The 138296-nt window shown below is 48.1% G+C and overlaps 9 protein-coding genes and 2 non-coding genes across 11 annotated transcripts in view; 4 read left to right on the forward strand and 7 right to left on the reverse strand.

Moving 5' to 3' along the window:
• Nucleotides 1-10948: 10948 nt before the first annotated feature.
• On the reverse strand, nucleotides 10949-14318 carry Rnd2 (Rho family GTPase 2). Its single transcript, XM_052194680.1, has 5 exons — nucleotides 14184-14318; nucleotides 13590-13677; nucleotides 12705-12814; nucleotides 11960-12094; nucleotides 10949-11749 (listed from the first exon to the last, which is right to left on the reverse strand). The coding sequence occupies exons 1-5, from the start codon at nucleotides 14283-14285 to the stop codon at nucleotides 11501-11503; spliced, it is 684 nt and encodes a 227-aa protein (XP_052050640.1). The 5' UTR covers nucleotides 14286-14318; the 3' UTR covers nucleotides 10949-11500.
• A 1911-nt stretch (nucleotides 14319-16229) lies between these two features.
• Vat1 (vesicle amine transport 1) lies at nucleotides 16230-23644 on the forward strand. Its single transcript, XM_052194677.1, has 6 exons — nucleotides 16230-16753; nucleotides 19398-19605; nucleotides 19939-20109; nucleotides 20230-20319; nucleotides 21777-22018; nucleotides 22122-23644. The coding sequence occupies exons 1-6, from the start codon at nucleotides 16328-16330 to the stop codon at nucleotides 22203-22205; spliced, it is 1221 nt and encodes a 406-aa protein (XP_052050637.1). The 5' UTR covers nucleotides 16230-16327; the 3' UTR covers nucleotides 22206-23644.
• A 33-nt stretch (nucleotides 23645-23677) lies between these two features.
• Nucleotides 23678-32588, reverse strand: Ifi35 (interferon induced protein 35). The gene is made up of 7 exons (XM_052194679.1): nucleotides 32403-32588; nucleotides 25612-25710; nucleotides 24996-25143; nucleotides 24800-24906; nucleotides 24517-24703; nucleotides 24323-24429; nucleotides 23678-24116 (listed from the first exon to the last, which is right to left on the reverse strand). Exons 1-7 carry the CDS (start codon nucleotides 32415-32417, stop codon nucleotides 23925-23927), a joined length of 855 nt encoding a protein of 284 aa, XP_052050639.1. The 5' UTR covers nucleotides 32418-32588; the 3' UTR covers nucleotides 23678-23924.
• Nucleotides 32589-34621: 2033 nt separating this feature from the next.
• On the reverse strand, nucleotides 34622-37705 carry Rpl27 (ribosomal protein L27). The gene is made up of 5 exons (XM_052194682.1): nucleotides 37593-37705; nucleotides 37246-37328; nucleotides 36519-36688; nucleotides 34821-34931; nucleotides 34622-34712 (listed from the first exon to the last, which is right to left on the reverse strand). Exons 2-5 carry the CDS (start codon nucleotides 37324-37326, stop codon nucleotides 34664-34666), a joined length of 411 nt encoding a protein of 136 aa, XP_052050642.1. The 5' UTR covers nucleotides 37327-37328; nucleotides 37593-37705; the 3' UTR covers nucleotides 34622-34663.
• Nucleotides 37706-39126: 1421 nt separating this feature from the next.
• On the reverse strand, nucleotides 39127-39230 carry LOC127695632 (U6 spliceosomal RNA). The gene has a single exon (XR_007980015.1). It is a non-coding gene; the product is annotated as a U6 spliceosomal RNA (small nuclear RNA).
• A 902-nt stretch (nucleotides 39231-40132) lies between these two features.
• On the reverse strand, nucleotides 40133-51153 carry Rundc1 (RUN domain containing 1). The gene is made up of 5 exons (XM_052194675.1): nucleotides 50608-51153; nucleotides 45967-46125; nucleotides 44402-44600; nucleotides 43785-43895; nucleotides 40133-42611 (listed from the first exon to the last, which is right to left on the reverse strand). Exons 1-5 carry the CDS (start codon nucleotides 51118-51120, stop codon nucleotides 41746-41748), a joined length of 1848 nt encoding a protein of 615 aa, XP_052050635.1. The 5' UTR covers nucleotides 51121-51153; the 3' UTR covers nucleotides 40133-41745.
• On the forward strand, nucleotides 51139-58107 carry Ptges3l (prostaglandin E synthase 3 like). The gene is made up of 7 exons (XM_052194681.1): nucleotides 51139-51596; nucleotides 51942-52055; nucleotides 52156-52222; nucleotides 52327-52425; nucleotides 54767-54856; nucleotides 56988-57041; nucleotides 57539-58107. The coding sequence occupies exons 1-7, from the start codon at nucleotides 51589-51591 to the stop codon at nucleotides 57554-57556; spliced, it is 450 nt and encodes a 149-aa protein (XP_052050641.1). The 5' UTR covers nucleotides 51139-51588; the 3' UTR covers nucleotides 57557-58107.
• A 649-nt stretch (nucleotides 58108-58756) lies between these two features.
• Nucleotides 58757-68111, forward strand: Aarsd1 (alanyl-tRNA synthetase domain containing 1). The gene is made up of 12 exons (XM_052194676.1): nucleotides 58757-58863; nucleotides 58979-59110; nucleotides 61188-61347; nucleotides 63258-63315; nucleotides 63817-63973; nucleotides 64067-64183; nucleotides 64365-64495; nucleotides 64772-64838; nucleotides 64967-65058; nucleotides 65466-65520; nucleotides 66337-66431; nucleotides 67912-68111. The coding sequence occupies exons 1-12, from the start codon at nucleotides 58825-58827 to the stop codon at nucleotides 68045-68047; spliced, it is 1239 nt and encodes a 412-aa protein (XP_052050636.1). The 5' UTR covers nucleotides 58757-58824; the 3' UTR covers nucleotides 68048-68111.
• Nucleotides 68112-75182: 7071 nt separating this feature from the next.
• On the forward strand, nucleotides 75183-75373 carry LOC127695740 (U2 spliceosomal RNA). Its single transcript, XR_007980098.1, has one exon. It is a non-coding gene; the product is annotated as a U2 spliceosomal RNA (small nuclear RNA).
• Nucleotides 75374-97381: 22008 nt separating this feature from the next.
• Nucleotides 97382-107485, reverse strand: G6pc1 (glucose-6-phosphatase catalytic subunit 1). The gene is made up of 5 exons (XM_052197206.1): nucleotides 107256-107485; nucleotides 104457-104566; nucleotides 102649-102754; nucleotides 100052-100167; nucleotides 97382-97893 (listed from the first exon to the last, which is right to left on the reverse strand). Exons 1-5 carry the CDS (start codon nucleotides 107483-107485, stop codon nucleotides 97382-97384), a joined length of 1074 nt encoding a protein of 357 aa, XP_052053166.1.
• Nucleotides 107486-132865: 25380 nt separating this feature from the next.
• Aoc3 (amine oxidase copper containing 3) overlaps nucleotides 132866-138296 on the reverse strand; it is a 7815-nt gene continuing 2384 nt past the window's right edge. Inside the window, exons 2-4 of the mRNA XM_052194086.1 lie at nucleotides 136376-136661; nucleotides 135700-135829; nucleotides 132866-134754 (exon numbers count right to left, since the gene is read on the reverse strand). Coding sequence (XP_052050046.1) covers nucleotides 134479-134754; nucleotides 135700-135829; nucleotides 136376-136661 — 692 coding nt within the window. The 3' untranslated portion in view covers nucleotides 132866-134478. The remainder of the gene's footprint in view (nucleotides 134755-135699; nucleotides 135830-136375; nucleotides 136662-138296) is intronic.

Consider the following 138296-nt stretch of genomic DNA (forward strand, 5'->3'; position numbering starts at 1 on the left):
TGTTTTTGACCGTTTCTCATTTTCCTGAATTCTTTTTTTTTTAAAGATTTATTTATTTATTATATGTAAGTACACTGTAGCTGTCTTCAGACACTCCAGAAGAGGGCATCAGATCTCATTACAGATGGTTGTGACCCACCATGTGGTTGCTGGGACTTGAACTCAGGGCCTTCAGAAGAGCAGCCGGTGCTCTTAACCACTGAGCCATCTCACCAACCCATTTCTCTGAATTCTTACATCTTAAAAAAAAAAAAAGATTTATTTATTGTTATATGTAAGTACACTGTAGCTGTCTTCAGACACACCAAAAGAGGGTGTCAGATTTCATTACGGATGGTTGTGAGACACCATGTGGTTGCTGGCATTTGAACTCAGGACCTTTGGAAAAGTAATCAGTGCACTTAACTGCTAAGTCATTTCTCCAGCTCCTGAATTCTTACATCTTAAACCCAACTCTTTAATATGTCACCCAAGGATCCCTTTCAGATGCCCTGGCTTACCGTGTGTAGGAACACATAGACATTACTCAAGCCAAATTAAATACTGGCCTGCCCCCTCTGCAAGGCCCAAATCTTGTTCAACCCATCCATCTTAAGGCCTTTCCCCTGATTTCCCAGACTGGAATCACTCCACAGTCAAAATACCCATTCTGGGGCTGGAGAGATCACCCTGTAGTTAAAAGCACTGTCTGCTTTGCCAGACAGCCCAGGTTCAATTCCCAGCACTCACCTGGCAGCTCCCAACTGTCTGTAACTCCAGTTATAAGAGATCTGATGTTCTCTTTTGGCCTCTACTGAACACACATGGAACATATACATATACATATATATACAAGCAAAACACTCATACAATAATTTTGTTTTAAAAAAGTTTAGAATACCTATTCTCCTTCATTTGTATTTGACTTTGTTATATAGCCCTGCATGGCCTGGGACTCACTTATGTAGACCAGGTTGGCTTCAAATTGAATTCAGAGATCCACCTGCCTCTGCCTCCTGCATGCTGGAATTGAAAGCATGAGCCACCACATCCAGCTGTTTTGATTGATTTTTTTCTTTCTTTCTTTTTTTTTTTTTTTTTGGTTTTTTTGGTTTTTTGAATCAGGGTTTCTCTGTATAGCCCTGGCTGTCCTGGAACTCACTCTGTAGACCAGGCTGGCCTTGAACTCAGAAATCTGCCTGCCTCTGCCTCCCAGTTTGCTGGGATTGCAGGCATGCGCCATCACTACCCGGCTAATATTTATCATTCTTTTTTTGGTTTTTTTTGTTTGTTTGTTTTTTTGGATTTGGTTTTTTCGAGACAGGGTTTCTCTGTATAGCCCTGGCTGTCCTGGAGCTCACTCTGTAGACCAGGCTGGCCTCGAACTCAGAAATCTGCCTGCCTCTGCCTCCCAGAGTGCTGGGATTACAGGCGTGCGCCACCACCGCCCGGCTATCATTCTTAATACCCTGTGTGTGTGTGCATATGAGTGCAAGTCCCCTGCAGTGGGAATTACAAGCAGTCGTGAGCTGTTTGGACATTGGTTTGGGGTACTTGAGTCTTCTACAAGAGCAGGAGCATTAGTCACCACTGAGCCATCTCTCTAGCTCAGTTTGTGTCATTTGCTTTTCGTTTTGTTCTGTTTTGGTGACAAGATTTCATGTAATCCAGGCTATTGTCAAACTCACTGAAACCAAGAGTGGCCTTGAATTCCTGAGCCTCCTGCCTCCACTTCCAAAGTACTAGACAGAAGCGTTTTCTTCTGTCAGCTGTGTGTGTGTGTGTGTGTGTGTGTGTGTGTGTGTGTACCTCCTATCGTCCCTATAATGGGGGTTTTTATCGTTATTACTACACAATTTGCCCTGGCAGAATCCAATGAATATTTCCTAAATGAGTTACATGGGACCCATGAACTCAAGTGTGTATCCTACTGTTAGCCCCACCTTTAAGAACAAGAGAAAGCAAGCCACATACTGCCTGCCCCTCAACAGGCCAATCCCCTCTTACCCTTACTCGTTTACCCTACGATCTGAAGCACCTACACGGCTGACTCCCTTTCCGGTGCTGCTTTGATTCTCCCTTGCCCATGGTAAAGAAGCCTATCCCGTTGTCATTAGTCAGAACGGCACCAGAGAGCCTGCTGCTGCCGTGACCCTAGGAAATAATTACAGTGTTCCTAGGAACGCCTCGGACTAGCCCGGCCATTATCTCGCCTCTCCTCACTGGGGCAACAGTTGCTTCATAGATAAGACTGAAGTCCAGGCACTTGTCAAAGGTCACTATAGGAGTTGATGGCAGAACCGGACCCAACCAGCTCAGGAGCGTCCCTATTCATTAGGGCACAGATAGAATGCCTTCATTAAGTTGTCTGGCCCGTGTCTGGGGAAGGGAGCTTTGAATGGAATTTGGAGGCTGGTGAAGGTCAAGGAAAGGCTGCAACTAAAGGCTTCCCCCCACACACCCCAAGGGATTCCTCCTACTGCCATGTTAGTTTCAGAGCTGCTTTTGTCAGGGAAATCGTTCCTGTGTGTGCATGTGTGCTAGGTAGGCATGTGGAGGCCACAGGTCAACTTCAGGTGGCCTTTCCCAGAAGCCAAACATCTTGGCTTGTTTTTGGTTTGGATTAATTTGGTTTGGTTGAGACAGGGCCTCACTCCTTGGCTGACTGGCCTGGAACCCATCATGGAGACCAGGTGGGCCTCGAAATGACACAGGTCTGCTTGCCTCTGCCTCACAAGTGCTGGGATTAAAGGTGTATATCACCATACCTGACAGAAGCCTCTTTTTGTGACAGGGTCTCTCACTTGGGACCTTTAGCTAGACTTGCCAGTAAGCCCCACGATTCCACTTTGTCCCACCTCCCAACTCCCTCCACCACCTCCTTATTTTTTGTGACTGCTGGGGGTTAAACTCAGGGCCACAAGTTTGCAGGTAAATCCTTCACCAACTGAGCCATCTCCTCAGCCCCTCCCTTTCTTTAAAGCATTCTGAAGGTCCTGGAGGAGGAAAGGGACTGGGTAAAAACGGAGACTGCAGATAAGCAGGAGTCTCGCTATTTCCCTTGAAAACTGGTCTCAGCCATGTGGTGGTGGCGCACGCCTGTAATCCCAGCACTCTGGGAGGCAGAGGCAGGCAGATTTCTGAGTTTGAGACCAGCCTGGTCTGCAGAGTGAGTTCCCAGACAGCTAGGGCCACACAGAGAAACCCTGTCTCAAAAAACCAAAAAAGAAAAAAGAAAAGAAAGAAAAGAAAACTGCATAGAACAAAATGACTATATCAGGAAGGGACACCTTGGGGTGGGGGGGGGGGGAGAGATCCTCTCAGCTCCTAGTCTAGAGAACTCTAGAATAAAATAAGACTATGGACCAAGTTAGAAAATATAGCCTTAAGCCAGGCAGTAGTGGCACTTGCCTTTAATCCCGGCACTCAGGAGGCAGAGGCAGGCAGATTTCTGAGTTACAGGCCTGCCTGGTCTACAGAGTGAGTTCCAGGAAGAAAGAAAGAGAGAAAGAGAGAGAGAGAAAGGAAGGAAGGAAAGAAAGAAGGAAGGAAGGAAAGAGAAAGAAAGAAAGATAAAAAAAGAAAGAAAGAAAGAAAGAAAAAAGAAAGAAAGAGAAGGAAGGAAAGAAAGAAAGAAAGAAAGAAAGAAAGAAAGAAAGAAAGAAAGAAAGAAAGAAAGAAAGAAAGAAAGAAAGAAAGAAAGAAAGAAAGAAAGAAAGAAAATATAGCGTTGCCAAACCTTGCCCCTGGAACCTTGTGAGGGGAGGGTTTCCTGGAACTAAGGATTTTCTGGGACTGTCTTTGGAGTCTCCAGAGGCTTCTAAGCTTGCTGGTGGAATCGACCCAAACAAGTAGAGGATCGGAAAACCACAAAACCAAGATCTGTGCAGGATCCAACTCTGGTTCCTGACCAAAAGCTAAAAAAAAAAAAAAAAAAAAAGCAAGGGAATTGTATGAACCCATGCATCGCATCGAGCACTCCCCTGCCATAGGCCAAGCACAGGACAAGCCTCTGCCCCTGAAGAGCTTTAGGGTTTTCTCCAGCACCAGGCTCCACAGATCCTCCATCGCGCCAAGGTGTCATCCATATCCCATAAAGGCGAGGTCCCCGGCAGAAAGGTGGTCCTTCTACCACCTTGAGAATGCCGTGGAATTGTACACTTTACAAAAGAGAAGTTGTATGTGCTATGAATTTCTCGTACACCCCAAATCAAACAAAACAAAACAAAACAAAAAATTCCACGTTAAGGGCAGGACGAACTGAGCCCCCAGCTCTGAGGCTTTGAAAGGGTCAGGGCTCCTTGCAGGGAGTGGCAATGCCAGACAATGTGAGGCCTAGACTGGGCCTCCCCCTCCTCTCCGCCTCCTCCTCCTCCACCAGATGGGAACTGGGACTCGGGGAGAAAGGTCCAACTGGGCCACGCAGCAGAAAAGAGTCACCCAGTGAATGCGCGGGCGGGCGCAGCCGTCGGCTCATTTGCATCATAAGCGATTGGCTTTCCCTGCTCGTCCCTCATTAGGACACAATGGACAGTTGTTTGCTGGCGCAGCAGATCATTTACCAAGGGAGAGAGGGGACAAGTGACTGATAGGCTGTGGTGTTGGGGGGCGCAAGGGGACAAGTGACTGATAGGCTGTGGTGTTGGGGGGCACAGCAACCCCCCTGTGTTCCACTAGCCACTGGAACTTTTGTTTTTAGGCCGAGAATGGACCTTCCAACGCCAACCAATCCCCTCCTTTGGTAGAGGTGCTGAGAGGATGTGAGACTTAAAGCCACACGGCTAGCACTGGGGCTTCCAGGAGCAGATTCCAGGGTCTTGTTCCCGGCCTCAGCCCACTTCAGCCCTGGCCGTCTCTTTCCCTTTCCTTCTTTCTTTTTTCTTTTCTTTTTCTTTCTTTATTTTTTTATTTTTTTTTTTTAGTTTTTTACTTTTTCTTTCTTTTTTTAAGATTTATTTATTTATTTAATATATATATGGGTAGGCTGTTTTCATGCACACCCGAAGAGAGTATCAGATCCTATTAAAAATGGCTGTGAGCCACCAAGTGGTTGCTGGGAATTGAACTCAGGACCTCTGGAAGAGCAGCCAGTACTCTTAACCACTGAGCCATCTCTCCAGCCCCAGTTCTTTACTTTTTCAGATAGGGTTTCACTCTGTAGCCCTGGCTATGCTGGAACTCACTCTGTAGACCAGGCTGGCCTCGAACTCAGAAATCCTGCCTCTGCCTCCCAAGTGCTGGGATTACAGGTGTGTGCTACCACGCCCCACTCTCTTCTTCCTCATCTGGGGTTCTAGCTCTCCATCTCCTGTTCCTGTCTTTGGTTTCCAGTGTGCTCTCTCTCTCCCGTGTCTCCTATCCCATCTCCTAGCCCTGCTTTGGGGACAGGTGAGGACAGAACACACATCATGTTGAGGTGTCATTTTTTGTTTTGTTGTTTTCTCTTTTCCAATTTGAGTTTCCCTAACTTACCAGATCCTCTTACGGGTTACAGGCATGCACTACTAAACCTGCCTTGGAGCCTACCATAAACCAGGCACAAAGACAGCCGTGTTTTATTTCTTACCATCTTTCATGATAGAGCGGAGCTCAGAGAGGTTGAGTAGTTTAGGCAGTGATACCCAGCCAGCAAATGATAGTTGTTTGATTGAAAAGCCTAGCCAGGTGTGGTGAAGTACACTTTTCATTCTGGCACTCAGGAGGCAGAGGCCATCGAATCTCTGAGTTTGAGGCCGGCTTGGTCTTCACTGAGTTTCAGAACAACCAGAGCTACATAAAGAGGCCCTGTCTTAACAAACAAACAAACAACAACAGAAAAAAAAAAAAAAAAGCAAAAGAAAACCCTTCTGTTCTTCCCCCAGCTATCCCCTCACAGAGTCTAACAAGGAGCTGTAAGAGGCTCCGTCCACACCCAGCAACCGCTCTGTTCCCCAGGGCTAGCCTCCTTGAGGTCCTTTGGAGACTCCCACCTTTCTCTGGGCTCCTTTTGCAGGATGTCAGAACAGCACAGATGCAAGCTTTTACCACCCCCCTGGGGGTAACAGGGAGGCTGTGATCCAGACCGAGCAACCTGGCAAACCAGACCATGGGGGTCTCCCTCCTGCTAACACCCCTCCCTACACCCATCTGCCCCTCCCTTTTGTGGGTCAAAGCTGCCAGCTTCTGAATCTGCCTCATTATGCTCTGGGGGGAAGGGAGAATCAGGGTGACGGGTGACGGGGTGTCTATGTGCATGAACATAAGGCCTCCGGGTTCATTCTGACACTGAATGAAAAACTCGCCAATTATTCGTCCAATCTCATTAATATGCAGACAGACATCTGTTATTTAGGAGTCAACAGCAGAGGCATTTTCTTGGGGGGAGGGGTACTTATGCATATCTCTCATCTCTGGCTACTGTGGGATGGGACTCACCCAAGCCCCAGTCTCTGGAGCACTCATCTCTCTGACTTCAAGTCGCCTTGAGGAAGGGACGTAGGGTTGGCTAAAGATGGAGGGCAACCTGGAACTCAGCTGAAGGGAGGGAGTCAGTCGGAGGGGAGCCACAATTGTAGAGGAAACTACTAGAACAAAGAGCTGAGCTCTCCTTGGGGAGGGGGTGGAGCAGAGAGTGCGGCAGGGATGGCCTGCCAGGGTCCTGACATCCACTGGGAAATTAGAGACATGACAGCTTGCCCCCCTCTTCAGGCCACTGGACAAACCCGAGTGGATCTGAGCAGGTTGCTCTAGCAACGTGGGTCCTTAGAGACGTCAGAGAGCTGGGCACCACCACAGCATGTGCCTGTAATCCCAGTACTGTTATGGGTGAGGCAGGAGGATTACAAGTTCAAGGCTAGTCTCAGTTATATAGTAAGACCCTGACTGAACAACAAAAACAGCTGGTCATTGTGTCCCAAGCCTGTACCCCTCAAAAGAACCATTTTCTGATGTTCTTAGGAGTTGGGCCAGGTGATATAGGCTGAGATATGAGAGTTAGATATGTATCTGTCTGTCTTCTGTCTGTCTGTCTATCTATCTAAAGAGGGGTGTGTGTGTGTGTGTGTGTGTGTGTGTGTGTATGTTTCCCTCTGAAGCAGGGTCTCACTATGTGGCCCTGGCTAGCCCCTATCTCCCAAGTGCTGGGATAAAAGTGTGTGTCACCATGTCCATCTTGATTCCTATATTAAAGGCTAGCCTAGGCAACTTTGAGGGACCCCGTTTTAAAACAAAATATAAAAAGGGAGTCCCCAGGGAGAAGGTCAGTTCAGAAAACACGTGTGAGTAGCATTATACTGACTGAACAGGCTGTCTGTCTATACTTAGAACTGCAACAATGTTTGAAAAAGAAGCTGTGACTGAGTGCAGGGCTGAGTGTACAAGGGAAAGGCAGAGAAGAGAAAGGGAAGGGGGGGCATTATGGAATTATCATCTCAAAAAATTAAAATATAAAAAGGCATGGATATATGATCACAGCAAACGTGAAACCCTAGAAAGAAAGGAAGGAAAGAAGGAAGGAAGGAAGGAAGGAAGGAAGGAAGAATGAAAGAAAGAAAGAAAGAAAGAAAGAAAGAAAGAAAGAAAGAAAGAAAGAAAGAAAGAAAGAACCTAAAGAAAGAAAGAAACAACATAAAGAAACGACCTGATTCTTCAGACCCAATTCAAAAGGACTTAAGACTATAGCCATGTTAGTTATAAATATTGATATGGTAGCACATGCCTTTAATCCCAGCACTTGGGAGGCAGAGCCAGATGGATTTCTGAGTTCGAGACCAGCCTGGTCTACAGAGTGAGTTCCACAAAAGCCAGAGCTGTTACAGAAAGAAACCTTTTCTTTTTTTTTTTCTTTTTCTTTTTTGTTTTGTTTTGTTTTTTGTTTTGTTTTTGTTTTCTGAGACAGGGTTTCTCTGTGTAGCCCTGGCTGTCCTGGAACTCACTCTATAGACCAGGCTGGCCTCGAACTCAGAAATCCACCTGCCTCTGCCTCCCAAGTGCTGGGATTAAAGGTGTGCCCACCACGCCAGGCTCGAAACCTTTTCTAAAAACAAAACAACAAAAGATTGACAGCAACTCAGACCCTGTCAAAGAGTCAAACAGGGTTCTTCTAGTCTTCAGCTCTCAGGGACTTCCTCTCAAGGACTTAGCTATGATCAGCCCCCTTTCCTAGGTATGAAATGGAGGGGCCAAGCATGGGTTGGGGCTTTGCCCAGAGTAGCTCCAGGGGGAAACCTGCTGGGCTGGACACAAGCCCCAGCCAGGGCTCTTCCTGATCCTCCACTGGATCAGGAATCACTGTTGGGTTTGTGGCTTCATACACTGAAGTGTTTGAGAAATTAGCCCAGGAGTCTCTCACCCAGCCCTGGCTGATGGCGGTTACTTATACAGTCAGTAGTACCACAGCACAATCGGTTGTTTATTTAATTAAATGGTTATCAATGTTACATTGGTGTCTAAATTGGGGGGCAGGGAACAGCTGCAGAGGAAGAAGCTAACTCTAGCACACTGGGCCAGGGAGTGGATGTAAGGTCCCCTCCAGCCAGCGAGGACCTTTTTGGACCTGTGGACAACACTATTGCCTCTTCCCATCCCTTGAGACCCTAGGTCCCGAACCCATCCTCCTCCCCAGAAATAGTTCTGGCAACACAGCGCTGAAGAGGGAACCGAATTCCCTCCCCACTGGTTTATATTAAACTTTGGGGGTTCCTCCCGCTGATTTATCTTTGTAATTATGTTTGCTTTAGGCAGTTATTGAAATGCTTTTGCATTCTCTAAGCACAAATGGCACAGGAGGAAGATTGGGGAATGGAAGGGGTACAAACCTTGCCCTGTGGTGGCTACACGCTTGAACCTGCTTTGTATCAGGCAGTCAAAGGGAGATGCCCTGCCAAAATTCTCAAGTCAATTGTTTTGAAGGTGGGGAGAGTCTCATTCTGTAACCCAGGTTGGCCTTCAACTCTCTGCAGTCCTCCTGCCTCAGCCTCCCTAGTACTGTGATTACAGGCACTAACCATCAGGCCTACTTTCATTTTTATGGTAAATCCCTACTGGGAAAAAAAGCAGTCTTCTGAGAGACAGAACCCCACCTCCTCCAGCACTCTTGCCTCAGGACTTGGGGGTCCCTGAGGAAGGTCTCAGAGCAGCTCCTACACATTGGAGGGAATGTGGTGTCTGGTATCTAGATCCCCTTAGATTGGCAGCAATGGCTTTGGGATAGGAATCCCAGAGGCCTTTCCAGTAAGCCAGAAAATGGGGGAAAGTTCCTCCCTAGAGAATGGGGTCTGGCAGAGGAAAAGAAGGAGATATTTGCCATATTTCACAGAGCCCAAAACCTCAATCTCCACCACCTCATCCATCCAAAAAACCAAATTCAGTCGCTTCTGCCTGAAATCCTGGTGGCTCCTCACAAGGAGGTAACTGACTCCCTGTGAGCTCTTCAGAGGCCTCACAGGACCCACCTCTCCAGCCTTATCTTCCCTCCCTGCTGTGGAGCTGTCCAGGCCACACTTACTCTTTCCTCTGTATATTTTTCCTTTTTTAATTAATTAATTAATTAATTAATTAACTAATTAATTATATGTAAGTACACTGTAGCTGTCTTCAGACACCCCAGAAGAGGGGTGTCAGATCTCATTACGGATGGTTGTGAGCCACCATATGGTTGCTGGGATTTGAACTCAGGACCTTCGGAAGAGGAGTCAGTGCTCTTAACCACTGAGCCATCTCTCTAGCCCCCTCCTCTGTATATCTATCTGCACATGCTTTGGTACCTTTCTTGCCCAGCCCCCAGTCAACTCCCTCAGGACTTACTGCCTCAGGGAGTCCCACAGCAGCCTGTATGTTATACATATATACGGTTCCCTCAGCCAAGGTGCCATCCATACCAGTTCTCAACCCCTTTAGGAGTCAAATGACTTTTTCATAGGGGTCACCTCAGACATTACGACATTGACATTACAACTCATAAAAGTAGCAAGTTTACAGTTATGAAATAGCAATGAAAATTATTTTATGGTTGGGGGTCCCCACCCACAACCTGAGGAATTGTGTTAAAGGGTTGCAGTTAGTCTGAGAACGACTGGTCCACACTTAGGGTTCCTCACTTCCCTACTGGGCTAGCCTTCAGAAGCTCGGAGACCTTCCTCCCTCAATCCAGTATATGGCCCCATTAGCCCGGCACACACTTAGTGAGTGCAGGGAGGGATGAGGCATGCAAGGGAGGTAAGGCCTGCCTTCCTTCTCTCCTGTCTGGGAGAACTGGACAGGGTGGAGTTGGGGGAGGGGAGAGCGGTTCCTGGGGGAGAATGTCACCAAAAAGAGGCCAGTGGGACCAGAGCCAGGGAGGGAATACAGGACAATCTGAAACCAGACTCCCGAGAAAACAGACCAGTACTGTCCTTGCTGACAAGCAGTCCGGCCATTCCCTCCACCGGCTTTCATTCGCCAGGGGCTGGGGCGGGGGTGACTCTCAAATACAGATGATGCTCCCCCACCAATCATTAATGGAGGAGTTCAAGACAGAACTGAGGGAGAGCCCCTGTTTGGAGCCCTGAGGAGACCCCAGAGCTTACCATCCTCTTAGGAAGATTCCCCTTATACAGGGTTCAGATTCAGTGACGTGGAGGCTTTCAATGTCTTCCTGTCTTCACCATCTCTAGAGCATCGCAGGCTCCAAGCCAGGGCAGAGGTGGTGAACGGGGGCTTGTGCCACTTCAGCAGGCCCTCCGCCATGCTGGCAGGACACCCAGCCAGGCTTGGTCACGCTGAGCAGTTGTACATCGTCCCTTCACACCAAGTCCCCCTCCCGCAGGGCTGTCCACTCACATGAACTAAAGAATCAGTCCCAAGGTGTTTCACTCTCCCACTCCCTCGGCTCCTTAAACATGATCCTTTAGTATATGGCTTTTTTCCTGTTTTCTCTGTGGGAGGGGACACTGGTAGATTGCTTTTCTTTGGAGTTGGGGAGAGGGGAGGAAGGAAAAAACTAAGTCCATAGTGGTTTTCCATGGTCATGGGCTTTATTTGCAGACTGCTGGGGAAAGCGCAAGCTAGACCTGGCTGGTGGGCTGATGGAAGGAGAGCTTCTCGCTTTAAAATTTAGTGCATGTCGCCTGAAGGTTAGCATGTGCGAGGACAGATGTGGAAGTGAGAGGAGAGACAGAGAAGGCCGTCAAATGGTCACTTTCCTTAGGGAAGGCAGCCGGGATATGGGGACCAGGGTAGACAAGGAAGATACACTTTATACAGGAGACTCAACCAAAGTCATTGCTTGGTTTCCTGAACACCCGCCTGCCCTATCCACGTTCATGCCCCAGGTGCCTGTCCTGTTAGCTCTCTCAGCTAGCAGAAGAGAAGGGGATAAGGATGTGGAGCATGGCCTGAGGGGTGACACCCTTCTACCCTCTAGCTCCTCCAACCAGAATTGCTCCTCTGCCTGCCCTGCCCTTCCAGCCAGGGTCAGGAGGTCAGAAAGTCCAGGAGCACACAGGGGAACAACCAACCGTGTCTCTCACCCAGCCCTCTCCCTCCCTGCCCCACTGCAACCACCTCACATGAGGTTACAGCTCTTGGCACGATCCTTCTGCATCTCGCCCTCATTTCCCCGGTCGGGCCGTCCTGACAGCTGAGTGGATCGCTGAAGTCCCCGGCGAGAGTCAGTACGGCGCAGCTGCCGATGGCCGCGGCCAAGAGAAGCCACTGTGGCTACGTGGAAGACATCCCTGACGCTGCGCTCGGAAGATCGGGAGGAGCATTCAACGTAGGACACAGCTCCCACCTGCTTGGCCAGCACAGTACCCTGGAAAAGCAGCAGGGTGGAAATTATAGGCCTGCCTTTGGGAAGGAAAGTGAGGGCTGTGGGTTAGGGTTGAAGGTCAGACGGAGCTGGGGAAGAATTAAAGGTTAGGGTCAGAGGTTAGGGCAAAAATCAGGGACAAAAACAAAAAAAACAGTCATGGGTGTGAAGTCTAGGTTGGAATTCAGTTGGAGGTGAAGGGGTCGGTCTCACCTGCTCATGGGTCACAGGGATAAGTCTCTGCTTGGAGAGCTCCCTCAGTGTGGCCAGGTCCGTCCGCATGTCCAGCTTACAGCCAACCAACACCACCTTGGCATTGGGGCAAAACTCCTGAGTCTCTCCTTGCCACTGGTTGGGGGTGGAAAATAGAGTTAGGGAGAGGTGGAGAGAGATATAGGGAAACACTCTGCTCTGGGCACACAGAAATCACATATCCTTCTAAACCTTCCTAGATGTGGAAATGATGTGGAACGCTGGTCTTGGGTAGAGACCAGTGAGGAAGGCGAGGAGAAGAGGGTTTTGGTGAGGACTCCAGGGTTGTCTGTAGGTCCGTCAGTCTGCCCTTTCCCACTCCCCTTTCCCATACATCATCCTGAGAACAGACTGCCTGGGAATGGAAGACTCCCTGACTGACCCTAGTGCTTTCACTGGGGACTTTTCTTAGGGAAACAATAGTCCGGACTGCCAGCCACAGGGCTTTCCAAAAACCCCGGAATCAGCATTCACAGCCCTCCCAAGGCCAAGGAGATAGGGAAGGTAGATAAGCAGACTCCAGGGCCCCAGGACCATTTCCAGCTCAAAGACAAACTTGCAGGGGGGGGGGGGCACACACAGGGCTGGAGCAGAGGGGTGACAACTTCATCCATGACCCAGCTGAGGGACACGCTGTTTGTTACTCCCTCCTCCGGGTTCATGCCCTTCATGCCTAAAATCCTTTGTAGCTTCCGCAGACTCCCACCTTCTTGAGCACACTGTCCAGTGTTTCTGGCCTGCTGATGTCAAAGCAGATGAGCACAGCATCAGAGTCTGGGTAGGCCAGAGGCCGGACATTGTCATAGTAAGAGGAGCCTGGAAGAAGAAAGACAGTGGGTAAGAATGAGTGGGAGGCCGGCGGCCTGGAATGGAGTAGGGACTCAAGTGACCGTGGTCAAAGCATGCTGGTGGTAAAAAGTAATACACATCCCAAAGTGTGTCTGGAACAGAGCAGACAGAGAGGAGCAGAAAGAGTGGGAAACGGCTTATGGGTTTCTCTGATCTAACACGGATGATTTGTAATCTTCTGGAGTTGTTTGGAAGCCCTTTTAGAATCTCAGAAAATCTACCACCATTCTAACAAATTTTGTGTGTGCTTTCCGGGCTTTGATGACACATCTTCTAAAGTCCTCCAGGGAACCGAGTAAAAATAAAAAACCCTTCCCATGAGGTTGGAGCAAGGACAGAGAACGAGTGTTCCTGTTCTCCTGGGACTCTAGTTCAGTCTAGAGAGAGAAGGAAAAAAAAACTACTTTCCATCACGGTCCCCCACCCCAGAAATTCTAAATAGCTTTCCTAAACCCAGTCCCAGTCCCTCAGAAACATGTTCCAAAATAAGTCATTTCTTTTCCAGTTCCTTGGGTAAGCAGAACCCAGCTGCAGGACTGATATTAGGCTTTCTACTTCAGAACATGGTTTCTGTCAGGCATAAGAAACTCTGCCTCAGTTTCCCTGGCTCGAAACCGAAATTGATGTTCTGCTCTAAAACTGAATGGATGTCTGAGCTGACCTGGAATCTAAGGCTCTAGCCAAGGGAGGGGCTAGAGTAAGGGACCTTGGCAGTCAGGGTGACCCTGAGGGACTTGGCTACCTGAAGTATCCCACATGTTGAGCTCAATGCGGCGCTTGTCGATCTCGAAGCTGGCAGTGTAGTTCTCAAACACCGTGGGGACATAACTCTGCAGACACGGATGGGTCAAGATGAGAGCCTCTCTCCAGTACTCACCCTAACAACTGCCCTCCTCCCTCGACACCCGCTCCAGCTCAGTCCCTAGGCAGAAGTTGGTCTGAGGCTGGGCTAAGAGAAGATCCGGGGGAGCTACTGCCTCCACCTCCACAGAATCCTAGTTAGACTCTCAGATCGCCACCCACCCACCCCTCGGGGTACCTTCAGCCCCTAGTTCTCTCCCTCTCGGATGCCCCGGACCTCCGACATTTCTCCCAGAGCGCCCTCCCGGATCCTCTGATGCTTCTAAACCCCATCCATTTCACCGCGTTTCCTTGATTTCCTTCCACTCCAATCCTCTGCAGTCCTTTCAGAGCCCCTAACGCCTCCTTCCCCTCCTCTGAGCCTCTTTCTCTCCTCCCTGGTTACCCTGGTACCGGTTTCCAGCGGCCCCCGGGGCCCCCTAATACCCACTCCCCGCAGCCTCGGTGCCCCTCTCTCCAGACGCCAATTCCTCACCCCGGGGTAGGCGTCCTTGGCGAACACCTGCAGCAGCGCTGTCTTGCCGCACTCCGCGTCCCCCACCACTACGATCTTGCAGCGGCCACTCTGCCCCTCCATCGTCCCGGCTACGCGCCGGCCCCCCACGCAGCCCCCCTCCCGGGCACAGCCGCCGCCTCTGCCGCCTCCTCCCCCGCCGCTGCAGCTGCAGCCTCTCGGGCCGCCGACACCGGCATCTCGCGGGCCCGCGCCGAGCCCCCGCCCGGGGCTGCGGGCCCCCTCCGCCCCGCCCCTAGCCCGCGGGCCGCACCTCTGGCCCCGCCTCCCACCCGCACCGCCGAGGGGCGGGGCCCTGGATGGGGCGGGGCCTGGGAGGAGAGCGGTGGGAGTCGAGTCAGACTCTAGCGCGCAGCTGTGACCCCAGGAGCGCCGGAGGGTTTGCGGCCAGAGAGCCCCGTTTATTTGAGTTCCTCGGGCGTGGAGGCGGGGCGGACCGTGGGCGAAGTTCTGAAGGGTCCCTTGCGAAGCTACATGCACAAGCGCAAGGCCTGAGCCGTCTGTGTGCCCACGCGTGCACGCAGGTGTGCTAGTGCGGCGGACACGCGCGGCGGCAGCAATCTATGTCCCGAACACAGGGGGGCGTGAGATGTTAGGAAAGGGAGGATTTTTGATTTTTGTCTCCCTCCTCCACTCTCTCGGGTCCGGGCAGAGCTTGGGGAAATGGAAGAACAGACCCTAGCACTCCCACCCTGCATTAGTGACATCATAGCTTTCCATCTCCATAACGACGGGTGGCGGGATCAAGGCCTGTGAACAACCTAGAAGCGTGGACTAAGTTCCTCTAGCCAAGTACTGAGTGGAAAGTTTTAGGGGAGCTTTTGCGTCCTCTGGTGGATGTTTTGGTAGAAAGAGCAAAGGGAAGGCTAAGGAAGCTAGAACCGATTGACAGTCGGCTAAGGGGGGGGGGGGGCAGAGCCCCTAAGGCCAATTTCAACCTCATCTCAGACTAACAATAATCAAACCGCCATTTGCATGACATCCTTTGCCTTGAGGAGGATGGAGGTTTGAGGGCTGAGAGGAAGGGGGGGGGGGGTGGGATCAGGATGTAAAGAGAATGAATGAATGAATGAATGAATGAATAAATAAATAAATAAATAAATAAATAATCCTTCCTTAGCCCGGCATAGTCCTGCACGCCTTCAATCTCAGCACTCAGAAGGCAGAGGCAGGAAGATCTCTCTGTGTTTGAGGCCAACCTGGTCTACATAATGAGTTCCAGGACATCCAGGTCTAAATAGAGAAATTCTGTCTCAAAACAAGCAAAGCTTTTCCTTAAGTCTAGTATGTTCGTTTTAATTTTATTTGAACAATCGTGTAAAGGCAACTAAAGCACACAATATCATCACTATTTCATAGAAAGTAAACACACACACACAGCCTTAACACCCAAGACTGTTAAGTTAGAGATGTAACTCAGGAGTAGAACTACATTCATGAGGTTCTATCCTCAATACCAACAAAAGGAAAAGAGAATGAGAAAGGGAGGGTGGTGGCGCATGCCTTTAACCACAGCACTTGGGAGGCAGAGACAAGCAGATTCTGCGAGTTCAAGGCTAGCTTTGTATTCATGGCAGGTTCCAGGCTCCAAGCCAAACACGGCTACATGGTAAGATCCTGTCACATGCTTGTAGTTTGCCACTACAAGAACACAGTGAATGAAGTCTGCTTGTTACTAAACGGAAGAGTTAAACCTGAGGCACAATTTCACCGGATTCTGATCCGCAAATGACTAGCTCCCCAAATCTGATAGAAACTCAATTTTTTAAATTATCCTTCAGTGTGCCGTGACCACTTTTGATTCGTATAAGGATTTCTATGAATAAATCAAGACTCGACATACCCCAGAATCTCCTCATGTTTATCAGTCAGTCACAGGCACATACCCCACCATCCTCCACCTGCACCTCTAGTCTTTTCGCGCCCTCGCAGCTCGGTCAGCAGAGGGCCTAGCCCTTTAAGTCCGCCCGCAAAGCTCCACCCCCCGAGCAAGGCCCCGCCCACCCGCTGGAGCCCTCAGCCTGCGCTCTTCCTGACGCGTGTCCCGCCCTTCCCAGCTGTGCACCGGTTCTATACAGCTGGGAACGCACGTCGGGAGTCTAGCCATGTCCGCGGAGAGGGAGGCAGCCGAGGCGGCCACTGTGGAGGCAGCGGCCGAGGCCGGGGCGGGAACCGAGACCGGAGCCGGGGAGGGTGCGCCTTCGCAGCCCCCGACAGTCGAGGTGGCGAGCGACCCGCAGCCGCCGCCGGCCCCCGAAGCGTCGGCATCCGCCTCGGCGCCGCCGCTGCGCTGCCTGGTACTCACCGGCTTTGGTGGCTATGATAAAGTGAAGCTGCAGAGCCGGCCGGCGGTGCCCCCGGCCCCGGGTCCGGGTCAGCTGACGCTGCGTGTGCGAGCCTGCGGGCTCAACTTCGCCGACCTCATGGGCCGCCAAGGGCTGTACGACCGGCTGCCGCCTCTGCCCGTCACCCCCGGCATGGAGGGCGCGGGCGTAGTGGTGGCAGTGGGCGAGGGCGTCGGCGACCGTAAGGTGAGCGGCAGCAGGGCAGGAGTGGGCGCGTGCCGGGGGTGTGGCAGGGCCGGGAAACCAGCACGGACGCGGGTGGACTAAACGGAGAACACATGGAAAGCAATTTATGTCTTGAAGCTCCTGGAAAAAGAATTTACTGGGAACTGGCAACAATGTTATTGCCCCTTCCCAAAGCATTTTTTTAGTAGTGGCCGCCGCCCCAAGCGGAGTTGGGGGGAAAACAATAAGGCGCCCAGACGCATGCGCAGGACGACCTGCTCGCCCCCCCTCCCCTAGTAAAACCACACCTGTACCCCTGCCCACTAAACACTCCCGGGGCAGTTGTGGTCTGTGACTCTAAGTGGTGCCAAGCTCCCCCTTTCCATCCCCAGGGAGCTTTGAGAAGCTGTGTAGACAGGGTTAGGCGGGGGCGCAGAGGCCGTGCCAGAGCACTAGTCACATGCAGCCCCGTGGTGTATGGGGGTGTATGACGGCCCCTCCCCGAGCTGGGCCAGAGGGGACACACCCATCATGGAGCCGAGAGAGCCTGGCTTCTCCCACTGCCATGGGCCTTACGCTACTACTCCGGTATTTGCCGTAGGGGAGGCGGGATCAGTCTCCCATCTTTGTCTTGGGCTTGCATTCTCGTGACTGCAACTCCATCCCTTCTTCGGTGACTCAGCGGGCAGGCCACGACCCAGGGCTACCCTTGGGAACTTCCGGCCCAAATTGCTCCTCCTCCCTTTCGGAGGACCCCAGCCTCGGAAATCCAGGCGGAGCCCATTTGGAGTAGGGTAGGGAGGTGTGGCACCTTGAGCAGGTCGGCCCAGCTTTGCAGGTCTGCTTCTCGTTTATCATTAATCGCAGCCATAACCTTGGCCACAGGAGGCTTACAGATGACCAGCTTTCTGAGAGATCTCGACTGAGGCCTCTTTTTATCATGGGTTTAGGGGTTTCTTTTCAAATCCAGCACCTTCACGAGAAACTGCTCCAAAGCAGTCTGCATCTTGCTTTGGCTAACTTGCTGGTTTTGCTGCATTTGTTGAACATGAAAACAGCTCCTCCTTAAAGTCGTTCTTCAGGAATCCAGCAGTGGTCACACCCTTGCCCTGACTTAGAAATTATCCTACTCTTGGATGGCGCTAAAAGGACTTTTGGAGGGTAGGGGGTGGAAAGGGAAGTTAGCAGTTCATGTTACGGCTGAAGGCCACCCATCTACCCACTCCTCCCCACACTTTCCGCCTGGTAAATACAGGATTTCCTGCCTCGGGTAAGAATCTGATGTAAGGGCCTGGATTCTGTGGGGAGGGCTTTCCCACCCTCCTGGTGGTGGAGTTGGGGAGGGGTCCTGGCCCTGAGTTGGGAGAGCTAAAGGTTAGGTGTGAGCCACATGTTCTCCATTACATCTGGAACTGGCTGGCTGCCTGCTTCTTGTTCTGTGGTTAACACTCTTGGATTGCTACTGTGTCTTCTGGGTTTGAATTTTGGGGTTCCTCCCCCCAAAAACTCACAGAAAAGGTGTCCCCTTCAGTGGAACGTGGGGACTTGGTGACTTGTAAAAGGACCTGTGTAGGGGTCTTATTCTCCTACCCTGTGGATCCTACATGTCCTGTAAGGAGCTGAGCTGAGCCCTGATTATCTAGGACGGGACAGCACTCACACTTGTCTCTCCGTGGTCTTCAGAGAGCCAGGTGGACTCGCTGCTGACCGGACTCTCCCCTCCGGTCCTGCACAGTTAGTTGCTAAACTGGAGAGATTCTTCTTTGTCCCTTGCCTCCTGCAGAGAGACCCTCAAACAAGGCACTAGGAGAGAAAGACAACGCCTTTTCCATGTGGCTGGAATGGATTGCCCTTCTGAACATCACGTTTGTGTACCATGTCTGGGTTCATGTTTTTTCTAGGGTTGTCAGTGTGAACCTATATAGAACTGAAGAAGACCCCTGGGTTGGTCACACCCAGCCGTGTACTGTTTATAACTCTGACACATCTACCTGCTCCGAGGCGGGGGCCCTTGCTGTGTGCAGCCCCTCTCTACGGTTATTTGCCGACTTCCTCTCCTTGCCGATACTGATATTGTTGTCATTATTGTTAGCTAACATTGCTAAGTGTTAACTATATGATATATATCGCACTATCACTTCACTGAATGTTGTTTTTTCCTAATTAGAGATCCTACAGTTCCCCTCCTGCAGATGAGAAAACTGGCTAAATAAATTTTATTTGTTCATGGCTGCATTGTCATTAAAATGGCAAGGTCCACTTTTGTAATCAAAGCAGCGTGATCTCTTTAACAATAGTTACGCTTGCCCCAACTGTAAGTTTCTTGCGTTCAGGGATCTTACGCAATAATGAAGTATATGATCTGTTATGTGGAGATAAGGGCAGCCCAGAGCTGATGCGAGGATTGATTGGACACTTCCCTGTGAAGTACCAGATAGACACTCAGGATGGAGAAGTATCCCTTGATGAGAAAGAAGCAAATTATGATCAATCCTTCTCTTCCACCATTAGTCATGAGTCTTGTCACAGACATTGAATGGTTCATGCGACAACCAGCTATGTCTGCTATTCCATCTCCAAGGGTCTGGGACATGGCAGAGGTCAGTAAGCCACCTGTGGGTAAATGAAGAGTAATCGCATGACATTTTTCCTTTCTTTTTTTTAGGCAGGGGATCGGGTGATGGTGTTGAACCGGTCAGGGATGTGGCAGGAGGAGGTAACTGTGCCATCAGCCCAGACTTTCCTGATGCCTGAGGCCATGAGCTTCGAGGAAGCTGCTGCCTTGCTGGTCAATTATATCACCGCCTACATGGTTCTCTTTGACTTCGGCAACCTAAGACCCGGCCACAGCGTCTTGGTACACATGGCTGCAGGTGACAGGTCCCTTCCTTTTTTATTTTTTTTTTTATTTTTTCACCCGACCTGATTTCCCTTCCAGGCCCCTCTCTGTAGCCTGTCTGGTTTGTTGTCATGGCAACTCCAGACTGCCTGGCCTGTGGAGCCCAGAGGCCTCTGCAGTAGAGTTGCCGTGGTAACATTTAGACAACCAGGTCCAGCCTGCTCTTAGCGGCATGCCCTCACCCCCCCATACACACCACACACCATCATCTCCTGCCCAGTCTCTGTTCCTTTGGTTCTCAATTATGGAATTTGAACATGGGCCCTGACTAAGTACCTAAGTGCCTCTGTGCCCCCTTCCGCTGCAGGTGGTGTGGGCATGGCAGCCCTGCAGCTGTGCCGCACCGTGGAGAACGTGACAGTGTTTGGGACGGCCTCTGCCAGCAAGCACGAGGTGCTGAAGGAGAACGGGGTCACACACCCCATCGACTACCACACGACCGACTATGTGGACGAGATCAAAAAGATCTCCCCCAAAGGTGGGGGCAGGGCCTGGAAGTGGGGTGGGGTGGTTGGCATGGCACAGGGAGAGGGGGGCGAGAAGTCTCCAGATCTGTGGAGATTAATGGGTTGTCCCCCTGGGTCTCGTTCTTTCACAGGAGTAGACATCGTCATGGACCCTCTGGGTGGCTCGGACACTGCCAAGGGCTACCACCTCCTCAAACCCATGGGCAAAGTTGTCACTTACGGTGAGTTGTTAGCTGTATCAAATACAAAGCAGTTATGTGGGGCAGGAGGATGGGATAATTCATAATAATTGATAGGTAGAAAAATCCCACCGGTAGGGTGGGCTACAGGGGCTGGGCTTTTGAATAAGGAAGGGATAGACTGTGCAGAGCTCTGCGGTGAGGTCAGGGTGTGGAAGGGTTCTGGATTTGAATGACAGTGCTGCCCCTGGGTGACAGCCACACACTCTCTTTCATAAGTCTCATGTGAGTCATAGTAGTTCCATATTCCTATTTAGGGGTTATTTCTGATGCAAAACCAATCAGTCTGCCTGCTTCCCACAGCACCACCTGGACTTCTGGGGCAAGCTGGATATTTATTTTAAAACCTACATTACACACACACACACAAAATGTAAATATAAAATGAGAGCAATTTTGGGAGAGCACGTGCTCTCTCTCTCTCTCTCTCTCTCTCTCTCTCTCTCTCTCTCTCTTTCTCTCTCTGTCAAGGACTCCTGATTCTTTCCTCCCCAGCCTTCATGTCCTGAGTATGTGGGGGAGGGAACAATCTTCCATCCCATTTTCTTCTCTTTTTGGGGGTAGGGGGTAGGGGGAGACTGGATCTCACCACCTAGCTCTAGCTAGCGTGTAGCGCATAGAGACCCACCTGCCTCCCTCTCCCGAGTACTAGAAATCAAATTGTGTGTTTCGACTACATCTGGCGCTCTAGTTCTTTCGTTTGTTTGTTTTTTGAGGTAGGGTTTCAGTATCAAATGCTGGCTTCAAACCCACTGTACAGGGCGGGCTCAAATCTCTCATCTTGTCTCTGCTTCCCGAGCGCTGAGTTTCAGGCTCACACCACACAACCACCTGACCTACATAGTTCAGGGTAGGCAAGCATTCCAGCCGAGCTATGGCCCCAGCCCTTGTGTGTATAATTTTGTTGTTGTTTTTGCTTCATTTTCGTCTCTTGAGACAGGGTTTCTCTGTGTAGCCTTGGCTGTGCTGGGACATAATCTGTAGATCAGGCTGGCCTCAAACTCAGAGATGTGCCTGGGATTAAAGGTGTGCGCTACCAGCTGCTTGGCTGTGCATTTTTTTTAAATGTTTACTTATTGTGTGTGTATATAAAGGTGCCATGGTGCACGTGTGGAATTCAGAGGACAGCTGGCAGGAGACAGTTCGTTCTCTTCTTCCATCATGTGGGTCCCAAGGCAACTTTGGTTGCCAAGCTTGGCATAAAGCCAAAGCCATCTTAAAGGCGTACGTGTGTGTGTGTGTGTGTGTGTGTGTGTGTGTGTGTGTGTGTATCTACACATATGTTCGTACATACAAAGAATTAGTACCTGGAACCGGAAGTTCCCGGATTGTCCTTGTGTTGAGTGTTACAGAGATCAAGGAGCTAGGCACACCTGGATTCAGACACACAGAGATGTGCCTGGCAGCTGGATCATAGGACGTGTCACTCTGTTCCTTAGGAATGGCTAACGTGCTGACCGGCCCCAAGCGGAACCTGATGGCCATGGCCCGCACCTGGTGGAATCAGTTCAGTGTGACAGCTCTGCAGCTGCTGCAGGCTAACCGAGCTGTGTGTGGCTTCCACCTGGGCTACCTGGACGGTGAGGTGGAGCTCATCCGGAGCGTGGTCACCCGCCTCTTGGCTCTCTACAATCAGGGCCACATCAAACCCCGAATCGACTCAGTCTGGCCCTTCGAGAAGGTGAGCATGGCGACAACAGGAGGGTCTGAGTCGGGCAGCCCAGGTCCTCAGGAGAGGATGCAGGGGCAGAGGGCATCAGGAATGCTCGTCTCTTCCTCTCCAGGTGGCCGATGCCATGAGGCAGATGCAGGAGAAGAAAAACATAGGCAAAGTCGTCCTGGTTCCTGGGCCTGAGAAGGAGACCTAGGGCCAGCGGCTGAGGGCCCTGGAGAGCCGGGAAGGGAGAAGATGGGGCGCCCCGTTGTGTCGCCCACCAGCCTCTCACATTTCATCCTGTCATGATGCTCTACCCTCCCTCCCCCAGAAAAGGTCTCTGTGCTGATGAAGGCTTCCCTGCTCTGAGCTGGCTCCTGCTCTGGGCTCCCCCTCCCCCTTCCTGCCCTCAGGAGAGGTTGGGAAGTGACCACTTGGATGTCTGGGCCCTGCCAACGGGTCAGGGAGGGTCAGCAGGAGGCTGGCTGCTTCCTGCCCCCTCCCCACCCCCCGGGCCTGCCATGCTGCTTTTGTGCCAAGGTTAGCCAGTCCCCCCTCCCTGCCCTATCCCATGGGCTTCCACCTCAGCCTCAGCGTCCCTCCTGCCCCACCCCCACCCAAAGAATCTATGCGTCAGCTCAGGATGTGGGGCTAATGTGTGTGAGTGAGTGAGTCCAGCATGTACCTGTGTCTCCATAGTATCCATGCAACCCATGCCGGCGAGGCCCACCCCTGGACTTGGTCAGTATCCAACCTTGTCTCCTGTCCCCAGTGTCCTTCCTAAGCACAATTAGATTTCTTCCACCTCCAGTTTGCTGCATTCTACAGCAAGGGCAGGAATCAGACCGACTCCCTAGCTCACGCTCTGGGAGGGGTACTGGGTACCCCTCCCTCCACTGAGGTCTCTGGATTTGTCTCAGTGCCTTAGCATCGGAAAACCCGTGCTTGTGTATGTGTGTGTGTAGGGCAGCCCTATCTCTGGCTCCTTTTCCACCTTTCTCCCCAGTGCCTTCCTCATCCTGGTGGAGCCGAGGCCTGAGGCCTACTCCTCGCCAGTCCAACACTGCCAAAAAATCTGTGTATGTGCCAGGGGTTGGGGGGGTAGGAGGCAGCTTCAGCCTCTGGGGATCAATTGCTTTTACTGTGGTCTGTGGCCTGTCCCGTCTCTGTCAGTGGTGGAGGAGAAAGAGGCAGTAAGCTGGGTCAGCCAGAGTTCTGGGAGACACTGCCGGATCTTATTCTGGGTCCAAAAGGAGAATTCAAGCACCATGTCCTTTGTTGTCCAGGGAGGCTGCTGCCTCTGGAGGGCAGCTCTGCGGCTCAGCCCCAAACGCTGTTTACACTGGTGGGGAGGAGGAGCGTGGGCAAGGGAATTGCTGGGCTGGTTAAAAGGACCAGGGCTACTGGAGCCAAAGTGGGGACCTTTGAGGCTAGGTGGGGGTCACCTGCTGCTTCAGAGCTTGGGTTAGAGAGAGAGCTCTTACTCCAGCCACTGTCAGAGGGAGTGGAAGGAGGGACCCAGCCTCTCTGATGTCTAATGGAGGCCTCCATATAGGAAGTGTGATTTCTGCTTTTGTGTCCCCCCCCACCCCACTCCATTACCACAGCTGCCTTTGTGTCTGTGTCAATAAAAAGCCAAACCCTGAATCCTGACCAGATGTATCTTGAGAGTTGCCGGAGAGTGGGTGGTAATGGTGCGCATCTTTAATCTCAGCAGTTGGAGGCAGAGACAGGCAGCTCTGAGTTCCAGGCTAGCCTGGTCTACAGAGGGAACGCAGGGATATACAGAGAAATCTAGTCTCGAGAAAACAAACAAAGCGGTGGGAAGCCAGCGTCAAGGTCTGGGTTCTGCCCTCTCCCTCAGCTGTCCTGAAGTAAAGGCTGTCACACCAGGTTGGCATTCACTGTTCTTGGTAGCATTAGGCATGCAGACCTAGCTTGACTCAGAAGTGAAGACAGCCAGGCCCTGCTGCCCCGGGGGCACAAATGCCAGGGCCTCCACCTCCCCGCCCCCACGGGTGGGCTTCTGGAAGTGGATCTCCAGGATGTCATGCAGCTCCTGGGCATCCAGGACATCGGGAATATTTGTCACCAGCACTGAATGAGGTGCTTGCTGGAATTTGATCTAGAAAAAAAAAAGAGACAGGAAATGAGTGGCAAGAGCTCATGGGAACTCAGGGCAGTAGCGAGCAGAGGTTGGAACAAGGAACATCCTACAAAAACTGGGATGGGACTGGAAGCTCAGGCTCCTGTGTTGGTTGGAGAGGCTGGGGGACCCTGAGCTATCCCCAACAGACAAGTAGAGGCCTCCCTGGCCCTGCCTCCACTTACCTCAGCTTTCTGGATCTCTCCACTCACATAGGGAGAAACCCTCAGGAGGACCTGCTGCCGGCCCAGTGGGACTCTGAACTGGCCAATCTCACACAAGTTCTGGGCCACTGTGAGAAACAGAAGGGTGGCCTCTGGGGCTTCTCTTCCCCAGTCTCACACACCCTGACCCCCTACCTCCCCGTCAGGACCCTAACCTTCTTCCTCAGCAAAGCCCAGCATGACGGTCCCTTGCAGCATCTCCCTGGTCTCCACATCCCCGCCTCCATTCTTGGACTTGCCAAAGAAGATCTCCAGCTTGTCCAGCAACTCCTCTTCACTCAGCTTAAGTCCAGCAGGAAAGCCACTGACCAGCACCCTGTGGCTATCTGGCTGGCTGGACACCTAAGGAGACAGGGCAGGCTCAGTTGGCCCACTTATCTGTGGGACCCAAATGCTATAGGGGGACCTATTGCATGGAGGACCCCGCCATTCTGTCACCTGGATGTTGGTCACCACGGGCAGCTCCAAGGGCTGGATCCGCACCCGCAGCCGGCAGTCCTCTATGTCAACTTTGTGTTCTTTTTGCTGTAGCAGCCGATCTACCACTGGGGGTAGAGGGACAGGGACAGTCTTAGGAAACCTTATGACCTCTCCTCTGAGCCTCCCCCAGAAGTCCCCTCCCAGAAAGGCTAACCTTTGGGATCCTCAAAGGTGACCAGAGCAGAACCTCCAGGCAGAGGGCAGCAGATCTTCATGTTAGAAACTAGAGACTTGGGCACTTGCCTGCTCGGCTTAGTTTGGCCTTGGAATACCAGAGGGACTTCGGGCACCGGGAATGGGACCTAGAGGTTGAGGGAGGGAGGCTAGTAGCAAGCTCAAAAAGTAGAGGTCCCCACCACTCCCTTCTGTACAGAATGTGTCCCCCAATTCCATTTGATTGACGTGCAGTGAGAAGGCCTTCTTGGCTTGTACCTCACACAAGCCTGGCAGGTGGGTGACTTCACCTCACAGATGAGAAAACTGAGATCAAAGAGCTCAAACAGTGTACTTGAGGTCACATAGCAGGGAAATAAGTAATTACATATATGCGTGTGCGTGTGCGTGTGTGTGTGTGTGTGTGTCCAGGTACCCATCCAGGCCAGAAGAGGGCATTGTTTCTCTTGCAACTGGAGTTACAGGTAGTTATGAGCGGCCCCATGTAGAGGCCAGGAATTGAACCTATCTCCTCTGCCAGAGCTGCAAAGCACTCTTCACCACTGAGCTGTCTCTTCAGCCCCTTTCTCCCAGGAATACCTCAGCTCCCAGCTGACCTTGTCTCTGGGAGAGCCTGTGCGGTTTCTTTTCAACTGCTGCAGCTCCTGCAGCCTTGTCTTGAGCCTGGCTTGCTCCTCCTGAAGACTGTAGAGGACCTGGTAGAGCAGAAGGGAATAAGAAAACAGCCATCAGCCTTTCTAGAACCTGGAGGAAGTGGCGGGGCTGGGCTGGGCTCTCCAGAGCAGAGATGATGTTCAAATCTCTGACTGCTCCCAACCCCTTTTCCCTGGCTTGGTCCCAACCCAGTCTACCCAGGGGCCCTGCAGCAGCTACAGCTGATTCACGAGCCAGGTCCAGAGTCTAGCTCTGGCTACGGGGCCCTGGGCAGGACAATCCTGGTGCAAAGAGATGAAAGCAACTGAAGTCTCTAAAAGGAGCCAGAGCTTGAAGTAGCAAGGCTTCATACCACTTGGCTAACTTTTGGTTGTTCTGGGGATCGAGCCCTGGTCCTTCAGCCTGGTATTCAAGGTGCATGCTATCACGGAGCTACACACCCCAGATTCTGAGTCGATACTGACTGAGCCAGATCTGCTTGCTTTTCTCCTACGTGTGTGTGTTTGTGTGAGGACACCAGCTTTGTGGAGTCTGCTCTTTCCTCCCTCCCCGTGAGTTCTGAGGATTACACTCAGGTTGCCCGGCTTGCTCAACAAGCACCTTTTACCCCTTTTTTCTTCCCTCTTTTCCCCAGCCCCTCTTCTTCCTCATTCTTTTGATAATACAAGTCTCAAGTAGCAGGCAAGGCATGATAGCATATGCCCTTTGTCCTAACACCTAGGGCTACACAGAGAAACCAGTCTCAAAGAGGAAAAAAAAAATCTCAGGTAGCCCAGGCTAGCCTCTTTCAGTTTCCACCTCCTCAGAGCTGAAATTCCAGGCATGTGCCCCATGCCTGATCTATGCAATACAAGGACTGAACTCAGGACTTCCCCAAGTACATATTCTATCCAACCAAGCTGCATCCCCAGCCCTTCCTTCGGCTGTCTCGAGGCAGAGTAGTCATGTATAGTCCCAAGCGGACTTCTACTCACCACGTAGCTCAGGCTGGCCTCAGTTCAGGGATGACAGGCATGAGCTACCCGACCCATAAACTAAACCTTTCAAAAGGCCTATAACCACTCAATTCTTGTTACAGCTATGGATGTAGCTGTCTTGTCCCGACTTTATAGATGAGGGGACGAACTGAAAAAGAGGTTAAAGGATTTGTCGAAAGTCATTCGGCCAGGCCGACTGATGCCAGAGCGCTCTTCCAGTCAGTGTTTCCCAGTGAAGAAATGAAGTCCAGAGCAGAGAAGGAATTTGCATATCCCAGCCTTCCTCTCTCCACACACCAAGCAGCCTTTCAGGCTGGTGTGCGTTGGATTGAGTCCAAACAGAACAGCAACTGAACTGAGGGAGGAAGCCCCATGAATGCACCTTTGTTTGTGGGAGAGCACAGACATTGGTTGGCAGAGCTCAGGAGGGCATGAGGAAACCTGAGAAGTAAGACTGGCCGAGAGAATGCCATCTTTACTTGGAATGATCCAACCTGGCTTGTCAGGTTGGATCTCTGCTGTGTCCCCAATCTCTGCTGTGTCCCCAAGTCTCTGGAACAAAACAGACATCAGTAAACGTGCGATACATGAAGCACGTGACAGGGCAGGAGCCCGTCACAGGTGTCACTGAAGACACTGTCTGGGTTTGTTCTGTTTGGAGCAGAGGAAAACTAGAGCTTGAACCATATTATGGCTGCTCAGGAATGGGGAAAGGTCCCTGTTTATATCCGTGACTCAGAGGTTACAGTGTGTTTGAGGGCCGGTAAGATGACACCAGTGAGTCAGGGTCCCTGTGGGGTGATGAGGAGTGGTTTGGTTGTTGTATTTCCCCACGAAGATGTGGTTCCAATAATATCTATTTCTTTTTTCTTTTTTTTAATGTTTTGTTTGTTTGTTTGTTTGTTTTTTCAAGACAGGGTTTCTCTGTGTAGCCTTGGCTGTCCTGGAGCTCACTCTGTAGACCAGGTTGGCCTCAAACTCAGAAATCCGCCTGCCTCTGCCTCACAAGTGCTGGGATTAAAGGCGTGCGCCACCACCACCACCACCCGGCATCTTTTTTCTTTTTAGAAATATTTTTTTTGTTTTGTTTTGCTTTGGGGTTTTTGTTTGTTTGCTTGTTTTGGGTGGTTTGGTTTGGTTTGGTTGAGACAGGGTTTCTCTGTGTAGCCCTGGCTGTCCTGGAACTCACTCTGAAGACCACGCTGGGCTCAAGCTCAGAGATTTTCCCTGTCTCTTGAGTTCTGGGATTAAAGGTGTGTACCACAGTTGATCTCGTGTGTGTGTGTGTGTGTGTGTGTGTGTGTGTGTGTGTGTGTGTGTGTATGTGTGTGTGTGTGTGTGTGTGTGTGTGTGTGTTTGTGTGTATGTGTGTGTGTGTCCTCTCCTTCTACCTTGTTTGAGACAAGGTCTCTCAGGTATCACCACTGCACAGACCAGGCTAGCACTGGACTTCTGGGGACTTTCCTGTTTGTAGCTACCACCCTGACATTGGATGAAAGATACTATGCCTAGCTTTCTTGGGGTTTTAGGGATTCAAACCCAGGCGCTCATGTTTACACAGCAGGGCCCTTCCCCACTGAGCCATGTCCCCTACTGTGTAGCATTTTACTTTTTCATACCTATGATTGGTCATGCACATTTTCTTTTTCTTTTTTTTCTTTTTTGGTTTTTCGAGACAGGGTTTCTCTGTATAGCCCTGGCTGTCCTGGAACTCACTGTAGGCTTACACTAACATATCTGATTTATTCAATGCATTTTTTAAAATTATAATTTTATTTAATTTTATGATTCTCAGAAGATGTTTGGTTTGCTTTTTCTTTTTGGAGGGAGAGGGGGGTTCGTTCGAGACAGGGTTTCTCTGTATAGCTCTGGCTGTCCTGGAACTCACTCTGTAGATCAGGCTGGCCTCGAACTCAGAAATCCGCCTGCCTCTGCCTCCCAAGTGCTGGGATTAAAGGTGTGCGCCACCACTGGTTGGAAGCAAGTGGTGAAGCAAGTTTTTTTTCACATGGGATTTGGTAGCAAATCTGGGCATCAGGTGGAGGTGTTCAGTCCTTCCAGACTTCAGGAAATTGATTCTTGACCACCTTACTATGAATAGAACAGCTTATGCAGTCATGGAGCTGGGCAAACACTAGGGAGGCTGAGGTAGGAAATGTGAATTTGAGGCCAGATTGGGTTACATATCCAGACCCTGTCCAAATAAATAGGAAGGAAGAAGAGCAAGAGACACACAGAGGAAGTGCCCTGAATTCTCTTGCCATGGTTTGGCACGGCAGGGCATCGGTTGCCATCCGCATGACCCCTTGCCATCCGCAGAGATAACAACATATCACCAGTGGAGAAGATCAAACTTCAAAGAGCACTTCCTGGCCGGGTGTGGTGGCGCACAACTTTAACCCCAGCATTGGAGAAACAGGTAGAACTCAGAGGGTTTGAGCCCAGTGAGACTTCCAAGCTAAACAAGTCTACAAGTCTAAACAGTGAGACTCTGCCTCAAAAGCAAAACAAAGTAAACAGTGAAAGAAGACACTCCCTACTGAGAGTGCTTCACTCTCTGAGAGGACTTATCTGCACGCGAACTCCTGACCATTGCCTTTGTGATAAGTCTGACTGTTAAGAATTGCTTAATCCAAACGCTCACCCTGCTAACTTCTGGGATTTGTTTGCCCGCCTTCGCCCCGTGTGTGTTGGGGACAGAAGCAGGGACTTATGTTAAGCACATGCTCTATCCCAGAGCTCTACCCCAGCCTACGAGGAGATTTGGTGACACCTGAAGGAGAGTCCCATCTGTACCTGACACATGAGTAGGTCCTCAGGAGCCACTGATCCACCTCCCCTGCCTGCTGGGTAAAGGGCATTAGACTACAGTGGGGGCGGGAGAGCTGCTGGTGAGAGGGCACAGCGATAAAAGCACAAGACACACAAGAATGATGACTTGAGGCTGACCCCAGATCCCATGGTGGGAGGAACTTCTGGAAAGTTGTCCTGTGACTGGCACATGCTCACCCTGGCGCACAGGCATGTGCGTGTGCGCGCACACACACACACACACACACACACACACACACGCTAACAACAGCAATAAAGATTATGAAGTGATTAAAAGACCTTATTGGCAGGGCTGGAGGGATGACTCAGCAGTTAAGAGCATTCATTGCTCTTGCAGAGAACTCAGGTTTGGTTCCCACCACCCACACGTTGGCTCATGACCATCCTTAACTTCCCTGGAGGGAATCCAATATCCTCTTCTGACCTCTGAGGGTTCCAGTCATGCACACGGTGCGCATACATACATGAAGGCAAAACACTCATACATATAAAATGAGATAAATAATTCTGGGGCAGGAGACACGGCTCAGCAGTGACAAACACTGGCTGATCTTGTAGAGAGTTTGAATGTAGCAAATTATACATGGGTTTAATTCCCAGTACCCATGTGGTGATCACAACCATCTAACATAACTCCAGATCCAGTTACTCCAATGCCCTCTTCTGTCCTTCATAGCTACAAGGCATGCAAGTGGCCCACAGACATACACAGGCAAGACACCCATATAATGATAAAAGATAAAAAAATAAATCTTTCAGAAAAGGTAAGTTAATCTAAAACAAATTTATTGTTATTGTTTATTTTTGGCTGAGACAGGGTTTCCTGTGCTGTGCTGGAACTCACTCTGTAGACCAGGGTGGCCTAGAGCTCAGAGATCTGCCTGCCTCTGCCTTTTAAGTGCTGAGAAGAAAGGTGTATGTCACCACTACCCAGCTCTAAAGCAATTTTTTCAAAAGAGACAAGGGGATGCAGAGATGGCTCGGCTGTTACTAACACTTGATGTTCTTGCAAATGACCTATGTCAGTTACAAGAACCTTTTTTTAAAAAAATATTTATTTATTATAGGTAAGTACACTAGCTGTCTTTAGACACTCCAGAAGAGTGTCAGATCTCATTACAGATGGTTGTGAGCCACCATGTGGTTGCTGGGATTTGAACTCAGGACCTTTAGGAAGAACAGTCAGCGCTCTTAACTGCTGAGCCATCTCTCCAGCCCAAGATTTTATTTTTTTTAATGCATATGGGTGTTTTGCCTGTGTATGTCTGAGTGTGCATGTAGTACCAGAGGGGGCCAGAAGAGGGAGAGTTACAGAAGGTTGTTGGGCTCCAGGTGAATGAGAGGGATGGAACACTGTTCTTCTGAAAGAACAGTCACTCCTGTTAACCGCTGAGCTATCTCTCTAGTGGAGTTGCCAGGATTTTATATATATATATATACTATATATATATAAATAAAAACTATATATATATATATATATAGTTTACATTTATGGGTGTTTTGCCGGTATGTATGTCAGTGCCTGGTGCCTGGAGAGGCCAGAAGAGGACATTGCATCCCCAGGAACTAGAACTAGAGTTATGGCTGGTCATTAGCCAATAGGCTGGTGGTGGGCACTGAAGCCAGGTTCTCTGCCAGACAGGCACATACTCTTAACCACTGAGGCATCTCTCCAGCAGCTACTTTACAAGGCAGGGTCTCTCACTCACTAACCTGGAGCTGTCCAGTAGGGCTGGCTGGCTCACCAACAAACCCCAGGGGAGTGCTTGTCTATTGGTCCCCACTGCTGGGATTACAAGCATATGCCATTATGCTGTTTTTTGTTGTTTTGTTATCTCAGTTCTTAAGGACTGAATTTCTTCTCATATTTTTTTGTTTTTTAAGATTTATTATATATAAGTACACTGTAGCTGTCTTCACATACTCCAGAAGAGGACGTCAGATCTTGTTATGGATGGTTGTGAGCCACCATGTGGTTGCTGGGATTTGAACTCAGGACCTTCGGAAGAGCAGTCGGTGCTTTTAATCGCTGAGCCATCTCTCCATGGCCCCTCATTTTTTAAAAAAGATTTGTCTATGTATGTGAGTGCCCTTTCCAGACACATCAGAAGGCACCGGATCCCATTACATGTGGTTGCTGGGAACTGAACTCAGTCAGTGCTGTTAGTTGCTGAGCCGTCTCTCCAGCCTCCCTTCTCATACTCTTTAGGTAAGCAGTTTACAGACTGAGCTCGCTCCCTAGCCGCTCCTCTAGGTATCTTTACTGCTCCTTTTGCTTCTTTGGCACCAAGTAGCTTTTTTTTTTTTTTAATTATATCTGGGAGGCAAATGGACGTTTTCTGCCAGAGAACTAACAAGAGGAGACAGAGCTGTTGAGGACAAGCTGCATCGGGTCCCTCACAGGTGGCTGCCCACTAGGTCACTGTGCTTGCTCCCAAGACATCACTGGCTGTTGGGAGGCAGATCTCACAGCTCAACCCAGCCTATCCAGGTGGCCTCAGTCAGAGGCACTTGGAGAGGAGCTCACCCCAGAGAGGACCAATGGTCAGGTTGATGGGGCAGTCTGGGGAGGAGCTTTTGGCTGGGAAGTACTTCAGAGTATTCCCTCTGCTGTTAGAACAGCCAGAAGCCTTTGATGTTTACAGCTCTCTACAAACCCAAAACATACATCCACAGAAAGAATTAGCAAGGTCCTGACTTGGGGTGTCAGAGTCCTGGTTTTGAGGCAATAGGTAAATGACCAGCTCCACAGGCCAAGGTACCCTAAGCTCTCTATTTCTCTCCCTCCCTTAGCAGGCCTGAGCTGAGCAGTTCTCAGCCTAGAACTGTGTCTGTCCGTCCGTCCTGTCTTCACACACACACCCTCATCCCTACCTCACCTCCACTCCACACACGGCAAACCCCTCTCCTGCTTCCTTACTTACAGTTTGCAGGGCCATAGCCACGGCTCTCAAGCCTGGCTGACAGAAGCTGAGGCTTCAGAGAAGAGTTGGAAGTGAAGAGTTCTGAAATACTACTCTTTATTTCAACCCTCAGAGGTCTCCTCAGCCTCCAGCAGAGTTGAAACAAGTCCACCGCTGTAGCTAGCAGGCTTGACTTCCACTTTCGTTTCTGTGAATTCACTGAGCACAAAGCCCCACCCTGGGGAGGAGCCTCCCAAGTCTTCAACTCTAACCACCTAGTCAGGCATGTGCTCCTGAGACTGCAAAGGGAAGATAGTACTTTCTCAGGCAGCCAATTCTAGCATAAACCAATTGGTAGGATTTGTAAGACTTCAAGACAGGCTCTCAGTAATGAAGCTCTAGTTGGCTTCGAACTCTGAGATCTGTGTGCTTTTGCCTCCAAAAGGTTGTGATTAAAGAAATTAGGTTAAGTAGTGGTGTTTGATGCCAGCATTGAGAGGCAGGTGGATCCCTGTGACCAGTCAAACCTAGTCTACAGAGTGATTTTATTTTTCTTTTTTGGTTTTTCAAGACAGGGTTCCTCTGTGTATCCCTGGCTGTCCTGGAACTCACTCTGTAGACCAGGCTGGCCTCGAACTCAGAAATCGGCCTGCCTCTGCCTCCCAAGTGCTGGGATTAAAGGAGTGTGCCACCACAGCCCAGCCACGCAACTTTTTTTTTTAAAGGATCTATTTATTTATACGAGCACACTGTATGTAGCTGTCTTCAGACACACGGGTGCATCAGATCCCATTACAGATGGTCGTGAGCCATCATGTGGTTGCTGAGAATTGAACTCCGGACCTCTGGAAGAAGTGCTCTTAACCACTGAGCCATCTCTCCAGCCCCCATTCACAACTTTTTAAAAGAAGACCTTTCTTTATGTAAGTATACTATAGCTGTCTTCAGACACTTTAGAAGAGGGCATCAGATCCTGTTACAGATGGTTCTGAGTCACCATGTGGTTGCTAGGATTTGAACTCAGATCCTTTGGAAGAGCAGTGCTCTTAACCACTGAGCCATCTCACCAGCCCCTTTCATAACATTTTTGATTTGGTGCACCACCCAGCTTCACAACTCTTTTAACTCCAAGATTTGACACTTCAGACATACATGCAGGCCAAAACAAAACCACATCACTATCCAGCACATGCAGCAGACATTTAAAAATTGTTTGTGTGGGGACCCACAAACCACTGTGCAGGCATGGGAGCAATAGGACTTTGGAGTTGCTGTCAGGCTCATCATCTGCCCTCTTATAAAACCAGTTAGTGAGCACCAACAAGCCCCTGCAATGCAGAAAGTACCCTGGACAAAGCTTCTCAACCTCGCACTAGCCAGAACCTTAAGTTGTTCTCTGCTTCTGAGATAGTGCCACAGCACAACACTGGAGGCCTCAATTTCAGAGAAGCCTGCCTGAGCACTGTCCACATACCTCTATTTTCTGAGTGTGTCCATGTGGTCAACGGTGGGAATCGCTTTATTGGTTTGTTTTTTTTTTTTTTTACTCCCCCCCCCCAAGACAGGGTTTCTCTGTATAGCCTTGGCTGTCCTGAACTCACTCTGTAGACCAGGCTCGCCTCCAACTCAGAAATCCACCTGCCTCTGCCTCCCAGAGTGATGGGATTACAGGCGTGTGCCACCACCACCCGGCTGGGAATAGCTTTAAAACAGGCTTCCAAAGTGTAGAGCATGCCTTTAATCCCAGTACCTGGGAGGCAGAGGCAGGCCTGTCTGGGGGGTTGGGGGGGGACCAAAACAGGGTCCCACTGTTACCCAGGCTGTCTGGAACTTACCATGTAGACCAGACTGGCTGCAAACTCACAAAGCTGTCAGCCTCTGCCTCCAGAGTGCGCCACAACCACCCAGAGTATGATTGTAATCAGAAATCCGCCTGCCTCTGCCTCCCAAGTGCTGGGATTAAAGGCGTGCGCCACCACCGCCTGGCATGATTGTAATCTACAGCCCTGCTTCTTTCTCTGTGCTACCACAGTGAGGTTCCTAATGGGGGGGAGGGGGGCTGAGCCTCACCCCGCCCTGCTTCTGAGGACCCTTGTGTTTTTCATTAAAATTGCCAGGGGCAGCTCATGGGCGAACATTCACTGTCCCCAAGGAGGCTGTCAAGATGGTTACCAAGCTGAGGCTCAAAACTCACAACAGACACCTGGTCTCTTTCCCACACAAATGTAACAGGCAGACACTTGTATTTTTTAAACTTTTTAATGACGAAAATGAAAATATACCTAAAAGCGAAGCTTCTGGAAAAACCATTTGTTCTTCCCTGTCTTGTATCTAGAAAGGAAAAAAATAAACAAATGATGCACAGGAAAAAAAATAACCAGGAAAGCAAATTCTTTGACAGGAAGTAGTAACTGCACTCCAAGCACAGGACGCACTTACCGCTCCTCAAACTTGACCTTGGCCTCCCGCCTGGCCTTGCGTTTCAAAGCTGGGTCCCTGAACACATCCTTGTTGACCACAGTCTTGTCCAAGGGGATATCCACAGAGTACCTGGGTTAACAGTGCAGAGGCAAGATTAGCTGGGGACACCAGGAAGCCAATTTCCAGAGACCTGGTGTGGTCAGGACACAAGCCCCCGGCAGCCGCCAGGAATGTCCACTGAAGCTATGCTACACCCTCACGCACTTCCTTGGAAATTCCTTTTAAGAGGTGAGATTCATCACACCAGACCTTACTTTGAATGTAATAGCTGGCGATCTCTCCGGCTGGACCCTCCTCAGCCAGGCATGGCACACAACCAGTGACAGCAGCACCCCAGAGGCCGAGCTCTCAGGCCAGCCTGAGCTGTGCACACTAGTGTGACCCTAAGAGTAAGGCAGCCCCAGCGACAACTCTTGAGGACACATGCTGCTGGGTCCCAAGAAATCTAGTTCAGGACCCCTCAGTTCCGCAGCTTCGTTCTCACCCCTGGACCAGAAAGCCGTTCGAAAGACCTGTCACTATACAGCTCTGGCTGGAAGACACCCCTGCCTCAGCCTGTTAAATGCTAGGATCTTAACTGTGCATTACCACCTGGCCTGAAAAGAAAGGGGTGGGGGTGGGGTGGGACAAATGCCTAGATTGACAGTACAGTAGTCAACTGTCAGCACCTAGGATTTCTCAGCATGGCCACACATAAAACATCTACATACATAAACCACCACCACCACCAAACCAAAGAAACAAAACCAAAACTGGGTGGTGGTGAATCCCATTAATTCTACCACTTCACAAGAGGCAGGAGGATTAGCTAGTTCAAGCTAGCCTTGGCTAGCCTAAAACTTACGTGGGGGGAAAACATCTTAATTATGTGTTTCTGTATACACTGTACAGGTTCCCTCTGGAGATTAGGGAGCTTGGAGCCATTTAACATTGTCAGGTTCTAGAAATTAAATTCAGCTGCTCCACAAAAGTAAAGTATCCGAATGACTAAGCCGTTTCTCTATCCTGGTTCAAAAACAAAACTGCACAGAGCCCCCTCCTTCCACCCTTATACAGGTCACCACCAGCAGCAGGTCCTAAGCTGTCTCATATGAAAGTCATCTTGTTCAAAGGCGAGAGAAGGCAGTCTGGGTACCTGTCCTGGGTACCCTAAAAGACAAATCCAGCAATCTACATTTAATAAGGTTGAGCTGGAGAACAGAAAAGGAAAAAAGGGACCGAGACAGGATGCTCACACCTGAAACCCAGAATGCGGGTTTCAAATGTGTGGATAGCCTTGTGCTAAAAGACAAACAAACAGCCGGGCGTGGTGGCACGCGCCTATAATCCCAGCACTTGGGAGGCAGAGGCAGGCGAATTTCTGAGTTCGAGGCCAGCCTGGTCCTCACAGAGAAACCCTGTCTAGAAAAACCAAGACAAACAAACAGATGCAGAAGATAAAGCGAACCAGAGACTATATCAAGTCTGCTCCCTCCCCCAACAGCTGAGGTCTTGCATCTACCGGGTAGAGTGCATAGTCACACAAGCTTAAACGAGAGGAGGGAACAGGGTCCAGAGGCAGGGGAAAGGAAAGCCCCTGATGGCCGGCCCTTTCTTGTACCACAGCAGCCACAAGGCTGCCTCTTCCTCAGCCGAGGCCATTTCTGGAAGGCTCACCGTGTGGGCATGAGGTGGTTGTAGTTATAAACTTTGACGAAGGACTTAATCTTGGATCGCTTGGCGATCTTCTTCTTGCCCATGGCAGCTGTCACTTTTCGGGGATAGCGGTCAATTCCAGCCACCAGGGCATGGCTGTAAGGGCGGTCCGAGGTGCCATCGTCAATGTTCTAGATGGGGAAAGGAAAAAGGAAAGAAAAACCACGTTACTGCTCGGGCTCGATCTTAGCAAAACTGTCTATCACATACACCCTCCACATCTCTAGACCACTGTGGAAGACAGTCAGCCATTTATTTAATGCTAAGAGTCAATGGGAGATTTAGAAGTCCGTCAAAAGCTAACACTCGGAGTGATGCTAGGTGCCGCCTAACCCCTTCCTCCGGGAAGCTAGGCAAGGCTAGAGCTGAGACTGCGATGCTGGCAGCCTAACCCGTTCTAGATAAACGGTAGGAACAGGAAGCTGGGGAGGCCAGGATCCTCAACAGCAAAGCCAGTGGTCTTGTGGCCAGGACAAGGGGTATAAAACTGGAGAAGAACCAAGTAGCAAAAAGCTCAAATATACTCAGGGGATGCTATATGTTCAATACACAGTGGCCACCATTAATACCCATTATGCATCCGCCAGTGCCTATCGCTAGGACAGATCTTCAATTCCAACCCGGCTCATCTTATACAGCAGGCAGAAATCCCCACATGCAGTCCCAAGAGCCCCGGGGGGTCTGGTACCTTCACGATGACGGCTTTGCGTCCAGAGTAGCGTCCGGCCAGGACCAGCACCACTTTCCCGGGTTTCATAAACTTGCCCATTTCTGCAGAGAACAAAGACAAGGAGTCGCTCAGAAGTTTGTAAAGCGGAAGGCCCCGGTGCACACTTCTACATGCGAGCCCAGGTCGAAGGCCTGCGACTTTAGATCACTCGCTGCCGACTAGGGCACGCAGCCCGGAGGTTCTGCGGCCAGGGATGCGACTCGCCGTGAAGCCGCCAGACGCTTAGAGTACAAACAAGGCCGGCAATCCGACAGCGGGGTCGCGATGGCGGCGGATTGCCAGACCCTGTCCAGGCCTCTACTTACCGACGGCAAGGATCGAGCTACCAGCAGAAAGGAAAAGAGGACACTTCCGCTAACCTTTCACCTTACGGAGACGTGGCTTCACTTCCTGTCCCGCCTCTCAGGCCCAGCCATGCCGCGCGGTTGGTGGTCAAAGTTGCTGGCGGAAGAAGCTCGTCAGGGCGGGTCGGGCAGCGCGTTTGTTTGAACCAAGCTTTATTAGCAGCACGAGAAGCAGACAGGAACAGAGAGTTCGGGTTCCTGCGTGTGGAGGGAGGGGTAAGGACTCGTGAGACTGCATTCTGTTCTATCGCCTTCATCGTTGTAGTCCCCTGCTCTGCCACTAGGTGGGGGACAGAGTCTAAAATGTACAGTTTTGCTTTGGAATATAGAGCTAGGCTTTGCGGGGTGGGGTGGGGAGTGTCGGATGTTTATAATCCCATCATTTGAGGGGCTGAGATAGGAGTTCCAGTTCCAGTCCAACATAAACCCTATCTTCAATAGGTAAATATAATTTAAGTTTAAAATGATTATTCATAGAAAACAAAATGACCTCATGCGCTGTTAGATGAAAGATGGGGAAGATCAGACAGTATCCTTATCTCCAGTGTTCAACCTGACGTCAGATATTACTGCCTACAATAAGCATGCGGGCCAGAAAAGGGCATTCCTGCCACCGCAGTTCCATGTGGTTGGTAGCCGCTATGTGGGTGCTGGGAATTGAACCCAGGTATCTCTGGAAGAGCAGACAATGCTCTTAAGCACTGTGATGTCTCCCAGCCCCCCAGAAGGGACTCTTTTATCAAGGAGCAGCTGGCTATGATATTCTGCCTCTTTCACCTGCCTGGCTTGATGTCCGTCTGTCTGCACATCAACTTCCCTGTTCATCATGGCTTCCCTGGTGCTCAGTGAGCCTGCAGATCTCGGCCTGAGATCTCCTGAAAGCTGCCTCCTGACAAGTGTCACGCCAGGCCTGCTGCACTGGAGAACACCAAGTGTGAAGCAGTGGAGAGAACCAAAATGAACAAAGGTAAAGGAGATGTGTCTGACACACACAAGGACCTCTGTCCAGAGCGGTGGTCCATGGCTATAATTCCAACAGGAGGCAGTAAAAGGAAGACCAGGAAGTTCAAGGCGAGCCTCAGCTACATGCTAAGCTCAAGTCTATAAAGGCTATAGAAGACTCAAAAACAAAACAAGGCCTCCTGGTGGCACAAGCCTGCTACATACAGAGGCAGAAGGATCTCTGAGTTCAAGGCCAGCCTGGTCTACATATGGAGCTCTAGGAAAACAGACTCTGTCACACACACACACACACACACACACACACACCCCCAAGAAGCTGGAGTGCTACAGTTAGGAGTAGTCACTGCTCCTCCAGAGGACATAAAAACATGCTTACTGTTTTTTTTTTTTTTTCTTTGAGACAGAGTTTCTCTATATAGCCTTGGCTATCCTAGAATTCACTCTGTAGACCAGGCTGCCTCTGATCTGCCTGCCTCTGCCTCCCATGTGCTGGGATTAAAGGTGCCACCACCTAGTGGCAGTCCACTTGTTTTTAACTATGGAACGCTCCATGAATTTGCATGGCATCCTTGTGCAGGGCCATGCTAATCTTCTCTGTACTGTTCCAATGTTAGTGCATGTGCTGCCGAAGCGAGCGTGGCAGTCCACTCTATGCTGTCGGTCCACTGGTGAGGCTGTTGGTTTTTCGGGTGGGTGAGACCTGGAATGGCCATATAGCATGGCCCAGATATACCTCTGTATTGTCTTTTAACAGGGGCAGGGAGCATGAGTTTAGCTCCTTTTCAGAGTGAGTTCTTCCATCATTATGTGGGTTCTGGGAACTGAATCCCTAGACTATGGGATGTGGAAGCAGCACTCTGGCACAAGTGGGACAGCTCTCACCAGTGGACTTAACAGCACCAATTTTCTTTTTTCTTTTCTTTATTTGGTTTTTTGAGACAGGGTTTCTCTGGGTAGTCCTGGCTGTCCTGGAACTCACTCTGTAGACCTCAAACTCAGAAATCCACCTGCCTCTGCTTCCCAAGTGCTGGGATTAAAGGCATGTGCCACCAACGCCCGGCCAGCACCAATTTTCAGAAGCAGTGTATATACTGCCATTCACTGCAGGGCCTGATGCTATAGCCTGTGCTATAAGGTGAATGAAAATGACCAAGGCCTTTTTTTTTTTTTTTTTTTTTTGGTTTTTTGGATTTGTTTTTTTCAAGACAGGGTTTCTCTGTATAGCCCTGGCTGTCCTGGAACTCACTCTGTAGACCAGGCTGGCCTCGAACTCAGAAATCCGCTTGCCTCTGCCTCCCAGAGTGCTGGGATTACAGGCGTGTGCCACCACCACCCGGCTGACCAAGGCCTTTTTAAGAGAATTTGACCAGACACAAAACAACACAGATAAAAAACCTAGACTGCCACCAAATCCTGCTGTAATCCAGGGCAGAGAGGAAGTGGACAGTTTCTAAATAAATACTGACCTAGATTACATGGGCTGATAGGACTAGAGAGACTTAGAGAATGGAGAGGAGCTATGGGCTTTGCAGAGAAGCTACACAAAATACGAAACTTTATTAGCAATCACAGATCTGTCATCATTCATGACATTTTACAGTTATCTTTTTCCCCTGGGCTGGTGCTAAGGATTACCAGGCAACACTCTACCACTCAGCTGCATTCCAGGCCCAAACTCTGTCGTCCTTCTTGGGAAACACGAAGTCAGTGAGGCATCTCAAGTGACACACTGCTGAAGCAAGGTAACTTGTGCACTTCATGGGAACAAAGTGCAGGCGGCAGGCGGGCTCGCCCATCTTCAGAGAGTCCTGGAGCCAGGGCCCCCCCCCCCCCCCCAAGCTGTAGGATGAGGGCATAGAAGGTGACTTTCCCGAAACAGCACAGGACATAATCTGTCATTCTTTATAACTAGAGGAGTGCTGACTGAGTGTGAGGGTTACCTCAGCAGGGAGATTTCCTTCTCTTAGGCTCACATTAAAACTCCCTCAGAACAAAGGGGAATCAGAACTCATAACTTCAATTACACTGGCCCCAGGGCTCTCAAAGCTGCTTCTGATAAAGACTGTTCCCACCCTGACTATCAGGGACCTCAAGGTCAGTGTCTTCTAGAACTCTCTTATACAGCAAGTTGCTGTCATGAAAAGAATAGTGGGCACAACCCATACTTTCTAAAAACCAGACGTGGCACGGTGAGCTGGCCATTAGCTGTGTGGTAACTGACTTTGCCGGGGACACCGTGGCTGCCAGGGTCAGCTTCCTGTCTGCTTTAACATCCCCACACTGGCAGTGCATGGTGGGGATGCACCATACTGCTGGGTTCCACCTCTAGACTGATAACTGTTTATGTTTTAGATTTTATTATATTTACTTGTGTTTGGGCAGGGAGTCACATGTGCTACAGTTCATGTGTGGAGTTAAGAGGGCCGTTAGTGGCAGCTCTGTCCTCTCCTTGGTTTTTTGTTTTTGTTTTTTTTTTTGTGTGTGTGTTTTTTGTCTGTTTTTTTTTTTTTTTTAAGTTTTCGAGACAGGGTTTCTCTGTGTAGCTCCAGCTGTCCTGGAATTCACTCTGTAGACCAGGCTGGCCTCGAACTCAGAAATCCACCTGCCTCTGCCTCCCAAGTGCTGGGATTACAGGCATGCGCCACCACAGCCCGGCTTGTCCTCTCCTTGTACCACTCAGACTGACAGATGTGCGAGCAAGCATTTTTACCTGGCGGCCATCTCTCAGGCCCAACACTATTTTTTTCTTCTCGCTCTAGCCCCGCTCACTCCACTCCAAAGATTATTTACTATGTGTACACTGTAGCTGTCTTCAGACACCCCAGAAGAGGGTGTTATATCTTATTACTGATGGTCATGAGCCACCCTGTGGTTGCTGGGATTTGAACTCAGGACCTTGGGAAGAGCAGTCAGCGCTCTTAACCACTGAGCCATCTCTCTGGTCCCCAACACTAATTTTGATGAGTGTCTCTGGCACATCTTTCTAAAGTGCTAAGAGAAAAATAGGTTTTGCCTCCATTAGTTGACTACCTGAAAAGGGTCTAAAAAACTGTTTCTAACCCTTCCTCCGCTCGCTGACTTTTAATCTACAATTCTAGGATATCTACCTCTTCAGAGCAAGGTGTGTGGGGGCTAAGGTTAGGCATTCTCATCAAAAGGCATCTTTGATGTTCTTGAGCTGGCGTACAGCCAAGTCTACGGGAAGGCTGAACTTGAGGCTACTGAGGCGGCTGAGCAGGTTGAGGGCACTCTCAAAGCCCGTATGGGCCATGTAGCTCCAGGGCTGGTAATGGGGCTCGATGAGGGACCCTGACTTGCAGATGAGGTTCACCCAGGACACCAGGCGCTGTTCATTCAGCGCCATGCACACCAACGCCTTCAGTTCCGAGTCGGCGCTGCGCTTGAAAGGGTCGTGCTCTGTCAGCACCAGGTGGATGGCTGTCAGAAGGCTCTGTTTGGGGGTCACGGCAGTGTCACCCATTATAGGCAGAGCGAAGGACTGTGAGAGCTTCCGGGCTGGGGATTCCACATACGCACGGCCATTCTTGGCATGATAGTACTTTACAAAGAGCTCCCAGGGGTGCATGGCCTCAGGAGCTGAGGAGAAAGCTGGCAACAAGCAAGCAATGGGAGCCATGACGAGGCTCATCCCGGAGGAGGAGGCGTGTAGTCCATGGGCCAGCAGGTCCCTCACAGCCACTGTCAGCTCCTTCCGCACAGCCATGGTCAGCTCGTCCTTGCCTCCCAGAGAGAGGTCTTGGAGGTTGGCGGACGTGATGACATGGTCATGTGGCTGGTGTCTCAAGGCCAGCTGCTTTACTCTGTCTACTGACACTTCCAGTCTTTTCAGCAAGGGGGAGTAGTCTCTGTCTGCCTGGCCCCTCTGCCACAAGGTTTGAGGGATCTGGCCTGTGGCACAGCCCAACTGGCTAACAGCGAAGATCTGGAGCACAGCCAGCGCACGCCGCATCAGGTGCAGCCCTGTCTCCCGGACTCTCTTGGCGTCTTCTGCCTTTGCTGCTTAGAAAACAGTGACTCATTAGAAAGAGGTCAAATGACACTGGACATTCAACAAATGGCAAGCTGTGAGCAAGGCTTGCCTCAGACACCAGCACGGGTGTCACGTGAACACAAGGATGTGGCTGGACTGGCTTATCTTTGCCTGGAGATACTAGCGATAACTGAAGACAGCGTAGCTCATCCATTTCTAATGTACAATTCATTCCTGTTTTGCAAATAGGATCTTGCTATCACAGCAACCCGCATCCCTTAGCTTCTCTACTGGGATTTCAGGTAGGCCTCAAACAATCTTCCTGCCTCAATTTCAGAAGTGGTAAGATCACAGCTGTCTGCCACCAAGCTCAGCTTTTTCTTTTTTCTTTCTTTCTTCTTTTTTTTTTTGGTTTTTTGGATTTGGTTTTTTTCAAGACAGGGTTTCTCTGTATAGACCTGGCTGTCCTGGAACTCACTCTGTACACCAGGCTGGCCTCGAACTCAGAAATCCGTCTGCCTCTGCCTCCCAGAGTGCTGGGATTACAGGTGTGCGCCACCACCGCCCAGCTAAAACACTTTTTAAAAAAGATTTATGTATTACTATATGTGTAAGTACACTGTAGCTGTCTTCAGACACCAGAAGGGGGCGTCAGATCTTGTTACAGATGGTTGTGAACCACCATGTGGTTGCTGAGATTTGAACTCAGGGCCTCTGGAAGAGCAGTCACTGCTCTTAACCACTGAGCCATCCCTCCAGCCCCAAGCTCAGCTTTTTTGTTTTCACCTCAGGATTAACCCTGGGGCTCTAGGAACCCATTTATATTAGGTGTGCACCGGACCACTAACATCTCCTCCCTCCCATTTCTTCCCAAGACCCAAGCAATCATTAATTTTTCATCTGTGTGTGTGTGTGTGTGTGTGTGTGTGTACATGCATGTATGCAAATGGTCATAAGGTCAGAGGACAAGTAGAGGAGTCAGTTCTCTCATTCTACCATGCAGGTCCCAAGGAGCCAGCGCATGTCTCAGGCTTGGCAGTAGTGCCAACACCCGCTGAGCCGGCCTTACTGCCCCTTCTTTGTGCCAAACAGGCAGGCTCTCCATATGTAGTCCAGACTGGCCTGGAACTCGCCATCCTCCTGCCTCCACCTTGCACTTTCTGCTTTTGTAGCCTGTGCGTCCTCAGAGCCGCACTTACCTTTGCCGGGTCCTTGGGGCAGTGAGCCCGCTCTGGTGGAGCCGAGTCCTGCCTTCCCGCCGGCTCTGCACTCACAGTGTCCACCTGTCTGCAAGGGGCTTCCCACCTCATCTGTCAGCACAAGTTACAAAAGCAAGGCATGTATTTACCCTCTCAGAGTAGATTCTTAAAGGGAGAAGAATAGTTAATAGTGTCTCCTATATAATCAGAATTCTATAAATTATTGTGTTTACTGTGTGAGAGGGGTCTGGTACAGCACAGTTCGCTATGTAAATGAGGAATGAATCATCCCAGTAAGACCAAGCGGGGAGGAATCTGCTCAGGGCCACGAGGCCAGCAGTGGACCTGAAAGTCCTTCAGATCATGTTCTTCCCATCCTACTGTGGCATACATGAGAGGACCCACTCTGTAGGCCACCCTGGAACTCACACTATATAACAGGCTGGCCTATAACCCAAATCTGCCAGCCTCTGCCTGTCTGAATTCAGGGACTGATTAAAGGTATGCCCCACCATACCCACTTCGAGTCTCTTAAATACGGTGGGAACCGGCCCCGGAGATAGAGGTTCTCAGTCCACACTGTCTGCCTTCGCCTCCCCTCCCTGCAGCTCTCTGACCTTGGATGAAGCTGATGAACATCTCCAGGTCCCGGATCTGGGTTTTCAGCTGCTCCACCAACTGTTCTTTCACCCGAGCTGGGTTGACAATCTGAGCCACCGCTGCATCCACACGTTGACGAAGCTCCTCGGTGGACAGGGAACTGATGTCCTCATTCAGGTTCATGTCCAGTTTCTTTATTAACTCATCGATGATCACCTATCAAGACCACAGCAACGAATGTACCCTTCACCGTTCTCAGGCAGAGGGCAAGGGAGGACAATCTTAGCAAGACTACTGTGTTTAAAGGTAAATAAAACCTCCCACTTCAGGACAAACTGATGCAGCTGCAGGTAAGACAGGCTGAGATATGGCTCAGCAGATAACAGTGCCTGCTACATAAGCCCAGTGACCTGAATTAGACCTCAGAGCCCACATAAAGGTTGAAGGAGAGAACATGTGCTGTGAACCTGTACATATACTCATACAGGAAATTAAGAAGAAAGACGGTGACACAGAGACTCTTCTGAGTCTCTTCTCCTTCCAGAGCAACAAGAAGCCTCAGCTCAGGCTGGGGATGAGGCTGTTTGTGGAGCGCCTGCCTAGCACATGCTCTCTGGTGCCATATAAGGCAGATGGGAAGCTGAACACCTGCCATCTAAGCACTTGGCAAGCTCTTGGCGGGAGGATCAAAGTTCAAGGTCATGCCTGACTATACAGGAGGCCAACCTAGGCTAGATGAGGCCTGCCTCAAAAACAAACAAAACAAAACAATACTTAATTCCTTTAGGTCAGAAGTGGTACCGCTCATGCAGTGTGAATTAACAGGCCAGTAGTAGGCTTTCACCCAGCAGAAGGGCGAACGATCCAAAGTGGCTAAAGAGCCAATAGCCTCACGTTTGGGCTGGAGAGATGGCTCAGCGGTGGTTAAGAACACTGCAGTCTATCACAGGACCAGGGTTCGGTTCCCAGCACGCACATGGCAGCTCACAACCTCTGTGACTCAACTTCAGCCTGCCATCATCTTCTGATTTCCATTGGCAGTTGCTTGATATCCTTGATACACAGATGTATAAGCGGGGAAAATAATCATATACATAAAATAAAAATAAAGAAAATCCCCAGAGCTTCATATTTACTTTCTCTAAGGGCTTCTGAGTGAACATATACTTATTCTTTCCCCCTAGACAGGGTTTCTCTGTGTAGTCCTGGCTTTCCTGGAACTCACTCTGTAGACCAAGTTGGCTCAAGCTCACAGAGATCCTCCTCCTCCTCTTCCTCCTTCTCCCGTCTCTGCATCCCAAGTTCTGAGATTAAAGGCATGCACAGTCACCATCTGCCACTCATTATGTCTTAATTTCTCATTTTTTTCTTGATGAGAATAAATGATAGAGGAACTTTGGAAGGAAGGGAGCAAGGAAGAGAGACTGGTTCCAGGAAGTAGTAAACTTTTCTTTTGATTTGGACCCTGGGTTCTCAGTAAGGCCATGGGGGAAGTGCACTGGGGAGAGGCTACACAGGAATACCACCAGCACAGACATATTGAGCATGAGAAAAGCCCAAGTCGCCTGTGATGTCTGCTCACCCGCTGTCTTTCCAAGACCACTGACTGTGGCAAGGAGTCATAACTACCCTCCTGATAGGCGAATGTCTCTAGGTCGTCAAGCTGGGTCTTGAGCTGCAGAATCAATTCTTTCTGCTTCTCCCTCTGGGTTTCCAGGCGCTCCCGTTTTTCCTGTTCACTCTGTAATGAGAAAAATACTTGGGTCTATTTTCCAGAAGAGGGAAATAAGACTCCCAGGCCAATAATGACCAGGGAAATATATAAGGCTTCAACAAACAACAGACAAGGCAGGCTCAGCAGTAACAATGTACTTCACCCAGGACATCTGATTACACCTGTGTTTTCATTTCCAACAGATACAAACACAATGAAGCCTTTTGCTAATAGGCTTGTTGTTTTGCAAAGGGCTAGTCAGGAGAGAGAAAACTTAGGTAAGATGGCCTCCAGGAGTTAAAGGTGTCATCTTGCATGGTCAGTCAACACAGCATAATTCCTCACTACTCTGTGCAAACCAATCTCTGCACAGCTGTCTGGAGGAATGAGCGAGGAGTGGTGCCTTGTGAAGACTCGAGGATCAGAGGCTCATGTCCCACATAAGCTAGAGAGCTGGTTTGAGGGTAAGCTACAAGAGACTCTGTCTCAAAAGGCAAAGTCTGTGGTCTGAGGATAGAGAAAGGCTTTGCATATATAGAAATCAACCAGTTTTATGAAATTGCAAAGCTAACCTTGGAAAGGTTATAGCTATTTCTGTAAAACTGGAAACAATGAAATATAAGTGCCTGAGGCATAGAAATACAGAAGCCAAGGTACAGGGATGGGACATTAACAGTGTGGTGTGTGGGTGTGTCTTGGGGGGGAAATTTCTGAGAACTTCTGTCTCACTGCCAGCTACCGAGTAGCTTCTGTTAAATGAGGCCTGCCTCATTTACAGGGATCAAGCCATGCCAGCATATTCTTAGATACTGGGTCTTTATCATTTTGAGTACAAAAACCAAAGAAAAAGCAAGCCAGATGTGATATGTACACCTGTACGCCTCAGTGAGTTTCGGGCTAGCCTGGGCTACATATACAGACTCTGTCTTAACAACCACCACTGAAAAAAACAACCAAGCCATGCAGTGGTGGCGCACGCCTGTAATCCCAGCACTGGAGGGGCAGGGGCAGGTGGATTTCTGAGTTCAAGGCCAGCCTGGTCTACAGAGTGAGTTCCAGGACAGCCAGGGCTATACAGAGAAAGTCTGTCTCAAAAAACAAAACCAAAAAAAACCAAAACAAAAAACCAAACAAACAACCAAAACAACAAAACAAACCAAAAAAAGCGCAGAGGCACTAAACCACTCATAGGCATAAGGCTGCATTTTAAACTGGGATCTACACAGTATTAAAGTTAGCCTAACAGTAGTACTTACCAAGCCCTCAAGAAGCAAGGTAGGAGAGAGAAAAGACAAGAAAAACCAAAGAATTACATTTTCGCTCGACTTCTTAAAGAGCAATCCCCTCCCTTTAGCTTTGTTGAATGTGAAAGACGCCTCAGGACACGCCCCAGTCCTTCAGGAGGATGCACCCCAGTCCTTCCCAAGTGCTGCTGTTGTTTTCCACAACCCCATTCTTTTTCTCAGCTACTAACTAAGCCTCCAATGGAAGCTTTCCCTGGTTTTTTCCAGGAAGAACTTTCTTCCTCTGAATTGTGTACACTTAGTCATCAGAGTGTTTGTTTAGTACCTGTCTCTACTAATCTACAAACTCCTAAAGGGCCTTGACTTTTGATCTACAATACACCTAGAACTGTGCCCAGTATGGGGTGAATTCTCAGTATGTATTTCTTTTCCTTAAAAAACAGCTTTAAATTTTTATTTTGGGCTGGAGAGATGGCTCAGCGGTTAAGAGCACTGACTGCTTTTCCAGAGGTCCTGAGTTCAATCAAACCCCAGCAACCACATGGTGGCTCACAACCATCCCTAATGAGAAACAAGTAAGAAACCTATGAGCTAGTTGGGGGGTGGGGGGGATGATGAGGTGGGGCCGCTGGAGAGAGTGGGGCCAGAGCAAGAGGGAGAATGGAAAGAGGGAAAAAGGAAAAAAATTATGTTATGTTTATGGATGATTTGCCCACATGGATGTCTGTGTACTGCATGAGTGTCTGGTGCCCACAGAGGCTAGAAGAGGGAGGGTGTCCAATTACTTGAACAGGATTAATAGACAGTTGTGAGCTGCTATGTAGATTCTGGGAATCAACCCTGGGTCCTCTGCAAAAGCAGCCTGCTCTTAACCACTGAGCCATCTCTCCAGGCCTCATTACACATGCCTTGTGTGGTTTTTGACTAAATTGGGTACAGAACAACACATTCCAAATAATGAACTGGGGGAACTGTCTAATTAGCCAAAAGAGAAAGAAACAAAGACATAATCCTTTTATGAAGCCAATGAAGAAAGAAACCAGCTATAAATCCTGATTTGTTTCCATGACTACACCTGGCAAGTCTGTCACTCACTGTCATCGTTACAGCATATTTGCTGGGATTACGCAAACACATTTATCAGCAAGACCAATAAGTTCTGGGGCAAGGCAGGAAATAATAGGTTTAATGGCCCCTGGTTCTGGAAAGACTCAGTGAAACAGTATTCGGCAAAACCAGAACGGGGAAGTGGGAAGGGGTGGGTGGGAGGACAGGGGAAGAGAAGGGGGCTTACGGGACTTTCGGGGAGTGGGGGGGCTAGAAAAGGGCAATCATTTGAAATGTAAATAAATTATATCGAATAAAAATAATAATAATAGGTTTAATGTCCAGTACACATTGAGATTAAGTTGAAGAGACTGGGGAGATAGCTAACTTGGTAGTGTGCCTGCCTCGCATGCACTAGGTGCTGGGTTCAAACCCAAGCACTGAATAACTGGGGATGGTCCACGTGCCTATAATCTCAGTATCCAGAAGGTGGAGGCAGGACGATGAGAAATTCAAGGTCAGGAACACCAAGGCTGATGGTGGCTTGTGTTTGATGTCTAGAACTCCCATTCTAAGGAGAGAACCAATTCCTGAAAGTTGTCTTCTGACCTCCACCTGCAGTGTATGACTCCAGCACTGTGCTCCTACACACATACATACATAAACACACACACACACACACACACACACACACACACACACAAACAAACTTCAAGATTATTCCATAGCAAGTTCTGGGCCAGAGAACCTGACTTTAAAAAAAAATCAATAATGATAATTTAAAGGGCTGAGAACAAAGCTTAACTGGTGACAGAGTGCTTGCCTACAACATGCAAGTTACTGGGTTCTGCCCCCAAGACTGTCCCCTTTGCCTTTCAAAACAGAAAAAGTAAATCATTGTGCCCAAAAATGCCACCCACTCAGGTTCTGCCTGTTCAGATGTCAGTGTATGTACTTAACAATACAGCTGCCGGGTGGTGGTGGCTCACGCCTGTAATCCCAGCACTTGGGAGGCAGAGGCAGGTGGATTTCTGAGTTCGAGGCCAGCCTGGTCTACAGAGTGAGTTCCAGGACAGCCAGGGCTACACAGAGAAACCCTGTCTCAAAAAAAAAAAAAAAAAAAAAAAAAAAACAATACAGCTGCTTAATCAACAGAGCACAATGTTTTATGGTATTACATTTTTTCTGAAAGTGACAATAAACAATAGAGACAGTACCACAATAGACAATACCACGTCTGCATAGGACCTTCCACATCGTTCACTACAGGACTGGGCCTGGCCGCTTTCTAAGTCTGGCGACTTGTGGTTGACAGCTCCTTGTGCAAGGAGATATGGGTATGAGAAGGAGGGAACGGGAAACCGTTCGGATCAGTCAGTATCTCCTACCAGTAAGTTTTCCTGGCTAAACCTTTTTGAGTGGGAAGAAAGCTACATGTGGACTGCAATCTGCACAACAGGAAGGGGAAAAGGTGGCCTGTCTCAAAACTTCCAGCTTCCAGACATTCAAAGTTTGTAAAAAAAAAAAAAAAAAAACAAAAACAAAAACAAAAAAACAAAACAAAAAACAAAAAACAAAACAAAACCTTCCCGTGTTGTGGTTTACGGATTTTCCTTGCTTCTTCAGCGTACAGAACAATGCACTTGTCAGTCAGAAGGCCCCGTTCTGAGAACCCCGTTATTAAGCAGGATGGTTGAGCAGTCTGAAGACATTGTTAGGACATGCTTATAATCAGGTGTGTTTCTTTCCACTGCCAAGGGATGGGGTCTGTTCACCAAACCTCTCACTGAGATAAGACAGCATAAAGATTACAGTCTATCTATATGCCAAAAAAAAAAAAATGGGGTAAGATTAATTTAAATTTCCATGGATTCCGATCCGATTCACTTCCCTTTCACTTACCACTTCTCCCGTTCCCAATGTTCATTCTATCAACAAGCGCTCAGAGCTGGAGTTATACCTCAGGATAGAGAGTGTGACACAAAAATACACTCAAGTACCTCAAGGAGTGGACAAAGTAGACGGAGGCAGCACGGTTTCCATTACCAACTGCCTTTTCAATGCTCGCCATATGTCTTTCTGCATCTTCCTAACTCTATTCTATCTTGCATACACGTACCTACAGTTCTTCCAACTCGGTCCGTGTCAGCATCTCCACCCACAAACGCCCCGCCTGCATCACCTTCATCCTCATCCGGACCTAGCAGCAGACACTCACCTGGTCCTCACCCCGAACCCGTGGCCGGTCCCCCGGCAGCACGTCGCTTTCGTCACTGCCACAAGGGTCTTCCAGCCCCTCGTAACCTAGGACGTGAGGACAGCCGCGGAAGGCAAAGTCTTCCAGCTCGCGCAGGAGCCGCTGCTGCTCCGCCGGCGCCCCGCGCACTACCTGGCGCAGGCGGAACTGCACCTGCGCGAAGTGCGAGGACAGCGCGAGCAGGGCCGAATCCAGCTGCCGCCGCTCGGCTTGCAGCCGCCGCAGCGTGCGGACAGTCGCGTCGGCAGGAGAGCCCGGAGCCGCTCCAGGCTCTTCGGCGGTCGCCGCCTCGGAGAACGTCACCGCCCCAGGACCGGCCTCGGCCACTGCCCCCACGGGAGCCCAGCGCACAGTCTCGCATGGTGGCAGCGACTCCTCCTCCTCCTCCTCTTCTTCTTCTTCCTCGTCCTTCGCCTTAGGCTCGACAGCGGTCACCACAGTTCCCAGCTCCGTTGCCACTTCCACCGTCGCCATCTTCCCGGAAACGCCGCCGCACGTCAGTTGCGCCCCCCTTGCTGCCATGGCAACGGGCTCTGGCAGGGAAGCCAGGACGGGCGGTGGGCGGGCCTTGCGCGCCTCCAATCTCGGGAGGGCCCGCCCCCTCGGGACCTCTTTAATGCATTTTGTGAATTAGACACTTTGCGTTGGAGGAGCTAGTGAATGAAACTAAGAACAAATAATGTCCTGCCTATAGGGTTCCCTGGATAAGGAGAGTAGATATTTGTATTCCTGATCTGTTTGTTTCTGGATACCCCGAGACGTAGTAAACGCTCCCAGAGTCCTACTGGAGTCCAAATCACTTTTGCAGTCAAGCCACCTTTCCCTCCCTCTCAACTCTTCCTCCTACCATATAAGGAGAGGCAGCTGCTAGGGGCCTCCTAGGATCTAAAGATAGAGGCCTTTGCTTGGGACTCCAGAAGCCACGGGGCAGCTGGAGTCGCCATGGAACGGTGAGTTTCAGGCCGCCATCGTATAGGTCCTACATACTCCCCTGCCCATTTCCCTGCAGATTTCCTGCCCCACATCTTATAGAAGCTGCTGATTCTGCCCATCAGAGCCCCAGACTCCAGGTCTCTGTTACTGTTGGTGAGAGGGGGTGTTGAGATCTGAATGTACTTCCTAACTCCTTCCCTTGTCTCTCTGAGTTTATTCTCGCCGCCTCCACCCACTCCCACCGCTCCCCTCCGTCTGGTTCGGTGGCACGATGGAGGACTCTTTCTGTCTCCTCCCTCCACCTTTCCGTATTGCCTTCAGTCTTGCCCACCCCTACCAAGCCCCACCTCCAACCTCTTCAGGCAGCCTGCCCGGACCCTGTGGTACGACAGACCCAAATATGTTTTCATGGAGTTTTGCGTGGAGGACAGCACCGACGTCAGTGTGCTCATTGAAGACCACCGCATTGTGTTCAGGTAGTAGCCTCCCCCTGTGGACTGGCGTCTCAAGAACTGTTCCGATCCTCCCGGTGTCTCAAGAACTTGCTGTCTCTCTCTCTCTCTACTGTCTCCTTAGCTGCAGGAATGGTGATGGAGTGGAGCTGTACAATGAGATTGAGTTCTATGCCAAGGTGAACTCCAAGGTGAGGGCAGGGTAAGGATAGTCATATCTGGACAAGAAAGGCTGGCCGAGCCTGGAGACTGGAGGTTTATCCTAAAAAAACAAGGCGGTCTGTCTGTCTGACAGGACTCCCAGGATAAGCGCTCTGGTCGCTCCATTACTTGCTTTGTGAGGAAATGGAAGGAGAAGGTGGCCTGGCCTCGTCTCACCAAGGAGGATATAAAGGTGAGTGTGTGGGGAGTGGTCTACTGCTGTGCTCTCTCTGTGCACCCAGGCATCGCAGTTATATCTGGAGTGGCATTTGCCTGCTCTCCAAACCCTATAGAGGGAGTCCTCTGGGCTCTCCCAGTTATTCTGGAATCTATGTATTTCCTCCTAGTCTAGAAGCCTCTGTCAGGGTTTGTCTGTGTTTGCTATTGTTTTTGAGTCAGGCTCGTTCTTCTTTGCATAGACTGGCCTTGAACTTGCCCTCCTTCTGCCTCAGCCTCCTGAACATTGACATGACAAGTGTGTGTATGACGTTACAGGCATTACCGTGCCCGACTCTGTTGTGTATTTTCTGTCTCGTTTCTAAGCCACTCTTTGCGTGCTCCCGGTGCGCTCCTGTTAAACACGACCTTTCTCATGCTTACGACCCTTCCACAGCAGCTACTCCTCCAAAACCTGAAAGCTGGCCATTTGCTGACTGAATCTCGATCTTACATTTATTTAGTAGGGTTTTTTAAAAAAATATTTATTTTATGTGGATGACTGTACTACCTTCATGCTCACCAGAAGACAGCAGCAGATCCCATTACAGATGGTTGTGAGCCACCATGGGGTTGTGGGATTTGAACTCAGGACCTCTGGAAGCACAGTCTTAACTGTTAACTCTTAACTGCTGAGCCATCTCTCCTGCCCCTAGTTAGTAGTTTTTATACAGTTAAAAAATTATTCTGACCCTGGCGGTGATGGCGCACGCCTTTAATCCCAGCACTCTGGGAGGCAGAGGCAGGTGGATTTCTGAGTTCGAGGCCAGCCTGGTCTACAGAGTGAGTTCCAGGACAGCCAGGGCTACACAGAGAAACCCTGTCTCGAAAAACCAAAAAAAAAAAAAAAAAAAAAATTATTCTGAAAGGCTAGACATATGACTGTTAAGAGCACTGGTTGGGGGGCTGGAGAGATGACTCGGCAGGTAAGAGCACTGACTGCTCTTCCGAAGGTCCTGAGTTCAGATCCCAGCAACCACATGGTGGCTCACAACCATCCGTAAAGAGATCTGATGCTCTCTTCTGGAGTGTCTGAAGACAGCTACAGTATACTTAGATATAATAATAAATAAATCTTTAAAAAAAAAAAAAGAGCACTGGTTGATCTTGTAGAGAACCTAAGTTCAACCAGCAGTTCCCACAATGGTGGCTCACAGCCATCTGTAACTCCAGTTCAGAGAGAGCTAACACCTTCTTCTGATTTCATGGGCACATGGTACATACACCTACATGCAGGCAAAACATTCAGACACATAAGATAAAACAAATCTTAACAATTATATTGACTGGCTATTGACATTTGTAATTTTTTATTTGTTGCTGACATTAAAAACATGTAGAAGCCGGGCGTGGTGGACATTAAAAACATGTAGAAGCCGGGCGTGGTGGCACACGCCTGTAACCCCAGCATTCTGGGAGGCAGAGGCAGGCAGATTTCTGAGTTCGAGGCCAGCCTGGTCTACAGAGTGAGTTCCAGGACAGCCAGGGCTACACAGAGAAACCCTGTCTTGAGAACAAACAAAACAAACAAACAAACAAAAAAAACCCAAACAGCATGTAGATTATGGGGCAAGTGAGATGGCCCAGCAGGTAAAGGTGCTTGCTACTGATCTGAGTTGGAGGCTCAGGTCCCACATCCTAGAAGGAGAGAGTCACCCTCTACAAATGTGACATCCATTTGTGTGTAAAGTGACACGCTCCGTCCAATAAATAAATAAATAAATAAATAAATAAATACTATTTTAATGTTTTAATTGTAAACTATGAGGCTGGAGAGATGACCCAGTTTTTGGTTTTGGGGGGTTCTCTCTTTCTTTTTTGGTTTTTGGTTTTTCAAGATAGGGTTTCTCTGTGTAACAGCCCTGGCTGTCCTAGAACCCAATTTGTAGACCAGGCTGGACTCAAACTTGGAAATCCATCTACCTCTGCCTCCAGAGTGCTGGGTTTAAAGGCGTGTGCCACCACACCCAGCTAGAGAGCCCCAGTTTTTCAGAGCAGGGGCTGCTCTTCCATAGGACTCAGGTTCCATTCCCAGCCCCCAGCCACTGCAACTCAGAAGTCTCACTTGGTTGAGTCCCAGGATGTCAACCACCCCAGTCCATCAGCCCTTGGAAGGTAGAACTCTGTGCTTTTTCAGACCCTGAGTTTTTGGAGTTGGTGTTGGTACCAAGTTGGTTCTGGTGAACATGTGTGGATGCACGCACCTTGGAGGGCAGGGTGGGAGCACCGTACCACACGGACCTGTCCTCGGAGGTCCCCACCTGTGCACACCCCTACTCTGTCCTCCCTGCTGTGACGATCTGTGCTTCCCCTTACAGCCTGTGTGGCTCTCTGTGGACTTCGATAACTGGAGAGACTGGGAAGGAGATGATGAGGTGGAGCTGGCTCAGGTGGAACAGTATGCAGAGGTATGGAACACAGCACCTGCTGGAGATCTTAATCATCCTGTGTCTGGCTGCACATCTTAGCTGGACAGTTATCAAGGCCCAGACAGGGATATTGGAACTCCCTCAGCAGGCCACTTGCCGGTGCTAACATCCTGTATATTTGATTCATTGCATATTTAGCAAAAAATGAGAGAAATTAGTATTAGTGAAATTTAAACGAAAAATATTAAAGATATATTATTTTATTTATTTACTTTTGAGACAGGATCTTAACTATGGTGCTTTGGGTGGTCTGGAACTCACTCTGTAGACTAGGCTGGCGTCAAACTCAGAGATCTACATCTGCCTCCCAAGTGCTGGGCTTAAAGGTGTGTTTCACCATGCCTAGGATTATTTTTATTTATATGTGTCTGTGTGTATGTGTGTGTTAGACCCCTGGAGTGGGTGGTTGTGAATTGTCTAATGTAGGTGTTGGAAATAAGACTTGAATCCTCTGGAGGAGAAGCAGATACTCTTAGTTTTGACCCATCTTAAAGCAAACAAACAAATAAACCAAAAAACCAGCCAGGCAGCAGTGGTAGCGGCAGTGGTGCATGCCTTTAATCCCAGCACTCAGGAGGCAGAAGCAGGCAGATCTGTAAATTCAAGGCCAGCTGGTCTGCAGAGTGAGTTCTAGGACAGCCAGGGCTACACAGAGAAACCTTGCTTTTAAAAACCAATAAATAAATAAACCCAACAACTTAATACATTTTCTTTCTTTGTTTGCTTATTTATTTATTGGGGGGGGGGAGGTGTCAATGCACACAAGCCACGGTATCCATGTGGAGATCAGAGGACGCATTTTGGGAGTCTGTTTTCTATGCCTAACATGGAGGCCCCAGGAATTGTACTCATGTCCTCGGGCTTGGCCGCAGCTACCTATCATATTGAGCCATCTTGCCAGCCCATATTAGTAAGATTCTCACAGCCTCACTTACTGTTTGTAGAGTAGTGTTTGCATCCAGTAAAAATGTAACAAAACCTCTCCCACCTCTCTATAATTCTTGTTCTCTTCTATGATTCTAGATGGTTTTCCTAAGCTAGAAAAGTTAATAGGAATCTAATAGTAACTATAACTTAATCGAATAAAACTCACAAGTCACTGGTTCCCCATAGACAACACCTGCCACGTGTGATTTGGCTTTAGAAGACCAGAAACTCCTGTGAAAAGACTCACAGAGCCAGACTTTGACTGACAGGGAGGGTTCTTTCTGAGTGTGTTCAAATTGATTTTTTTTTTCTTTGTGAGATTCAGTCTTCCTATGTAAATGCTAAGATGATTGGTCTGTGACACCCACTTTAAATTTAAATTAGGTTTTGGGTTTTGTTTTTTGTTTTGTTTTATTTTGTTTTTGTTTTGTTTTGGTTTGGTTTGGTTTTTCGAGACAGGGTTTCTCTGTGTAGTCCTGACTGTCCTGGAACTCTGTAGACCAGGCTGGCCTTGAACACAGAAATCTGCCTGGCTCCCAAGTGGTGGCGTGTGCCACCACTGCCCAACTAGGTTTTTTTTGTTTTGTTTTGTGTTTAAGTTATTTCATTTGGTTCGTTTGTTACTTGTTTTATCATGTGTGTGTGTGTGTGCCTAAGTAAGCTTCTGTGCACGAAGTTGAGGGATGAGTCTGAAAGCAGTCACTGCCTGATGAGGTGCTGGGAACTGAACCCGGTTACACTGTAAGAGCAGGGGGTGCTCTTAACCATCGAGTCATCTCTCTAGGCCCTGCACTCCCTCCCCTCACAGAGATCTACCTGCCTCTGCCTCCTGGGTGCTGGGATCAAAGGCGTGTGCTGCCACTACACATGGCTGGCCCTGGTGCTTTTGAGACAGGGTCTCTTGAAGCCAGAGCTGACCTTAAAGAACTTCCTATGTAGTGAGCTGAGGCTGGCCTTGAACTCCTGACCTTCCTGCCTCCAAGTTATAGTATTTGCAATCTAGTGCCAACATACATACCCTGTCTGAGGTTAACTTTTGTTAAGCTACCAGGTGGCAAGTGGTCTTAACTGTTGAACCACAAGCCCAGCGCCCCCTCGCAGGGACTATTCTTCCATCTCTACTAATATTCAGACTGCTCTTTCCTCACCCCTCCTCTCTTGTGATTGTTTCTTTTCCTATTAGCTTTTGAACAAGGTCAGCACTAAGAGGCCTCCCCCTGCCATGGATGATCTGGACGTAAGTAATACCTTCCTGAGATCTTTAATCTTCCTTTTAGCCTTTACAAATAACACATTAGAGCTGGGTACAGCTCACTGGAAGAGTGTTTTCCCACCATGCGCAAGACCCGCGATCCAAAAAGGAAGAGGAGGGGAAAAAACCCACAAACACATAAGAATGTGTATCCCATTCTCTAGTACACAGAGGTTCTCTGCATGTTCTGAGTTTGACACAAGGTTGAGTGTCCTCTAAGCCTCCCCCTCCTTCCTCCCCATCCCAGAACACACCGGCTCTGATAAGTGTCTGCAAATCTTTAGAGCAGTGACACCATTTGGAATCCTCAAAACAAGGGAAGCACAATAGAGCCCTGTTCGTTGAGTCCTGGCGCTTTAACCTCATTCCCCAAAGTTAGCCTCCTAAAAGATGTGACTTGGGATTTCAGGAGAGCAGGGGGAGTGAGCAGCATCTGTGAAGGTCACCATAGAAACCACAGGTGCTTTGTCTTCTCTTTCCAGGATGATTCTGACAGCTAACTAGCTTTCTGTGATGGTGGACCGGGGAGGAGGCGGTAGCTACCTTCTGTCATGCTGAAAAGCTAGGATGGGGCCTTCTTCAACTACTTCGTTATGCATCAAGATCCACAGAGACCTCTGAACCTTTCCAGAAGCTCTTTCTGAAGGGTCCCTCTCCATGTGTTAGGTCTTCTTCCTGGGCTCCTGAGCGTGGTCCTGCATCAGATGGACTGGGAAGCTAACTGCTGGGGCTGACTTCCTACTGACTTGACTTAGAATCTGTGCTTGGGATGCTTGGGGTTTTGGACATGTGTTCATATGTGGTAAAGCAAAGGCCAAAGAAGAAAGAGATTATAATAAATCCTAGGAATGATCCTCTCTTTCCTTCTTGCGCTTCCTTTCCTTCCCTGTGGAAAGCCCCATCTTTCTCCAGAGCTTCTGGCCACTTCTGCAGTAGGAAGATGTAACATAAATTTTGTATCACCCAGGTTGCTATATAGACTTCATCTCACCCAGATAGTGTCCTGTACCTCTGTGGTGAAGAGTATATAATGATGTTTTGTTTGTTTGTTTGTTTGTTTGGTTGGTTTTTTTTTTTTTAGAAAATGAGAGTTTGGTCCTCAGTGGCTCACAACCACCTGTAACCTGGTGCACATACACATAAGTAAAAATAATATTTTAAAAATCCAAATTATCGCTGGGCAGTCGTGGTGAAGGCCTTTAATTCCAGCACTTTCGAAGGCAGGGGCAGGAGGTTCTCTGTGAGTTCAAGACCAGCTTGGTGTACAATGCAAGGTCCAAAACAGCCAGCCAGGACCGTTACACAATGAAACCCTGTCTCAAAACAACACCCCAAAATACAAATTATCATAAATCATAGGTGTCTGAGGTTTGTGAGTTAAATTTCTTCCCTTCAGTTTAAAAAAGTTACATGATGAAATATAATGGGTATTGGTTTTAAATAAAATATTAACATATATGCCTTGTGTATTTCTGCCCAGCCCCTCACATTTTCACCTCCGTGCCGCAGGGCCTCTGCTGGTCAAATCACAAGACCCCAAGAGCTGAAGAACGTCTTAGTTTGAGCTGTGAATTTAGTTTTGTGGTCTTTCAGTCTCAAAACGGTGACAAAGCAACACAGAACACCTTCAGTTAGTAGTTTTAGTAAATTTGGGCAAACCATTGAGCTGAGCGACGCGGTAACGCTTAAGAAAATTTGTCCCACATCGCTCTCCGTCCGCCGCCGGGCTTTTCTGCGCGCGCGGGTCTCTCAGGCCTAGGAGACCGCGATGGCGTTCCTGTGTCAGCGCGACAGCTACGCACGGGAGGTGCGGACCGGTGGGCGAGGGTCCTGAGACCGAGGGTGCCATCGGGAGGGAGGGTGGCTGCAGGCTTCAGTCTCGGCGTAAGAGGGATAATGCTCGCACCCCTCTCTCTGCGCAGTTCACCACCACCGTGGTCTCTTGCCGTCCTGCCGAGCTACAGACGGACGCGAGCGGAGGCAAGAAAGAAGTGCTGAGCGGTTTCCAAGTGGTTCTGGAAGACACGCTGCTTTTCCCCGAGGGCGGAGGCCAGGTACTAGGCGCAGCCTCAGCCCGACCCCTCTCTCAGGAACCCCCACATTCCAGTTAGCTCCTGCAGAAAATGCACTCGCCCGTTCGTTCTCAGCCTCAGTAAATCAGAGGGGGCGTTAGTTCATTGCATTAAGACGCATGCAGCCTGTTATATTCCAGGCGCTGGAGATAGCCTGAACAAGACAGCACCTCTAAATACATGTAGAGTGCTTATCGCAGACAACCCGGTATGCCAGGTATATAAGTAATGATAATGTCCCTAGAAATAAGCTGGGTAAAAGGGAAAGAGTGGCAAAATGCTCTCCTCTGTAGAGAGCCTTCTGGACTGCTCAGTAGTTGTCTGTCAAGGGAAGGGGTGAACCATCCTACCAGCCCTGAACCTTTCCTATTTAGTGGTTCTGGGGCAAGAGAAATATTTCAGGTAGGAAGAATAGCTGTGCAAAGGCCCTGAGATGGAAATGAAAATCAGCACTAAGCATTTTACAGGGACTCAGATGCTGCCTTGAAGAGGGACACTGCCTTCCAGAGCTGACCTTTCCATGCTCTGAGGGAGAGCCTAGCTACAGTTTATAGTGCCGCCCTAGTGGGCGCTATGGGAGGGATCTTACCAGCCAAGCTGATAGCATAAACAAGGACAGTGAAGCCTAAAAGAATCGCTGAATCCACCTAACAGTAGTGCTGGGAGCTTGTGCATGTTGAGGACAAGCTAGAAAGCTTTGAAACGGTGATCGATGATAATTCATAGGGCCTTGGAGGGTCTAGGAAGGTATAGACTCCACTCAGGAAACCAGTGAGCTGTGGTAGACCTGTGAGGGGGAAAGCCCCAGGTTTTGCTTTATTATATATTTATTTATTTTTATGAGTACACTGCAGCTGTTTTCCGACACACACTAGAATAGAATGCATCAGATCCCATTACAGACGGTTGTGAGGCACCATGTAGTTGCTGGGAATTGAACTCAAGACCTCTGGAAGAGCAGTCAGAACTCTTAACTGCTGAGCCATCTCTCTAGCTCTTTATTTTTTATTTTTTATCAGTTCCTATTTCCCCACATCTCACATCTGACCTGCTAAAGAAAAACCTTTGACCCCCAAGTGTCTATAAAGTGCCTCTTATTTTATTATTTTTAATTACATTTATTCATTTAATTTTTATTTGTTTGTTTGTGTGTGTGTGTGTGTGTGTGTGTGTGTGTGAGAGAGAGGACTTGTGGGAGTTGGTTTTCTCCTTCTAAACAGGTCCCAGGGATCTAACTCAGGTCATTAGGCTTGGCAGCAATTACCTTTAACCTGTGAGCCATCCTACCAGCCCTGAACCTTTCCTATTAGACATTTCTTCCTTCAGTCTTCCCGATTTCCCAGATTTAGATTGAGTTTTTGTGGTGTGATTTATGTGTCTTATCCACATGTAGTTATTTGGATGGCTTGTAGCAGCTGGCACCTGATACTTTTCTAAATGATGATTGGTTATTGTTTAATCTAATGCTGGGGCCAATGCTGAGGACTGAATGGTTAAAGCAGGAACACTCAGACCACTTTAGACTGTTAAAGATTATCCAAGTCAGCGCTTCTCAATATTCTAAGGTGGCGACCCTTAATACAGTTCCTTGGCCAACCATACAATTATTTTTGTCGCCACTGTATAACGAAATTTTGCTGCTATGAATTGTGATGTAAATATCTGATATATGACTCCTGTGAAAGGGTCATACAACCCCCCTAAGGGGTTATGACCCACAGGTTGAGAATCACTAATGTGCCACCAGTAAGGATTAGGATCTATTGAGTTTTACTAAAATCTTCAGTGCTGTGTGTATTTACTTTTCTTTTAATGCTGCTCTTCTGCCCTATAATATGTGTGTGTGTGTGTGTGTGTGTATGTGTGTGTGTGTGTTGAAAGTGAGGACAGAGAATCCCATCATGGAATTAAGCTGGCCCACCTCACTTGACACAGTCTTCTCTTCCATGGGAAGCTCAGATTCTGGGTCTGTCTCTCTCTCTCAGCGCTTCCCTTTGAGAGGCTTTTGTCATTTAGGTAGGGTGAGCCCTGCCCCAGGGTTGCTTCCTTCTTTCCCCAGCCTGATGACCGTGGTACCATCAATGACATCTCTGTGCTGAGGGTGACCCGTCGCGGGGCCCAGGCCGATCACTTCACACAGACACCTCTGTCCCCGGGGAGTCACGTCCAGGTCCGGGTGGACTGGGAGCGGAGGTTTGACCACATGCAGCAGCATTCAGGTAAGGGCCACAGGACGGGGCGTCCAGGAAGATGGGCTGTGAAGAGCCACGTCACAGTGGCTGAGCTGGGCTTTCAGTTTCCTGGGGAGCAGCACCCTTAGAACCAGCTTTGATCCAGGCAGTCAGTGTGCAATGAATATTGTGAAAACAGTATGGACGCTAAAGTTCTAGAGAACTGTTGGCCTTTTTTTCTCTTTTTTAATTTTGTTACATTTAATTTAACAGGGAAGGGGGGTATGTGCATGTCATTATGCCCGTGGAGGCGAGAGGGCAAGTTGTGGGGGTCAGTTCTGTCTGTCAACCGCATGGGTCCTGGGGGTTGATGTCAGGTTGTCAGGCAAATCCTTCATCATTGAGCTATCCTGCCAGCCCTTTCTTGGTTTTGGGAGGACAGTGTTTTCCCATGTAGCCTTGGTTGGCCCAAAACTCAATATGTAGATCAGGCTGACCTGCCTCCAGAATTCTGGATTACAAGCATACCAGGCCTACCCAGTTACTGCTGGCTAGGAGTAGTCTCACTTGATGTCTCTATCTGGATGTCCTGTAGGTTTTCACATTCATAATGCCCCAAAATGAAGTGGAAAGGTCACACTGCCTTCTCCCTGCTTGCTCTAATATCTAATATCTAATATCCTTTAGCATCTTCTCAGTCTCTCATGGCGTCTCACAGTCTCTCACAGCGTCTCCCCAGTCTCTCACGGCGTCTCCCCAGTCTCTCACGGCGTCCCCCCAGTCTCTCACGGCGTCCCCCCAGTCTCTCACGGCGTCCCCCCAGTCTCTCACGGCGTCTCCCCAGTCTCTCACGGCGTCTCCCCAGTCTCTCACGGCGTCTCCCCAGTCTCTCACAGCGTCTCACAGTCTCTCACAGCGTCTCCCCAGTCTCTCACAGCATCTCTTCAGTCTCTAAGATCATCCCAGATGCCTCACTGGAGACAATGTGTCAGTCACCAAGTGTGACTCACCTCAGTTATCTTCTGCTTTTGCCACTGCTTCCGTCCCAGCCCTTGCCATCTTCTCTGTGGACCTCAGGCTGGTTTCCTCACGTGCAGTCTTGCTCTTTGCTCCTCTGTGCAAGCTCAAACAGCCGGTTCTGTTCCTCACAGTAAGGAGTATATCTGGGGTCTCCTGCCCAGAGCAGTCATTTTATTTTCTCGCCCTGTTAGAGATTGGTCGCAGGGCCTTGCCTGTGCTAGCTGAGCCCCCGTCACAGAGCAGCCTCAACAATCCTTAAAAGACAAAGAGAAAAGAAGAATGAGATCACCTCACTCCCCCACCCCGCTCTTCAAATCTTCCTGGAGTTCTTGTGTGTAAAGCTATTACCAAGGCCTACGTTCCTGTTGTGGCTGCTCATGTTCTGGCCTCATCAGAGCCCCACAGCCTGCCGTCTGCACCCCCACCGCACCCATCTTTTTGAACAGATTTCTGGTCCACATCACACCTGTTCCCCCCTCAAGGCTTTGACGGTTCTTTATGTCTTCCCGCTTAATTCTTCCTCTTCCTTTTCTTCCTGTCTTCTTCCTTCTCGTCAGTCAGCAGTGCAGGTACACCTCGGAAATAGAGCTCTGCATTCTGCATGTGGTAGCATCCAGTAAACATTTGTCAGATGGATGAATGCCACATGGCAGAACTCCCACTCATACCCCACTTCTGAGGAGATACTTGACCTTGGCACGTTATTGTGAAGTAGCATTGTAACGCTTCAGGGAGAATTCTCAAGCTGATTGAACTGTCTATCATCCCCCCCCAACCGCCCCCAGTGCTGGGAATTGACTTAGGACCTTGTACTTACTAGGCAAGCTCTCTATCCCTGAGACAGACTTCCAGCCCTTATAGGTGTCAGTGGAAATGCCCGTCAGGCCTATGGGGGTGTGACTGGCTTCTCACTTTGCTCCTGCCTGTTCTTGGTTCAGGGCAGCATCTCATCACCGCCGTTGCTGACCTTCTCTTCGGGCTGAAGACGACCTCATGGTGAGTAGAGGGCATGGTGTGACAGGTCCCAGTGCCGGGGTAGGACAGGCAAATGAAGGAGGGGACAGTGTTCAAGGTGCCCACCTTCTCTTGAAGACTGGGTCATGGCTGCTCTTGTGTCTCTTGGGAGAAACTTAGGAGACAGACGCATCTGCCTCTGGTTGGGAAAGAACACAGAGTGTAGAGGCCGGATGGTCCCTCCATTGCACGGTGCTGGTCCTGTTCTCTGTTGTGCTCCCTTTGTAAAATGGGAATGGCAGTCTCAACCTGTGGGGTTTTGTGTTTGAATTCACAGCAGTTAGCCTCCTGCGCATGGATAGCTGTGGCCCCCACCGCTTTTGTATAGGAACCTGAACTCACTGCGTATTCATGGGTGACCCTAAAGTCCAGCCCTCCCTCTACCTCCCAAGCACTAGGATTCCAGACATGCGCCTTCGGGCTCAGGGTGAGCAAGCCTCACCAACTCCCAGCATGCTGTGTCCATGCGTCTTCTTCCGGCAGGGAACTGGGGAGACTCCGGAGTGTGATTGAGTTGGACAGCCCTTCTGTGACTGCTGAGCAGGTAGCTGCCATCGAGCAGAGTGTCAATCAGAAAATCCGAGACCGGCTGCCTGTGAGTGTGCGGGAGCTGAGCCTGGATGACCCTGAGGTGGAGCAGGTGAGAGAGAGCCAGCAGCAGTCTCCGCAGAGCGCCTCTCCAAGGGCTCCTCATCGAATTTCAGACAGCCCCGTTACCTTCCCTCTGTTCCAGGTGAGGGGCCGGGGTTTGCCGGACGATCACGCTGGGCCCATTCGAGTTGTTACCATCGAGGGTGTTGATTCCAACATGTGCTGCGGGACGCATGTGAGCAATCTCAGTGACCTTCAGGTATGTGGGGAAGGGCTATGGAGTGTTTATGGGGGTTGGGCAGCAGGGCTGCGGTGGTGGGTGAGTCTCTTAAGTCTCTCCTTTGTTACTTCAGACTAAAGAGGGGGTCTGGTCTCTCTTACCTTTATGTCCTAAGACCCACTGTGGTGTGTGTTGTCTGTGTGTTACCCTCTTGGTGTAGGTCATTAAGATTCTGGGCACTGAGAAAGGGAAAAAGAACAAAAGCAACCTGATATTTCTAGCTGGGAACCGGGTACTGAAGTGGATGGAGCGAAGTCATGGAAGTGAAAAGGCCCTGACCTCACTGCTTAAGTATGCCCCGCCCTGCCCCGCCCCAGCCCCCAAGGCCTGCACCCCTGGGCTTAGCATTTCCACCTGCTGGAGAGACAGAGTGACCTTACCCTCTGGAGGGTCAGGTGCTCTGGACAGCAGCTCAGATCCTGTATCCTACCGTACAGTTGCTAAGGACCTCTTTGAATGTTCCCATCTTGAGGAAGGTACCCTAGCAAGGAGGGTGTCATTGATTTCTGTCCCCAGCTTTGGAAGGGCCTGGGCAGTCATCATTCTCCATTAACTGTTGTCTTACAGGTGTGGAGCGGAGGATCACGTGGAAGCAGTGAAAAAACTCCAGAATGCCACCAAGCTCCTGCAGAAGGTGACTGACTCTGCTGGGAACGGAGGGCCTGGGCCTCGCCTGAGCCCGTGGCGATTCTCCAGAGGGTTTGAGGGCAGCGTGGGAGGAGAGACCTTTTCCACATGTCTGAGTTCTCATATCCGTTTCAGAACAACCTGAACCTCCTTAGAGACCTGGCTGTACACACTGCCCACAGCCTCAGGAGCAGCCCAGCCTGGGGAGGTGTGGTCACACTACACAGGTGAGAAATGAGGGGCCCAGGTCTCAGCCTCTCCCCATGCTGCAGTGCACAGTGGGTGTGGGTTGCTAAGTGGTTGGTTTACTAGTGAGCAGACCCCAGGAAGGGTGCTACTGACTTCCTGGCTTTGATAGTAACCTTGTCACTCTAACTATGTAGGTCTCATTAGCTCCTTTCCTGGCATCCCTCACCGTCTGTCAGATCTGCCGGTATCTTGGGGGACCCATGGCTATAAGCCGATGAGGCTGAAGGCATCTTCTCTATGCTAAGGAGTCTGGGACTTTGTGCACTCAAACAGGAAGCAATGAGGACTGTCAGTTGTAGACCTGTCTCAAGAGGAGGAACCTTGCCTCCTACAGTGTCACAGAACCGCTTCATCCTTGGTCTCATGTCTGTGTCCTTTGTCGTAGGAAAGAGGGTGATTCTGAATTCATGAATATCATCGCCAATGAGATTGGGTCAGAGGTAAGAGGCACGTGAGAGTCCTCCTCCACTCTGTAGAGGCCCTGAGAGGTAGGGATGAGGGAGTTAGCTTAGCCAAAGTCCCTTCAGGTTAACACAGGAAGAGCTGAAAAAATTATGTTCAGATTCTTTCCCAAGCACTAGCCAGCTGAGATCAGTCTCTGTTGTCAAGAAAGCTTGAAAACCACCTGGATCCGAGTACTGAGAGAATGAGTGTTGAAGAGACCCTCCCTTCGAAGGCCCCTGCTTCAGGTCTCACCTGCCATTCTTGATCCTAACAGTCCTGTGTGGGAGGTTGCCAAGTTTCTTTTGCCTTTACTTCAAACCCTTTATGGAATGCCTCCTGGGGCATTCTCCTGGTACACAGCATGGAGTCTCACAGAGCCCTTTTCTAGCTGAGAGACGTGTGTCCTCAGCATTTGTATTTTAGAGTGATAAATGCTAGAGGCAGAACACACTACTTAAAGAGAATGAGCGCCTTCAGGACCAGGCTACAGAGCCTGCTTCTCAGAATGACCAGCACAAAGGCATGGTCTGGCAGGGTGTGCAATGGCCGCTAGGGTGTGTGCTTCAGCACAGAAGGACGGCGGTGGAAATGAGACCATGAAAGGTGTCTTTTACCCAGTATGGCCAGTGGCCTTCTGTGTCCTCCTAGTCTTTAACCTCCTAGCCATTCTCACAGAGCTTGGCTGCCCAGCATGCCAGAGTGGAAGGCTGCCACCTCACCGCCAGTGACATCTCTGTGGTCTAGAGGACTGTCTGTTCTTGGCATAGAGGAGTCGACCCCGTGTGTGCTCATCTCCTCCTCTTACCTTCTAGGAGACCCTCCTGTTCTTAACCGTGGGGGACGAGAAGGGTGCTGGGCTCTTCTTACTGGCCGGCCCGGCAGAGGCTGTGGAGACCCTGGGGCCCAGGTAACGGGAGTGGCTCCTGAAAGGGGGTGTCGTGTACTTCTGCACACTGATGCAGCCTTGTGCTACGGCAGGGCGTTTCTGTGCGATGTCCTGGTTCACAGGGGTGTGTGAGGCAGGCTGAGCAGGTGTGGTCTGATGCAGTCATGCCTCGTTCAACAGACGGGGACCTTATATCGTGCACTAAAGGCCTTGAAGTTAAAGGGGCAGAAGGAGACAAAAGCACAGGGCTTTCGTTGGTTTCTTTCTTTCTTTCTTTCTTTCTTTCTTTCTTTCTTTCTTTCTTTTTCTTCTTCTTCTTCTTCTTTCTTCTTCTTCCTTCTTCTTCCTTCTTCTTCTTCCTTCTTCTTCCTTCTTCTTCCTTCTTCTTCCTCCTCCTCCTCCTCCTCCTCCTCCTCCTCCTCCTTCTTCTTCTTCTTCTTCTTCTTCTTCCTTCTTCTTCTTCTTCTTCTTCTTCCTTCTTCTTCTTCTTCTTCTTCTTCTTCTTCTCTCTCTCTCTCTCTCTCTCTCTCTCTCTCTCTCTCTTTTTTTTTTTTTTACAGAAAATTTGATCCTCAGCAGCGGCTCTCGCCCTCTCTGCTGCTGCGAGCCTTTAATACACTTCCTCATGTGACTTCCAGCCATAAAATTATTTTGTTGCTACTTCATAACTAATTTTACTACTGTTATGAATCTTAGTGTAAATATCTGATATGTGACCCCTGTGGGAGGGTCATTCATCCCCCAAGGGGGTCGTGACCACAGGTTGAGAACCCCGGCCCTAAAGCTAGGTCCTGTCTGACACTGTTCCTGGAGAACTGGGAACAAATGTGTCGTCACCCCAGACTGGGATCCAAAGCCAGACCAAAGTACAGATACCAGCAAAGTCACATTTGGCTTTACTAGGGTTACTTCTAGGAGCAAAAAATATTCCAAGATAGCTGTGTCATCAAAGCCCAACCCAGCATGGATGACAGGTCCCAAAGCCGGGAACCTGGAGCTCACCGCATGAAGAATGCACATGTGGTATTGTGCCTTTGCTTGTGTTTAGTTGCTGTCCCGGAGTCCTGCAGAGCCCATCTGTTCTTCCTTCCCAGTTCTGCCTCTGTGCAGCGCAGTCCTCTGTGCTGGTTTCACCCTGTAGCTCTCTTTCTCTCTCTCTCTTTTTTTCTTTTTTTCTTTTCAGACAGGGTTTCTCTGTATAGCCCTGGCTGTCCTGGAACTCCCTTTGTAGACCAGGCTGGCCTGGAACTCAGAGATCTGCCTCCCAAGACTCTGGGATTAAAGATTCGGGCCACCATGCCTGGTTTATTTTCTCATTTTAACTACATTCAGAGGTATATGACTCCAGTTCTTTTGGAGAAAGTGGCTCTCTGGAGTATGTGTTCCTTGGAAACATCAAAGGAAGACATAGTTATGTATAATGGAGACTCGTGACAGGCAGCCTCCGGCAGCCTGCAGGCCAGCTTGGCACCGACTCCGTAACCATCTCTCCATTCTGTAGGGTGGCTGAAGTCTTGGAAGGCAAAGGAGCAGGGAAGAAAGGTCGCTTCCAGGGCAAGGCCACCAAGATGAGCCGACGGGCAGAAGTGCAGGCGCTTCTGCAGGACTATGTCAGCACACAGAGTGCTGAGGAGTAAGGGGCCAGGATGTCATCCCTGTGACCACAGCAATCTCTCAGACAGTAAAATATCGTGACTCAAACATGGTTGTGTATTGCCGTTTGTTAGTGTGTATAATCTGCACAGCGCGTCCCAGTGTACTAGCGATTAGCCCCCGTGCGAATGGCTTCTGACTTGGCTCCATTAGGTGTGGCCTCCATGAGTGGATATTAAGTCAAAGAAAGGTACTGACCTAGGTCTTTTCTAACACCTCATGCCGTGGTACAGTTACTTACGGCCAGTGCAGGACCTGACCTGGGGCTTAGCCTCATCCAAATCTCCTTGCTTTATTTTGTCTTTGTTGGGTTTTTTTTGAGACTGTCTTGCTGTATCACCTGAGTGCTGAGACTATGGGCATAGGCTACCGGGTTTCAGACCTTGGTTTTGTGGTGTGTGTGTGTGTGTGTGTGTGAGTGTGTGTGTACATGTGTATGGAGACAACAGCAATTGTCCTCAAGGTACCAGTCTTGGTCTTGGCTACTTTGTGGGTTCTTCTTCTACCCTCCTCCATGCCTTTTCTTCCACCCTTTGAACCCTTAACACTGGGCGGGGATAAGACAGGATAGAGAGGAAAGGAAAGAGATCCCTGAATGGAGAGTCGGGTTGGGAAGAGGGCAATGCCAGCATTAGACTGCAGCCTGCAAGTTTGATCTTTGCAGTCAGGATATCTAATTTCGTCTTGCTTCTTTTTTATGCAATGACTACTTAACAAACCATGACCAACAACAACAACAACCCATCTGCCTCTTGGGGCCTCTGAAGAGTCCCCAGAATTCCGAAGTCGTACAGTTGCAAAAACTATCAGCCGCTGGTAAATTCACACCACTGCTGGAGCACGAGGAAATCACAGCTGCTGCAGGCAGACCCATATCTCACACTCGGGATTAAAGCAAAAACATATACTATTTCTGTGTTGTTTTTTTTTTCCTGGTCTTTTGGATTTTTTGGTTTTTTCGAGACAGGGTTTCTCTGTATAGCCCTGGCTGTCCTGGAACTCACTCTGTAGACCAGGCTGGCCACATAGTCACCATGCCAAACCTAATTTTTTAATACGGGTTCTCAGAATCATGTTAAGTCCTCATGGCTTCAAGACAACAGCTTTGTCAACTGAACTATCTCAATTCTTCAGACCTCTTTGTGTATGGGTATACGTGTGAGAGCAGGTATACATGTATGTTATGTGTGCAGTTCCCATGTGTATGGCGTGTGTGCGTGTGTGTGTTCTGTCTCTGCCTCTCATCTCACCATAGGAGTGCTGGGATTACAGATGCATGCTGCTGTGTCCTGTCTGTTTATAATTTTTGTTTGTTTTTTGAGACAGAGTTTCTGTGTGTAGCCCTGCTTGTCCTGGAGCTCACCATGTAGACCAGGCTGGCCTTGAATTCCCAGAGATCCACTTGCCTCTGCCTTCTGAGGCAACACCACCACCAGGCCTAGTTTTTTGTTTTGTCTTTTGTTTGTGTGTTTGGTTTGGTTTATAATGTCTAAAATAAATAAAATATATGTATTTATTTTGTGTGTATGCCAAGTCTGTGGATGGCACAGAACAGCTTGTGTGAATCAATTCTCTCTACCATGTGTGTTCTGGGGACTTAACTCAGGTTGACAGTCTTGGAGGCCAGTGCCTTTACGTGCAGAGACATCTTGCCAGCCTCAACCTGACTTTTTATGCGAGATCCAAGGGTCTGAAATCAGATCATCTGGTTTACAGCAAGCACTTTCACCTACTGAGCCAACTCAGCCCCTGGGCCTCATACAGGGCACCAGTCACATTCATGAGTACCCTGCCCACATCACATAATCATATTCTAAAGGCTGCAACCCCTACGTACCTCACTGGGGAGCTAGGATCCGCGTTTCCGGGGGACCCAGCACTGAGACCATAGGAGTAATAGACAGTGGTAGACTTGACATTAGCTCAGCGTCACTGGGTGGACTCTGTTCACTTGGAGCAGGAATGGTTTGTTCAAACGTGGGCTCACTTCAGAGCAAGTCATAAATCTGCCCTGCTGGGCAAACATGGCTGTCTGGCTTACTGCTGAGGCACTCCCTGGCTTCTAGTTTCTTGACCTGAATTTAGGGACATAAGCATAGTGTCCTAAGAGAGAAGGAACTTTCCGAAATAACTCAATTAGGAAGAGACATAAACACAGGGAGCAAATGACATGAAAACAGAAGTTAGTTGTGTCGAGCAGGATAAATAAGCAGTGTGAACTGACGGCATCACTCACGTCTGTCCCAGGGTTCCTAATCCAATGCCTGGATCAGGAACTGTGTTCAGGAAAGGGTGGATTGCCTGATGATATTCACCAGAAAGCACAACAGAATGGACTGATTTGTTGGAAAGAATCTTGAGAGGCCTGGGAGTTGGCTCGGCCGTTAAGAGTCCTTGCTGCTCTTCTGGAGATCTTGGGTTTGATTCCCAGCTCACAATCGCCTGTAACTTCAACTCCAGGGGATCTGATGCCCTGTTCTGGCCTCAGACACAGGCACACATGTAGCAGATAGAGATGAATAAAACTTCACTTTTTTTTTGGATTTGGTTTTTTCGAGACAGGGTTTCTCTGTGTAGCCCTGGCTATCCTGGAACTCACTCTGTAGACCAGGCTGGCCTCGAACTCAGAAATTCTCCTGCCTCTGCCTCCCAGAGTGCTGGGATTAAGGCGTGCGCCACCACCGCCCGGCAAGCTTTACATTTTTATAATGTGTTGGAGAGGTGGCTCAGCTCTTAAGAGCACTAGCTGGTCTTCTAGAGGACCCAGGTTCAATTCCCAGCTCTGTAATAACCAGCTGTAACTATAGGGGTTATGGTAATGGTACTAGGGGAACTAATTTTCTTTTGGCTTCTTTGGTTACTAGGCATGTTATACACAGACACGTCCAGACAAGACACCCATACAAATAAAAATGTAAAAAGGGAGCTGGAGAGATGGCTCAGTAGTTAAAAGCACTGGCTGCTCTTCCCCATGGCAGCTCACAACTGTCTATAACTCTGGCTCCAGAGGATCTGAACCCTGACATGGACATACAGGCAAAACACCAATGCACATCAAAAATAAGTAAAAAATAATTTTTAAAAATTAAAAGGGCCCCCAATACACATACAGTGGAGGACTGCCTGGTCTGTGTTCATTCAGAGATGATGCATCTGACTCTCAAGAGACTGGAGGCCCCAGGGAGTTTAGAGGTCAGGTGGGATGGGGGTGGGGACATCCACATGGAGCTGGGAAGTGAGGAGGAGGTATGGGATGTGCCACAGTCAGGGTGGACGGTGGTGGTAGGGAATAAAATATGGAGTGTAAAAAAATTAATTAAAAAAGCCGGGCAGTGGTGGTGCATGCCTTTAATTCCAGCACTCTGGGAGGCAGAGGCAGGCAGATTTCTGAGTTCAAGACCAGCCTGGTCTACAGAGTGAGTTCTAGGACAGCCAGGGCTACACAGAGAAACCCTGTCTCCAAAACAACAACAACAACAACAAAAAAAAACAACAAACCAAAACCAAAGGTTCCTCCTAGTTAAAAAAAAATTAAAAGGAATGATGTCTGCATGTAGAGGTCATACTTCCTTCAGCATAGCTATGGTGCTGTAGTACAACTGTCTTCTTGGAGTGTGAAAAATAGAAGAGAGTCCCCAGAGCGGGAGGCAGACGGTTGGGTTAGAAATGTCCCTCGTCCCCACCTCACCCTGTCTTTGTTCCTGTGTGTTAAGCCATGAGTCTTCCACACTATGCCAGAATGCCTGGGTTTTTCCCTTAGGGAGACCTTAAATAAACTCTGGGGCCCTGTCGGCACTGATGGGAAAAGCTCTTGGAGAAAGTGCCTGTGGGTTTTTTTTTTTTTTTTTTTTTTTTTTTTTTTTTCTTTTCTGTTCCTGAACCTGAGTCAACTCTGACTAAGGTGTCCTCAGCAGAGGGCAGCCCAGCTGTGCAAGGGTAGTGATGGAGGAGCTCCCTTTTTTCTCTAGGAAAGTGTTACACTTTTTGTGCAGTGGCAGCCAGCAGGATGCCAGACTGCACACCCCAAGAGGCAAGAGTTAGGATTTTACAGCCTGACGGGTCCTAGGCTGTGCTCAGAGCTGAAGAAGCTCTCCCAGGGAAAGCCTCTCCTCTGCTGTCCTAAGGTATATGGCCAAGGCCTGATGTGTTCCTGCTCTTTTTTTTCTTTTTTTCTTTTTTTCCTTTCAAGACAGGGCTTCTCTGTGTAGCCCTGGCTGTCCTGGAACTCACTCTGTAGACCAGATTGGCCTTAATTCAGAGATCCTACTACCTCTGTCTTGTGAGTGTTTGGATTAAAGGTGTGAGCCACCACAGGCCAGCTCCCTGGTTTTCTTTTTTCTTTTTCTTTTCTTTTTTTTTTTTTTTTTGGATTTGGTTTTTGTCGAGACAGGGTTTCTCTGTGTAGCCCTGGCTGTCCTGGAATTCACTCTATAGAGCAGGCTGGCCTTGAACTCAGAAATCCACCTGCCTCTGCCTCCCAGAAATCCTCCCACCACTGCCCGGCCCTGGTTTTCTTTTTTCTTTTCTTTTTTTTTTTTTAAATTAGTCTTATTTATTTATTTCATGTATGTGAATACACTGTAGCTGTCCTCAGACACACCAGAAGAGGGCATCAGATCCCATTGCAGATGGTTGTGAGCCACCATGTGGGTGCTGGGAATTGAACTCAGGACCTCTGAAAGAGCAGTCAGTGCTCTTAACCGCTGAGCCATGTCTCCAGCCCCCGAACCTGGTTTTCTTAAGATGCCATCTTCAGGATATGTGAGGTCCTGAGTTTCAAATTGAAAAACACAGAAATCCCATCAACCTCAAATCTAAATGAGGTAGATGGAGGGAGGGTGGTGGGTAGCTGTTAGTCAAAGAGCAGCCAAAGAATAGACATTTACAAAGCTGGTGTTAGTAGTACATGCCTGTAATTCCCAACCTTCATGAGGGTAAAGCAGGGGGATTGCCTTGAGTTAGAAGCTTCCCTGGCCTATATAAACAAGACCCATTCTCAAGAAAAAGGGGGATGGTGTGAGGACATAGGTCAGTACAGTACTTGCCACACACACGTCAGGAGGCAGAGACAGGAGGATTCCCTGGATCTCCATGGCCAGTCAGCCTAGCCCGATCAGCAAGCCCCCCACCTCGTTCAGTGAGAGACCTTGCCTTAAAAAATAATGTGATGGAGATCAACAGAGGAAGATGGCGTATATCGGCCTTCGTCCCCCACATACAAGGAGCACACAAGCACACACTTGCACTTGCACCTAAGCACGAACATGTACATGCACACACTACTTTTTTTGTTGTTTATTTTTGAGACAGGGTCTCTCTACATATGTAGCCTGGATGTCCTGGAGGCCATTATTTAGACCAGGCTGGCCTCAAAAGTGTCTGTCTCCCAAGTGCTAGGATTAAAGGCATGAGCTCAGTAATATTTCTTTTTGTAGGGGGGGGCAGAATAGTTTAAAGAGCTCCACGGTGCCTCATGGGGTGGGGGTGGCGGGCGAGGAGGTGCACTGGGGATGAGTCTTAGAGCTCCACACTTGCTAGGCTAGAGCCTTCCGCTGAGCCACCCTGTCAACACTGCTGGATTCTTAAGACTTGTAAGGAGACTAGATAGCAAATGTCACCACAGAAATAATGTGCAAGTTGGTTCATATAAACAGTAGCTCACAGAGCCGTTCTACAGTGAACACACATTTCAGAATATCAAGTTATGTGGTAAATACATGTACTTTTCTTCCAATTAAATAAATCCAAGAAGTCTCAAAAAGAAATAACCAACACGCCGGTGGACAGAACGAGCCATTCTTCCTTCTACAGCAAGGCAACTTGTATTTTTGCTGTTGCGGTTGACTTGAGTCTACAATGACCAAGCCCAGAAAATGTTTGCTTATTCGCTCGGATGTTTACTGAGAGCTCAGCCTGCACTGAGTGTGTCCTAAGGTCCCCAGATCATGAGATCAGCTGTGGACCCCAGGGAGAAGAAAGGTGATACAAAAAGAAAGAAAGGCAAGAAGATAAGGGGCAACTTGGGTGGGGTTTCTATTGCCGCAATAAAAAAGCATCTTAGGACGGAAAGGGTTTATTTGGCTTACACTTCTATATTGCTGTTCGCTGCTGAAGAAAGTCAGGACAGGAACTCAAAGCAGGAACCTGGACACAGGAACTGGTGCAGAGGCCATGGAGGGGTGTTTCTTACTGGTTTGTTCCCCATGGCTTGCTCAGCCTGTTTTTTACAGAACCTAAGACCACCAGCCAAGGAGTGTGCTGCTCCCCTCCCCCAATCATTCACTAATTAAGGCCATGCCTTACAGCAGGACCTTGTGAAGACATTTTCTCAATTTCTTTCTTTCAGATGACTCTAGTTTGCCTGTCAAGTTGACATTAAGACCAGCTGACACAGAGGAAGTGAATGCACTAAAGTCTGTGGGGGTCAAAAAGAAAAAATCGGGACTGGAGAGATGGCTCATGGTTAAGACCATGGACTGCTCTTCCAGAGGTCCCGAGTTCAATTCCCAGCAACCACATGGTGGCACTCATGACCATCTGAAATGGGATCTGTAATGGGTCCTCTTCTGGTGTGTCTAAAGACTCACATACATTATTAAAATAAATAAATACATCTTAAAGGAAAGAAAGGAAGAAAGAATCACCAGAGAGAAAGACAGAAAGACAGACAGACACACACATGCACACGCACACACACACACACACAGAGAGAGAGAGAGAGAGAGAGAGAGAGAGAGAGAGCTCATCTGTTAAGAGCACTTGTTGCTCTTGCAGGGGACTTTGGTTTGGTTCCCAGCATTATTCACAAGGTAGTTTACAAACATCTGTAACTTCTGTTCCAGGAGATCCTCTTCTGACCTCTATGGGCATCAGAACACATAAATGGTGCCCATACACACACACACACACACACACACACACACACACACACACACATATATAGGCAAATGTGTATATATATATATATATATATATATACACATTTGTATATATATATATATAGGCATGTGTGTGTGTGTGTGTGTGTGTGTGTATATATATATATATATATATATATACAGGCAAAATACAAACTCATACACAATTAAAATCAATCTAAAATCTTTTTTAAGGAAAATAATTGCTTCTCAGTCTTTTGGCTAAGATCAAGCGTAGTATCTGTTCTTATCAGTTTAATATCTGATATGTCCTCTATCCGAGGACAATATATTAAATGGATTTTTGGAAGTAGGAGTTGGAATAGGAGCTTGCTCCGTCCACTCCACGCATCGACCTGGTATTGTAGTACCTCTGGTAATGGTGCACCCTGTTGGGGATTTTGGAATAAAAAAATAAGGAAACAAAAAGAACAAGGAAGTAGAGAATATTATTAAAGAGAAGTGGGCAGGGAAGAGTTGTGGGTGCATCAGGAGGCCTGGAGAGGGTTTGGTCCCCTGGTTTCCAGCATTCTGATCACTAGTGCTGAAGAGTCCAAACTATGTACACAGACTGGCTGGTCTCCCTTCCAGCAGGATGGGAGCCCTTCCTTTAAATTCTGGAGCTGCAAACACTTTGCCTCAATGTTGCTTAGAGCCTAGAAGAAGCTGGGTTGTCCATGGCCCTTCAAATGCTGCAGCTGTAAGAAGGTGGAGCGCAAGGCTGGCTTCAGGCTGCCGCCCCCTCCTCTTCTCTCTCCTCCCCTCCCATAGCTTCCTCTCCCCTCTCCTCTTATATTTTCAGACAATGCCTCACTTTGTAAGCCAGGCAGCCCTCTAAGTTGAGGTCCTCCTGCCTCTGCTTCCCCAGCAGAGGACTACAGTGTGCACCACCACGCCTACCTGGGCTGTTTCTTCTGACTCCATGAGGCTGATCTCTTTCCTCATTCACAGATGGGTAAACCTTTGTAAGCCAGGGACAGTGCCCCCCCCCTCCCCACCCCGTGATTCCAGAGCTCAAGAGAGTTAATTATACCTAAACTTAGGAGCTCAAGACCCGATTGGCTAAGGTAGTGAGACTGTCTCAAAACAAAACAAATCTTGAGGGTGTGATGTTTGCTTAGTGTTAGAGTGTATGATTGAGATGCAAAGAGCACTAGACTTCCTTCCAATTGCCACAGAAGCAATCAAACAAACCAAAACCAAACACAAACACACCCGTTTAACCTTCATAAGACCCCTGTGAGATAGGTCCTATTGCTACCCACATTGCACGGGCGAGGATACTGAGAGAGAGAGAGGAGCTTGCCTGAGCATGTGTCTGCTCCCTCTCCCTACCTCCCCAACACCCCTCCCCCTTTTCTTTCTGAATCAGGATAGCCCATATCTAGCCCAGACTGGTCTGGAACTTGCAGTGGTCCCCCTGCCTCAGAGACTGCAGTTGTGTACCATCATGCTTTGAGGCATGTTTCTGAGCAGCTGCCTGGTTCCTAAGCCCATCACTGAGCCACTGGGTTGTCTGACTGCTCAATAAGGTACCTTACAGGAACACAAGCTTCCTTGGCCTCGTATCTTTCCTGTCCCGTAAAGTATCATACTTCCTCCAGGCCAAATAAATAATTTGGGAGTCTTGAGGCTTTTGGGCAATTCTGGCAGAAAAAATAATTCCATCATCAAGCTGAAGATGTGAAATCTTCCAATGTAATGTCACCATGATGTCTCTAATACAGGGTAGGCAAACAAACAGTGCTATTAAATGGGAAGTCAGGTGACCAAGTCAGCTCGGTCAACAGGTTCTCCAGGGCAGGAGCATTAAAAAGAAAAAGACAATTAGTCAACACTGTAGCACGATCCCAGCCAGTTCTGAGACTGAGGCAGATTTATTTTTTCCCAATCTGCTTTTATACCATTTTAATTGCATGCAAGTAATAAGGTCAGTTGTAGGTTAAGAAACAAGCAAGACACTAAACACAAATAGTCAAGGACTAAGCAAGGCACTAAACAAAGTCCTTTGATCACTGTTTCTAAGGGCTTATCAGGATGGCCAAGATATCCGAGCCTACTTCCCTGCCCTAGCCCAAAGTCATATTCTTGCCAGAAGCCTATTTCTTTCTTCTAGCCTAAAATTAGATTCTGGCCTGAGCGTACTTCCTTGTCCTGGCCCCAAAAGCTCTCCACAGCCACGGTTTCTAAGATTCTGTCTTTGCACATGAGGAGGCTTAAAAACAATGTCCGGTGTCTTCTTCTACTCCCTCCACCTTATTCCCGTGAGACAATCTCTCTCTGTCTCTGTCTCTCCCTGAACTGGGAGCTTGCTATCTCACTTAGGCCAAAGCTCAGTGAACTCTAGGTCCACCTGCCTCCACCTCCCATTGCTGGGGAAACAGGTATGCACAGCCATGTGCAGATGTTTTACATAGGTGCTAGGGATTAGAACTCAGGACCTCAAGTTTGTGCAGCAGATGTTCTTACCTTTTAGGCAATCTTCCTGAGCTCCAGGAATTGATCTTTATGGGGCTCTAAAGGTAAGTCCATAGTTCCCTGTACCTCTTCCTGACCCTGTTTTTCTTCCTTGTTCCTGCAACCCTGGTTAACAGATAGTATTAAGTGATTCCTAACATTCCACTTTTGATGCCTCTGCTGTGGATGTCTTGAAGGTTTCTACTCCGCTTAGAAAGTCTGAAAAAACCATCATCGTGCCAAAGTGCAGGCAGGCCCTTGGCTCCCTTTTCTTCCTAGTGTCCGTGTTGTGATCCAAGCGAGTGAGCTCCTCTGGAGTTTTGTACAAAGCTTTGCAGTTTCTTCTGCCTTTACAACTTCTTCTTCTTCTTCTTCTTCTTCTTCTTCTTCTTCTTCTTCTTCTTCTTCTTCTTCTTCTTCTTCTTCTTCTTCTTCTTCTTCTTCTTCTTCTTCTTCTTTTCTTCTCCTCCTCCTCCTCCTCCTCCTCCTCCTCCTCCTCCTCCTCCTCCTCCTCCTCCTCTTCCGTCATCCTCCTCCTCCTTCTTTTTTGCCACGAGGCGTGTTTTATTTTCACCAATCATACAGATAATTTCTATATCCCAGGGCAAAACGGTGAGATTTGGCAGTCTATTTAGTGGAGGGGTCCCGTTCAGAGACCCGCGGGCCGGTGGCATCGGTTTGGAGTGCCCGGGTTCACAGTGCAGTTTGTGGCTCGTGTCCATCTTGAAGGTGGCTCTTTCTCCACATCACGAGGGTGGGGGGTCTTGGAGATGACGGGGGTGGGGTGGGGTGGGAAAATCTTCCTAGGCTTTTAGGAGATTTCACTCCTCTTTTCCTGTTCTCTTTCCCTGTCTCTTTGATCAGCAGGGCGTTCTTCTGCTTCTCGAGTTTTCTACAACTTGGCCTTATCGAAGCTGGTGATTTCTCCCATGTCCGGCTTGTCTGCCATTTTCTTACAATTCGTGGATTCTCGTTCCGAGTTCGTGCTCCAGGTGCCCCCCACTCGCGGTTGCTGCAGCAAGAAACTGCCTTGTACAGCTTCTTGGCCAGATCAGGATCCTTCAGTAATGCCAGTCTCAATAACCCATCCCTTGTGATAGAACAGCAGAGGGCGCTGTGAGCCCGTGCTTGCCGAAGCCTCTGGCAGCCGCCGAGAAGGCCTAGGGACGTAGCTCAGTTTGGTGGTACACAGTGTGACTGATGAAGCTGGCCTGGACCCCGTCTCCAAATTAATTAATGAACTAATTAAATTAGGGAAATAACAAGGATAAAAGAGCCCTTGTCCAGTTAGGCAGACATGGTTCCTAGGGTGTGGAACTTAAAGAGAGTTCCAAAACACAAGCAAGTAAACAAGGAATGACTTGTAGCCTTCTGGAAATTATTTTGCCTCCCTTCCCCCTCCTTTCTCTCTGAGTGTGTTTGTGTACAATATGCATACAGGCTCCTGTGTGTGCATTGCTCTTCCTGGTTGCATGGCAGACATTTCATGGCCTGAACGGTCTCCCAGTCTCCCTGCCTCTTTCTTTCAGAGGGAGCCTTGCTGTATTACCCAGCCTGACCTTGACTCCCTGGACTCCGCTGTCCTGCCTGGACAGCCCGGATAGCCAGGGCTCCAGATGTGCGTTGCTTAGCGTAGCACCATCATTTCTATTTTTAAGGAGTTCCAGACTTTCCCCAGTCTTTATTTTTAGTGCCTGGGCCTCAGTGACACTGAACTCAAGAGCGGCCACAGAATCACTGTCACGCTGCTGACGCGTGGATATTTTTTTTCTTTCTTCTTTTTTTTTTTTTTTTTTTTTTGGAGACAGGGTTTCTCTGTATAGCCCTGGCTGTCCTGGAACTCACTCTGTAGACCAGGCTGGCCTTGAACTCAGAGATCCGCCTGCCTCTGCCTCCCAGAGTGCTGGGATTACAGGCGTGCGCCACCAGCGCCCGGCTGACGTGTGGATATTTTATGCCTCGCTCCTTCATCTCCGTCATCTAGGATCTCAGAGGCCTCAAATGGCGCCTAGTCCTGAAGCAGTTCAGAGGCTGTGCTTGTCTTCTTGGTTGCCTGCCACTGCTCCTTTGGATTCTTTTGTGTCTCTTTGATAGATTCTGGTTTGTTCGTTTGTTTATTTGTTCTCAGACAGACTTTCTCTATGTAGTTCTGGCTCTCCTGGAACTCACTCTGTAGACCAGGCTGGCCTCGAACTCAGAGATCCACCTGCCTCTGCCTCCTGAGTGTGTGTTATGTGTGCTGGGATTACAGGCGTGCATCACCACTGCCCGACTTGACCATGGCAACTCTTATAAAGGAAGACATTTAATTGGAGCTGGCTTACCATTCAGGATTTCAGTCCATGATCATCCCGGAGGGAATCGTGGCAGCACACAGGCAGACATGGTGCTGGAGAAGGAGCTGAGAATCCTACATCTGGATCTGCAGGCAGCAGCAAGCTACAAAGACCTGGGCCTTGCTTGAGTTGCTCAAACCTCAGAGACCATCCCTAGTGACAGACCTCCTCCAATAAAGCCACACCCAGCTCAACAAGGCCACACCTCCTAATCCTGCCACTCCTGTGGGCCTATGAGGCCATTTTTATTCAAACCACCACAGGCTCTTTGCCTGTGTAGCATATGTATATAGTCCCTGCAGCGGCCAGGAAATGTCAGATCCTCTGGAAATGAAGGCTTGTGAGTTTCAGTGTCAGTGATGGGAACCAAACCTGGGTCTCTGTAAGAGCAGCAAATGCCCTTAACTGCTGAGCCACCTCTCCTACTTATTTATTTATTTATTTATTTATTTATTTATTTATTTACTTATTTATTTATTTTCTCGTGTGTGTGTGTGTGTGTGTGTGTGTGTGTGTGTGTTATGTGTGTGCATGTTGTATAGTTTGTGTCTGTGTGTGGGATGGGGTGCATGTTTGTGTGTGGGGTGGACGTGTATGCAACGTGTGAATGTGTATGTAGTGTGTGTGGTATATAGTATATATGTGTGTGAATGTGTATGTAGTGTGTGTGGTGTATAGTATATATGTGTGTGTATGTGTACATGTTTGGTATATGGGGTGTGGATGTGTGTGGAGCATGAGTGTGGTGTGTGTGGTTTATAGTGTGTGTGTGGCTGTGTGTGCATGTATGCGTATCTATGTATAGTGTGTGTGTGTGCTGTAGATGTGGTGTGTATTTAGTATGTAGAGTGTATGTGTGGTGTGTGTGGAGTATATGTATGTATGTGTGTGTGTGTACATGTGTGTGCATGTATGTGTAGTGTGTGTATGTGTGTGTGTCAAGTAGCCAACATCTCCAGCCAAGCTGGCTGGAAAGAGTTCTTGCACAGTCACAGAAAGAATGATCTGATGTCACTGCGTTGGTGTTGTTTGACATTTTCCAACTTTTTTTCACTACACAGGAGGAAAAGGGGGAGGAGGAGGGAGAAGAAGAGGAAAAGGAAGAGGAGGAGGGAGAGGAGGAAGAGGGAGAGGAGGAGGGAGAGGAGGAGGAGAGAGGAAGAAGCTCAATCTTATTTTGTATTGTGGGAAAAAATCCTTGTCAAATATTCAAAATATGTAAATGTGTTTTTGTAGAAATCTAGGAAAAGCTAGTAAAAGTCCTGCCATGTTAGCAGTCGCTATGGTTCTCAAACACAGAGTACTGAAAAATAAATATCCCACCATCTGCCTGAGAAATGTTCTGGTAAGAGGGTACTAAGAGCTATGCAAGTTTGAACCTTTGACCCACTAATACCAGTTTTGGGAGTATACCCCAAGGAAATAATAATCCAAAAAAGGGGAAAATGTAATTTTTGTAAAGATATTCATGTGCTATTTATGAGTGAAATCTGGAACCAGTCCAAATGCCAAATAAGGGAATTGGCTGGGCCAGTACAGCAGTGCAGCACAGGGGCTTGGGCAGCCCCCGGGCTCGACTCTCAGGGTCAGTGGTGTAGCCTCGGTATCTCTGCTTCATTGACTAATAGAAGTGACAAGGACAAGTGTGTGTTAGTGCAGAAACACCAGGGAGGGGTGGCATCGAGGCCTTCTGTGAAGGTGCAGTGACCTGCAGTATCTGCTGCCACCCTGGACATCTGACCAGTTACAGATGGTTGTGATCTACCTTATGGGTGGGAATTGTGTGGGTGGGGAATCAAACTTGGATCCTCCGGAAGAGTAGTTAGTGAATGCTCTTCACCTCTGAACCCTCTCTCCTGATGCTATCTTAATTTTGTATTACATTTTATTGGTTAACATGTAGGTATACATCCCAGTGGGAAGTCAGGGTAGGGATATCAGAGGGCAATTTTTCCCTTCCACTATGTGGGCCCTGGGGATCGAACTCAGTCCTGAGGCTTGAGGAAAAGAACCTTTACACTGGCATCTCTCTATTTCTCTGTTTCTATGTATGTGTGTATGTATATATGTATGTATGTATGTATGTATGTATGTATGTATCTATCTATCAACAGACTTTCAAGTAGCTTAAATTGACCTCAAACTTGCCAGACAGTATAATGTGACCTTGAATTTGTGATCCCCTGCCTCCTCTACCTCCCCAGTGCTTAGTTATAGGTAAGTGTCATCACCAAGTTTTCTGTGGCACTGACGATCAAAGCCAGGGTTTCCTACATACTGAGTAAGTACTCCACCAACGAACTACATCTCCAGCCTTGTATAGAGAATGTTTTTAAAGTAATGTATCTTGAATGTGAGTTACTATTTAATAACCAGAAAGCAAGTAGTATTCTCTGGAAGGAATGAGGCTAGTTAATGTTTTCACATCAAGAGGGAATTCTTTTTTTTTGTTTGTTTGTTTTTTTTTTGTTTTTTGTTTTGTTTTTTGGATTTAGGTTTTTCAAGACAGGGTTTCTGTATAGCCCTGGCTGTCCTGGAGCTCACTCTGTAGACCAGGCTGGACTTGAACTCAGAAATCCGCCTACCTCTGCCTCCCAGAGTGCTGGAATTATAGGAGTGTGCCACCACCGCCCGGTTTAAGAGGGAATTCTTTTTTTGTTTGTTTGTTTGTTTTTTGTTTTGTTTTTTGTTTGCTTTTTGTTTTTTGTTTTTTGTTTTTTGTTTTTTGTTTTTTGTTTTTTGTTTTTCCGAGACAGGGTTTCTCTGTATATCCCTGGCTGCCCTGGAACTCACTCTGTAGATCAGGCTGGCCTCGAACTCAGAAATCTGCCTGCCTCTGCCTCCCAGAGTGCTGGGATTACAGGCGTGCACCACCACCGCCCTGCTAAGAGGGAATTCTTAATGTCAGACAGTTTATTCAGCCTGGTAGGTTTGGTTTTTTTGCAAGTTCTAGACCAGCTTGGGCTACATAGAGAGCGCCAAGCTAGGCTGGACTACAGAGTGAAGGACAGGAGGGGGGAGGGAGGGAGGGACAGACATGTGGCATGTTTTATCTCCTCCATCTCTCTCTCTTGGAAGTCCGAGCAGAGTTATACTGTTTGTCTTAACTACGTTCTGTGTTGGTTCATAGAAGAATGTGCTTTGTTTAGCTCATTCTCCTTGGTGATTTCACAACAGTGTTAAGTACATCCAAGCCTTTGGGGAGACACGTGATCTTTCCCACTAACTCCTACAATGGCTGACTGGGTCAGACTTGGCCTATCTCACCTGAACTTTGGCTGAGATGCTCAGTTGATCAAGACTCCAGAGCTGTCGGCATCTGTGGGTGAATTCGCACACAGTCAACATCAGGGAGTGGGGGGTAGGGAGGAGGGAGTGGGGAGCGGGGAGCGGAGTCTGACTCTGAAGTTCACAGTAGTTTTACTCCGGTGAATGTGCATGAGTAATTCTGGTTGCTTTAAACAGCTAGACCTGATTGGAGGAATTATCTTCAAAATTAGAATAATATATCTCCCATGTAAGATAGAACTGGGAAAGGGCTTTTAAAAAACCAACTTCAGGGGGAACCTCCATTTTCTTCCCCTCAGAAGCTCAAGGTCCTTTCCAGCTATGTAGTGAGTCTGAGATCAGTTAGGTTACGTGATGCTTTGCCTTTAAGGAACTAGGAATTGGGTAGTGGTGCATGCCTTTAATCCCAGCAAGGGCTGGGGCAGTGAAGCAGAGAGAAACAGAGAGACAGAGAGAGAGAGACAGAGACAGACAGAGACAAAGAGAGACAGAGAGACAGAGACAGAGACAGACAGAGATAAAGAGAGACAGAGACAGAGAGAGACAGAGACAGAGAGAGACAGAGAGACAGAGACAGAGAGCTTGCAGCAGCCTGGTCAAGAAAGTGAGTTCCAAGACAGCCAAAGCTCTACAGAGAGACCCTGTCTCAAAAATAAAAATGGCTGGCAAGATTGCTCATTGGATAAAGGTGTTTACCCCTAACCCCATAACTTGTGTTTGATTCTGGGACTCACATGGTTGAGAGAGCTGACTCCCACTGACTGCCCTCTGACTTTCAGATGGGTGATGTATAATGTGCACGCTACACACACACACACACACACACACACACACACTCACTAGAATTAATAAAATTGTAGCACACTAGACCTGTTGCATGGTGTCATTTCTCGGATACATCGTGGCTTGGCCTGCCTAGGATACCCCTCCCCGCCCCTATTGCATTATATTTCATTACAAATTTCTCATGGCTTTGTAAATGAGGAAGGACCGATTTCTAGACATGAGTTGGTACCTACCGTGACCAGTGGGACTGCTGATCAAATGTGGAGAGCCTAGCAAAGACTGGGGTTGTTAGAGTCACTTCTGTGAATCCACTCTGATGCTCCTCAGGAGTCTACCCAAGGCTTCAGAATCAATTTGCCCTCTGCTGTGGTGTCATGGTGGTTTACAACAGTCTGTAGGGAAAGGCGTGTATGTCATCCCACTGAAGGAAGACCTTGGCAGTTTAAGGACATTGGCTATGTTAGTTGCTTTTCTCATCGGTGTGGCAGAAAACATGACAAAAAGCAACTTAAGGGGGGAAGGGTTTATTCTGAATTGTGGTTTGAGGGTGTGGTCCCTGAGGGGAAGGTTGGCAGTAGGAATGGTGGTGTATGGGCCGTATCATGCAGAGAGAAACGGATGTTGGGGCTTCTCTCTCTCCCTCCCTCTCTCTCTCCTTTTATTTTTTTCTTCTCTTAAAAATAAATAAATATTCCTAGCACTTGGAGGCAGAGGCAGGAGGCTCTCTATGAATTCGAGGCCAGTCTCCTCTACAAAGTGTGTAGCCAAGGCCACACAGAGAAAACCTGTCTTGAAAAATCAAACAAACAAATCCCCCCCACTCTCGTATGTGTGTGTGTGTGTGTGTGTGTGTGTGTGTCTGTGAATTTGAGACTAGACTGGTCTACAGAGTGAGTTTCAAAATAGCCAGGGATACACAGAGAGAAAGGGGGATAGAAGCAGACAGACACACAGAGTTGGATTTAATTGATTTAATAACCCAAGTGACATAAATCACTGTTCTCTTTTAGACTGTTGAAGCAGTTGTCTTCACTATCAATGACTGGATTTTGAGTCACCTTGGAGATACACCTCACAATGTTTCCAGAGAAGTTTGACTTGACTGAGGAGGGAAGACCCTCCTTGAGTTTGATTGGCACAATCCCCTGGGCTGGGGTCTGATAAGGAGAAAACCAGGGGGCTGGTGAGGTGGATGCCTGGGTAAAAGTGCCTGCAAGGATCTGGGTTTGATCCCCAGATCCTGTGTAAGATCAGACTGGCTGGCACATTTCTGTACCACCTAGATCATTCTTGATCTAGGAACCACATCTAGGGTTCCTAGAACAAGATGGGCCTCTATTTGAGGCTAGACTGGTCTGCAGAGTGAGTTCCAGAATAGCCAAGGATACACAGAGAAACTCTGTCTCAAAACAATCAAAAACAAGGGAGAGGGGGAAAGGGATAGAAAAGACCTGCTGTTGCCTCCTGAGTGCTGAGATTAAAGGCTTGTGTCACTACCACCACCCAGGCCACCAAATTATATCTCTTAAAAGATTTATTTGTCTTAATGGAGAAATGGATCCAGTGGGGACCATGGTTTAAAGATGAACTTTAAGTGTAAGTGTGTGTGTGTGTGTGTGTGTGTGTGTGTGTGTGTGTGTGTGTGTGTGTGAAGATGAAGGGAGTTTTGTTTTGCTCGTCCTTGCAGAGACAGGACTTGTAGAATGCTGTCCTCCAGGCAGAGCACCAGTACTGTCCTCAGCAGAGCTCCTGTGACTCCTGGCAAGAGATTCTCCACATTGGACCCAAGGACATTCTGTTACAGAGGAGGGATGCTCTGTAACATTAAACACTACTCAAGATCCCAGCTCCTTCCCACAGCCCCCTGCCATCCATGTGCAATTCTACTGGAGCAAAATTGGTCTTGTGGGTGGGGGAAGTTATGGAGTGTGTGGAACAGGGACAGGTAAAACTGAAAGAGGGCTCTGTCTGTGGAAATGGTGTCTTCCATCCTGGGGTGAGACTTTGTGGGAGTGTGGGTGCTTGGTCATGCTTTGTCCGAAAATCTAACAAACACATCAGTTCTCCCAAGTTGGACTTTGGTGGAATTATATTTTGGTCTGTCATTGGTGGGAAGCAGACATCTCTTTACATCTCCCCAGGGGAGGTTTATGTAACAATGGTGTGGGTAATAAAGGACTGGACCCAGGCTGGAGAGGTGACTCAGCAGTGAAGAGGACTGACTTGGAGTTGGAGACATGGCTTGGCGGTCAAGGGCACTGAGAGAACCTGGGTTCCCAGAAACCACATGATGGCTCACAGCTGTTTATAATTCCAGTTCTAGAGAAATCCAACACTTTCTTCTGGCCTCTGAAGTCAGTGCACACACATGGAGCACAGACATACATGCAGCAAAAACACACCCCCACCCCCACTCACCTACACACACACACACACACACACACACTATATATATATATATACAATTTTAATATACTATAATATATTGTATTTTATAAAATTATATATTATAATATATTAAAATTGTATATACGATATACATATATACATTATATATATATTAAAAAAAGGACTGGACCTCAGCTGCCCATTCTGTGGGTGGGGAGGCAGAAAGAAGCAATCCTGACCAGTCTCCTAATATTAGAATTTTGGTTGAGTTGATTTGAAGGCTATGACTGTGGGACAAGAAGAGCAAAGAAAAATGTAGGGGTTGATCTGGTGCTGCTATGCATTCAGATGCTAAATACTGGCCTCTAAAACCTGGTTGCTACTGATGAGGAAATCCTCAGTCACTCTAAGATGCTAAGTAACCTTGCTCCCAACTTAATTAGTCAATAAAAGGCTAAAGCCTGTGATTGGGCAGTAGATAGAGATAGGAGGGTCTTCTGTTACCTGGCTGGAAGTTGCAGGTAGAGAGAGGAGAGGAGACCAAGGGAGGAGGAAGCCACCATGAGAGGAGATGGACCGTGAGCTCATGGCTAGGAAAACCAGCAAGTACCAAGTACCAAGGGTACAGCTGGGGTATCCAAAACCTGCCCAATCTAGGTTTCCATCTTGTCAATAAAATACCTGGATTGTGTGTGTCTCTCTTTTTTTTTTTTTTTTTTTTTTTTTTTTTTTTGAGTCAGGGTTTCTCTGTGTAGCCCTGGCTGTCCTGGAACTCACTCTGTAGACCAGGCTGGCCTCGAACTCAGAAATCTGCCTGCCTCTGCCTCCCAAGTGCTGGGATTACAGGCATGTACCACCACGCCCAGCAATTGTGTGTCTTTTACACGGGCTAGCTAGAATTTATAATTCCTTTTAAGGAGGGAGGCAAGAAGACATCATAAAGGGAAAAGTATGGAAAAGTTGCTGTACTGGCTGGTTTGTGTGTCAACTTGACACAGGCTGGAGTTATTACAGAGAAAAGAGTTTCAGTTGGGGAAGTGCCTCCATGAGATCCAGTTGTGGGGCATTTTCTCAATTAGTGATCAAGTGGGGAGGGCCCCTTGTGGGTGGTACCACCTTTGGACTGGTGCTCTTGGGTTCTCTAAGAGAGCAAGCTGAGCAAGCCAGGGGAAGCAAGCCAGTAAGAAACATCCCTCCATGGCCTCTGCATCAGCTCCTGCTTCCTGACCTGCTTGAGTTCCAGTCCTGACTTCCTTTAGTGATGAACTGCAACGTGGAAGTGTAATCTTAATAAACCCTTTCCTCCCCAACTTGTTTCTTGGTCATGATGTTTGTGCAGGAATAGAAACCCTGACTAAGACAGTTGCTCTCTAAAAAACTAGCCTCATACTTAAAAAAAAAAAAAACCACACACCCAAAGCCCAATGGAAGCATGTAGCTTTTGTAGCTCCATGTATCTGCACTAGTAACAGTTAAGAAAGCAAAGGAGGGGAGAAAAATAGAATTTAAAAGACCCCCTCCCCCTCCCCCTGCCATAAACACACACACACACACACACACACACACACAGGTATTCTTGCTGTGGCCTGGTTCTACTTCAAACAAGCTGGCTCTGTTTACTCTGCTTTTTACTTCCATTTCAACAGCTGTGTTTTGACAGAGCCACCCATTACAGGAAGGAGACTGGCAGAGCGGAGGCTGCTCTGAGCTAGGAATCCGGAGACCTGAGGACAACTTAGAGCTGTGACTTTGGCCAGCCATTACACCATTCTTGACAACTAACACCCCCTTCCCTTTTTCTTCCATCCTCCCTCCTTCTTTCTCTTTTCCTGGCTCCCTTTCTCCCTTCCTTGGGAATAGGGTCTCACTGTATAGCTTGAGCTATCTCTGTAGTCCAGGCTGGTTTCAAACTCAAAGTTATCCTGGTTCAGCCTCCCCAGTGCTGGGAAGACAGACATGCACCACTAAACCTAGTTTCTTGGTCTCAATGTCTGTATCTACGGAATGGGGTTCAGGGGACCTTTAATTGAATTAATAATGATCACTTAAAAAAAAAAGCCAGGCAATGGTAGTGCACGCCTTTAATCCCAGCACACAGGAAGCAGAGGCCGACAGATCTCTGAGAGTTCAAGGCCAGCCTGGTCTACAGAGTGAGTTCCAGGACAGCCAGGGCTACACAGAGAAACTGTTCCTCAAAAATCTAATAAATAAACAAATAAACAAATGAATGAATGATGAATGAATGAGCAATTTAGGAAAGTTGAAGCAATTCCTAGACTTGTTTTCTTTTGGCCAAGCAGTCCAGCAGCTTTTTAATTTTTCCTGCTGAAATATGATTTGAGGCTCCCAGATGTCCACCACTGGCTTCAGAAGTTGCTGGCTACCATCTTTAAGTCAAGTTTTCTGATGGCAGTGATTTTTGTTGCCTGCTCCCTCACTCCATTTCTAGTCTGCTCTTTCCCAAAAAGCACCAAAAGATTCTCCTCCATCTCAAGAGGCTCCCGTAGAACTCTTGGGTACTAAGGATACCATCCAATTTGCTCTTATATACACAGGCTTCAACCGCGTCTGACTCACTTCAACAATTACTACAGACTAAAATTAATAAATATTAATCATTCCACAGCCAAGCTCACAGGTGTCACCACCAGACAGGTTAGGACTAGCTGCTCAGTTGATGAGGAGTGGAACTTCCAATGTCCAGACGGGGCCTCGTATGAAATGACCTGGGCCCACACAGCGGAACAGTAAAGCCATTGCCAGTGAAGGCAGGAGGTGCTCACACCAGAGTCCTTGACTTTTCTTTTACAAGGCAAAGAAGTAGACAGAAGTCCTGACCGGGTGTGATCCCAGCGAGGAGGCCAAACCACAGGCAGGCTGGCAGTTCCATACAAGGTTAAGTATAGTCACTAGAAGACTTGGTATTTTCACTCCTGAGGATATTTCCAAGGTACATAACATTGTGCAGCCATGCTAATATTCATAGCAGTGTTATTCATAATGACTTCATAGTGGAGGCGACTCAAGCGTCCACTAACTGAGTTGTTTTTTTTTGTTTTGTTTTTGTTTTTTTTTTTGATTTTGGTTTTTTATTGAGACAGGGTTTCTCTGTATAGCTTTGGCTGTCCTGGAACTCACTCTGTAGACCAGGCTGGCCTCGAACTCAGAAATCTACCTGCCTCTGCCTCTGCCTCCCAGAGTGCTGGAATTACAGGCGTGCGCCACCACTGCCTGGCCACCAACTGAGTTATAAACCAACAAAGCGTAGCATATTCCTACAGTGAAATATCATCCTCGACAAAGCAGATGCCTGACCAACATGGTAGCAAATGCCTTTAAACCCAGCTCGTGGGGCAAAGGCAGGGAGATCTCTGTGAGTTTGAGGCCAGCCTGTTCTACAAAACAAGTTCTAAGAGGACAGCCAGGACTGCACAGTGAAAGCCTGCCTCAAAAACCAAAACCAAACCAAGCCAAACCAAACCCAAAAAACCACAAATAACAACAAAATTGCATTTATGTATTTATTCATTGTGTGTGTGTGTGTGTGTGTGTGTGTGTTGGGGGGAAAGGTGGCTCACACAAGCCATGGCACATTTGAAGAGAGCAGAGGACAACTAGCAGGAGCAGGTGATATGTTTGTTTGTTTGTTTGTTTTTTAAAGATTTATTTATTTATTTATTTCATGCATGTGAGCACACTGGCTGTCTTCAGACACACCAGAAGAGGGCATCAGATTCCATTACAGATGGTTGTGAACTGCCATGTGGTTGCTGGGATTTGAACTCAGAACCTCTGGAAGAGCAGTCAGTGCACTTAACCGCTGAGCCATCTCTCCAGCCCTGATACATTTTATAAAGCCAAGGATATGTTTTATAGAGTGTGCGGTATGGTGGTGGGGGTGGAGGTGGCGGGGAGACGGGAGAGGGTACCTCAGAAAGCCCATGCTGAGACCCACCCCACCCTGAGGTACCAGCCATAAGACAGGTTTAGGAAAGAATAGAGTTTATTTGGGGGCATGGGAAGGGGAGTTGAGAAGGGAGTGGAGGCAGAGAAAGAGGGGAGAGAGAGAAAGAGAAGAGGTGGGAACACGTGAGGAGGGAGAGAGGGAGAGGGAGTGAGAAAGGGGCGAGAGTGAAGAGGGTCAGAGCGAAAATGGGCAGAGAAGGGGAGAGGCACAACAGTACCTTTTATAGCAACCCAGGCCTACCTGGTTGTTGCTAGGTAACTGTCGGGAGGAGACTAGAAAGAATGTTATAGGTGGGTCCTCTCCTACTAAGTGTGTCCTGGGGATTGAACTCCAGCTGTCAGGCTTGGGGGTAAATGAGAGGGAGAGGGAGAGGAGGAGGGGGAGGGGAAGAGGGAGAGAAGGAGGGGGAGGGGGGGATGAAGAGAGAAGAGAGGGAGGAGGAGGGGGAGAGGAAGAGGGAAGGGGAAAGAGAAGAGGGAGAGGGAGAGAGACACCCAGAGACCCAGAGAGAGACCCAGAGAGACTCAGAGAGACAGAGAGACAGAGAGACAAAGACAGAATGAGAGACAGACAGAAACAGACAGAAAGAGAAAGGTGGGCGTGTCTACTTCTATAGTATGAAGAGAATTTTTTTTTTAGATATGTGGGGAAGCGTGGAAGAAAACGTGTCTGGAAGAGTCAGACTCAGCAGACTGTCTGACAGACTCAGCGGGTACTCCATGTGACCAGGGAGGGAGGGAGGAAGGACCAAGGGGCCAGGAGCTGACAACCAGGAGAGGGAGGCCAGAGAGTGGCTCAGTTAGAGACAGGAGCCAGAGGAGCTGCAGGGTGGGAGCCAAGCCGGGAATCTGGGCGGGACTGTACAGTAAAAGAAGTTAGTTTGTTTTATTTATTTTTTTTCAGTGTTGGGATTATGCACAAGGACTCCTGCATATTAGACAAGTGCTCTAACACTGAGTTACAAATACCTTAGATCCAAAACTGTACACTTTAAATGAATGTACATCATGCTATGTAAATTGTATTTTTTTTAACCACAAAAAGAACCTTATATAATTTGCACAAACTGGAAAGAAGGACCAAAAACAAAACAAAAAAAAACCCAACCCAAGAAACCAAAAAACAAACAGACAAAAAACTAAACCCAAACCAATCAAAAACAACAAACACTGAACACATTCATTGGGCAGCTCAAAGGAAAATTGTCCCCTACATTAACTTAGGAGTTTCTGCCTCATATTAGTCAGCTTGAGCTGCTATGACAAAATACCACAGACTGGCTGACTTTTATCTTTTTTTGTTTTTTTGTTTTTTGAGACACGGTTTCTCTGTGTAGCCCTGGCTGTCCTGGAACTCACACTGTTGACCAGGCTGGTTTTGCAATCTGCCTGCCTCTGGCTCCCAAGTGCTGGGATTAAAGGCGTGCACCACCACAGCCCAGCCTAGCTGACTTAATTAAGAGAAATTAGGTTCTCGTAGTTTCTCCATAGGCTGGGAGTCCAAGGTCAGGGCAGCCAACTGGTCGCTCAGGTGCTGGCTTTTGCCTGACTTGCGCGTCTGCGTTTGCCTGTGTTCACTTGGTACAGAAGGAGACCAAGCTCTCTGGTGTCTCTAATCAATTAACATATTGAAAAGCCTATCTGTATCATGTTTATTAATCTCATTTCCAAAGATCACATAGAAGGGTTAGGGCTTCAGTATGTGTTTTTGGGGTGGCACAAATATCCAGGCCATAACAACGCATGTCACAGTTACAATGTGTGTGCCAACCAGTATTGCTTCATGACACCATTTACTTACAATACAGATGATTCCCACACAGTCCCTTCTTCTCCGCACTCTCACCAGGTATAAATCTGTTAAGTGACCCTCACTGCAAAAAGAGGCTGAGAGCACCACACATCTGTGGATGTAAATATTTAAAAGGCACTTCAACAATAAGGCTGTTGGTGTCTCAAACCTGGGACCCTGAGGTGGCGACTTAATACACCAAATGGGACGTGGCTGCCAAGTTCTCCCGGCATCCTTCAGTCTCTAGCTATTAAAGGGTCCTCCTGGCTGGCATACCCCTAAACTTCTCCAGCTCCATATTGGGCAGAGCTGCCCTCCCCGCAAGCTACCCTTCCCTATATAAACCAACCACTTCGGTTACCTGACCCTTTTGTTTCTTCTTCTCCCTCCTGGCCTCTCAGTTTGGCTCTCCCCTCTCCCATTCACCCTCTCCTCCCATGGCCTGGCTCAGTCAGTTACTCAGGACTCTCCCAGATGTCCCTGCCTCCAGTCCTCTCTTCTATCTATAATAAACTTTCTCCTACGCCATCCTGGGAGCAGTCTTGTGCTTAACTTCTTATTTCCTTCTTTTCATTCAATGGCCATTTAGGGAAACACTGATAGGGTCACTCCCAGGGCCTAAGTCCCCTCCTGTGGAGTGTGTGCATGTGCCCAAGGAGGTCAGAACAGGATTCTCTGCAATGGAGTTACAGGCAGTTGTGAGCCATTGATGCGGATCCTGGGAACTGAACCTGAGTCCTCTGGACAAGCAGCAAGTGATCTTAAACACTGGGCTATCTCTCCAGTACTAAGACTTCCTGATCATTTTGTTGTTGTTGTTTTAATTTTTATTTTTCTTTATGTATATGAGCACACTGACACTGACTTCAGACACACCAGAAGAGGGCGTCAGATCTCATTACAAATGGTTGTGAGCCACCATGTGGTTGCTGGGAATTGAACTCAGGACCTCTGGAAGAGCAGCTGGTGCACTTGACCTCTGAGCCATCTCGACAGTCCTGACTTCCTGATTGTTAAACTGTCCCCACCGTTGTGACTAGATCCCTATCCCCTCTGTGTTTAAGCACATGTAACGTGAGGTTAAATGATATAACTGCCCCACAGTGGTGTTGAGAGAATGCATGTGTTGAGGTTTGGTCTGTTGCCATGTATTATAATGCTAAACACTGGTCCCCAAGATCTTGTTACTTCCCCACATACACCAAGTGATGCTATGTAACCTTGCTCCCTAATGCAAAACTATTGGTTGAATAAAGAGGCCTACAGCCTATAGCTGGGCAGAAGAGAGGGTTTCAGTTCCTGGGTTTGGGGCAGTCTGAGGCAGGACAATGAACAGGGAGAAGAGGAGAGGAGTGGAGAGAGAGGAAGACACCATGGGGTAAGGGAGAACTGGCTATGAGGGCTGGCCAGCTGGAGTAAGAGCGGCCCAGGGGGAATGTGGTGAGTCTTAACTTGGGGTTATTTACAGAGTAGAAATAACAGGATAGAAGATAGGTTTTGCCCAGCTCTAGTGCTTTAAAGGCTTATTATACATAAAAAGGTTGTGTGTCTTTTATCTGGTTACTGAATGATCAAAGGTGGGATAGAAACCCCCGACTGAGATTAAATGATTCCTACAACATAGATGGCGTGAACTGTAGAGAGAACTCAGACAGCAAAGTACCGAGTGTTTTCTCTTACTTACTGGTGTGCTTATCGGCGGCACAACTGGAATCCTGAGTGCTTTACATTTGGCTAGAATCCTCTGGCAAGCAATCAGAGTCTGAAGCATCCACCATGGACCCCAACCTGAGTTGGGGATGATAGCCAACACCTCTCTTCCTGTGGGGGATCATTAGAGTCTTTGCCAGGCTTAGGCCACTGCTGAAACTCTCAGGATTGGTATGACCGCTCGCTTTCCCTGAAATAAACACATTCCAGGAGTCTGGGGCAATCAACTAGCTCTTGCCTCATACAATGTAGGGTTATGGTGAGGAGGGTGCGGGGCGAGGCTTTGGAGGTGGGGTTGTGAAGCAGGATGGAATAAATCACTTAGCAGAAGCTTGAGGTAGCTTCTTTGAGCATTCCTGGGTGCTTCGACTTTCCTATAACCCCAACCCTTGCTGAACCCAGCAAGTAACTTGGCTTGTCCTGCTTCCCCCTGCCCCAACTTGCGTGCAATTACTTCACTCAGCAGTGACTCTGCCCCATGCTCCTCCAAATTGCAGTGAATTCCCAGAGCAGCGCCTGCTGACCTGTGGTCTGGTAACCAGTGTGCTGTCTTGGCCACTTGGTCTGAAGCTCAGCACTGAGGCCAGATTGTAGTCTGCCTGCCCACTTAACCTCCCCTGACCCTTGTCTTTCGCAATAATAGTCATGGTGACTGTAGTGATCAACAAGAGAGCCTTCAGGTAGATCCCCCACTCTGCCCCAGCCTGTTGACTGTATAACATGTCAGGAGCTGCACCTCGGAAATGGGCACAAGAATAGTTTCAGGAAATAAAAACTCTCACCCTCACTGCCTTTGGTCTTAGGGGGATGAACCTAGGGGCTTGCATATACTCTGATTACTGAACCAGATTCCCAAAGTGTGTGTGTGTGTGTGTGTATGAGAGCGGGGGGGGGGGGGGGGAGAGAAGAGAGAAAGAGGGGAGAAAGAAGAGAGAGAGAGGAAAGGGGAGGAAAGAGGAGAGAAAAAGAGAGGAGAGGAGAGGAGAGAGATGGGGGGGCATGGGGAGCAGAGGAGGGGGGGGGAGGAAGACAAAGTGAACACAGCAGCATGGCCAGGTTATAAAGAGGATGACTACCAGCGAGGGGAGCCCGAGAGCTGGAGGGAATTTCGGGCAGGGGAGGAGGTGAGAGGGCTGGGATGCTAGCACAGATTTTGAGATGTGAAGCTTACTTGTGATTCTGAGGGAGCCAGGAGGCCAGCACGCACTTTGGTGGACAGCCAGCGAGCCACAGGGATGGGTCCTCCTGTCTCCACTTCCCAGGGATTGCGGTCCTGTGCTGCTGCAGCAGACTCTTAACAGGAGCTGATAACCACTCCACAGCACTGTGCTTGCTGCAGGGCACGCACTGGGACAACTGAGCATCTCCCCAGCCCTCTTAGTTTGTTATTTCTTGACAGAGTCTCATTAAGTCGTTCAGCCTGGCCTTGATTTTGTTCTGAAGGTGGGGCTGGTCTGGAACTAACAATCCTCCTGCTTCAGCCTCCTGAGTAGCAGGGATTAAAGTCAGGGTTCTCAAACGTCCTAATGCTTTGATCCTTTAATACAATACCTCATGTTGTGGTGACCCCAAACCACAAATTATTTGATTTCTACTTTGTAAGTAGTAAGTCCACTACTGTTGTGAATTGTAATGAAAAGTCTGGTATGCAGGATACCTGATATGCAACCCCCAAAGGTATCAAGAATCACGGGGTTGAGAACCCCTAGATTAAGTACAGGCTTGCCCTACTAGGTTCTGATGATCTTTGTCCTTGAGACTTTACCTAATTGAAAAGCACCTAGTTAGTAATTTAAATACAAGTCTCCAGCTGTGTGCCCACCAGTCTGCACTCACCACTTTCTTTTTTTGTTTTTTGTTTTGTTTTTCAAGACAGGGTTTCTCTGTAATGTTTTATTTTTTGTTTTTTTGAGACAGGGTTTCTCTGTATAGCCCTGTCTGTCCTGGAACTCACTCTGTAGACCAGGGTGGCCTCAAATTCAGAAATCCACCTGCCTCTGCCTCCCAAGTGCTGGGATTAAAGGCGTGCGCAACTCATCACTTTTATATAAATTGTCCTTAACTCAGGCTCCCAGGAAGATGGCCTCCTAAGTGCCCCTTAGCTAGCTTGTGATAAAATCCTCTTCCCAACACGTCCCCCTCCCTGCCCCGTGTGTGTGTGTGTGTGTGTGTGTGTGTGTGTGTGTGTGTGTATAACCTCATATGCTGTTTATTAACACCCTCCACCTTTTAAGATAGGATCGCTTCTTGGCCTGGAACACCACCTTATAAAGTAGGCTCAGTTTCAACCTGTGGGCCTCCCCCACCCCACCCCACCCTGCCCTGTTCATCATTGCTGGATTACAAATGTGCACTAATATGCTTGGTAATTTTTACATGTGTTTGGAGGACTTGGGTTCAGTTCCCAGCACCCACATGGTAGTTCACAGCAGCTGCAACTCCAGCCCCAGGAGATCTGGAATCTGCAAGCACCAGGCACGCACCTAGTACACAGACATATATATATACAAAATACCCAGACACATAAAATGAAAAAGAAAAAGAACAAGAATAAAATAAAATAGAGTAACAATCAAGACTCCATTCTTAAACAAAATGTTGCTTTAATAAAATACTGCACATGTACTTTTCTTATCAAAGATATTAGGAACAAAGTGCTTGGTATGGGTGGAAATATATGCATCATTTGTAGCAAAACAAAACAAAACAAAGAATTTTGAATAAATAGCTTTACCATTTTTTTTTTCTTTTTGAAGGCATCCTCTGCAAATCAGCCATGGCTGGAAGACAGGCACAGAGGGGCTGCCTGTTCCTCTAAGAATGAGTTCTTGGCTGGCTTGGGCTAGAGAAAGGAGCTATATTTCTGCTCCAGGAATCAAAAGTAACATCGGAGTGACCTTTGGAGAGAGGAATCCTGGCTCTCCCCTTGCCATTTTGCCCAAGATCTCAGAGTTTAACTTAACCCTACAAAAGCACCAGCAAACAGTTGCCCACCAAACACCATCTGCAGGGGCCAGCAGCAGAGCCAGGGAACCCCTTGGAGAATTCTGGGGAATGCAGACTTAGGCTGAGGAGGAGAAAGCTGTGATGTGATAGAGAAGGTGCTGTGACAGTCACCAGAACCATTCAGGAATACAAGCACACAGCGTGACGTTTATGTACAGTAGAGACAATCTGGAAGCAGAATCAATCGCCTTCAGCTGGCTGCTCAGTACACCGGTTGGTCTATCATTGAGAAAGACTCAGGCATAACACGGCTTGCATATGGTTTGCTCAATACACAAAACACTGCCTCTCTTCCTAGCAAATACATGGTGCTCTTTCCCTTTCCCCAGCCCCGGGAAATCCCGCACAGTGAGAGCGTTCTCAGTCAGGACCTCTAGCCTGGGCTTGCTCTTTAGTATCTCACAGGAGACTGGTAAGCGAGTCTTCAGGGAAACATCCAGAATGACCCAGCTTCTAGCATTCAAGCTTTCCATAAACAGCCCTGTTAGCTTTTTAAAATTCACCTTTTTCTTTTCTTTTTTTTTTTTTTTTTGGTTAAGATATAGCAAAGAAAGACAGGGCTCCCAGGGCTGGTGTGAACACATCTGGCCTCACAGTGGTTTGCAGAAGGCTTTGGTTGCTCCGAGTCCTTCGCATGGCTGTTGACTTTAAATACCAAAGACTCCGCATGCCTTACAAAGACTTCTTGTGTGTCCTTCCCAGGACCCTAGCTAGGCAGTAGGGGATAAGACTGACGGATGCGAAGGGAACTGTCGCGCTCTTGCAAAAAGACAAGATGTAGAAGATCAACTCAATCTGGGATGGGGGCTTCAGAGAGTCAAAGAGATGCAGGAAGACCAAGGAGACCACGATGCAGGCAAAGCGGAACGGGAGCGACTTGCTGAGTTCTCCCTTGCAACTCTTCCGGTACATGCTGGAGTTGAGGGCCAGCCCCAACCCCAAGAGTGTCCCCAGGTTTTTGAAGAGGCTGGCAAAGGGTGTGGTGTCAAGGTGGACCCATTCGGGCCGCTCGCACCATCTCTTGGCTTTCTCCAAAGTCCACAGGAGGTCCACCCCTAGCCCTTTTAGCAGCAGGTAAAATCCAAGCGCGAAGCCAAACAGGAAGAAGGTGATGAGACAATACCTCTGGAGGCTGGCATTGTAGATGCCCCGGATGCGGCTGAAGGTTTCGGCCACAGCAATGCCTGTGTGGGAGAAAGAGCTGTGAGGAATAGGGGTGGCTATGGGTGACATGTCCTTCTACCACAGATGAACTCAAATCACACACCAACGTGGAGAGTCCTCAGCATAGTACTATGTCTTTCAGATGGAAGAATCCTATTACATACATCTTCCCAACAAGTTTAAGTTTCCTTAACTTTACCTTGCATATACTGGGGAGGAAGGGTGTGGCAGGGAGTAGTCCTATCAGAGAACCCAAGTGAATAGATATATCCTATTTATTTATTTAAATTTACACCACATCTATATATTTATTGAGTATGTGTATATAAGAAAGGCTGTGTGTGTGTGTGGGGGGGCACACATGTGATGTGGCACCTGTGTGGAGGTCAAAGGGCAAGTTACAGGAGTTGGTTCTTTCTACCATGTGGGTCCCAGGCTCAAACAAATGAGGTGACCGGCTGCGCCGTCAGAGCAGATCGCTGTTGTCCTTGATCACTTATTGTTCACTTCCTATTGCGCTCACTCCCTTCCACAGAAGCTAGTAAATTGTCACACAGCTGACGACATTATTCTTTCTAACCAGAACATCCCCAAATTTGTTGTGTGACGTAGCTTCTGCAAGCATACGCACACTTGCCAGGCATTTTAATGTATTTATTTATTACACATTTTGTTTATTCTGTCTTTGTGTGCATGTGTGTAGGCACCTGTGCCACAGCACACATATGGCAGTCAGAGGACAGTTAGTTGGGGCGGGTTATTTTCTGCCATTGTGGGTTCCAAAAATTGAACTCAGATACTCAGGCTTGCAATTGATCTGTTCCGCTCCCCCCACGCCCCAGCCCCAAATCTAGACATTAGTTTTGTTTGTTTGTTTGCCTTCTTTTCAATGCTTAACCTACATCGTTTCTTTCTCTTCCTAACTGGACCTCAGAAATTGCAAATGCGCAAACCTCTATGAGAGAGCACTGGCTGCAGACATGTTAGGTCTGCAAATGAATGTATTTCAATTTCTGAGTTCAAGGCCAGCCTGGTCTACAAAGTGAGTTCCAGGACAGCCAGGGCTATATAGAGAAACCCTGTCTCAAAAAACCAAAAATAAATAAATAAATTAATAAATAATAATGAGCTCTCCCTAAGACGCTGTACCTTTGAGAGATTCTCTGAAAAGGAACTTGAGAGCTGCTTCAAATTGAAGTTCAGAGACAAATAAAGACTGTAAGAAGCTTGGAGACTTTAAACGAACTCATTTGGGTGAGATTAGCTCGATGCAGCGCAACTTTCCTGGGACACTTTAGCTGTATAACTCTGGGCATGCTGTGGAAACTACTAATTTCAAATAGTGTACCCTTGTGAGTGCCTGTGTGTGTGTGTGTGTGTGTGTGTGTGTGCTCTCGCTCGCATGTGTGTGCATGTAGAGCAAGAGGTCAGCCTCAGGTGTTGTTCCTCTGGAGCATCCACCATGTGTGTGTGTGTGTGTATAATATACATAATATATTATACGTATATAATATGTATACATAATATATGATATATGATATAAAATATGTATATATAACATAATATATAATAAATATAACATATAATTTATACATATTACATATATTATACATATATAATATGTATATACATATTATACATTATATATAGTCTGTCACTGAGACCTGGGGCTCACCAATCAGCCCAGGCTGACTTGTTAGTGAACTCTGGGGTTCTCCTGTCTCTGTCTTCCTAGCTCTGGGAATATAGGCAGGCACTGCTGTGGATTTTTTTTTTTTTTTTTGGTTTGGGTTTTATTTTTTTATTATTATTATTTTTTTTTTTTTTGAGACAGGGTTTGTCTGTGTAGCCCTGGCTGTCCTGGAACTCACTCTGTAGACCAAGCTGGCCTCGAACTCAGAAATCCACCTGCCTCTGCCTCCCAAGTGCTGGGATTACAGGCATGTGCCACCACCGCCTGGCCATTTTTGTTTTTTTTTTTTTATGTGGGCGCTGGGAGTCAAATTCAGGTAAACCTACAAACCAGGTCCTCACGCTGGTTTGCAGACAAAACCATGCCCTGCCCTTAGCCTCCCAACCACTGGCCTTTGACTCAAACTCCTGAAGGGCTGATGCAGGAGTCCTTGATAAGCAAGGAAGACCAGAAGTGGGTGGAGAAGGAATGGGAGCTGCTGGTACCTGACAAGACTCCAGCCACAACCTGGTGTGGAAAGTGAGCGGCAAGGTAGATCCGGGACAGACAGACGTTCAGTTGCACAGCCCAGAATCCCAACCACAAGATGACGTTCAAACACCTGCAAGACAGTAGGCAACCTCTCCAGAATCCCAATGAGGATCTTTCGGCAAAGAAAACAGCCCTGGTGGGAGCTGTGGCAACCTGGCAAACTGAGGCTCCATTAGAGGAAGTTTTAGAAATTGGAAGCTTTACTCAAAAGCTTAAAAATACATAGTGCTTGTCGTATTTTGAATGAGATCCCCCCCATAGCCCCCTGCCCCCCTCCCCCTGCCCTGCCCCATTCTCAGGTTTGAATACTTGGCCTCCAGTTAGTGGCACTGTTTGCAGGTTTTGAGAGCTTAAAGACTGTGTGTGAGTGTGTGTGTGTGTGTGTAAGAGAGAGATTCTCTGTGTGGTATGGATATGAGTGTGTATGAGAGAGATTGTGTGTGTGTGTGTGTGTGAGAGAGAGAGAGAGAGAAAGAGAGAGAGATTGTGTGTGTAAGAGAAAGAGATTCTCTGTGTATGTCTGTGCGTGAAAGAGGGGGGTTCTGTGTGTGTGTGTGTGTGTGAGAGAGAGAGACAGAGAGACAGAGAGAGAGACAGAGAGAGAGTGTGTAAGAGAAAGAGATTCTCTGTGTATGTCTGTGTGTGAAAGAAGGGGGTTCTGAGTGTGTGTGTGTGTGTGTGTGAGAGAGAGAGAGAGAGAGAGAGAGAGAGAGAGAGAGAGAGAGATTCTGTTTTGTGTTTGTTGTTTAACACCTGAGCTCAGCTGAGCGATGCTGGCGCACGCCTGTAATCCCAGCACTTGGGAGGCAGAGGCAGGTAGATTTCTGAGTTCAGGCCAGCCTGGTCTACAGAGTGAGTTCCAGGACAGCCAGAGCTACACAGAGAAACCCTGTCTCAAAAAACCAAAACAAACCAAAACAAAAAACACATGAGCTCTCAACTGTTTCTGCTCCCATGTGTATCTGACATGGTGGGCATGGGATGCATACACGCCACAGAACATGTATGATGGATTTCTCCCTCACCATCATGAAGACCGCAGAGCAAGCATCTTACTGACTGAGCCATCTCTTCAGTCCTGAGAGGTTTTTTGGTTATATTTTTTCTGCTTTTTCAATAGTTTATTTTTCTTGAGGAGGGCATTATATAGCCTAGGTTGGCTTCAAACCCAGTGGTAACCAAGGAGACCTTAAACTCCTGATCCTCCAGTTCTCAGCTACCAGCCATCACACCTGCATCATTAGCTTCCATTTTATATGTATGTGTGTTTTGCCTGCATGGATGTCTGTATACCATGTGTGTGCCTGGAGTCCACGGAGGTGGAATCAGATCTCCTGGAACTGGGGTTCTAGGCTGCTGTGAACCACCACGTGGGTGCTGGGAACTGAATCCAAGTCCTCTGGAAGTGCGTCCAGTGTTCTTCATCACTGCGCCATCTCTCCAGCTCCCCTTCATGTGCATCTTAACTGCCTGTTTTTATCCATTTGGTAACTAAGGATTTACACTGCGTCTGCATACTAGGATCCCCACATTAAGAACTTATGTCTGTTTATTTTAACCTAAATGAAGTGACTCCAGAATGACACAGAAATGGAATTTTTAAAATTATATATATATATATATGTGTGTGTGTGTGTGTGTGTGTGTGTGTGTGTGATAGACTAGCTATTCAACATGCACAAAGCCCCAAGTTTGATACCAAACATATTAGTGAATGAATGATATAATGAATTTAATATAAGTTCTGTCACTCTTCCTAATGCTGTGGTCTTTTTTTTCCCCTGAGACAGGGTTTCTCTGTGTAGCCCTGGCTGTCCTGGAACTCACTCTGTAGACCAGGCTGGCCTCGAACTCAGAAATCTGCCTGCCTCTGCCTCCCAAGTGCTGGGATTAAAGGCATGCACCACTACTGCCTGGAAGCTGTGACCTTTCTTTTTTTTTTTTTTTTAAAGATTTATTTATTATTATATGTAAGTACACCATAGCTATGTTCAGACACACTAGAAGAGGGTGTCAGATATCATTATGGATGGTTGTGAGCCACCATGTGGTTGTGGGATTTGAACTCAGCACCTTTGGAAGAGCAGTGCATGTTCTTACCCGCTAAGCCATCTCCAGGACCCAGCTGTGACTTTTTAATCAGTCCCTAATGTTGTGAGACCCCCCAACCATAAAATTATTTCATTTGCTACTTCATAATTATTTTGCTACTGTTATGAATTATAATATAAATATCTAATGTGCAAGATATCTTATATGCGACCCCCAAAGGGGTCTTGGCCCACAGGTTAAGAACCACTCACTCCTCTAGAGGATCTTTAGAGTCTCTGTTCACGGTGGTAGTAAGCTGTATTTCTTTGTCTAAAACAAAGGCTACCCTAGTTGATCTCTGGCCCAAGCATTCAGTGATGTCCCCAGCAGAAATGCGACACCTCTTACTAATGCCAACTGTAAGTGTAAGGATGAGCTGGCGAGGTGGGGAGAACCGCTCTGGGTCAGCTACAGAGGGTGGAGCTTCTGCTCATCCCCAGGCCCAGTGGTGAGTTCTTACCGGAATCCACACGTTGGCTTTTTCTTTCCACGAAAGATAGCAAGAGTAGATGTGACCATAACATAGTATACACCCGCTGCACCCATGGCATGGCCAGAGGGACTCCCTAAATGGAAGAAAAGAGATGAATGGACTTAAGATGGAAAGATGTTAATCTGAGAGACTGCTAAGGCACCAGCCGCACGTCTACCGATCCATTAGCCTGTCCGTCCATCACGCCTTCTGCCTTGCTATTTATTGATCCATCTCCCTATCCACTCCTTTATCTGTAGCTCAATGATTTAACAAATGGAGTTCACACTGTGTGCTAAGCTTTGTGCAAGGGTGTGGGAGTACTGTGCTCAGCAAAACACAGAGAGGTCCCCATTGCTCTTGAGGTTACAGATGGTCTGCATACTGCACAGGAATCAGGACACTGTGGGTGTAAATTACACACTGATCCGCCCACCCTCACCTCCTCTATATTTTCCTTCTCGCTCTGTTCTGGCCACACTGTGTCATTGCTTGCCCCTAACTGAATCACACATGTTCTTCTCCCAAAGTTCCTCTGGTCAACTCCCTGGCCTCTTCACATCTTGACTCAGATCTCGCCTTTTCAATAAGACCTACTCCTACCAACTTCTGGTTGCTTCGCACTCCTGACCTGCCATCCACACCCTATCCTGGATGGAACAGCAGTTTTCCAGCTGGTAAGAGTGTAGTTGTAGGTGATCCTTAACTCTTAGCCTATTGTGGACATGTCTTTGGGCCGAAGACAGCCATCTTGGTCAATGTTATACTCTATATGTAAGTATACCCTGTTTGCCATGACCGGTCTGTATTATGCCATAAAGGCTGGTGTTCTATACCTGTTCAGAGCTATTTTTGAAGAGACATCTCTAGTCGGGTGCTCCTTGTGGGGTCATGTGAGGTTTAGTCTCAACTGGCCTTCATCGGCCTCCCTTCCCTGAACAACTGTGGCTCTGGTGGGTATCGACCGCTCTCTCATTTTCACTCCACACAACATTCAGGAAGTCTCATGGACAATCTCTCTCTCTCTCTCTCTCTCTCTCTCTCTCTCTCTCTCTCTCTTTCTCTCTCTCTCTCTGTCCTCGCCTCTCCTATTAAAAAATCATGTGTGTGTGTGTGTGTGTGCTTTTCCTACATGTATGTCTGCTCACCACATGCATGCAGTATTCATAGAAGAATTAAATCCCCTGAAACTGGAGTTATAAACAGCTGTGAGATGCCAAGCAGATGCCAGTGATTTTCTAATATATTGCTTTATGTTATGGAGGAAAGAGGATCAGTTCAAGGTCATCTTCAATTACATAGTGAATTTAGGACCAGTCTGGTCTGCATGAGGTATCCCTCAAAACGAAGAAACAAACTCCCCCAAGTAAGACAAAAACTGCAGGTAGCATTAGGTATGGAACGACCCACTTAGAAGAACTTGTTCACTAGACCAGGCTGCCAGGAAAGACTATCGAGGCCTCAGGCTTCTGTCGACCACTGTCTCCCCTCTGGATACAGAGCTCTGGCTCAGGTACTGTGTCTAGCCATTGTCCATGGATATACCATTACCTCTCTTGGCCTTGTAACTTTAGTCCTGGAGGCATCCCTTAGATTTCAAACTAGCAATTCAAGGCCCCGGTGCCATGATTTAAGGTGAATTTGTGCCACACGGAAGACAAATTGACTTGTGACAACCGAATGAACCAATGGCTGTCCTCAAGCCCCCTCAAGGTCAGCACCGATTCACAAAGGAATCTATGCCAGTCTATGAACAATGACGTCCACCCCACCTCAGTGAGGGCTGGGACTCTCACCTGGTCCAGTCTCACAGGTAACAGGGAACTGCTTTATCAGAGGCACGGAGCTGTTGCTGTAGTAGTCGGTGTCCAGGACCCACCAATACGGGCGATGTCCAAAAAGAATCCTGTGGAGAGCAACGCCAATGTCTGGAGTGAGTCGGTATGTGATTTTACTGGAAGCCCACACTTTCAAGGAGAGAAAGAAGCTTGAGTGTTTATTGCCTTTGGAGGTACCTGGGGAGAGGTCTGGGGGTGCTGTGTATAATAGGTAGATGATTTCTGAAATTTGAACATGCGAATGTATTACCTACTCAAACACAAAATATATTGCTTCAAAAATTAGATGCAGTGGTGGTTTTAGCTATTTGGGAGGCTGACACGGAAAGATCACTTGAGGCTAAGACTTTGGGGCTATCCTAGATTCTTCCCCTCCCTTTCACAATCCCTCTTCACCTGCCAGTGCTCCCCCCGCCCCCAAATCTAATGTGTGAGTGTACACTTGGAGAATTGGTGAGGAGGCCAGAGGACAACCTCGGAAAGGTCATTTGCCTCTTTTGACATCGGCTCTCACAGTGATCTGAAGCTCACCAGTCAGGTTAGATTAGCTGCAGCATCCACTGGTCTTCATCTTACCGCTATTGGGGTTAAAAAGGCCAGTGGTTTAAGAACTTGGGTTTATAAGACAAACAGTGACTGAGCCACATTCTTAATCCAAGAACCCACTTCATAATAAAGATAAATTAAAAGAGGGCTAGGGGTATATCTCAGTGGTATATCACATGATTAGTATGTGTGAGGCCCTAGATTTAATATTAAACCCCTTTTGTTCTTCTCATAAGGACTTTTTACTATTTATGGACAAAGAATTTGAGAACTGAAAGTGTCAGGCCAGCAGCAAGATGGCTAACGGGTAAAGGTACTTGCCCACAAACCTAATGACCTAAGTTCTATTTTTGAGACCCACGTGGTGGAAGGAGAGAAGAGATTCCTGTAAGCTGTCCTCTGAAGTCCATACATATGAGCATGCGTGCACATGCGCATGCACACGAACACATGAACACACAAATACACACACACACACACCACACACCTGTCAGAAAGGAACACACTTGTAATCCTAGCCCCCTTGTCTCAATTATCAGCTACTTACTGAGTTTCAGGCCAACCCATATCACCTGAGTCCTTGACTCCAAAACAAAACAAAACAAAAATGCCCTGGAGCTGGGTATAGTTGTGCGCACCTCTAATCCCTTTGGAATCTGAGGCTTGAGGATTACAAATTGGACACTAGTCTAGGTTACACAGCAAGAGACCTTGTCTTGTAAGGAAAAAAAATCCCATGGGGCCAAGGGTATAGTTCAGTAATAAGGAGCGTGTACAGGCTCTGCATTCAGGATCTAGAACTTAAAAGCATACAAACTAAGCATGGTGGCTCACACTTATAATTCCGGCGCTTGAGAACAGGCATGAGTCGAGACCAGAATGGACTATTTAATCAGCTCCAGGCCAGGCTGAGTTACAGAATGAGAAGACATCTTACAAAGCACAAGCAAAAGCCAGGCTTGCTGGCGCACACCTTTAATCCTAACACTCTGGAATCAGAAGCAGGGAGATCTCTGTGAGTTTGAGGCCAGCCTGGTCTACACAGTAAATTTCAGGACAGCCAGAGCTACATAGTGAGAGTCTGCTTCAAAATAAACAAACAGAAACAAATCAATCCCCAAGCAAATCCAGGAATCGGGGACTGGGTGATGGCTCACTATGTAAAGTGCCTGCTATAAAACAGAAAGCCCAAATTCAATCCCCATCCTATCAAAAGAAATCCGGGCATGGTGGCATATAGCAATGGGGATACAGGCAGGTAGGACTCATTGGTCTAATCTACTCAGGAGCTCCAGTCCAGTCAGAGACCTTGTCTCAAAAAGTTTCTGAGGAATGACTGCTCTGGCTTCCACAAACATAGGTACATACATAGACACAGATGAACATGTGCCCATGCACACACTCACACACACACACAAAGAGACAGAGAGAGATAGACAGACATAGAGAGAAACAACACAAGCCTGGCACATAGTAGCTGCTCAATAAATGTTCACTGTGAGCATTATTAAGATTCTGGAGAGAACCAAAGTTTATAAATTCTAAAATAGAAGTTCGGTGAGTTTATGTAATTCACCAATTGGAAGGTCCTAGCTGTCTGGATCCCTTTTCTCCACAAAACTAAAAGGTTGAGAATCTTTTCCCTCCTCCTCACACCCTCCCTGCTTCTTTCTCACCCATAGATATAGTAATAAAAGGGATTCTTTAAAACCTGTGCTCAGGAGCCGGGATGTAGCCCCATTGGGGAGTCCTTGCTATCATGTTCCGAGCCCCAGGTTCAATCCCCAGCATGCTAAACTACATGTGGGAACACACACCTATAACCCCAGCAATCAGGAGATCTAGACAAGAGGAATCTAAGGTTAAGTCAGGGTCATTGTCTCTTACATTGTAAGTCTGAGGCCAGCCTGGGCTACACAAGACCCTAACTCTAAATTATAAAGTCAAATAAACTAGAGTAAAGCTTACACTCAAACTTTTCGTTAAACTCAACTGTCTTTCCATCCCTCAAGTCTGACAAAATAGCCTTTCCTCATTTCCAGGCACTGGTGGGATTCTCACCACCGTTATTCTTTCTCTAGAGACTCTCGAGCCAATGAGGACTAACCTGTAGCTCGGTGAGTTATATGGGGTACCCCTGCTGAAGGACAGCCATTTCTACAGAGAACGCAGCCTCTTTCTCTACCCATCACCCCTCTGGATGGTTCTTACCACTTAAAGACGAGGTTGAACCAGTCTCCAATCACTGCCACCCAGAGGAGGTTGATGCCCACAGTCTCTTGAAGATGGAACCAGATGGGAAAGAGGACATAGAAGGCGTTCCTGAGGTCAGCGATCACAGACACTAAGATGAACCAGTCCTGGGAGTCTTGGTAATTCACTTGGAGGTAGCGAGTGGACTGGATCCCAAAGTCGTGGAGAACGTTCATTCCTTCCTCCATCCTTCCTCCCTTGGTACCTCGGGGAGCTGCCAGCGGAGCCCGTGCAGTGAGTCCAGCCTGGTCGGCCTTGTTTCCTCTGCTATCAGCCTGTGCCTTGCCCCTGTTTTATATGCCCTGGATTCAGTCTGTAGGTCAACCCAGCCCTGATCTTTGGACTCAAAAAACCACTTTTGTCTAAAAATCTATTGATCAAAGGTGCATCATCAGTAGGTTGATGCAAACACGTTCAGGGTGATTTACGTAAAATAGCAAAACAGGCACACAAAAACAACCTGATCGGCCATTGGCAGAGCCAATGATTAACTTGGGCACACTGCTTGACAGTGCTAGGGGGTGCCCTCCTCCCTGGTCCTTGAAGCCAGGCCAGAGGCTCAGGGCAGAGTCTGTTTCAGCCCTGGCTCTTGCAAGGATGTCTGCTTTTTTGAAGTCTGCAATTGTATTTATTTGGAGACAAAGGGAAATTTGCTACTGTGGGGAGTAACGTTTTTAATTATTAATTTAAAATATACAAAATATGCAGCAGCAGGCTTTGTTGTCCTGGAAACGCTCACTCTCTTGGCCTTTTATCAAGTTCACGTGGATCTGGGGTCCACCTCGGGTTTGTGAAGCCAACAGTGTCTCCAATATTGACTTTTATATTTCTTAGGGCAAGAAAACAATCGTTTAAAAATTTCCCCCATTGGGTTGGAGAGATGACTCAGTGGTTAAGAGCACTGGCTGGTCTTCAGGAGGACCTGGGGTCAGTTTCCAGCACCCACACGGCAGCTCACAAAGGCCATTAACTGACCCAGTTCCAGAGGTTCCAACATCTTCACACAGATATACATGCAGCAAAAACCCACCAATGCACATGAAATAAAAATACTTTTTAGAAAAGCATTTTAAAAGATGTATTTAAAATGTTTTTTCATCTATGTGTGTACAAATGTGTGTATAGATTAGGGGATGACTCCAGATCAGAAAGAGGACACAGAAGGCATTCCTGAGGTCACAGGCGCTAAGATGAAGTAGCGAGTCTACTGAATCCCAAAGTTGTGGAGAACATTCATTCCTGTCTCTCCTCCCACCATTCGGGTACTGGCGAGTAAACTACATGAGTCATCTTGTATAGTCCAATAGCAATCTTTTTTAAAAAATTATTTGTTTTTTATATACATTGGTGTTTTACCTGCATATATGTTTGTGTGAGGATCTTAGAGTTACAGACAACTGTGAGCTGTCATGTGGATGCTGGGAATCGAACCTGGGGCCTCTAGAAGAACAGTGCTCTCAACTACTGGGCCATCTCTTCAACCTGACCAGTTACTTTTTAATGCGCTGATTAATTCATTTAGTTACCTTAAATGTAAGATATTTCAAATTTTAAGATGTAAGGGCTTTTTCTTTGTGTGTGCATGCGTGTCTGTGTGTGTTTGTACATGTGTGTTGCTGGGAATCCAATGCAGGGCCTCAAGCATGCTAGACAAGCATGTCCTCTCGAGGCTATGTCTCCAGCCCTTTAATTGATACAACGAATCTATGTTCGTACAATAACACTAAAATAAGCCGGTGTCATGTGACTAGAAACAAGAACGTAGTAAACTGGCAACCGGAGAATCTAGAGAAAACAGTAGAAATTTTTAGTTTTTAAGTTTTTAAAAAGATTTATTTCTTATTTTATATATGTGAGTACACTGCTGCTGTCTTCAGGCACACCAGAAGTGGGCATCAGATCCCATTACAGATGGTTGTGAGCCACCATGTGATTGCTGAGAATTGAACTCAGGACCTCTGGCAGAGCAGTCAGTGCTCTTAACTGCTGAGCCATTTCTTCCAGTCCTGGTTTTTAACTTTTTGAAAAGGTTTTGCTCTTTGACACCCGTTTTCATATATCTCAGGTTTCCAATCCACTATGTCCAAAAGGATAACCACACGGCAGCCATGCCCCTGCTCACATGGTGTGAGTTTCCAGCCCGGGGCTTCATATGTTTGTTGATGTTTTGTTTTGTTTTTTGGATTTGGTTTTTCCGAGACAGGGTTTCTCTGTGTAGCCCCGGCTGTCCTCAAACTCAGAAATCTGTCTGCCTCTGCCTCCCAGAGTGCTGGGATTACAGGCGTGCACCACCACCGCTCGGCTTCATATATGTTTTGCATGTACTTCAGCAAGTGTGCTAAGTCTTTTAGCCTCAACTCAGTTATTATTGAAAAAAGGCATTAGAGCCAGGTGTGGTGGTGCTTGCATTTAATTTCAACACTCATGAGGCAGAGGCAGGAGGATCTCTCTGAGTTCAATAACAGTCTGGTCTAGGTATCAAGTTCCAAGACAGGATTACATAGAAAGACCCTGCCTTGGAAGGAAAGAAGGAAGGAAGGAAGGAAGGAAGGAAGGAAGGAAGGAAGGAAGGAAGGAAGGGAGGGAGGGAGGGAGGGAGGGAGGAAGGGAGGGAGGGAGGGAGGGAGGGAGGGAGGGAGGGAGGGAGGGAGGAAAAAAGAAAGAACAAAAGGAAGAGCAAAAAAAAAAAGAAAAGAAAAAGGCTTTATTATATTGATTCTTTCATACATGTTTATACAACCACTCAAGCAAGGGCCAGACCAAAAGCCTCACTCCCAGGTCGCAGAGGCCTCAGAGGGGAGCAGGGAAGTGGATTCAGTGACAGATCATGCATTTTTCAAGGATAGAACTAACAGAAAGGAATAAGACACTTTAAAACCCACATGATTTTCCCAGCATTAAACTTATTAATTTTCACATACGGATTAGATTGGGGCCAGTGAGAAGAAATTCAGAGTTCCTAAACCTGTAGAAAAAGCTGACAGTATCCCACGCTGGAAATAATCAATCCGCACATCTTCCAGGATACATGCCTTGCACCCGGAGGTGAGATCCGGCTTCTCATCTCCACCCGCTATCTGAAGCAGACTCTGATTGCCCTACACAGGCCGTTGCTAAGGCAGTGTTGGCTCTGTGTGGCCACAGAGGAAGCAAATGCTCAGTGTCTTGGGACACACGGTGAACAGTAGACTCTAATGTCAGGACTTCAGGGGCCAGAGGGAATGTGGCTCACCAGAAGAGACAGCCCCTTCCCTCTACCAGGGAACTCTTCCTAGAGATTATTGAGTAACAGCGGTGGTGATCCTAGGATTGGTTTGAGGTGAGTTGAGGGCAAAGCAAACTCTCTGACAAAGCATCCAAAGGCCACTGTCTGGGTCTCTACAGGGTGAACGGCTGGGCTGTCTGTGGCAGCCAGGGTTCTGCCGTGTGCTCAACATATGGAGAGTGAACCTAGAGCGCTATCTTCAGAGGAGCCCTGGGAGCACTGCCCACTCGTGCTGATAAGGGTTGTTCAGAACAGGGCTGACTACTTCATAACTGTGATCGTGGCGAGGCTGTGGGAGGCTCTGTTGCAGCCTGCCGGCTGGGTGGGGGGCCCTGTAGGTCAAGTGTGGATTACATCATGAGTCTATTTGCCAGCCCTCATCTTTGACCTCTCAGCTCTTTGCTGCTTGCAGCACATTTTTATCATGTGCAGAAAGAGGTGAATCCCAGAGGACCCGAGCCTGTTGGGAAACTGACTGGAGAAGCTGCGGATCCTCCTTGGTCACCAAATGCAAATCCTGTGCACAGAACAGTTGGTTTTCTAGAGGCATTGTGAAGGTCTAGGTATTTAAGGAATTATCTCACCTGCTATGAAGGTGGGTACACACTTGTAATCCTAGCAGGAGGTAAACCCAGACCAGCTTGGGCTACACAGTGAGACCCTGTCTCAAAAAGAACAAACAGATTATCTTGGGGATGGGGAGGGTAACTCACCAATGTAGCAGTTGTGTGGTGTGCATGCACTTCTGTGTTTGATCAGCAGTACTACAGAAATAAACAAAGAAATAAAAACCCAACCCAAACAAAATAACAAAAAACCTATTTCCAAAGATAAAACCCTCACCATCTGCCTCTCATTATTTTTTAAATAAATTTTTAAAAAGATTGATTCTTTTTCCAAGACTTATTGTAATGTTTATTTGTGATTGTGTATGTGATTGTGTGTGTGTTTGTGTGTATATGTATGTGTAGTTATATGTGTATAGTTATCTGTGTATATGTGGTTGTGGTTGTGTGTGTGTAGTTGTGTGGTTGTGGTTGTATGTATACATTTGTGTGTGTGTGCTTGTATGGTTGTGGTTATGTGTATGTGTGTTGTATATGTGTACATTTGTGTGTGTGTGTTTGTATGGTTGTGGTTATGTGTATGTGTGAGGGGTGTGTGTGTGTGTGTGTGTGTGTGGTTGTGTACAGAGTGTAAGATTGGAGTTCCTGGCAGTTGTGGGCTACCATGTGGGTGCTGGGAACTGAACATAGGTCCTCTGTGGGAGCAGTACATGCTCCCAACCACTGAGCCATCTCTCTAGGCTCCTCCCTCTAATTCTTGCCTTTTAAAAAATTTATTATTATTATTATTACCCACTCAGAGGACAGCAGGGGCTACACAGAGAAACCCTGTCTGGGGGAAAAAAATCTCCAGCTCAATTTAACCAACATTTCCAGAGCACAATGTTTCATGGACCCACAGGCATTCCAAGTTAAACCCTGACTGATTCCTGGGGCACTGGGTGCGGGGAGCCAGACAGAACTACCATAACCGGGAGCTCCTTGTGCTGAAGTTGTCTTTTATTTGTACAAATGCCGGTGAGCCTCTTATGATCTCAGTGGGGAAGACTGGACACACTCGTGCCGGCTGGGAGGGTTGAAGCCGAAGAAATGATGATGGAAGCTCGCTGTGCCAGGGCACTAACTGGCAAGCACACTGGGCATTTTTTCTATAGACAGACATCCAGAAGTTTGGGAAGAACAAGAGGGAACGGGGCCAAAAAGTACAGTCTGGTTCACCCTTAAGTAGCACAATGTCTGTCCGGGCTGCCACCTTCTGCAGAGAGGTGGACTCATTCCTTCCGGTTGACTCGCCAGCAGATGGGCTGTGAGAGGAAGGGAAGGGAGGGCAATTCACTACGCGCAGCGTAGAAACTGCATTTACTACCAGGGAGAAAGTCTCTTTTTATCTGAAGCTCAATCGTGTATTCTGGCTGGGACTCCAGGCTCTGTGGAGAGCCGGGCTTCTCCCACTTTATAAGTTACTGTTGCTGGAATAAGTCTTGTTTACAAGTTGTAACCAGGATGCACTGCACAGCTGCTTCTGAGCTGTAGATAGGCATCTCTGAAGTGTGTGGATCAGGTGAAAACGGAAAGATAAACCTCGTTCTCGTTCTCTGTCTTTCTGTCTCTGTCTCTGTCTCTCTCTCTCTTTCTCATGCGCACATGCGTGTGTGTGTGTGTTAAAACAGTGTTTCCAGCCAGGCTGACCTTAAATCCTCTCTGTAGCCAAGAATAACCTTGAATGACCTCTGCCTCCTGAGTTTTGGGATTAGTCTTGTGCCTCAACTCCTGCTTTATGGGAAGCCACTTGTGCTTGCCAGGCAAGCACACCACCAAGACAAATAATTTTAATTTAGTATTTCTTTCCTTTACAAGTTTCAGTTGGTTTCTTTTTCCTCTCTCCTACCAAGCAATCGACAGGGGGAGGCCACAGTGGACTGTGGAAACAGGCTGGCTCAGCGGTTGTCGCCTTCAGAGTGAGTGACCCAGTTCATTCGCTAGAAAAACAAGTCGGGGATCCAGGTGGAGGTGGGTTAATGATTGCTAGCTGGTGAAAATGGCTGACTGATCTCTGTTCGGTGAGAAAGTTCACGTTGAGGACCTTGAACTGTGCACCTGTTGACCAGGCAGCCAGAGCCTGGCTCTCAGGAGTGACTGGACATTTTGTTCACTGAAAAATACCCAAAGGCATTTTGCTCCACTGCAAACAACTGAGAGTTCTGCTGTCTACCTTCTGCCTGCCAGCCCAGGATGTGTCTTCCCTCCAAATCAAAAACAATCCCTCCTAAGTCCCCTCCCCCAAAAGAAGTAGCTGTTTCTGCCAGGACAACCAAGCCAGTCCCTCAGGGACAGATGGCGGGCTCTTATCCCTAACACAACTTTTGGGGATGCCAAACCCTCCAGTATTTAGGGACCATCCTGCTATCAAATCTGTTCCTTCCCGCCACCCCTCTGGTTGGTGGCACACTCCAGGGGATCTTCTTTTTCCATTCTGACCCGATGTAATGCCCTCTGAAAGTGTTTCCCACAAGAAAGTATCTAACTTATTTCTTTTAGAACCCAGGGCCTTGTGCACACACAGCAAGTCCTCTGCCATAGAACTAACAGCAAAGATAAGCAGAGCTCTGTTTTGAAAACTGAGATAGCTGGGCGGTGGTGGTGCACGCCTGTAATCCCAGCACTCTGGGAGGCAGAGGCAGGCAGATTTCTGAGTTTGAGGCCAGCCTGGTCTACAGAGTGAGTTTCAGGACAGCCAGGGCTACACAGAAAAACCCTGTCTCGGAAAAAAAAAAAAAACCAAATCCAAAAAAGAAAACTGAGATATTGTCCACTGGGTGCAATGACCTGTATACCTTTAGTGCCAGCTATTCAGGAGACTGAGGCAGGAGAATTGCTTGAGATCAAGCAGTTCAGGGCCAGCCTAAGTAACAAAGCAAGACCCTGTCTAATTGTGAAAACCGTGCCCCCCCCCCAAAAGAAACCCTAATGATTTTGTGTGAGATGTCTCAGCAGGTAAAGGCAACTGCGGCCAAGCCTGAGAACCTGAGTTCAATCCCCAGGCCCCACATGGAGGAAGGAGAGACCTGACTGTGTAAATTGTCCTCTGACCATCACAAGCATGCCCACACACATTCACAATCAATAGATGTATTTATAAGGCTGAATTCATGGGCGGATGGTGGCGCATGCCTTTTGGTTCCAACCACTGGGAGGCAGAGGCAGGCAGATCTCTGAGTTCAAGGCCAGCTTAGTCTACAGAGCAAGTTCCAGGACAGCCAGGGCTTCGCAGAGAAACCTTGTCTTAAAAACAAAACAAAACAAAACAAAAAACAAAGCAAAATTTTCACTTAGTTAAGTAAAAAATACGAAGGGTTAAATTGATGCCTAGGGAAGCTAGTCTTCCCCAAATGATCCCAGGACACCCAGACACTAAGGTTACTGAAACCAACTCAGCTCTGATGGTCACGTGACTCGACAGAGGCCCCCCCACCCCCAACTTGGCACCTGCCACGCCCAGGGAGCTTTCTGTGCTCTCAACTCTGTCCTTGTCATCTTTCATTAGTTATTCCTATAGCCCTGAACCTGTCCTCTCAGGCACGCACCCCTGTCTCACGGTACACGGTGTCCTGCTCTTTCCAGGATGCTAGCTGGAAACATTAGGAAATGAGGAGTCTTGGACAACTTTAGCACCCCCACCACCCTGAGCGTTCATGGATGCTGGAGAAGGGAAGAGGTGAGGTCCCAAGTTATTATGAAAACAAACACTGAGGTTAGGGAGGCCCCGTGAAGCGAGGGGCTGGTAACTACCTATTTTTAGACATGAAAAACACAGCCGGGCTCAGCTAGGAAGTAAACAGCCAGCAAGTGATTCCCCAGTCTCCACAGCCCATGGTGTGGATGGAGGACAGGAAGCAGGGTCAGGAGAGTCCAACTTGCTTCCCTTATGGAAGGGCAGACTGGGAAAGGTCGTTCCTTTTGTTTTTTCCGGTTTTAAACAACGTGAGGCTGGGGGGCACTTAGCTACCATTTAGCTGGGTGATAGAGCCCCGCCTTGGGAGCAGGGGACTGAGTGACATTTTAAGCACCTTCTCTTTGGAAGGTTTGGAACAGAAAAGAGGTCACAAGAATCCAGGGGGGCTCTCCAACCGGGAACCCAGAGGCAGGAAGCTTCTAGCTCTCCTCACCTTGAACCCCAAGTGAACCTTGGCTTCATCTGCTCTAGATGAAGTTGACTGTGACCTTTTCATTGTCAAATCTCACTGGCCTCCAAGCATCTGGCTTCTTCCTTAATCACCTAGCCACGTGGGACAAGCGCGACATCGTGTTTGCTGTATTCAAGGATGCTGCCCTGAGCGCCACTGTCTGCTTCTGTAGTCTGTGTGTGTCAGCCTCTAGGACGACACTGCCCAGATGTCCCCCACACCACAAGTTCCTCCCAGATCTGATTTTCCTTCCCTGATTTGGAAGGGAGACCTGTCTTCTTTCCCTTCTGTAGGTACTGAGCCTGGCATTCTTTTTTTTTTTTTTTTAAGAATTATTTTATGTATGTGAGTACACTGTAGCTGTCTTCAGACACCCCGGAAGAGGGTGTCGGATCCCATTACAGATGGTTGTGAGCCACCATGTGGTTGCTGGGAATTGAACTCAGGACCTCTGGAAGAGCAGTCGGTGCTGTTAACCACTGAGCCATCTCTCCAGCCCCCTGGCATTCTTATCATCTTCGACATCTCTTCGTGCCCCCTTGCCCTTACATTTCCTGTATGTACTTACTTTTATTTATCGTGTCTTGGGGTGTGTAGCGTATGCATGTGTGTGCACATGTGTGTGAGTGTGCACCCCCGGCATGTGCATATGGAAGTCAGAGGTCAAAGGTCACTGTCAGATGTTTTTCTACTTCTCTCCACCTTATTTTTACATTAAAAAAATTTTTTTTATATTATTTTACGTGCTTGAGTGTATTGCAGCCTTGTATGTATGTGGACTATGTGTGTGCCTGGTGCCCACTGAGGTCAGAAGAGAGTGTTTGATCCCCTAGGACTGGAATTATAGATGGTTGAGAGTTCCCATATATAGGGGCCAGGAATAGAACCTGGGCCCTCTGCAAGAGCAGCAATCCTTGTTTTTTGTTTTTTTTTTTTTGAGACAGTTTTTTTTTTAACTATATTTATTTAAGTACACGGTAGCTGTCTTAGACACAGCAGAAGAGAGCATTAGATCTCATTACAGATGGTTATGAGCCACCATGTGGTTGCTGGGATTTGAACTCAGGACCTTTGGAAGAGCAGTCGGCACTCTTAACTGCTGAGCCATCTCACCAGCCCTCTTGAGATAGCTTTTTATTGAATGCAGTACTTGCCAGTTTGGCTAGAATGGCTCATCAGTGATTCCCAGGATCGACCAGCAGTCACTGTGGACCGACCGCAGTGCTGGCATCACAGGTGAAATCTCTGCTTGGATGGATGCTGGAGACCGGGGCGCAGGTTCTCATTCTTGGGCAATCCTTCCACTTAGGTCCTTTGCTGCCTTTTGACTGTCCACTCCCCTCTCACACCCCACCCCTAGCCATCCAGCAGTCAACAGGACAGGCCTTTTATAAAGTAGCTCTTTCTATTCACCATTCAAAAGGTATTCAGTGGTTGGGGGGGGAAGGGGGGAGCAGAGAACGAAGCTCACGGTCAATTTCTCACAGTGTCAGAGCCCAGGTTATCTTTCCCATCTTGTTCCCTAGGTCTTTCCTCACGGTCCCCGCACCCCAGAGACATTGTGCGTAGCTTTGCTCCTTTTTCCACCGGGACTGTCACTTCTTTCTGATGCACATGTCCACATCCTAACCATGTTCAAGGTCAAGCTATGTAAGCCTTCTCACCATAGTGACCCCTGCCTCTGACTAAAGGAAGTTTCTGACCCAACCCCCGTAGCACTTAACAGGTCCTAATCTTGGGGCATGGATCACATTGAAGCATGCACTGACATTGTTTATGACTCGAGTCTTTTCCTTCTGTGTTGAGCCTTGAGGGCCAAGACAGCATCTCTTTCAGTCTCTAAGACCGAGCTCTGCTCACCTGTCAGCTGCTCAGTGAGTGGTGATTGGATGGTGGAGAGCATGTTCTTAGCCCTGGCCCTGGCCCCTTCGCCTTTGACGGTGCCTCGATTCTTATCAGGACATGAAGTTACATCTTAATCCTTTGACTATGAGTCTGCTCTTGTGACTTGCCTTGGGTAATTGGATGTTGGCATAGGGGAGGCAGGAGGCTGGGGAAATGGCTTAGTTGTAAAATGATTATTGGGCAAGTGTGCGGTCGTGAGTTCTAATTGCTAGCACTTGAATAAAAAGTCAGCCATATGGCTTGTTTCTGTAACTCCAGAGCTGGGACAGAGCCAGGGACAAGTAGCCAATTAGTAAGGTCCAGTTTCAGTGAGAGACCCTATCTCAAAGTGGAGGGCCGACTAGATGGTTCACTGGGTACAGTGCTTGCTGCCAAGCCCAGAGACCTGAGTTTGACCTCTGGAACACACAGTTGGAAGGAGATAAACAACTGTCACAAATTACCCTCGGACTTCCACATTCTCACAGTGGCATGTGTCCACCCCCCCACACAAAACAAATAAAGTTTAAAAAAAATCGACAGCAATTGAAGAAGACACTGGACATCTGGCCTTCACAAACAAGTACATGTATGTATACCACACACACACACACACCACAAACAAGTACATGTATGTATACCACACACACACACCACATACATGCACACACATGCATACATGCATGCATGCACACATACATATACTACTGAGTTGATTCAGGAAAAGCCCTAGAAAGCATTTTCACTAGAGCTTGCTCGCTTTGGGCTATGGTTGGCATCCTAGACCACAGTGGCAAGCCTACAAAAGTCATGCTGCTATAACTGCAGCCCTAGACATATAAATAAAGCTACTTTTGACAACCCAGACCCTGTCCAGTAGCCAGACAGCGACAGCCTTGTCAGGAGAATCCAGGAGAAAGAACTACCTGGCTGAGCTCAGCGCAGGCTGCCCGCCCTTTGCGGGCAAGGTAAATTGGTTTGTTGTTCTATGCCACTAAGTTTCTAAAATGATTGCTTACATACTTCCTGAAATAGCTTACAGCCAGGGGCCTTTTCATCTTTAAGTCCAGCACTGGGAAGGCAGAGGTAGGTGAATCTCTTAAGTTCGGAGGCCAGCCTAATCTACAGAATGAGTTCCAGTACAGCCAGGCCTACACAAAGAAAACCTGTCTTGAAAAACCAAAAAGAAAAAAAATAGTCTATAAATTCCAGGTAATAAAATGTTAAATAATAGCTATATGCACTGAACATTTACTATGTTTAGAACTATTTTAAGAAAATGCAAGCCAGACAATGGTGGTGCACGCCTTTAATCCCAGCACTTGGGAGGCAGAGGCAGGTGGAGTTCTGAGTTTGAGGCCAATCTGGTCTACAGAGTGAGTTCCAGGACAGCCAGAGTTACACAGAGAAACTCTGTCTCAAAAAATAACAAAAAGAAAGAAAGAAAGAAAGAAAGAAAGAAAGAAAGAAAGAAAGAAAGAAAGAAGAAAAAGAAAAGAAAATGCATGGATTGATTTACTTAATTCTCTTTTTAAAAAAACATGCATATATATATACATACATACATACATACACACACACACAAACACACACACACACACACACACACACACACACACTTATTTTGTGTATGAGTATGCTGTAGCTATTCGCAGACACACCAGACCAGAAGAGGGCATCAGATTCCATTATAGATGGTTGTGAGCCACCAAGTGGTTTCAGGAATTGAACTCACGACCTCTTAGAAGAGCAACCAGTTCTGAGCCACCTCTCCAGCCCCTTAATTCTCATAAAGATCCTGAAGTAGGTTTTGTTACTCAGCCTACTGCACAGGTGATAAATTTGAGGTACTAGGGATGTTAAGTAACTTGTCCTAGGTCACATCGGCTGGATCAAATGCCAGCAGCGTGGCTCCGGAAGTAGCCTCACCACTAACCTAACCCATGGCACCTCATTGCTTCCTCTGGTCCAGGGCAGGAAAACAGCAACACACTGAGCTGCTGCCTCCAAGCCATCCCCTCCCTCCCTTCACAGCTTGGAAGAGAAAACTGGGGCCCAGTTCCTCTGTCCCTGCCCCTACTCCAAATTCAGTGGCTTTTCTGACTTGCTCATATCCACCCTCCCAGAATCCTTTGTCTTCCGTCCCTTCCTGCAGCCTTTGCTGGACAGGAGTTGAGGTGATAGCAGTGCCCTCTGGAAGGGAAGTGTTTGGGCCTGCCATGTCAGTGCTGCCCTTTGGCCTTGTGTCCTGTCCTAAGCTGACAGTGCAAAAAGACTGGGTTATTTACCTGGGAACTTTGGACTTCCACTCTGCTTGAGGGAGTTGAATCAGAAAATGGATGTGAAATTTTAAGACAAAGAAGTGATGTGACTTTAGTAATGACGATGGTGACTGTCTGTTCCAATTTCAATAAAGAGAGGCATTTGAGCTTCCATATGGGTGCAATGCCGGGCTGGGTGCCTGCCCCAAGGCCAGTTGGATATGACTTGCTTCAAAACCTCCAGCTCCTCTGTGTGTGCGTGTGTGCATGTTCATGTGTGCAAGTCCCCCTTCCCCCCTCCCCCCCCCCTCTCTCTCTCTCTCTCTCTCTCTCTCTTTCTGTGTGTGTGTGTATGTAGATCAGAGGTTATCCTTATGCACCGTCTATCTTGCATGTAGGTATGTATTTATTTATTTATTTATTTTTGTTTTTCAAGACAGGGTTTCTCTGTGTAGCCTTGGCTGGCTTGGAACTTACTCTGAACTACACAGAGAAACCTTATCTTGAAAAACAAAAATGAAAACAAATAAATAAAAGTACTTGTAGCAGGAGCTCAGTGGTTAAGAACACTGACTGGGCCGGGCGGTGGTGGCGCACGCCTGTAATCCCAGCACTCTGGGAGGCAGAGGCAGGTGAATTTCTGAGTTCGAGGCCAGCCTGGTCTACAGAGTGAGTTCCAGGACAGCCAGGGCTACACAGAGAAACCCTGTCTCAAAAAAACCAAATCCAAAAAAAAAAAAAAAAAAAAAAAAAAAAAAAAAGAACACTGACTGCTCTTCCAAAGGTCCTGAGTTCAATTCCCAGCAACCATATGGTGGCTCACAACCATCTGTAATGGGATCTGATGCCCTCTTCTGGTGTGTCTGAAGACAACTACAGTGTACTCATATACATAAAATAAATAGATAAATTAAAAAAAAAAGTATACTTGCAGATCTTGCAGAGGAATTCAGGAGTTTGATTCCCAGAAGCTACGGAGAAGCTGACAACTATTTGTGAAAGGACATCTAAGTCGGCACAAGACTTCAAGAGCAAGTTCTCAGCACAATGGAGATTTTTGAGACACAAAGGGCAGGGAATGAGACAAAGACAAGGATGAGGGAACCAGAAAAGGACCAATGGGGGTGGGAGAAAAGGGGCAAGAGGGAGAAGCAGAGACATTTGCCCCAGGGACAAAGGATTGCCTCTGGTTAGAGAGGACACAGAATTGTCCTTTGGCAAATGGCCATTTATAGAGGTAAAGGGGAGAGACGCTGCATTAGGATAAGGTGTTTCATTTGGATTTGGGCGTGTTAATTAGGTGAGCCAGAGGGACTTTTGATTGCTGGACTTCAATACTTTGCTAGCTGGCCCTTGGTAATCAGCCTCTGGAGGAGGAAGTGGCCAAATAAGGGATAGACCTAGGTGGCTAGCTCTAGGAATGCAATTTAATGTTTTTTAGCAAGGCAGAGGGAATGGGGGAAGGACCAGGCCTGAGAGAGACATGTTTGCCATGCTTGGGCCCACCAGAGCTCAGATACCCTCCTCTAGCCCCCGTAGCTGATACAGGCATGTGGTGCACTTACATGCAGAGAAACCACTCACATACATAAAATAAACATCTTTAAAAAAAAATAAACGAAATTAGATGCCACTGTGACCTGTTTTTTGTGTCGATCCTGGGGAGAGGACTTAAGCCCTTATGCCTGCAGAGCAAGCTTTTCCCCAGCCTAAGGAACTCTAGTTCCGTGCTTTGTAAGCAGGGGACATAGGTAGGCAATTCAGCGTATGAACCTCTTTCAGAGCGATCAGTGTTTGGGCTGAGTTCTAGTGGATGAGGAAGGTGTCATCACATGCAGTGGGGGAATCACTAGGGTAGAGGGCAGAGGGTAGAGGGCAGAGGGCAGAGGTGAGTGGACGGAAAGATCTGCTTAGTAAAGGCTGAATTAGGAAACATCAGGCGGGCTGGAGAGTAAAGGGCTGACCCCCTATGTGCAGGAAGTTCTGAAGATTTAAAGGAATAGTTAGCCAAGGAAAAACTGTAGGAGGAAAGGAAGGTAGGAACTCATTTACATTTTACCTGCCTCTGGGCTGGGGGGGGGAGCACTGTTGGCAGAATGCTTGGCTGATGTGCATGGAGCCGTGGATTCAGTCCCCAGGACTGCACAGACCAGACGTGGCCAGTGTATGCTTGCACCCAGCTCTAGGGAGGTAGTGGCAGTAGGATCAGAAGTTCAAGGTCAGCCGGGCGGTGGTGGCGCTTGCCTTTAATCCCAGCACTTGGGAGGCAGAGGCAGGCGGATTTCTGAGTTCGAGGCCAACCTAGTCTACATAGTAAATTCCAGGACAGCCAGGGCTGCACAGAGAAACCCTGTCTCAAAAACCCAAAAACAAAACAAAACAGAAGTTCAAGGTCCCTCAAAGCTACCTAGTGAATGGGAGGCCTCCTGGACTACAGGAGACCTTATTTCAAAACTTAAAACCTGAAAGATCAATCTGAAAGTGAGGTGTGAGCACCATGTCTGGGCTCACATGTCAGTACAGGTCCCCTGATGTCTGCTAGCAAATTTCAGCTGTTTTTGGATGAAATCACTTCAGTTCAAAAGAAGCCCTGAGTGGCAATCTGAGTTCATTGGTGAATCTAGGATGTCCTTCAGAGAGAATCTGGATCCGCTGAAGTGGCACCCAAAGGCCAGTTTGTTGATTCACAGAAACCAGCAGAGCTAACACACTGATCACAAGAAACTGTGTTTATTTCCAAGAGAGAAGCAAGGCCTGGGATTGGTGTTTAATGGAGTGTTTCCTGCTCAGCCTGGTTCAATCCCTGGAACCAGCATAAAAGGAGAAGAGAACTGACTCCCACATACACTGTAGCATATATACATGCATACACATACACACACCACCAGCTCACTCACATTGGGCTTGGGTTGTGTACCAAAGAGTATTTGGGTTTGGTCTGGTGCTGCTGCTATATACTCAAATGCTGAATACCAGCCCCCAGGATCTACTTGCCCCCAACAAGCAGATCCTCAGATACACCATGTGATGCTATAGGAACCTTGCTGCCCAATTTAAAGCTATTGAGTAAACAAAAATGGCTACAGCCAATTACTAGGGAGAATAGAATGAGGCAGAGTTTCAGTTACTGGGCTGGTGGTCACAGGTAGGGACCACGAGGAAGAGGAGGGGAGAAGATGAAGAAGGAGCATCGGAGAAAGAAGATGGAGAGGACAGGTGTCCATTAGACAGGATGGACTAGGAACACTTGTCTGAGGACAGACTGATGGAGCAGAAATAACCTAATTCAAACTTCAAGTCCTTGGGTAGCACAGTTGGGAAGTAGATAGTCTGGCATTAGAAAAATAGACTAGGGGTATTCCAGTAATTGTGAAAATGCTGATTAAATAAATCCACAGGACTCCGCTGCTGTTACTGGGGGCCTGGCTGGGTCATATTAATAACTGAGAGTTTATTAAACTCCATTTATAAAAGAGCACCTCCCAGACAGTGGGGGGTAGGGATAGGGGCTCTGTACAAGTGGGTCAGAGCTGCAGCCTTAGCACGCAGCTGCAACCCTACTGAGAAGACACAATTGTCTGAAGGTCCAGTCTGGGCTGCATCCACCAGCTCTGGCTCCAGGTGTTTGGTCAGAAAGGGCATCACAGCTGTCAGCTCCTCAGGGCTCAGGTCTGCAAAAAGCTGGCTCTGGCCAGGCTGTGTCCAGGGCTGGATAGTAGGAAGTGTGTGACGGGGCAACAAGGAGTGAGGTCCACTTAACTCCCTCTCAATTTTTCCCTTACTCTTTCTTCTCCTAGGCCTGTCACCAGAAACCTCAATAGGTAGAGAGATTGAAGACATGTATATCTAGACTCTCACCGCCACAGGCTCTGGTTCTGAATAGGAAATAGCAAGGCTGAGCTACAGAAAGGACTTTGGCAAGGGTATCGTCCTTGTTAGGGTTCTGGCCTCTGGATGACATCATGGTGAAAAAAAAAAAAAAGCCCTAACCAGAATGGACAAAGCACACAGGTACTGGGGTCAGGACAGGTGAAGGGGGGAGGGGGCTGGGGGAGGAACCTTGACTTAAGTAACTCATAAAGGTCATCTCTGTCCTGTTCCAAATCAAGCAACACACGCAGAGTGGTAGGGAGCCACATGTGCTCCAGGTGTGCTCTGGAGAACAGCTGGGAGCTAGCAAACTGCCCAGGGCTCTTCTTCTGCCTTCCAGATGAACTTTGTCTTGCGCCTGAGCCACAGCTGGATTCCGTCACCTCCACCTTTCTTCCTCTGGTTAGAAGCACTTCAAGCCCTCTCTGACATTTCTGCCCCCACAGTCCTGTCCCTCCACCACTACCCCTAGTTCCCCATCCCCTGTCCCTGTCCCTGTCCCCAGCCACCACAATCCTCCAGCAACTTTCAGTGAATCACACACACACCAAATGAGCCTGGGAGGAGCTGCGCTGTAGGGCTGAGCCTTGTCTGTTCATGGAGGCTCGGGGGTTCTAAGCATTGGATAGGAGCGTGTAAGGTGCTGAGCAAGTTTGATGATGATCAAGGAAGACACACCAGGTAACTGTAACCCTCCTGTCCCCTTGAGCATGACTGACAAGCAAGCAGGGTCACAGGTCAGATGTGGCTGGGCCGCTGACCTCCAGGTTAACACACTAGCCAGTGCTTTCGATTGGGAAAAATCCTCTTTGAGGGTTAATGTTCCTTGCCAGCTTAACAGACCTGAAATTACCTAGAAGATAAGCCAGGTACAGCTGTAAGGATTTATCCAGCTTCTGGGCAGTCTTGTGAAAAGGTGTGTTGATTGAGGTGGGAAGACCCAGGCACCACCCCCTGGATTTGGGTTCTGGACTATATAGAAATAGAAAGGAGGCCAAGCACCTACATCCATTTTTTTTTTTAACTCTCTGCTTTCTGACTTTGAATACCTTGTGACAAACTGCTTCAAGATTCTGACAATTTTGTGTGATGTTCTACAAAATGCCCTTGGAATCAAGGAGGCATGTGTTTATCAAAGGAGTAAAGTGGGCTTGAGAGATGGTTCAGCAGTTAAGAGCACTGACTGCTCTTCTAGAGATCACGAGTTCAAATCCCAGGAACCACATGGTGGCTCACAACCACTGAGATCTGATGCTCTCTTCTGGTGTGTCTGAAGACAGCTACAGTGTACTTATATATAATAAATAAATACATCTTTAAAAAAAATCAAAGGCATGAAGTATGCGTCATCTACCAGCAAACCCCTACAGTCTCTAAAATCTCTCGACTCCTTTCTACCTGCTGTCCCCGGATCTCAAACTTAGCTCCACCACCCCTGTCAACTGAACAGCCACATCCTGGGCAGAGGGACTGGGGGTTCCAGAGATGGGACCTGATTTCCTAACATACCTGGGGGTGGGTCTCCATTTTTTACCTGGTAAGATGTCCAAGAAAAGATGTTGAGGGGACCTTAAGCATAATGAGTCTTACTGGCACAGAATGGGAGACGTCTATTAAAAGGGAAGAGATCAGCCTAACAACTGTGAAGTGGGGCAGGGCAGGAGAGGCCAGAGACGTAAGAGCATGGGAAGCCTTCATGGATGCTTGTTTCTTCAAGGCATTGTTGCTGGAAGATGAGGGCCTGCGGCTTAGTCTGGAGAACACGTGTAAAAGTAACTTTTAAAATAGCCAGATGTAAATGTTGAGGCTTACTGTGGAATAAACTCACCCTTTCTAGTTCTTTCTGAACTCTGGCTGGCTGGTTCAACTCAGCTGTTCTGGCTCAAACTCTTCTCCAAGCTGACTGATTCAATCTGGCTTCTCTCGGCTTCTCGCTGAATTGCTGTGCTTGGTCTCAAATTAACTCTGGGAATTTGTTCTAATATTCTGGCTCCTTCTTATTTTCTGGCTTCAACTGCCTCTGCTGACCTGTACTGCACAAACTGAACAGAACTTAAGAATGGACTGCACTCACTGAACAGAACTCATGAATGAACTGCACTGACTGAATTGCTTCCCAATCACTCTCCCTGTGCTGTTCTTAACCATCTTCTCTTTTCTGTTCTTTTAAATAGCTTCTCTTTCCTCTGCTTTTTCATGAGAGCTGGGTGTTTCCTCATCTCTGACTCCTTTTGTCAAACTTTTCTGATTTGTCACTTTCTCTACCCCTCAATTAGACATCACTTTCAAACATGGTCATTCCTCCTATAAACTTAATTTTACTTTAAAGATGTGCACTAAGAGTGTGTTTATATCTCAGCCAGAGGGATTAGAGGCATGTGACTTGTCTGCATTCCTGCCGGATCACACAGGCCTAGGTCTTTGGATGTGATCCCTTGCCAGAGCAGTTATGTTACTGGATTAAAATTCCTCTACAGATAAGGCCTTCCGGAGGCCTATGTCTCCAGCTGGACTTTTGGAACAGATCATCTCCCTTGTTCTTCAGAGCTGGTGGCATGAGCTCCTGTCAAGGTTGTGAGAAGCAGAAACTTTAAATGGGATGGGATTTCCATACAGTTCCCTTCTCTCTCCATGGGGCAGCTCCCCCTGTCCTCTAGGAAGCTGAGACCTGGTTTCTGTCTTCCTTGCCTGACTTCTGTATTCTATAGCAGCTATCTGGGACAGACATATTTACTATATGATAAATAAATATTACTAAGTGAAAACTCAGTTTTTGAGGCTGGGCAGTGGTGGGTGCACGCCTTTAATCCCAGCACTTGGGAGGCAGAGGCAGGTGAATTTCTGAGTTGGAGGCTAGCCTGGTCTACAGTGAGTTCCAGGACAGCCAGAGTTACACAGAGAAACCCTGTCTCAAAAAAAAAAAAAGTAAACTCGTTTTTTGGGACATTCTGGTGAGCATTTGGCAAACAAATCATTCACTAAGTGGTTTAGAAACATGGCTTGAGGGAGCAGCCTAGTTAGTGCAGCGTTGGCCTAGCATGATCGAAACTCGGGTTCCATCCCCAACAGCACAAAAAGCCAGCACAACACCAGCCCTCAGGAGAAGGAGGAGTCCCAAGCCATTGTCTGCTACATAGAGTACTCAAGGCAAGCCTGAGCTACAGAAGGTCTTCATAAAAAAATCAAAATGTACTAGATGGGAAGCGTGTGTGTGACAGATTCTGTTATCTCTGAGGAACAATCCTTTGACTCTCACTTGTTTCTCCTTCCAGGGAGGTCCGGAGTGGGTAGAGAGGACAGATGTGGTTAGAGGACTGGAGCTGTAGAGAAAAGTGGGTAAAGGTTGGTGGGAGGGGTGGGGGAAGAGCCTCCCTGACATGGGAAAGCTGCTCACTGGGGAATTCCATGGGACTCCCAAGTAAAGACTGAGTGTAGCCGGGCGGTGGTGGTGCACACCTGTAATCCCGGCACTCTGGGAGGCAGAGGCAGGCGGATTTCTGAGTTCGAGGCCAGCCTGGTCTACCGAGTGAGTTCCAGGACAGCCAAGGCTATACAGAGAAACCCTGTCTCGAGAAAAAAAAAAAAAAAAAAAAAAAACACACATCCAAAAAAAAAAAAGACTGAGTGTGTGTGCCCATCCCCCCCCAGGCTGTGGAACTCAGCCTTCTTCCCATCCACCCAAAATTTGGAGAAGGGCCAGCTTCAGGGAGGAGCCTGTAGCCCCGCCCCCACCGCCACCTAGCTGTCAAGGCATCTGGAAGGGGCCTTCCCTGTATCACCTAGAAGAAGCCTCACAGGGCCCCTGTGGCAGCCTGTGCTCTTTTATCAGAGACAAACCCAAAAACAAAACAAAAACAAAAACAAGAAAGAAATAAAAGAAAAATAAATTAAGAAAGAAAAGGCACACGCCCATGTGTGCATGCGTGCATGTGTGTGTGTGTGTGATTGTGCATGTTTGTCCAGGCATGTATTTGTGTGTGCATGGCCATGCTTGTATATGTGTGTGAGCATGTGTGCCTGTTTGTGTGTTATGACTCTATGTCTATGTGTGTTCATATATGTGTGTTTGTGTGTATTAATGTTTGAGGGTATGCATGTGTGCATGTAAGAGTGTGTATTTGTGTGTGTATAGGTTTATATGTGTGTGTATGCACCTGTGTTTAGTGTGCATGTACATCTGCATGTGTTCATGTGTGAGTAAAATATGTATGTACATCTGTGAATATGTATGTGCATGTTTTTGTGTGATTACGTTTGTGTGTGTACACATGTATTTTGTACATCTGTGTATATACCACATACATTTATATTTCTGGCTATTTGTTCACAGTGTAGATTGCACTTTTTGTGTGTACATGCATGTGTGTGTGTGTGTGTGCTTGGTCCCATAGTTATCTTTGCATCTGTGTGTGTTCTTTGTGTTTATTATACATATGGGTGCTTTTATGTGCATGTACTCATATATACATGTGCACATATGTTTCTGCCTATATGTGTCTGCATATGTTTGTGTATTTGTGTTCTTATACAAGTGCATGCCTGGTGTGCATGTGTGTGCATGTGTGTGTATGTGTGTGTATGAGGACATGTAAGGCAGTTAAGGCAAAGTGCTGTTGTGAAACAGGATAGTATAGATACAAAGGCATCTCAGAAAGCCAACAACTAAGATCCACAGTCTGAAGTACACAGGACAATTTCTGGGAAAAACTGAAGGCCAAGAGCACAGACCTGGAAAGAGGGTCTAGAAATCCCTGGATATTCTTCTTGGAAAGAACAGATGCAGAGGAGGAGGGAGTGTGGGACTGCAAGGCAGGAAGGAGCTCCGGGGGCAGCTGGAAGCGCACACCAGTTTCCCACTGAAGATGTCACACTGACATTTGCCTAAGCCCATGGTCCTTGGTCACCCCTGGAAGGATGAAGGGTGATTTCCTGAGAACAGCAACGTGTAGAACTCTTTGGAGGAAGGGGTGTGGGTAGATGAAGACAGAGACACTCCTGCTCGCTGGCTGGAGCTGCGTGACCAGGCAGAGGCTTGACAAGATGCAGGTCCCTAGGGAGGCACCAGTCCGTATCTGGAGACTGAAGAGCAGATTTTCAGCTGGCTCAGGAGGCTAAGAAAGGAGTTCCACACATACCACAGAGGCTAGCCAGGGCTGTGTAGCAAGCCAGGCCGCCCTGAGCTACATACTGAGACCTTTTCTCAAAAACCTAAATGAATAAACAAACGGAAGGAAGATAGCAGAATATTCCTGAATTGCGGAAGTGATGGCTTTGCCTCCACAGACAGGGTCATTGTGAATCAATGAAAAGAAACCAATGGGTATAATGGCTTCCACCTTTAATCCCAGTACTCGGGAAGCAGAAGTAGGTGGATCTCTGTAAGGTCAAGGCCAGACTGTTCTATGTGGTAAGTTGTAGGCTTTTCAGTGTTACATAGCAAGAGCCTGTCAAAAATAAAAATTAGCCAGGCAGTGGTAGCGCATTCCTGTAATCCCAGCACTTGGGAGGCAGAGGCAGGCGGATTTCTGAGTTTGAGGCCAGCCTGTTCTACAGAGTGAGTTCCAGGACAGCCAGTGCTATACAGAGAAACCCTGTCTGGAAACAAACAAACAAAACATTTTAAAATGGGGGTTGATGAGTTCAAGGTCAGCCTGGTCTACAGAGTGAGTTCTAGGACAGCCAGGACTACAGAGAAACCCTGTCTCAAAATAAATAAAATAAAAATAAAATAAAATAAAAAACCAAAATAAATAAATAAAAAATAAAAATTGGGGTGGGGGAGGGGCAGGAGTGGGGTGGGGACGGGAGGACTTCTCCACACATTCCAAGGTTTATTATGTTTTTTTCCCAGTCACCCTATGCATTGTGTAAGTGTACACAAGTGATCTGACCACTTACTGGGAAATCAGCTTCCTAGAAAGGGGATTGATCGGTGGGGAGGGTCACCCTTTGATCAGCAACTGAACACCCTACTGTCTGTCCTGGAGTGTCTTCACACTCTCACCCTCTGCCCCAGGCAACCTTTCGTTCTCTGTAAGATCAGTGTAGACATCCCATCCTCTAGGACCGTGGTCTCTTGCGGGACATATTAAAAAAGCGACCCACTAACTAACTCTCCTGCCCCAGCTGGGCCATCTCTCCGTGTGCCCGAATGCCTCTCGCTTCCACACAATGCCCCACACACCCCACAATCTGCCACCTCATCTTGGGTCTCCTTCCTCCTCCTCCTCCTGCCACCTCTCTCTGTCTCCCCAACTCCTAGCTCCGCCTCCCTTTTCCTATCCAATCACAGGCTTCCCACTACCCTAATGTGATTGGACGGAGAAAATCCCACACAGTGGTCCTCAGCCTTCCTGATACTGCACCCCTCCCTTTTTTTTTAACAGTTCCTCATGTGGTGACTCCCAACAGGAAAGTTATTTCACCACCATTTCATAGCTGTAACTTTGAAACTGTTATGAATCGTAGTGTAAATGTCTGTGTTTTCTGATGGCAAGTTAGGATGGAGCAGCCAGTAAGCGCCTCTCTGTCACAGGCTTTGCATCAGTTCTTTTTTTTTTTTTAAGATTTATTTATTACTATATGTAAGTGCACTATAGCAGTCTTTAGATACATTACGGATAATTATGAGTCACCGTGTGGTTGCTGGGATTTGAACTCAAGACCTTCGGGAGAACAGTCAGTGCTCTTAACCGCTGAGCCATTTCACCAGGCCCTCTGCATCAGTTCTTGCCTCCATGTTCCTATCTTGAGTTCTTGCCCGGACTTCCCTGGATGATAAGCTAGGAACAATAAGCTAAAATAAACCTTTTCTTCCCCAAGTTGTATTTGGTCGTAGTATTTTATACAGCAAGAGAAACCCTAACTGAGACAGGTTTTTAATTGTTGCATTTGTGTGTGTGTGGGCACAAGTGTTCATATGTGTAAGAGATGGGGGAATGATAGAGAAGACCTTACGGAATCCATTTAAGGAGGAAAGACTTATTTCAGCTCATGGTTTCAGAAGGTTCTGTCTCTCATGGTGAGGGCAGCATGGCGAAACAGAGCAGTGTGAACCATGGCGGACCAGGAAGCAGAAAGAGCAAGACAGGAAGCAGCCTGAGATTATAGTTTCCAAGGGCTCACCCAGTGACCTCCTTCCTCCAGTTTGACATCATGTTCTAAGTTTCTAGAGCCTCCCAAAATAGCACCACCATTTGAGAAACCAAATATTCAAATCACTAATCCATGGAGGGGGATTATATATTCAAAGCATAACAGTAGCTCTGTCTAGTCTTAAATTCATAATCCTTTTACCATAGACTCTTCAGTGCTGGGATTATAGCTATACACCACTGTACTCAACTTCCATGAAACTCTTTACTGCAAGAAAGAATTCTTTCAGGTACATGGTGCTGGAGTCTGGAACTGAACTTGGGGGAGAGACATCTGGCTCATCTCCTATGCCCCATAGTGGATGTCTGAATCTTCATTCCCAGATGCACTGGCTGATTTTGTGTATCAATTTGACACAAGCTGGAGTTATTACAGAGAAAAGAGCCTCCCTTGAGGAAATGCCTCCATGAGATCCAGCTGTAAGATATTTTCTCAATTAGTGATCAAGGGTGGGAGGGCCCAGTCCATTGTGGGTGGTGCCATCCCTGGGCTGGTGGTCTTGGGTTCTATAAGAGAGCAAGCTGAGCAGCAAGGCAGAGGAAGCAAGCCAGTAACATCCCTCCATGGCCTCTGCATCAACTCCTGCATCCAAGTTCCTACCCTGTCTGAGTTCCTGTCCTGACTTCCTTTGGTGATGAAAAGCAATGTGGAAGTGTAAGCGGGATAAACCTTTTCCTCCCCAACTTGCTTCTTTGTCGTGATGTTTTGTGCAGGACTAGACCCCTGACTAAGACACCAGAGACAGCCTAGTCATTCTCCCTGTTCAGTCTCGGGGATCCCCTTGCCCAGGTTCTTCTCAGGACCACAGGCCTCCATCCTAAAGCTCTGAACGTTGGTTGCTTGGTTGGTTCATTCAATCCACCAGGGTGTCTATCTCCACTTGCTCTTCACTCCCTGCCATCTGACAAAACTAAGGCCAATACCGTAGACAATGGCAGTGACTTACAGGAGAGACGAGATTCAGCAGGGAACTGGAGTCTCCTTGCAACCCTCCTGACTTGAGTTGGGCTGAGGTTCCAATGATCTAGATGCCTGCTCCTACCACCCCCTTCACCATTGGTGAGCTCCAGAAGGTGGGGGGGGACATAGACACACGGATCACATTTCCAAACAGAACTGTGTTCTTGCTCATACACACTCATACACACTACTGTATGTACATATCCTAGCTCTCCAGTCTAGAGCCAGGCATCATGGAAATGAGTTTCAAGTAAGCCTGGCGGTGGCAAGTCATATTCCTCTGTTTCCTTTCTCACCAACTCAGATGCTGACACCAGCTTTGAGAAGGAGCCATAAAAGGATGGTGTCTTTATTAGGGATAACATTGTTGTGATGAATCACCCCAGCCAAAACCAAACACAAACGACCTGGAGGGGAAAGGATTTGTTTGGTTCACACTTTCACTGCACAGTCCATCGTAGAAGGAGGTCAGGACAGGAACCCAAACAGAGCAGGGACCTGGAGGCAGGAGCTGATGCAGAGGCCATGGAGGGGTGCCGCTTACTGGCCTGCTCCCCACAGCTTGCTCAGCCTTTCTTACAGACTCAGTCCAGCAATGGCACCACCCTCAGTGGGCTGGGCTCTCTCCTCCCTAAGTCACTAATTAAGAAAATGCCCTACAGGCTTGCCTGCAGCCCAGTCATAGGGGGGCATTTTCTTATTTGAGGCTCCAGTGACTGTAGCTTATGTAGGGTTGGCATAAAACTAGCCGGCCCAGATGGGAACAAAAAGATGTGCACATAGGGGAGACTTGAATTACTGAGGTTGGAAGGATGGGGAGTTGTGAAGTCAGAACTCACAACTGAGCGCACATCCCCTTTGGCTCCCACATCACCACAGCATCGGTTTGTCCTTCATCCGTCTCTACTCGCCCCAGACCATGTTATAAATGAAGTCAGCCACTGTTAGCCCTGCTCCTTACTGGAGATTTCCTCCCTGACCTTTGGAGTCTGCTTTCTCTCCACTGGCTGACTCCCTCCCAATCCACAGTTCCACATCAACCTATGGGAGACCGTAAGATTGGGGCAGGAGAGAGAGAAGTCAGGGAAATGTTCCTGGTGTCTGAGCTCTTGAATGTGTCGCCTCTCTGGTCAGAAACTGAGGAGCTCCCAACACTGTTTCTGTCACTTCACCTCTTGGTCTAGCCTGGGCACCTGGCCAAGCAGAAGCCCCCATTTCCATTGTTTCTCGTTATCCCCCTCCTCTGAGAAAAAGAATGGGAATGGAGGGAGCTTTTGATCAAAGTTTAGCATTGCTCCCAAATTTATACAAGAAAGGAAAGGCCAGGACTGTACTGCAGGTCACCTACTTCTCTAGGTCTCAAGAACTCAGGCAACCCACACCCTTGCCACACACAGCATGTTTAAAAAAAGAGAAAAGACAGTTCACGTATAGCCCACTTATTTATTTTGACAGGGCACTATGGTCACATAGTTCCAAATTCAGGATGTCCAGAAGGGCATGCAGAACCGATTCCCTCTCTCAACCCATCTTCCTCCCCAGAGGTAACTGGTCTTACTCAGTTCTCAAAGAATGCAGAAATAAACAAATATGCACTTAGAGCCTACTCATTTTTAGTTTATCTTTTGTCTTTAAAGAACTCTTTTTGTTTGTTTTTGTTTTGTTTTGAAAGACAGGGTTTCTCTGTGTAGCTCTGGCTGTCCTGGAACTCGCTCTGTAGACCAGGCTGGCCTCAAGCTCAGAGATCTGCCTTCCAATGCTGGGATAAATGTCATGTGTCACCATGCCAGGCTAAATTATTTTATTTTTTATTTATATGTATGTGTCTGTGTGAAGGTATGTGCATGAGTGTAGGCGCCCCTGAAGAGCACATTGGCTCTCCTAGAGCTGGAGTTATAGATTGTTGTGAGCACCTAATAATGGTGCTGGGAACGGAATGTGTGTCCCCTGCAAGAACAGTCTGCGTACTTAGCTACTGAGCCATCTTTCCAGCACCTTTCTTTCCTTAATAACAATGATAACATTAGTTAACAATGGGGCTGGCCAGACTGCTAGGAGATGATGTGTCTGTTGGTTTTAGTCACGTGTGTATAACCCCTGTCCAGATCTCAGCAAAGATCTGAGACACAGCAAAGAGAAGCCCCAAACCAGGTCCCACCAAGCCAGATCAGACTCAGGCTCATTTGCATGCTTGCTTCTGATTGGACAGATGCTGTGTTAGTTGGGTCGTTCTGGAGGAAGTGTGAGGGGGGAGGAGGGGGAGGGTGGGGCCTAGAGTTTTCTGTTTCTCACCTTTGATGCCCACACATGGTTCCTATCTCACCGTCCCAAACTGGGTACAGCAGGCTACTGCACAGAGGCCAGAATCATAGTCGAACAGAGAGCAGCGGAATAGAATAATCATTCATCATAATCACAGCACCCCCAAGCCACCTGCTTTCTCTATGACCATCTCCCTTAAAGAGAGCAGAGCAGGGCTGTAGCAGGGACAAGCACTACTCCTGCCTGGTATGTGACCTGTGACCGACGTGGTTAGGAGACAGGCAAGCCTGGTCCACCCCAGTGAGACTTTCCATTGCATCTCTGAGATTTCCACACTCGGGTCCAGGCTTATCTGTAGATGTGCAAGAGTCAGAGAGACCCTACTTTTTGGGGTCTCTAGAGAGTTATCCTCATTGCAGAGTCCTCAAAGCTATTATAAAATTTCTTTAGTGAAAACCACATGGGGGGAGGGGGGGGAGGAAGGAACCATCTTTAAACCAAACCAAACCAAACCCAAACAAGCCCCACAGCCATTACTCCAGGATCCTAACAAGGCTATTATTCTTCTCCCAAGGCAAGAACTCAGTACAGACATAACCAGCAAAGCTCAATGTCCCTGGGTGTCAGGCATCCATGGATGTTCCAAGCAGGTGGGGGGCGGGGGGAGACAAGGAGGGCAGCAGAAGAGAGAGGGGACATCGGAGTTGTGGGGACAGAAGGAACCGGGTTGCTCTACTCCCCAGATCTTCACTAGATTGTCCATCTTGGTGACAGTTATTTGTAAGCAAAGCCACCATGGGAGAAGGCAGGGAGGTCGGGGGCACAGGCAGCAGTCTGGGACAGGCAAGCCAGGGGGTTGACCTCACAGGCCCTGGCATCCTGGTCCTCCCGGAAATAGATGGAGTCGGCAGAGTAGAAGGAAGGGTCCTCGTCAAAGAAGTTATACGGCCGGAGGAAGAAGCCCACGCCGTTCCCGACTGTCACCGTGTTGGGAATGTCCTCCGCATGTGGGATGTGCAAAAAGCCAGCCGTCACCCAGGCTACCAAGTCCTAGCAGGAGAGAAGAAACAAGGATGGTGAGGTTGGCTAGACATACCCTCTCTACACAGAGGCCTCCCAGGGAAGAAGCTATTCACGAGCCCATAGATCTTGAATCTTTTTAAACAGTGTCTCTTTCGGATGTCCCAGAAGCATAAGCATTGAAAGCTCATTTCATATCGGGAACAAACACTGACCCCCGGAGGCTGGCTTGCGCCTCCATCTCTGGTGCTTGCCATTACGACACCTCTGGTAACTTCAGCCCTGTGTGAGTCCTCAGGCCTAGAAAGGGCTCAGTCTCCAAAGGGCACTTTGAGGGCTGTAGGTCTTCTTTTCTTTTTTTCTTTTTTCTTTTTTTAAAGATTTATTTATTGTTATATGTAAGCACACCATATCTGTCTTCAGACACAGCAGAAGACGGTGTCAGATCTCATTACGGATGGTTCTGAGCCACCATGTGGTTGCTGGGATTTGAACTCAGGACCTTCGGAAGAGTAGTCAGTGCTCTTAACCGCTGAGCCATCTCTCCAGCCTGAGGGCTGTAGGTCTTAAGGACGCAGTTGTTTGCACAGACTTCTTGGCCTCAAGAAGCACTTATCTAGAACATTGGTTCCCAACCTGAGGATCTTGACCTCCACAGAGTGCTATGTTAGATATCCTGCCTATCAGATATTTACATTCCAATTCATAACAGTAGCAAAATTACAGTTATGAAGTAGCAACAAAATCATTTTATGGTTGTGGGGGTCAGCCCAACATGAAGAACTGTATTAAAGGGTGGAAGTGTTAAGAAGGCTGAGAACCACTGCTCTAAAGGAAATGGTCACATCTGCTAAAGTGCAAAAGGCAGGAATCAGCTCCGCCTCTGTGGAGTTCCGGTGGTTTTCAGGGACCTACCCGTGAGGAAGTGATGCTCCTCTTGGTGCCCCACCTCTGTTCATCCCACCCTTGGCTCACCTCCCCAGCAATGGTCTCATTGCTGATGAAGCTGGAGAAGTCCACAGTGGGGGTCCACGGGTCGTTCTGGTTGAAGATGCTGGAGCTGCTAGGCTCCCCCTCCTTCCTCTGGGTCACAGCCAAGTGATACCTACAAGAGCACTGGTTAGGTCTCCATGGTGCCTGTTCATGATGGAAGCAGGCTCAGTGTTCTGACCCCAGCTTTCAAAGTTCCTCACAGAGCAACACCAGGCTGGGCAGTGGTGGCTCATGCCTTTAATCCCAGCACTTGGGAGGCAGAGGCAAGCGGGATTTCTGAGTTGGAGGCCAGCCTGGTCTACAGAGTGAGTTCCAGGACAGCCAGGGCTACACAGAGAAACCCTGTCTCAAAAAACAAAACAAAACAAAACAAAACAAAACAAAACAAAACAAAAAGCCAGAGCAACAGAGTCTGTAGAATTCCACCCCGGAGGGCCCTGTCACACCCCTGCCATTTCATGGTACAACCCACACCTGCACCCCTGAACAGGAAAGAGCTCTTTGCTGGCTTTAGTTCTCCAAGGGGAAATGACACCCCTCTCCCAAGCCCACGTGTCCACAGAGACAATTGAACTGTTTCCAAGGACCCCTCCGCAGCTCCAGCCCCGACCTTGTGTGCTCACCCCCACCCCAAGGCCTCTGATCACCCACCACTCACCTCCCCCAGCTGAAGGCTTTCTCTATGGGACTTTCCTGAGGCAATGGCTTCCCAGCAAAGCTGAGTATCTGGATGCGGTAGCCTCGCCTGTGCCCCCACTGGTTGCTCTGGTTGCTGGCCAGGTAGAGGTAGCGTGGGGTGGCGCCCCCCAGTGGGAAGGCAGCCTCCTCCTCTGTCTCCAGCAGCTTCCGAGTCACCTGCAGCCTCTGCATCTGGTACTCTGGTTGCCAAGGTACAATCATGGGGACAAAGGCCATATCCTCTGCCCAGGCCCAGTTCTTCAGCCCTGTGTAAAGTGTGTAACGCCGGTCACTCCACCGCTCTGGCGATTCCTGCCATCTACCTGACTGCAGAGAGCAGCCCAGGACTGACTGTGGTCTTCGCTTCCCTCCTGGTCTGAAGATCTCCCCAACCCTTTAGACAAAACTATTAACCTATAAATCGTAATATTCAGAAGCAAGAGATAAGGCTCAGCAGTTAGGAGTCATACTGTTGCAGGACAGTGGTGGCGCACGCCTTTAATCCCAGCACTTAGGAGGCAGAGGCAGGTAGATCTCTGTGAGTTTGAGGCCACCCTGGTCTACAAAGGGAGTCTAGGACAGCCAGAGCTGTTAAACCAAACCAAACCAAACAAACAAACAAACAAAAAGAGTGTATACTGTTCTGCCACAGGACTGCGGATTATCTCCCCAAACCCGTGCTGGGCTGCTCAGAAGCTCCAGCTTGGGAACAACACCTCTGGTTTCCAGCGGCCTGTGCAACTCATGTGCACAGACACACAAGTAAAAAACCAAAACAAATCCTTTTGGGTTTTTTTGTTGTTGTTTCTTTTTGGGTTTTGTTGTTGTTGTTGTTGTTGTTGTTGTGGTTTTGGAGACAAGGTTTGTCTCTTTAACTCTGGCTGTCCTGCAATTCACACTGTAAACCAGGCTGGCCTCAAACGCAGAGATCTGCTTGCCTCTGCCTCCTGAGTGCCAGAATCAAAGGTATGTGTCACCACTGCCTGGCCAAATATATAAAAAAAACATTTTTTTAAAGGAAAAGGCTCTGAGATGTAATTCAAACATTGTTTTTATTACTTATTTTTTCTTTCTTTCTTTCCTTCCTTCTTTCTTGGAGTAACCTGTCCTTTCCCTGAGGACAGAGCTGAATAAATTTCCCCCTTCCCCTCAGGCTCTCACAGGCTCACAGAGGTCAGAGAAGCCACAGCCTGGGCCTGCAGGGTGAGGAGGCCTGGGCCTGTGAGACAGGGTCGGCATTCCAGGAATACAGCACAGGTAGACACAGGACCTTTGCAACTCCTAGGGCACCATTTCTGTCTCCCCTTAAAGGATATCATCAAGACAAGTCCTGGAAGGCCATTCTAGGTAGGAGTGAAGCCCTCATTAAAACAGAGACACCACCGGCCATGTCGAGGACCTGTGAGCATGTTGGTATAGCTGCCGCAGCACACAGGGCATCTAGAACTGGCAGAAGGGAAGTCCTTCTGGAGGTGACATCCTGCAGGAGTTGGGAAGTCAGCATCTGTGGGATGTGGAGCAGCATGTGTGGGACAGCTCTCTGGACACGATGGACCCTGGAACTGACAGCATTCTGAGTGGCCTGCCACTGGGTGGTGGCGGCACACATCTTTAATCCCTTTAATCTTGGAAGCAGAGGCAGGCAGATACATCTCTGTGAGTTAGAGGCCAGCCTGATCTACAGAGTGAATTCCAGGACAGCCAGGGCTACACAGAGAAACCCTGTCTCGAAAACACACACACACACACACACACAAAGTGGCCTACCAGGAACAGAGGGTACACTATGAGAGTTTTCAGAGATTTCATAGTCAGAATAGAAAACAAACAAACAAGCAAAAACCCCAGCTGGGTGATGGCTCAATCTAGGGAGGAAAAAAAGAGAAAGGTGATCTTCAGGA

Source organism: Apodemus sylvaticus, chromosome 10 (genome assembly GCF_947179515.1).
Source record: "Apodemus sylvaticus chromosome 10, mApoSyl1.1, whole genome shotgun sequence".
NCBI lineage: Eukaryota > Metazoa > Chordata > Mammalia > Rodentia > Muridae > Apodemus > Apodemus sylvaticus.

Coding starts and splice junctions, on each gene's coding strand:
- Rnd2 (XM_052194680.1), bottom strand. CDS start 14,285: ATGGAGGGGCAGAGTGGCCGCTGCAAGATCGTAGTGGTGGGGGACGCG. Junction 12,815..13,589: donor CAACATGTGGGATACTTCAG/GTAGCCAAGTCC, acceptor TTCTTCTTCCAG/GCTCCTCTTACTATGACAAT. Junction 11,750..11,959: donor TCCCTGTGACCCATGAGCAG/GTGAGACCGACC, acceptor CTGCTTTTCCAG/GGTACTGTGCTGGCCAAGCA.
- Vat1 (XM_052194677.1), top strand. CDS start 16,328: ATGTCCGCGGAGAGGGAGGCAGCCGAGGCGGCCACTGTGGAGGCAGCG. Junction 20,110..20,229: donor CAAAAAGATCTCCCCCAAAG/GTGGGGGCAGGG, acceptor GTTCTTTCACAG/GAGTAGACATCGTCATGGAC. Junction 22,019..22,121: donor CAGTCTGGCCCTTCGAGAAG/GTGAGCATGGCG, acceptor CTTCCTCTCCAG/GTGGCCGATGCCATGAGGCA.
- Ifi35 (XM_052194679.1), bottom strand. Junction 25,144..25,611: donor CAGGCTCTCCCAGAGACAAG/GTCAGCTGGGAG, acceptor CTCAACCTCTAG/GTCCCATTCCCGGTGCCCGA. Junction 24,117..24,322: donor GAGAGATCCAGAAAGCTGAG/GTAAGTGGAGGC, acceptor TTTTTTTTCTAG/ATCAAATTCCAGCAAGCACC.
- Rpl27 (XM_052194682.1), bottom strand. CDS start 37,326: ATGGGCAAGTTTATGAAACCCGGGAAAGTGGTGCTGGTCCTGGCCGGA. Junction 36,689..37,245: donor GCAAAGCCGTCATCGTGAAG/GTACCAGACCCC, acceptor TTCCCCATCTAG/AACATTGACGATGGCACCTC. Junction 34,713..34,820: donor AAGGTCAAGTTTGAGGAGCG/GTAAGTGCGTCC, acceptor TTTCCTTTCTAG/ATACAAGACAGGGAAGAACA.
- Rundc1 (XM_052194675.1), bottom strand. CDS start 51,120: ATGGCGACGGTGGAAGTGGCAACGGAGCTGGGAACTGTGGTGACCGCT. Junction 46,126..50,607: donor GGGTTCGGGGTGAGGACCAG/GTGAGTGTCTGC, acceptor TTCTCATTACAG/AGTGAACAGGAAAAACGGGA. Junction 42,612..43,784: donor GCCCCAAGGACCCGGCAAAG/GTAAGTGCGGCT, acceptor TTTTCTAAGCAG/CAAAGGCAGAAGACGCCAAG.
- Ptges3l (XM_052194681.1), top strand. Junction 52,223..52,326: donor ATGCCAAGGTGAACTCCAAG/GTGAGGGCAGGG, acceptor TCTGTCTGACAG/GACTCCCAGGATAAGCGCTC. Junction 52,426..54,766: donor TCACCAAGGAGGATATAAAG/GTGAGTGTGTGG, acceptor TTCCCCTTACAG/CCTGTGTGGCTCTCTGTGGA.
- Aarsd1 (XM_052194676.1), top strand. CDS start 58,825: ATGGCGTTCCTGTGTCAGCGCGACAGCTACGCACGGGAG. Junction 63,316..63,816: donor GGGCTGAAGACGACCTCATG/GTGAGTAGAGGG, acceptor TTCTTCCGGCAG/GGAACTGGGGAGACTCCGGA. Junction 63,974..64,066: donor ATGACCCTGAGGTGGAGCAG/GTGAGAGAGAGC, acceptor CCTCTGTTCCAG/GTGAGGGGCCGGGGTTTGCC.
- G6pc1 (XM_052197206.1), bottom strand. CDS start 107,485: ATGGAGGAAGGAATGAACGTTCTCCACGACTTTGGGATCCAGTCCACT. Junction 104,567..107,255: donor TTCAACCTCGTCTTTAAGTG/GTAAGAACCATC, acceptor TGCTCTCCACAG/GATTCTTTTTGGACATCGCC. Junction 102,755..104,456: donor TACCTGTGAGACTGGACCAG/GTGAGAGTCCCA, acceptor TCTTCCATTTAG/GGAGTCCCTCTGGCCATGCC.